The following is a 144,179-nucleotide window of genomic DNA, read 5'->3' on the forward strand; positions in this document are numbered from 1 at the left end:
TAGCTTTGTTGACAGCAACACACTTCTTTCTTTTGGACCAGTTCCACTCCCTGTTAGTAGCTCTCTTCCACAGGTATCCCATGGTTCTGACATCTCCAACATCTTGGGGTCTCCAAAACAATCCAGGCTACACCTTCACAGTTTCACACAATGGCTTCTCTAGGCCTCCATTCGGGGACAGCCCTGACACATGCCTGGCCTCAGTAGCCTTCTTTAGTCATGGAAGAAGATTCCATAATCCCTTTCTTCTATCCTTGATCCTAAAGCCAGAACTATGTGGCAGAAGCTGCCAAGTTCTGCTGCTTGCTGGGGCTGGAACATGTTCCCTTCGTTCAATTACATCTTTACCAGCTTTCTATTTTCAATGGTTTCCTTTACTGCATAAGTGAACTGGAACTAGATCTGTAGACCAACCTGGCCTCAAGCTCAGAGATCTACCAGCCTCTGCCTCTGGAGTATTGGCATTAAAGGTGTGTGCCACCACACCCAATTCTAAGCTTTTCTTTAATTTCATTTCACAAGTTGGAAACTTAGCTGTGTGGGATCTTGTCCTGAGATCGCTACTCCCTTTATTCCATTTCTTAATTTGTTTATCTCCTTGAACATAAGATTTAGCTACATTCTACTTCCTGATGCCCCCTTTCTTCTCAAATTGTACATTTTGTATTTTTCCTTTTTCAGCTTTCTCCTTTTCATTATATATCTTAGAGTTAACACTAATTACCACATAACAGAGTCTATACTAGGCTGTTTTTAGATTTCCTCTGCCAAAAGAATTAATATAAGTTTCTTCACTTCAGCCTCAGGCACACTCTTCAGACAAAGGCAAAAGGCAGCCACATTCTTCACCAAAATAACATGAGACTAGTTTCTAGGCCATATTCTAAATTCTTATTCTCTGAAACCTCTTGAGTCAAGCTCACACAGTTCAAATCTTCTATTATTCTACTAGTATGTCCCATTAAGGAGTGCCTAATGCATTTCACTGCTTTCCTTACCCAAAATATCAAAGTCCAAATTCCTCTAAACAGAAACATGGTCAGGCCTATCACAGCACTATCCCACTCCTGGTATCAAAATCTGATTAGTCAGGGTTCTCTGGAGTTACAGATTTTATGGGAAAAAAATATATGAATGTGCATGTATTTCATAAATTATATATATGTATATATGTGTGTACATATATATACACACATATATACATATATATATATATACAAATATATATTCCATATATATTTATATTTACAGACTACAGTCCAACAATGGATAGGACAGCTTTGAATGGAAAGTCCAAGAATCTAGTAGTTGCAGAGAGTAAGAGACCAAAGTGCTCAGTCCTAAATGGCATGCCTTTGCTAAACCCTTCCCCTCAGGGCTCAAGGATATATGTGGAAGAGGAGACAAAAAGATTATAAGAGCTAGAGGTGTTGGATGACTCCAAGGAAACTGTCTTCCAGACACAATAGGAGTGATACAGACATGTGAATTTACAGGGACAGCGATCATACACAAGACCTGCACAAATTCAAGCTGGACAAAATTCTAGCATAGAGAAGACACAGAATCCCACCACTAAGTAAGAAGCTATTTGGAACTGATACCTGCTGGGAAAGGGTTTTCTCTGATGGTGTGTCATTGGGTATATCAATCACACTCCAGTGCAGGCCTCATGCCCAGGAGTAGTTAGCAAACACAAAGGGACTCCATATTTTACTGTGTTTGTTTATTGTTGTTGTTATGGTTTGGTGTGTTTAGTCTGTTTGGTTTGGGTTTTTGTTTTGTTTGTTGGTTTTTGTTTTGTTTTGTTTTGTTTTGAAATGGAACATGAAGTAGATAGGATCTTGGAGGATTTAGGGGAAGGGAAGGAATATTATCCAAATATGCAAAACTCTCTAAAAATAATTTTCACAGTAATTTTAAAAATAATTTGGACTAGACAAGTCAGTAGCCATTGAATGTCTTCTTCACCAGTTTTGACATGGAGAGATGTGTGTGTGTGTGTGTGTGTGTGTGAGTATCTCCCAGTATTTACTGGGTGCTCATAAACATGGGCAGGCATGGCTTCCACCCAGCAAAAGGGTCTTTGCATTTGGGACCATAATGTAAATCAGCACTCACTGTAGAACCTTGGAGGAATCTTAATGTTCCTCATCTGTAAGCATTGTGAGAATAACAGGACTTACTTTATGAGGGAGTTGTGGGAGCTTACAGAGGTAATCCTGGTTGAGTGCTTAGCATGGGTCCTGGCTCATGGATATGCCTAATAAATACCAGCTACTGTTATTGTTATAATCTGCCCTGCTGGCCCTCTTTTCCGAGCATTTAAACACATTAAATTTTTCCACCTTAAAAAATGTAATAATTTGAACCTAGACAGATTGCTCAGTGGTTAGAGTACTTGCTGCCTTGTCTGGAGGACCTGTTTCATTTCTCAGCACCCTTATCAGATGGCTCACAAATACTTATTACTCCAAATTCAAGGAATCTGATGCCCTCAATGGTCCTTCACAGACAGAGGCACACATGGTATATACTCACACAAAAACATACATACACATAAATAATCATTTTTTAGTATAGTAGGGACATGAAATTGGGGATAAGCTGAATCTGTGTTGCTGGGCCTGTCACTCATAATTAGGACTTCAAAGTAATTTATCTCTTACATATATTTGTTTTATAGTAGTAGTCCTATGGGTTTACTTTTTTTAATACATAATTCTTTTATTTAAAGTAGATACAATCTTGTTATACATGTCCATCCTCCCCATTTCCCCCACCAACCCCCATCCCATCCCCTTTCTGCTCCCCAGGGTGGGTGAGGCCTTCCATGGGGAGCCTTCAAAGTCTATCATATCATTTGGGGCAGGGCCCAGGCCCTCCACCATGTGTCTAGGCTGAGAGAGTATCCGCTATGTGGGATGGGCTCCCAAAGTCCATTTGTATACTAGGGATAAATACTGATCTGTGGGTTAAGTTTTATTTATACCCCTTCTCCCTCTTTTTGTCCACTCAGTATCCTTCACTTTGCTTTTGGCCACATATGTGTAGTATGGGATAAGAAGGCATTGATGACCACCTGACTGTACCCCAAGCCAACTACTGCAGACAAAGCAAGTACATGGCACAGAAGAAGGAGACTGAACCTGTGAGCAGAGGCTTGTATGCCTCCACTCTTCCAGCTACAGTTTTCTCCGTGTGGAATTTGGGGCAAATTTCTTGTTATTTATGACTCTCAGTGTCATCACCAATGCACTGAGTATAAGAACATCTGCTTTGCAGGACCACAGTGAAGTCAAAACAGATAATGTGCATAAAACACACAGCACAGAAGAACAACAATGACAACAAAATACCTGTCACTATAAAGATCACAGTGGCTTGCAATTTAGTTGAGGGTTAAGACATGCATAGGAAAAACTTGAGAAGAATTTGAGACCCATTTGTCACTGTCTCAAGAACACAGAAAGAATGTCTGTGCTGACTTGAAAACAGTCCGAGTTGTACTCTACAGAGTATTTAGAGAACCTAGGAAAGTGCCCGAAGGAGGATGGGCTTGTCTGGGATCAAGGGTGTTGGGAGCGGTCTTTGTGGGGCTGCAATCCGAGCCAGCCGAGCCACCCCAAGTCTGTACCTGAGTGAGGGAGTGTGGATGAGGGAAAGGCTAGCTATAGACAATAAAGACAGAGAGACAGATTAAAGGTCAGGAGGGCAGATCAGTCACCACTCTTATATACCTTATCCAAAAAGGGGAACACAGTATCATGTATATGGAACAGACTTTTCTTCCTCACTTATTCTAAGGGTTCAGTCACCACACCTTAGCTCCATCTTCTTGTTCCCTAGCCTTGAGGTCAGGAGGAGCCACACCTCAGATTAAGGTCTGTTGTTATTTAGACTAAAATAGTCAAAACAAGTCTTATGACTTGCTGACAGCTTTGAACTCTTTGCCCTTTTGCCAAGATGGAGTGCAGCATCTTTATGAGCACCCACACAAGGATATGTGTGGGACATATCCAGCCCTGGGCACATATGACAACACTGGGCCCAATCACAGGTTTCTGGTGAGTAGTCATTGCTTGTGCACTTTTAGCAGAGTGGGCTGAGCCGGAATATGAAGGAAGAAGCCATAGCACTGGTGAACAGCCAGCAGCTGAGCCACAGAAGCAGTGGAGAGGAGTGTGAATATGCCTTTGACAGCTACAGAAGACGTACATCCGTGGGGACTGCCAGTGACCTTGACAATAGCAGAGGCAGAGCTACAAAACTAGCTGCAGAACAATGGAGAAGCAATGGCAACAGGCAGCAGGGCCGACTTGTCAGTCAGATGGCAGCAAAGAAGGTTGAGGCAGCCCAGAGACTGACTGGTAAAGCTGCTGCAGCGTCCAAGACATCATAGACCATGGAGCTATGATACTAGCTGCCATCAAGAGATGGGAAGTCCCAGTTTCCTAAGATCATTCATCACCCCAAGACAAAAAATCTCAGACCCCAGCACTACACAACACCTGAAACCTGCTGCCGCTGCCATCCATCTATTGCCACTACCTGTTGCCATCTAATACAATGGATACTGAATCTGCCAAGCACCAGCACTGAAGAGCCTGTCATTGCCCTGCATGACTTCCATCCAGGTACCAAAGAAAGGCCCACAGGCAGCTGCGTGATAACAAAGGAATGTAGGTAGGGTACTTTGAAGGAGAAGCAGGTTTGGAAATGATTAAATAGAGATGTTGGAAATGGGAGCTGATCAGAAAAATAAATAATGGCTTTGATTTTGGCAGGGCCATTCTGGCAGTTTTAAAGCCAGGATTACAGGGCAACTGAGGAATTTCCAATCGGGAAATTAAATGTGGAGGCTGTAGTTAAAGACAAAAGAATGGGCAGCATGTTTTTCTCTACTGTTAAATAATAAATCACTTCAAAGTTTAGCTGACTAAAACAAGCATTTATTGACTAGTTTGTAGATGCCAGAATGGTTTGGATTAGGTAGTTCTGGCTTTCGGTCTCTCATGAAGTTACAGTCAGGGAATCTAGACTGCAGGATCCATGTTCAAGCTCATTGGTAGTGGTGTGCTGTTTGCTCCTTACCTGGGCAGGTCCCTCCTGGGTGGCTTATAGCACTGCTTTTCAAGTGAAAACCAGAAGAGAAGGAGAAAAGCCTGAGGCTCAAGAACTAAGCCTCCATCCCTTATAGCCCCATCACAGAGTGACATACCGTCACTCCTGCCAGTGTTATCAGCCATGGTGTGGTTGGGGTATTGGGAGCAGGGCTGCATGGGATCATTAGGGCCATCTCAGAAGTTGGTGACCATAGGTGAGTTCTCCAAGTAATTTCCAGATATTGTTAGAAATTCATGGCTTTGCAAAAAGCATGGGACAACTACCAATATAGACTGGAAGGAAGGAAAAATTGAGCTAAGCCAGAAAAACAGTTAAAGACCCAGGAATACCAACAAGAGTGTGGAAAGATTCCAGGAGTGCAGATCCAACCTGAAATACTGCAGTGATAAAAGAGAGAGAGAGGGAAAGAAAGAGCATAAAAAGCTTAAATAACAACAAACTAATAAATTAATTAAACAAAAATAGACAGCAACTGCACAGAACATTCCAAGAGAGTCTCCATCTAGAAATTGATGGAGTCAGATGCAGAGATCCGTAACTAAGCACCAGGCTGAGCTCCAGGAATCCAGTTGAAGAGAGGGAGGAGGGAATACATGAGCAAGGGAAGTCAAGCTAATGGTGGAAAAATCTACAAAGACAGCCGAATCAAGTCTGTGGAAACTCATGAACTCTGAACTGACAGCTATGGAGCTTCCATGGGACCAAATGTATGTGGGAGACAGTTGTGAAGCCTGGGCTATCTGTGGGGTCCCTGGTAGTAGTACCGGTATCTATCCCCGGTGCATGAGCTAGCTTTTTGGAGCCCATTCCCTATGAGGGGATGCCATGTTCAGCCTTAACGCAGGATCTGGGGAGGGGCTGGTCCTGCCCCAACTTAATATGCCAGACTTTGTCAACTTCCCTTGGAAATCCTTACCCATTGGGAGTAGTGGATGGGGGGGGTTGGGCTAAATGGGAGGCAAGTGGAGGGTAGGAGGAGGGGTGGAAGAGAGAACTTTGGTTGGAATGTAAACTAAAATTAAAAAAATGAATTTAATAAAACAACAACAACAAAACCCCTTAACTTGGGCTGCATTTGTGTTGTTGGAGTCTGGTTTTGTTTTCAGCAGATTTGCCTTTTAAATTCAGGCTTGCTGTTATTAGTAGTAAACTCATCTGAATTCTTGGACACAGAGGCTAGATACTGAGGAAAAGTAGCCCAGGGGATTAAGAGTTTTATTAGGAGCTGTCTGGGCCTGAATTTTGTTCACAGATAATCCACAATGCCTGTAATTCCCAGAAGGACACCTCAGAGCCAGTGACATGAAGATATCAGATTTTCCACATCTGATGTTTTCCACTTTCACATAGGCCAACAAGCTACAAAGAAGACAGTATTTTCTGTTAAGACACTCTCCCCCTCTGAGAATTAGATGTAACCTCCCCAAACTAGACTTTTGAGGGACAAGCTGTTCTTGCTGAAAGCCAGCCCTGGAGTGTGTGCAGTTGTCCTCTTAGAGGTCCCCCATCCCCTGACTTTGCTGGTGGAAGGTCACAATTTCTGTCCCAAACCAGATATGTTATAATGTTTTCTTAATTAAAAACACTTTGAGTCATGTTTCCTGAGATGTGTTATGTCACTTAGCCGTGGGGAAGAGGTTGATAGTCCCTACAGAATAAAATCGCTGGCAGAGGATACCAATAGATGAACAGGGTCACACTGAACTGCAGTCTGTGGAAGGCTCTGTAAAGTCACTCAGATAGTCCAAGGCAGGGAATGGCCGCTTCCCATACCGGCTCTCATATATACCAAACATGTCTTTGAAACTCAGAAACCGTATTTTCTTTTCTTTTTTGAGGGAGTCGGGTCGAGTGTTTATTTGGTTTGGTTTTTTGAGACATTGCTTGTATAACAACCCTTACTGTCCTGGAACTCACTTTTTAGTCTGGTTTGCCTGCCTCTGCCTCCCAAGTGCTGGAATTAAAGGTGTGTACTGCCACACCCAGCTGAAATTGAATTTATCAGTAATATGGGGAAATCCAAGGCCACTGTTGTAGTGGGCGATAAACAGTGTGTCTAAAGCCAAAACTGTTTACTTGGACACAAACAAATAGTGGCTTTTATCAGAAAAGGAGTCTTGTATATGCTGGACAACCTTTCATCACTGAGCTACATCTTCAAGCCAGAAAGCAATTCTCAACACCATGTTTGGGAAGTGAATTCCAGGCTTGTTTTCATCCTGATCGATAGAGGCAAGTGTGGCAGGAAAGGGTCCTGACCCTGCTACAGAGCTTTAAGGGTGACATCTGACCTTCGTGAGCAGAGGCGACTGAGGCAGGGCCAGCCAATCAGTGCTTTTAGTGACACAAGGAGTGAGCAGAGGATGCTGGGTCCCTTTTCTAATTAGTATGCTGGCTCTGAATAGAGAGAAATCAAGGGGAAAATATGGGAAGAATCAAACAGAAGTCTATGATATTTTGGAATATCCCTCAAAAAAGAGATTCAAATAAATAATTTAATATTCACTTTAAATACTTTCAGATTGATTGCATAATGATTAAATTACTATTAGTCTTCCTGTATTAAACTAAAACAATTGTTTTAAGGTATGTGTCAGCAGGTATGGTGATATAAACTGTAACCACAGGGTGTGAATAGGGGAGGCAGATGAGGAGATCAAGGCCATTACCTCTGCTACACAGTAAGTTCAAGGCCAGACCTAACTTTGTGAGACCTTTTTTGTATTCAAGGGGGTGGTTGGGTAGGGGATATGTTAGTCTAGCATAGACACGCACCTGAAATTCTATCATTTGGGAGCTCAGAGTACAAAGTTCTAGAGTTTGAGTTTATCCTGGGCTAGATGACAAACCCTGTATCAAAGTAGGGAAGGGCAATATATTTAAATTTTTATAACATGGAGTTTTTATAAATATCATTTTGACAATGACATTTATACCACTTATCTTCCTAGAAAAGTCAGTGTAAACTTAAAACTGCTCAGAGCTAATGTTTTAACTTTTAATATATTTTGTTGGTGAGGTGGTATCAGTGGTAGCTTAGTGGGAACAGGGGATTCCATAAGGAGACTGCACACTTCATTCTAACCCCTTCACAAATTCACAAGTCACTTAATGTCCTGCTTCTTCCTCTGAGAAGGACAGTCAGTGCTACTCATCTGTCATCTGCTGCTCCGAAGTGTCAAAACTAAAGCAGGTTGCTCCAACTCATAAGTAAAACTCCATGTCTAAGTTCAAGAAGCAAAGCCACATTCTATTTATCCAAGAACTTCCTCAAAATCCAGAAAGCTTTGCTGGGACATCTTTTACACTTTCCTTTCACTCTACGGCCCTACATGGGTTTCCCATGTGTGGCTCCTATGGCATGCTTGGTCTTTCTGAAATTCTGCTGTCCTTTCTCCTGAGTACCAATTGTTAGTTGGCATTGTTAGGTCAAGAGCAGTTCTGGTTCTTTATGAAAGAGAATAAGTACACTGTGTTTGATTGGTAATGTATAAACTTCCAATGTGAGATGAACCATTATAAACGTCAAGAGTATTTCATTGACCCTTGCTGAATAGCTGTTAGACTGTTCATATGCATGGACTAAGAAAACACACATACTATAGGCATGTTTAACCTTCTCAATCACAATGGCTATTCAGCTCACAATTCTTCTGCCTCAGCCTCCTGAGTGTTGGGATAAGACAAAGGCCACCATAACTTATGCATGACTCAGCCATCCATCCATTCTTCCATCCAACCATGCAGTCATTGGAATTTTATTGAGCAATCAGTCATGATGGTTAGAGTTATCAATTGAACATGATTTAGGGTCACCTAGGAGACAAGCCTCAAGGCACACCTGTGAGGGATTATTTAAATTGTCTTAGCCTCTGGAAATGCCTGTAGGGGATTATCTTGATTAACTGAGAAGGTTCACCATTGGTGGTACCATTCCCCAGGTTGGGATCCTGGGCTTCATACAAAGGAAAACTGAGCTAAGCACAAGCAAGGATTTATTGACCTCTGCCTCTTCTTTTGCTTTGTTTTGTTTCTGATGCTATTTTATTGTTGTTTTATTTTGTTTTTTTTGAGACAGGGTGTCAATATATAGACCTGGCTGGCTTGGCATGCACAGAGATCCTTCTGCCTCTGCCTCCTAACTGCAGAGATTAAAAGAGTTCGACACCATGCTTTGCTGCTCTCTGTTTCTTGATAGTAGATGTAAGGTGACCAGTTGCTTTAAATCCCTGCTGTCTTGACTTCCCCCAGGAGGATGAACCATTCCTTTGAACTGTGAGCTAAGTTAGGCCCTTTCCACCTTAAGTTGCTTTTGTTAGGCTATTTTATCACAACAACAGGAAAAGAAAGAAAATCAGAAGTGCCAGTGTATCATTTGAGGAAGCAGACCCACGGAAGAATATCAGTAGTCAACAAACTTAAACCCACTGCTAAAAAGAGCAGGGGTGGGGGACAAGTGCAACCTTAAATGGTTATGCAAGATGCTCCTGAATAATGTCACCTCCCCAGAGGACGCTGATGTCTCCACCTCCCCAGCCACGCACCCTCCAAACTTTTACAATAACAATTAGGCTGCAGCTGGCCTGACACACCCCATGAGCATCTCCTGGCACATCTGAGCTGGAGACTCCCTGGCTCCTGGCTGCTGGCTCCTTCTGGATCCTGGCTTCAGAAAGGAAATGGAAATGAAATTCAGCCTAACTGAAAATTTGGAGCAGACAGTGTTTCCTCAGCAGGAAAAGAGTCTCTGTGTCCAGAAGTCCAGGAGGTGGGGACTGCAGGGAGTGGGGCAGCTGGCCTGCCAGGAGTGACAGGAAGGTGACAAGGGCAGGCTACATCTCACCAGATGTTCATGGCTGTTAGTGGAGTGCAGTGGCCCCCGTTTCTCCCGGAGAGCCCTTTTCTGTGGGTAGAGGAGAATGTTTCTACCTCTGTGAAAGAATGCAGTTTCACAAAATCATTTGCTCAAAAGCTCAAGGGTGTTGTGTGACTCTTCAGGCACTGAAGGCTTTCATTTGCTGGGGACAGAGGAAGCAAGCTCATTTCCTAGAGCACTGGTTCATGGACGAAATGACTGCTGTGTCTCATGACTTCTAGGCTAGTATGGGTCTGACCTGGCTGGTGTGAGGTGAGGTTTAGGAGTCAGGGGAGCTGGGTTTCCTCCTGTCTCTCCCATTCTTGGGCTGTGTGACTGAGCAGGACCCACCCCTTCCCCAGCCTCACTTTGCTTACCCCAGAGGCCTGTGGCCCCAGTGCTCTGTGTGGGGAGAAGATGAGAACTAACAGGAGGCTGAGCCCAAACCACTGAGCAGTGAGGTGCTGACGGTTGGTGGATGAAAGCAGAACTTGGAAGCTCCATCAGCCCCTACCTACCGTTTGAGGTGGGGAGAGATGACAGTGGAGAACCAGAGAGACTGAAGAAGGCATATGCAACAACAGAAACCCCCACATTCTTTCCCCCCAAAATATGCATCTGTCAGAACCATAAAGAGGGCAGAGAACGATGGGTAATCTGTGTCTGGTATTCACAAACAGGGCTGGAATGAGTGGATATTCTGGGGACTATTGTCCATGTCAGCCCTGAGCAGGGCTCACACAGCTGGGCAAGGCCTGAGATGCTACAGACAAGCCTGCAGCTTACAGGCGATGAAGGGGATAGATTGTAAGTAAAAGGGACAGAGATTCAGCAAAGGCCTGGGAAGCATGGATGGTGGACCACAAGCTGTGCTGTGGAAGGAAAATTGAAGTCAGGAGCCCTAATCTAGTACCATTATTCCTTTTGAAGCAAGGCAGACATTTTTCTTTCCTGGAATTCTTTTCTTCCATGCAGCTGGCAGGACAAAAATCATCTTAGCTCTTTCAGAAGAAAGATTTTAAGAGTGAAGGCAAACAGATTTGAGCCTCATTCCTGCTGGCTATATGATTTTTTAAAAAAAATATTTTCAATGAATTAGGTTTACAAAGTGAGACTAGCATTTCTTAGTCAGCAGTTAAACAAGAAGCCATTTGTCAATGTCTCAGGCTCAGGTCTAACTTCAGAATTCCTGCACAATAACAACTTAGAGGGTGAGGGAGATGGCTCGGTTGGTAAGAGACTTGCTATGCATGTTTGATTAACACTGATGTCAAGAGCCAGGAATACACTGGTAATCCCAGGTCTGGGAAGGTGGAGGCAGAGGAAACTTGGTGCTTGCTGGCCAGCCAATTAAACCAAATCAGTGGACCTCAGGCTCTGTGAGAGACTTTGTCTCGAAAGTGAAGAGTGATAGAAGACAAGGCCTGACACCAACCTCTGGCCTCCACATGCACACCTATACACACATGTGTGCTCACAGATAGACACATACATACCCACCCATACAAGAACATACTTAGAGCAACATGTGCCTGTTCAGCCTTTAGGGGAATCTGCTAGGGGATACCAGAAACATTTCTAACACAAATATTGAAGATGCTGTTAGTATCTGATTACCTAAAATTACTCAAATGCAATTGTCACTTTAAGGTATTCGGGGGGGGGGGCACATCAGGGGAAAGTGGTTACTGTGCAAGCCCAACAGCCTGAGTTCAATCCCCAGATCCCATGGTGGAAGGAGAGAACCAGCCCACCAAAAATTTGCTCTGACCTCCGCCTGCACAACATGGCACATACGCACCTACACTCCCATACCTACCATATGTGCACACACCAATCAGCATGACTTGCACGAACTTCTTATAGTACTTGGTACTTGGCAACACCTACTAGTTTTGTCTTGTTTTTTCTCATTTATTTTTTTCCTCCCTTTGTGTTTCTTTTGGAGGAAGGTGTGTGTATGTTGGGGGGGGTTACCTTTTTTTTTCTTGAAAAGAAGTCTCATTCTGTTGCCCAGTTGGCCCTGAACTCTTTTTAGACTGAATCAATTCAATTCTACCTCTGCCTTTGCAGTAGCTGGCTCTCTTTGAACATTGGGTATTATTATATTAGATTTCAGGCCATGAATCTGAATTGGTAAGTCAATTACATCTTTGTTTCTGCAACCTCCTCACTCAGTTAATTTATCTAATCACGGATGTATCCATAAACCTGAAGTTATACTAACAAAAACCTATGTTTCCATTCCTATATTACAGTTGATACAGGTTTCATGAAATACGGTACATACTCCACAAAGTACTTTGAAATTAGACCTTATTTATATTGGATATGTTATACAGCATATATTTCAAGTGTTTAAATATGTTCATATTTGTAAACTTGATATTATTCCTTTCTTTGATTACTTATATTTTATACATTGGAAAGCATCTTCAGAGATGGCTGCACAGGTTTCACCAGCAGGCTTTTGTGGGCACACACATCATAAAACCTGGTTCAGAGTACTGGCACAGACTCCTAAGGCAAGAGGCTATGGTTAGGGAGTTTTCCTAAGAATGTCCACATATATATCCTAAACCTAGGATAAGGTAAGAACCCTACTCTCAGCTCCTCTGTGGGAGCCTGGAGCCTGGAGCCTGTGGGCACTAGCCTCTTCTGGCTCATCTTTGTCTCTGCTCTGCGTCGGGGCATGTCTTCTTCAGCACATCTGTTTCCCCAGTTCCTTACAGTGACTGGTCCAGGGTGGGGTCCCCAGTGAAACAGGAACTAAACTTCTATGCTTGTTCAAACAAGCACACAACCAGTTATTTCTGTCAGAGAGGTGGGCATATATGCACCTGTGCATACAAACAGGCTAGAAACTTGGGGGGGGGTGCATTATTGGAGTGGGGGAGTCCATTCAGGGGGACTTCTAAAAAATAATTCAAAGGAGCCCTTTTTTCCTCCTAATATCCTTGCTGGCAGTGTGAGTATACCCCCCCCTCCACGCCCCCGGGGGTTGACCCAACCCAGCTTCACGTGGTTACCTCACCCTCCCTCCAGGACTGGCTCCCCAGGACATATAAACCTCTTTGGACCTCAGGCTTGAGTCAGCAGGGCCACCCATCCAGATACCTTGCAGCAGAGCTTCACAGAAGAAACTCACCCAGCCTCCACACCAACGGCCTTCTGTGCATGCTGCTGCAGCTGTGGTCCCAAGATGATAGCTCTCTGGCTGCTGTTTCTGGCCTGCCTGGTTTGGGGAATGGGAGCCAGGACAGCGCAGTTACGGAAGGCCAATGATCGGAGTGGCCGATGCCAGTACACCTTCACTGTGGCTAGCCCCATTGAATCCAGCTGCCCCAGGGAGGACCAGGCCATGTCAGCCATCCAAGACCTTCAGAGAGACAACGGCATCCAACATGCAGACCTAGAGTCCATCAAAGCCCGGCTCAACTCCCTGGAGAGTCTCCTCCACCAACTGACCTTGGGCCAGCCTGCTGGAACCCAGGAGGTCCGAGAGGGGCTACAGGGCCAGCTGGGTGCCCTGAGGAGGGAACGGGACCAGCTAGAGACCCAAACCAGAGATCTGGAGGTAGCCTATAACAATCTCCTACAAGACAAGTCAGCTCTAGAAGAAGAGAAGAGGCAACTGGAACGAGAGAAAGAAGATCTGGCCAGGAGGCTGGAAGGCAGCAGCCAGGAGGTAGCAAGGCTGAGGAGGGGCCAGTGTCCCCCAATCCAACCCTCCTCTCAGGCTATGCTGCCAGGCTCCAGGGAAGGTAAGAACTCAGCGTGAAGGGTCTGCCCAACCCAGGAGGAGGCATGTTTGCTGGTAACCTGTTACAGGGATCCCAGGCTTCTCTTTCTGTTTTGTCTTTTTCTGTCCGAAATGGCAGGATCCAACACACGGTAGCTGCATTAAGGTAAGGAAAGCAAACACTTTTGCATGTTTCTAGCAAGCTGGCTCCTTATTTAGGTCAATGGATCTGAGTTCTTGTGCCCATTTATGATGAAGTTATCACTGCCAACAGCCAAATGAAAAACACAGGCCAGGTGAGAGATAGACGGTGAGTAATCAGTAGAAACTGGTCAGCTGTCCCTCTGGATAGTTAATTCTTTTTCAGAATTTGTTTTTTTTTTTTTCTCAGAAATTGTTATTCATACCAAAATTGCTTCTATTTATGACATGCCAAATTACTTGTGCAGTGAAAACTGATGTTATTATTACTATCATAATCATCATCATTAATTCATGTGGTTGTTTAAGAAGGGTTTTCTGTGCAGCCCCGTCTGTCCCAAAATCTCACTCTCTACACTAGGCTAGCTTTGAACTCAAAGATCTGCCTGCTTCTGTCTTGTGAGTGCTAATATTAAAGGTGGGCTCCACTAAGTCTAGTGATGTTTTATTTTTAAATCTTCTACCTTGGTAAGTAAAAAGGAAACAATTTCTCTGTCTGGTCTCTTGGTGTGTGGCTTTCAAAATTTTGCCTTTTGTTGCTAAATCAGAGAACGACTGCTTTCCCTGAACAGTTCTGAAGTGGGCCTGCTCACAGAGGGGCTTTCCAGTTTGTCCTGGTTCCTGCTTGGAGATGGGTCTTTGGGTGGATTAAGAAATGGACATGCCACTCTTGATGGCTAGAAAACAGTATTTTGCTTTCTATGTATTTTTGTTGTCCATTTTTGAGAATGTTTTGCTCTCAAACAGTCACCTGTTTCATGAGGAAACAAATTCAGATGTGGGACAATTTTTCTAGATTCCTCAAAGCAGTTAATGTCAGTAAATGACAATGAGGGAAGGGTTCATTTTAGATAAAGGAGTCTAAAACACCTGATAACCAAATAATTGGACAAGGGACAGTTACAGGAGGAATGGGGTTGGGATGACTGGAGAACTTTGATATGAATTCATTATTAGGGGAGGTTACTATGTTAACATTCCATTTCTTAGGTAATATCGTAGTTATGAGGGCCACTATCCTAAGCATCGCTCAAGTGCTTAGAGCCGAGCTGTCAGGATTTATGCAATTTACTCTGAAAGAGTGAGAGAAAGAGAGGAACTGTTGGGTCCAAGTAAATGGTGCATGGGGAGTGCAGTTCAGTCTAAAACAAGACGAGGACAGGTAGAATCTGCATGGATGTGAGGCTAGAAAACTCAAGTCAATGATAAGCTTGGCAAGGGACAAGCTATTTTCTTCGCAGTTACGTATATTTCTTTTCCATGTCACAGCACAGATTTCACGCTGTAATTATTGTTGTGGGGTTCAAATGAATAGCTACAGAACAGCAATGAATTTTTTTTTTCTGCTACTGAAATTTAAGTTAGCATACAAAATCATGGGTTTCCATGGTCTTTTTAATGTATGCTATTATACTTGGTTAAAAATCTAGCCCCCACCTAGCTCCTGCCGTCCAAGCAGTGCCCATTTCTGCTTTTAATTTCTGCTTTTATGGCATTACATAATCCACCACACACTCTCTTTCCTCCCATTAATGATTACGTAGCTAAATATTTGTATTTAAACTGGAAGACATCCAATTCTGAATTTGACAATGGAGGAAAGTGTGGTCCTAAGGAGCTAAGGGGCTGAGGGCTGCACAGCTGTCCTGTGGTAGCTAAGACTTCAAACTGGGCTCTGAGAAGCAGACAGAGAAGATTATCATGAAGATTATTATCATTATCATGAAGATTATATACATTATATATATATAAAGTTACGCAACCAAAAATAAAAGTGATTTAAGGAATGAAAAATCGGAACTGGAAAGAAGGGGGGTCTCATCAAATTGTTCACTACATAAAGAACAGAAGCTCAGCCCCAGGGGATGCTCACTCCTGGATCTGACAGTCCCTCAACTATGAGAAACAGAATGTCAGGCTGGTTCTCATAGAACTCCTATGCAGCCGGAGAAACTTGGACAGGGAGCTGACTTGCGGTCTTAGCACAGATACCTCTAAGAGTCAGGTTGCCATAGCAACTGCTAGGGAAAGGTAGGCAGGAAGGGGTCCTGTGGCAGAGTGGCCACCCAGACAAAGGGTTGAAATTGCAATGTTTTCCTCTGCTTGAGTTTCACTATCCATTGAGAACCTCAGGACACACTTATCATAAAGTCTCCATAGCAGACACTGGATCTAAAGACAGCACCCAGGGCAACTGGCAAACAGGCTATTCACTAACTTTCACTTTCCTGAAGTGTTTGTGTCAGCCTGGAAATGCCATGGCATTCCTTTAACTTGTTCTCTGCATTTAAATCATATTGACTGTCTTTTTCACAGTAATATGAAATATTTACAAAACTCTTTATAATGCCATTTGCATTTGCATACACATTAGTTACTAATGGGCTGAGTCCATAGGTCTATCTCCCTTAGCGTATGAGGTTAAAGACAGATTAGGCAGATAGTCTCAAAAATTTTAATGATGGAAGGATCAATACTATTAAAAGTAAAAATAAAGGGCTCGAGAGCTTCAAATATCTGATACAATACAGACATTATTTTCAAAATCATTTGTTTCCCCTCTCTATTCCAAATGAAATGTTGGTGATTTTAAACATTCCAGAGGGGGGAAAATCAGTTTGGATACTTCCTTATTTGGGACTACTTATGGTTCCTATACAATCCTCAAAAACAACCTATGTATTTGTACAGCTCACAATACTGGGGCATAGGAGAGTTTTCATTTGCCCAAAGTCCCAGAGCTGGGGCATGGCAGAACTGAAGGAAACTACAACTTCTGGCTCAGCCCAGGTTCCTTTGCATGAAGCTTCCGTGCCTTCAGCGGACATGCCAGATGGCTCTCCCAGGAGAATCTCAATGCTGCCAGAGCTCCTGGCTGAGATGACTAGGAGGCCACCAGAAGGTTCTTAATCCAACCACTGCACCTGCCAACTGGAAATAAGCCACGTGGTCTCTGGAAGCCTTTCCTTGATATTCTGTGTTGCTACAGTTCTTGTTTACCACAAGGAGAGTACATGAGGCGTGGTCCCCCATAAAGAGCATGGGAACACAGGAAGAGAGCCAGAGCTGAGGTCTTCTGTTCCCAACCGTGGGGGTGGGCATGGTGGGATCAGGATGGGAACAGAACCCCATACCCCAGTGCCTGCTTCTCTGGCAGAAGATCTGATTGTGAGTGTGCTATATGGGTGTGCTGAGCAGTCATATGGGGCCTAAGCTCTGCCCCAGGTGTGGTCACTCTACAAGAGCTCCACTCTCCTGAAGCCACCAGCCACTGTCTGGCCCCAGTGAAGATGCAGAAGTCACATAGGACATCAACCCAGGGAAATCTAATGTTTAACAGAGGGAATTATTTTTTTCTTTTCTTGAAAATAGATTTTTTTCATACACTATATTCTTGGCGGGGGGGGGGGGGTGTGTGTGGTTGAGACAGGGTTTCTCTGTATTGCTTTGGAGCCTGTCCTGGAACTTGCTCTGTAGACAAGCCTGGCTTTGAACTCACAGAGATCCACCTGCCTCTGTCTCCCAAGTGCTGGAATTAAAGGAATGCACCACCAACACCAAGCTCTATACGATATATTCTTTTTTTTTTTTTATTTTTATGAACATTGGTTGGTGTTTTACTTGTATATATGTCTGTGTGCTGGTGTCATATCCTTTGGAATTGGCATTACAGACAGTTGTGAGCTGCTATGTGGGTGCTGGGAATTGAACCTGGGTCCTCCAGAAGAGTAGCCAATGTTCTTAACTGCTGAGCCCTCTCTCTAGCCCCTATAACATATTTTTATTATGATTTTCCATACATTTACTCCTTCCAGTTCCTCTCTACCTCCCCTTTCAGCCAGATCCATCCCCTTTCTGTCTCTTGTTAGAAAATAAGCAGACATCTAAGGGATAATAATAAAATAAAATATAAAATTAAATTAAATCAGAACAGGACAAAACAAATAAAGAGAAAAAGAACGGCAAAAGAAAAGCATCCAGGAGCCCCATAAAAATATACAACTGGAAGCCATTATATATATGCAAAACCTGTAGGGATAAAAAAAAAAAAAAAAAAAAAAAAAAAAAAAGCTCTGATGTGGGATGTGGGATGTTCTTCTGTATGCTGTGAATATATGTTGCTTTTATTGGTTGATAAACAAAGCTGACTTGGCCAATAGCCAACCAGAATAGAGCCAGGTGGGAAATCCAAACAAAGGCAGCCAGAGAAAGGTGGCAGAGTCAGGGAGGTAGCCACTGGGGAAGTGAGATGTGTGGAAAAGGCTCACAATGACCCTTGAGTAGTGGCCTTCCCTTTTCTAGAAAGTTCTAGAGAAATCTCGAACATGTCTTCCTTATGCAAGTTGATCTCAAGAAAGGTACATGTAAAGCTTAATGTGTTACCATTCCCTGCATATTTCAAAATAGCTGCAAAATGTTCTGAATGTTCCCAAAACAAAGAAATAATGAATATTATTGATGGATATGCAATTATTTTGAGCTGATCACTAATCAATGTTTACATATATGGAAATGTTACCTTACCCCATCAATAAATATGTAATTATGCCAAGTGAAAAATAAAAATAGTTAAAAAATTGATCTATTCTTACAAGTATTCTTACACATGTAACAAGTAAATCCCTTTCAGTTGTAGTGAGTATTTAGTTGTTGAAGCTCAAACATTTAAGAGAATCCTAATAATGGACTGTCTTTGAATTCCTGAAACCATACTTTACTAGCAATCAATCTCTCTAGTGGAATTTATATAAATCGCATAAAATTCTGACTGCATTTTATTTTGTGCTGAGTATTCAACACTGTGCTAAACAGAGTCTATGCAATGTATTATTTGTAAGTTTTTTAATTATGCACATTTTCAAATAGTCACAAAAGTGAAGAGGAAAGTGAATCCCAGTGAAGTCATCACTCCAGTTCCAATAAACTATCAATGTGGTTTAGTCATGTTGCATCTTCCCTTACCTGGTCCCCAAAGCAGATCTCAAACATCAAGTATTTGGAAACATGTCAAGTGTAACCCCCGAGTCCATTCTTGTGCTGTTTCTTTGTCAACTACCATTTGTCTCTTTCTTTGAATACAGTCTCTCAGTGGAATTTGGACACGTTGGCCTTCCAGGAACTGAAGTCAGAGTTAACTGAGGTCCCTGCTTCTCAGATACTGAAGGAGAATCCATCTGGCCAGCCCAGGAACAAAGAGGGAGATAATGGTATAAAGTTAGATTTCTTTCCTTTTGAGTCCACCTGGCCATTGTGTATCTTATTCTGTGTTCAGTTTGGGTAAAACAACCGATCACCCAGGAGACAAGACAGGTGACTTTCCTAGGAGCAGAGCTGGGGAGAGGAAAGTAGGAACCTCTGTGCTGCATTGCCTAGATGGGTGCACAGGAAGTCGACCTTAACCCCATAAGCCCTATATCCTCCCTCTATTCACCCTTGGAGGGGCAGGTATATTCTGTGCATCATCTTGCCCTTTCTGTTACTAAAGGTATTTTCTGACCTTTATTTATCAAGGAAAAGTTCATTTGTCCCTGTGTTGTTTCCAGAAAATAATATCGACTGTGTTAGTAACAATCCCTGCTAGTCCTGAAGCATTTAAAGTGGGATTCCCTGAGGGAAAAGCATCACTGTTTGCCTTTTGTGAGGATACTCAAGGAACCCACAAAGGGACAGAGATTTATCTTGAACCCACTAAACTCAAATTCTCATCTCTTCCTTACATTTTTTAAAAAAACACACTTTGTTTTTATATTTTAAGTGGATGAATCAAATATGTGGCCCATCAAGTTAGATTTGAAAAATTTTGTCATATAGAAATTATATTTACAATGAACAGTTTCTTGTTTAAATAAAATAAACCCAACTTGAAAGTCATAAAGAGCATTGTAATAAACACCCATAAACCCCTGCCAAGTTCAAGGAGAAAATTACAGTCAGAGTTCAATACAGTCATTTCCCTTACTGAGTACAGGACTCAACACACAGACTCATCACACGATATTTGCCATGTATTTCTCTAGGCCAAGCACTTGCGTATATCTAATCACATCTATAGTGACAACAATCTCATTACCCAAAACTTCTAGCCCTCTTTATAAATGAGAAAGCCAGGGGATGGAGAGATGGCTCAGCAATTAAGAGCACTGGCAGCTCTTTCAAAGTACCTGGGCTCAATTCCCAGCACTCCTATGACAGCTCACAACCATCTGAACTCTGGTTTCAGGGTTCTGACACCCTCACACAGATTCAGTCAGGCAAAACGCCAATGCACACGAAACAAAACTCCAAATGAGAAAGCCCAGGCTTGCAGAGCTAAGCACCTCACTAGCCACATGGTAAGTAAGTATCAGGGCTCAGGTGTCCATCCATTCTGTCCCCACCTTCTCTGCTTTGCTCCCACAATCCTGGTCTATCTGTGTTTGGCAGATGTAAGGATACTAGCTTCATGGTATCATTTATTTATTTATTTATTTAATTCATCAGGATGTGGAGTGCTAGTCTGGGTAGGAGAGCCAGTCACTCTGAGGACTGCTGAAACAATCACTGGCAAGTATGGAGTATGGATGAGAGACCCCAAGCCCACTCATCCCTACACCCAGGAGACCACCTGGAGGATTGACACAGTTGGCACAGGCATCCGCCAGGTGTTTGAGTACAGTCTGATAAGCCAGTTCGAGCAGGGCTACCCTTCAAAGGTTCACGTGCTCCCCCGTGCGTTGGAAAGCACGGGTGCCGTGGTGTATGCAGGGAGCCTCTATTTCCAGGGGGCTGAGTCCAGAACTGTGCTCAGGTATGAGCTGAACACCGAGTCAGTGAAGGCTGAGAAGGAAATTCCTGGAGCTGGCTACCACGGACAGTTCCCATATGCCTGGGGGGGCTACACAGACATCGATTTAGCTGTGGATGAAAGCGGCCTCTGGGTCATCTACAGCACAGAGAAAGCCAAAGGAGCCATAGTTCTCTCCAAATTGAACCCAGAGAATCTGGAACTTGAGCGTACCTGGGAGACCAACATCCGGAAGCAGTCCGTGGCCAATGCCTTTGTTATCTGTGGCACCTTGTACACCGTCAGCAGCTACTCCTCAACCCATGCGACTGTCAACTTTGCCTATGACACTGGCACTGGAATCAGCAAGACCCTGACCATTCCATTCAAGAATCGCTACAAATACAGCAGCATGATCGACTACAACCCCCTGGAGAGGAAGCTCTTTGCCTGGGACAACTTCAACATGGTCACCTACGATATCAAGCTCTCTGAGATGTGAGGGCTCCATATCTCTACCTGTGAAGGCAGAAGATGATGAAGTTTGAGGCTCTTGGGTGAAGCAGCTGCAGGGAGAGTCAGCCAGCTGAGTGGAGCTTTCCTCTGCTTCTCAAGCTTTCATTCATCCAGCTCAATGTGCAGAGTCACCATCTGACTAGACAGGGATGCAAACCCAGGGACTTGGACAGTTGCATATACTATATTCTCTTCTGTCAGCATTTAAAAGGGTGTTCATCTATAAAAGTTCATATCTTGTAGCAGTCTGGAACAAATACTATAAGCATGGTCATTTCTTCATGAAGCCATTGTCTTGCAAGCTGTGTGGTTACCATAAGCCTTAAGAAACAGCAGTAGTTCTAAAGAGAAATGATCCTGTAGAAGGTTCATTTTCTACAGTCCCTAAAGCTTCAGATAGCATTTAGTTGGGCAGTATTTAACCCTTTGCCCTGTGAAATAAAGTCATCTCATACAATGTCCTTGAGATCTGTGGAAATCTTTGCTTGAAAGCAGATTGCAGTGGTCAGACAATACTTCTGGGTTGGAAGATATGATTTCAAGACATTATATGTGTGTCTGTCTGTCTGAGAGGCTTGAGCCTAGTTTTTCCTATTTTGTTCAGGATGGCAACAGGTCAGCCACGGAATTCACACCTCATCTCTATCTAATTGTGTTCTTGCCATTCCTGAACAACTTTGGCATCTCTCCTTCAGCCTGCCCACTCTTCTAGATTCATTTCAGGTTTCAGGTTTTATCTGTTGTTACAGGTACTGATTTTTTTTGTAGGGTTTCTCTACATATCCTTGGCTGACCTGTAACTCATTTTGTTGACTGAACTGGTCTCAAACTCACAGACCTGTTTGTGTCTCCTGAGTGCTGGGATTAAGTGCATGTATCACCACTCCTGGTCTAGGTACCAGATTTTTTTTTAAAAATTCTCTTTTTTTAAAAAAAAAAGTTTATTTAACTTATTTATTGTATGTGCATTGTGTGAAGGTGTCAGATCCCCTGGAACTGGAATTCCAGGCAGTTGTGAGCTGCCAAGTGGGTACTTGGAATTGAACCTGGGTCCTCTGGAAGAGCAGCCAGTGCTCTTAACCACTGAGCCATCTCTTCAGCCTCTCCCCCTCTACCCAATTTTTTGTTTCTTGTTTTGTTTTTTAAAACAGGGTTTCTCTGTGTAACAGCCTTGACTCTCCCAGAACTTTCTTTGTAGACCAGCTGGGAACTCACAAAGATCCACCTGCCTCTGCCTCCTGAGTGCTGGGATTAAAGGCATGTGCCACCATGGCCAGCTAGGTACCAGATTCTTAAGCTACAACTCTCAGGTGAGCACACCTTGCATATATATATGAAAATTTACCATTATAACCATTTAAACATTACTACACATGCTATGGAGCATGTGTATGTGGTCAGAGGCCAATTAAAAGGAGTCAAACTTCCTCTATGCACCGTGTGGGGCCTGGGGTTGAACTTAAGTAGTCTATCTTGGTGGCAAGAGCTTTTAACTAGCTGAACATCTCATGGGTCACATCTTGACCATTTTTAAATGCACATAACAGGTCATTATATGGTTTTGTGCCAACATTACCACCATATGCAGAACTCTTTCCATCTTGTAAAAACTAAAGCTGTTCCACCCATAATTAACTCTTCCTCCCTTAGAACCTATGCATTGCTTCCTGTGTGTGTACATTTTGTGTGTATATTTGAGTATGTGTGAATGCATATGTGCACTTGTGTATTCATGGAGGTGTGTGAAAATCAGCAAACTACCTGGTGCTATTCTTCAGCACCATCTACTTTTTTTCCGATTGTGTATGCATATGTGTGTGTGTGAGAGAGAGAGAGACTTTCTTACTAGTCTGATACTTGCCAAGTAAGTAATTTGAACTAGTGAGCTCCAGAACTCCTGTCTTCTCCCCCAGTGCTGGGATCATGAGCACTCACCACCATCCTTGGCCTTTTAGATTTCTACATGGCTTTTGAGGGTCAAACTTAGTCTTCATGCTTGAAAGGCAAACACTTAACCGACTGAGCCATCGTCCCAGAGCTCTGCTTCTTAGTTACTGAAGTTAATTTCTTTCTATGTGGTGTAATAGTGGTAGTGTGTTTTATCTTGACAATTCAGCCTGGACTTTGTCCCATTGGGACATCAGTCAATCCAAGCTTTCCATCTCCCTGGCTCTTGCTGAGGTACATCTATGTTTAAGATGGGCCTGCTTTCACCATGGGGGAGAATCCAGATGGTTATCCAGCAGTAGTTACTAATGTGCACATCTTCAATGCTGGTCCCACATCTGCTAGCCTCAATCTGGTGTTTGGATCTCTCAGATACATTGTTTGAAAGACAGAAAAGGAAAGGAAGACTTTTTCATCTCCACAGGGATGTGGGGACATTTCAGGAGTGGGCCTGAGGCATAGGAACACTGGTTCCTTTTGCTCCTCTGCTGTTGTCCCTGCTGGGGATGGGCTATTTCTCCTCGAGGCCTGATGAGCATAGCATCTCTCATTTCAGCTACCTTCACAAGGTGTTTGTACACTGCACGCACATAGTCAGAAGATAATTTTTTTTTAGGGTGACTTCATTTTATTTGGCCCATCACATAAAGATAAGTGAAGAATTTCCCACCTTGAGCATCAAGTAAATGCCCTCAAACGTTTGGATTTTGGAGGATTTCAAATTCAGGATTTTTCAGTTTGTATTAAGATTAAGACTTCAACATAGGACTTGGGTTGAGGAATACAATTCAGCTTCTAACGACCAGGTTTTAATCACACACACACACACACACACACACACACAAACACTGACCCAAAGACCCCGAAGACAGAATGCACGAACTCTTTCACCCTACAAACTGCCAGGTATCTGAATGAGTAGGAGATGAGAAGTGTCTTTAGGTCATGAGAGATTGTGATGTGATTTCTCATAGCACACAAGACAGGTGAGGAATCCAGTCAGTTCCACCCTACGCTGCCCAAGCTCCTTCTCTCCTTCCATAAGCTACACCCCAGCTTTGGGAAAGAAGACAGTAAAGGAAGGAGGGGTGGGGAGAAGAAACCTTTTTTTTTCTCTGCTCCTGTATCCCAAACTGCTTCTTCACATGTTTCTGTGTTTGCTGTTACTTTCTGTTTTCTTGTTCTATGCTTTCTCCTTTTGATCCTGCAGATTATGATGGAAAATGCTCCAAGCCCATGGTTCATCTCTCCAGCAGTTTTGGGATTCTCTGACAACCAAAATGGGGTTTTACATACTATCTCCATGCTGATAACACCCAGAGTATCATCTTGAATGCTGTAACTATTCTCCAACACCAAATTTGCATATTCTTTTGCTTACTGGCAGTCTCCATCTGGATGTTTAATAGCAGGGATGGAGTTCCTGGGTTGCCTTATCATACTAACCTGCATCTCTTGCTGGTGGAATTGTTTTATCTTTCCCATTGCTGAACATCTTTTTTAAATGTTTTACTACATTTACTTACTTGTGCACATACCATGGCACTCATGTGGAGGTCAGGGGACAACATATGAGAACTTGTTCTCACCTTCCATCATGTAGATATGAAGGATTGAATTCAGGCCATCAAGTTTGATGGTGAGCATTTTTACCTACTGAGCCATCATACTGGTCCAAGGCCCCACATCTTGGAATCATCCTTCATCCATATTTCTTATAACCTACTCAATCTATCAGCATCCTTTGTTGGCATGTCCTTCAGGCACACAGGACCATACTCTGACCACACTTCTCTTCACCTCAAGTGGCTCTTGTTCAAATGTCTGCCTCTTTCCTAAGCTACTAGGACAGTGGCTGGACTGCTCCAACCCATCACCCATACAGTCAGTTCTCCATAGAACCGCTAGAATGATTCCATAGCATGCAAGCCAGATGATCCTCTTCTGCTGAACTCTATTAATTCCCATCTTGTTCAAAGTCACAGCCTTCTGGGACTCACTTCCTCCCCGCCCACGCCTCCCCTCTTACCTCCTCCTTTCCTCTCACCTCCTCCTCTCTCAACCCCACTTTCCCTTTTATTCCCATCTCCTCTTTCTCGCCTTTCCCTGGGTGACTTTATCTTCTACTAATGTCTTGATGCCAGCCAACCCCAAGTAGCCTCCATGTTGTCCTTCAAATGTGCCATGGATGCTTTTGTCTTTAAACTCTCACAGCAGCTCAATACTCTATCTTCAACAGCCACACACTTAACTGTCACTGGTTTAAATATTTACTCAAATGTCACCTTTTTAAAGAGGCATGCTCATATAATGCTACTTAAAACTGCAACCAGGGCACTGCTTCCTAAAGTACATATATAGTTTTTTCTATTTTAATCCTCCAAGTATATGATAGAATTTATGTTTGTAGGTTGCCAGTCTCTTCCTGCTGGAATGCAAACTCCATTGGAACAGAGACTGATCACCCCACACAATAACAACACTAGAACACTGCCTGACTCATATAACATGTTCTTGGTTATTTTTTTAACAAAATAATATCCTACAACTAGAGTTACAGTCAGTTGTGAGCCTCAGAGAGCTGAATTCAGGCCCTGCAGAAGAACAGCAAGTGCTCTTATCCACCAAGCCATCTCTCCAGTGTCCAGACCCCAGAATCTTAGAGTGACTGCCATAGAGGTCTGGACTTTCAAATGGTTCAGATTTTATATAGACGAGACTCAGTAAAACAAACAAACAAACAAATCTCAAGTACAACTGACAACTAGCTAGCATAGCCCAAATCAAATAGTCAAACCAAACACACACATCTCAGAGACTCGGCTTGAAAATGCAAGTTATTATGCATTAATGGGGTGCTAGCTTAAATGTGAACTGTCCCCCCCATGGGCTTATGTGTGAGCCCCAGATGGTGACATTGCTGAGGAGGCTGTAGGGTCTTCAGGGGGTAGAACTTAGCTGGAGGAAGTGGCCCTGGGCACAGGCCCCTCAAGAGGTTAAGCCTGACCCTGGTCCTGTTCTGCCTGTTTTTTCTAGTCTGCTGAGGGGAACAAGCAGCTGTCCCACACTTGTGTACAGTGAAGCCACCTGCTGCCATGCTACACTTTATCAACTCAGTGCATACACCCAAACAAACCCTCCTGTCCTTCCTTCAGTGTTCTGTGGGACACAGACAAGCAACATTCAGCAGCAGCTCTAGAGCACAAAAGGGAAAGACAAAGATGTCTAGGACACTCTTAGGCAAGGCCAGAGACCCCAGACAAGCTCTGCTGTTGGCATCTGTGCACAAGCCCATCTTAAAATGATTTAATTTGTACTTGCTTATGTCTGTAGCATCAGCTGGAGAAGGAGGTGGAGCGGGAGGCACCCTGAGGTTGATTTTGCTGTGAGGCTCTAGTTTCACGTCCACAGTGGGGGGTGTTTCCCTACCTTCACCAGTTTTCTTGGTGATTGTTTCATCTCTAGAAGGAAAGCATATTAAAGCATCTTATTCAGATAAAGGCAGGACAGGGCCTAGGGAGATGGCGTAGAGGGAAAAGGTGCTTTCTGCCACACCTGATGATCTGAGTTCAATCCTTAGGCCCCACATGACGGTAAGACAGAGCCGACACCTGAAAGTGTTTGTCGTCTGACTTCTGCATGACTGCCATGTAGTGGGCACATGCATGTGCACACACATGAACGAGTGCACGCAAAGTAAACTGCAGTGGTTGTTTTTAAAGGAGAAAGAGAGAATGCAGGAAAGCCAGGTCCCAGTTGCCAGCACCAAAGAGAATCACTTATCATTCTCTAGTTTTACGGGACATTTTCTGTTCATACCTTCAGAGCTACCCACTCAACAGAAATGAGATAATTAGTTATGAGGCTGTCCCCCCACCAGCCCCTGTTGGTCCTGGGGGAACCCAAGGGATACACTTCACTTTCCTCACTCCCTCAAGGGTCACTGATGATTAAGGCCAAATATCTCTTCGCTTGGTTTTCTCTCCCCTGCCAGCCTATTCTTTGTGAATCTCCATGCAGCTTCATCTGTACTCAGGATGAGCCCTCCCTCTGGCTCATCTCTCTTTTCATCTCTCTTCCCCCCTACTGCCCCCCCAACCTGCTGGGGTTTTTCCTCCTCTGTTGAAGTGTACTAGTGCTTTCCCATCTTGCTCAGCTATGGGCTAACCCTGTTGGTGATGGCACAGAACCAGCATATGAAACTACTACAGATTAGGTTTTTGCTGTGCCCTGAGTACTAAGTACACCCACAGTATTAAAGTTAGCTGTTAACCACAGGTTCTGAAGCACAGGAAGATCTTAGACCTTTTTGCAGAAGAAGCCGAGCCAGAAGGTGATCTGCCTGGGGCATGTGATGTGATCCCAACAAAAGCAAATCCCTCTTGCTCTGGAATGACAGGAGCAGAGCTGTTTGACAGTGAGAAGGAGGCCCCACACTTGCTCTCCTCCCAGGTGGACACAGCAGCACACAGCAGCAAGCATGACCTTCTGGAAACAGGGTCTCCCTTGTGATCTAAACCAGGGCTGTCAACTTCCTGTGCACCTCTATCAGCAACGGTCCCCAGCACCCATATGTGTGTACACTAAGAAAGCACAAAAACCTTCTATCAATTCACCCATACCTTACTTTCTCAGTGAACCGGAAGCTCATGAGAGCATCGAAACCAATATTGGAAATGGAAGGCCATTTTCCAATTCAGTAATGCCTTGTAAGATGTAGCAAGAGTAGGGTGTTCAGGGTTATAACTGTCGAAGAGGGAACACTGGAAGTGTCAGCTTGGCTGTTTTCTTGTCATTGATTAGCATTTGCTATATCAGAATTATTTCAGCCTGAGGTCTCTTTGAAGATTTTATTTTTAGGTCACTTGTCTCTTCTAAGGGCAATTTAACTTGTAAATCATGTAAACAAACTTACATGTTAGCATTTGCAAAAACAGAAGGAATCTCCCTGCCCCTTGCATAAAGGAAACTGCACTCACCCCAACACGGTGAGGCCTACTGCTAGAGTCCTACCATTCTCCACAGGGATGCCATCCCCAAAGTTAACATCGAAGGCATGCCTAAAATGTAATAATGCAGGGTGAGCTGGGTGTGGGGCCACACATCTTTAATCCCAGCACTCAGGAGGCAGAGGCAGAGGCAGGTGGTTCTCTCTGTGAGTTTGAAGCCAGCATGAACTACATAGTGATTTCAAGGACATCCAGGGCTGCATAGTAAAACCCTGTGTCAACCACCAAACCAAACCACCAAACAAACAAACTGATCCCAACAGGGTGTCCAGTTAAATTTGTATTTGAACAGCCAATTTGTAGTATATCACCCAGACATATTTAAACCAAACTTAAAAAAAATTACTTAAAACTCAAATTCAACCGAGGTTTCTGTATTTTATGTGCGTAATCTACCATCAAAAGAATGTCCCGGGCAGATGAGGACTTTTAGGGCCGAAACACCTCCATCATATCATCAAAGACTAGGTGGCTCAGTGGGGAAAAGGGCTCAACACACAGGGCTGATGACCTTAATTCAATCCCCAGAACTCTTAGAGCACACACACACACACACAGTAGTAAGATATTTACCCGCCCACACCTGTTACACTGACCATGCCCATTGGAACGGGAACCTGCAGCGGTCATGGGTTCTGGTGTAAATGATTTCTCCCTGAATAAACATCTATCAGCCTATATTGTGTCCCAGATTCTTTATTTCCCACGCGATATCCACACACACTAAAATTTAAAATAAAAAATAAACACAACCCTGCATCAGCTGATTCAAAGTTCACTCTACCACCCACAGGAGGACCAAACCTAGTGCACCACCACTTCTTGAAGGGACTTGTAAGAAAGTCCTGCCTTGCACAGTGGGTGGCTAAGTGTTTCCCTCCTCTCTCAGCTGCAGCTAGGAGAGCAGTGGATGAATAAATTTGCTTGAGCAATCCATACTTCCTACAGCCTCTGCAGGACTAACTGAGGCTCAGCCATCATTCTCCCTCCTAACTCACAAGCAAGCTAGAAGAGAAGTTTTGGTACCTTGTGGCCATGGCAGTCCTACGCCTGTCCACCTCAGAGACCAGGTCCATGTAGAGGAGATCGAAGATCTTCTCCATCCAGCTTTTCTGGGGCAAGCCTCACTGGGGCAATGGAGGAATTTAGATTTACAGCACCTGGGGAGTGGAATGGGATATGGGTATCAGGGCACTCAGCTGGGTGCTTGGTGTGCTTTGGAGAAGGTTCTCACTGACACTTCCTCAAGCTTCACCCTCCCTGGCCTAGTCAAGGGGCAGATACTCCCTCAAACTTGGGACTGGATGAGGGTCAGGCCTGGCTTTCACTGATCCGTTAAACAGAACACACGTGTTATTCCAACCAACAAGTGAAGAAACAAAACAGACATAACTGGCCCTGGTAAAGGACAGGAAATGAAGGCCCAAAGAAGGGAACTTTGTCTCCTGAGATTGCTCAGCGGCCTGTCTTGTGCTGATTCTCATCTATTGGTTGTCATTCCAGGGGGGCATTTTTCTTGCAGAGGTCTTTGGTCCATGTAAACCTTTATTCCTGCAAGCCTTACCTTCCAGGGGACAAGAAAGGACTAATACAAAGCTAGGATGTAGAGATAAGTCATTTACACTGACACACTCAGGGCCTGGATACCAGAGGGTTGATGCTGGCAGTGGAAGTATTGGCAGCCTACCTATGGGGCAGTGCCATTCACCATGGGACAACCTTTTACATGCACTTATTTGATAGCAACCCTTTCTCTTGAATTATGATCTCCTCAGGACAAATGGGGCAACTGAGCAAGAGGGAAATTAGGAGGCTTCACTAGGAGGTTCTGAGCTAGGACACGAACCTGGGTCTGTCCCATATCAGAACTGGTGCTTTCTCTACAACAGAGGCAAGCAACCTCAGGCCCTACCTTCTGCCACACCTTTCCTTAAGAAGCAGGAGTCTGTCCACTGTACCCCGCTCAGCTCATGGGGAGATGCTGCTATTGTTAGAGCACGGATTTCAATGGCCTGCGCTCCACAGCCTCGGCTTATGACTGGTTGGTTACTGTGAGGACAAACAATGGACTCACCTCTGAATCCCAGGCCTGCTGACATATAGCTGCTTCCACACCAGTGCATGGTATTGCTAAAAGCAAAACAAAACCTGCTAGCACTACTAGTATTCAGGCATCTGTACTGTCCTGTCCTTGGAGTTCTCACAGGGTATACCCTTGGCTGTAGCCACTAAGAACCACCTGTGCATATTCACTATGTTCCCTTTTAAAGGGGCCCTGTCCACCTCCCATTCTTCTGTTTCTTTCTCTCCCTCTCTCTGTATGCCCCCCATCCCCCTCTCTCCCTGCCTCCCTCCCTCCTGCTCCCTCTTTTTTCCTCCTGCTGGTTTTGTCACTGGCTGAAGGCCTTTCACCTTTCCTCTTCCTCTTTTTATGACCCCCCCCCCACACACACACCAAAACCTCTCTGCTTGAACCCTGTCCAGTGGCTTTTTTCTCTAGTGAGCCTCTTTTCTTAAATTACAACAATCGCATTACACTTGGTACCCACAGAACTGCCGTACTACCTCCTCAGAGAAGGAAAGGGCCAACGAATGACCAACATCCTTGTCTCCTTTACTCTTTTATGCCCCTGGAGTGAATCTCTCCAGAACTTGAGTTGATGGGATTAATTTGCACCTGTAGCACAAAGCAGCTGACACAAATGTTCTCTACAAATGTAGACTTGCAAAATGCCCCCTGTTGTAGCAGGGAGAAGTTGGGGCTCTTGAAGAGAGAGGGACTCTGTATGTTACTTGGGCATCATGGAATGCACAAGCTTAGACCATGGTGAACTGGCCTGTAGCTACTGATTACACATTAAAAAGCTGCTTCATAGCTGAGCAGTGGTGGCCCAAGGCTTTAATCCCAGCACTTAGGAGGCAGTGTGTGAGTTCGAGACCAGCCTGGTCTATAAGAGCTAGTTCTAGGACAGGCTCCAAAGCTACACTGAGAAACCCTGTCTCGAAAAACAAAAACAACAACAGCAAAAAAAGCTGTTCATGATCATCTATTTTCTCAGAGCCAGCATAGTCAGTGACCTTTCTGCTTCCTGAAATGACTTCTGATGGACTGAGGCAGCAGAGGCAGGCAGAGCTCTGATCTACACAGTGAGCTTTAGTGAGATCCAACAAACTTCAAATAAACAAATTACCTCTGCCATGATGGCAGGTATTTGGGGCTTTGAAGTGTCAGTGGTTGAATTCCCAGCTTCCTCTTCTGAACTGATTGACCTTGAGCAAGTAACTTAACCTCAATGAGTTTTGATTTTTGTATCTGTCGAAAGAATACTATCTTACTCCTAGGGTAGTTGTAGGAAAATATTTGTAAAAAAAATTCCTCCTTTATCAACTCTCACCATTTAAAAATGTTGAAATAAATGCTTGAATAAATAATGTCTAGCCTAGGAATGAATATAGAAATGATTATTTGAGTACAGGGAGACAGAGCTATCTCCACCCCTCTACTGCCATGGGTAAACCTGGTCATCCCCAAACCCAATTTCACACATTTTGAGTACAGGAACCCTGCTTCTTTTGTACGTATCTCAGAGCTTAACAAAGTTAAACTCCTGAGACCCTAACAACTACTTAGGTTGAAATAGGATCTTGAAATTCCATTTTCTTTCTTCCTTCCTTCCTTCCTTCCTTCCTTCCTTCCTTCCTTCCTTTCTTTTTTTTTTTTTTTAAAGCCAAATCTCAGGCCTGGCATCTTGTGATCACTAGGTAAGTGTTCTACCACTGAGCTAAGTCCTCATGCCCTTAAATCCGAATCCTAACTAGCACTGTGTTCCTATCTGTTTCTTTTAGCCACGTGGTTTCTGAAGTGCCTAAGTGTCTAAAATGTGGAGGGTTTCCAAAGCATGAGTCCTTCCCCCATCCCACTTTGCATTTGCTTGAAGGAGCCAGTTGCAATTACTGTATGAAAATTACAGAAGAGCTAGAGAAATTGTACTGATTTCTCAATTTTTGGGGGGTGGGGAAGGGGGCAGGGTTTTGTGTATCCTTGCCTGGACTGGCCTCAAATTTGTTAGGCTGACTTCAAACTCAATATGTAGATGAGGATGACCTTGAACCCCCTAATCTACTCTTGCTTCCATCCTCTGGATTGATTGCTAGGCTTGCAGCTGTGTGCCACCATGCTCAGGTGGATACAGTCAGGGCTTTGTGCATGTTATGTGAATGCTTTGCCTCTTAAGCAATAGCCCCTGACCCTCTGGGAGCTGAACATGGCCTGCCTGCTTTTTGTGTTGCTGTTCAGGTTTAATAGCTTTGGAGACAGGAACTTGTTATAGTTCATCTACATCCAAAGTGACTGACAATAAAAACTGTTCAGAATCAGTAATTGTCTTAGAAAAGTCATTCCCTCCTCCAACAGTGGTTCTCACCCTTCCTAACAGTGCAACAGTTTAGCACAGTTCTTTATGTTTGGTGACTTCCAACCATACAGCTACTTTGTTGCTTCTTCACAACTGTAATTTTGCTATTGTTATGGATGGTAATGTAAATATTAGATATGTAGACTATCTGATATGCAAACCCCAAAGGGGTTGAGATCCACAAGTTGAGAATTGCTGTCCTAAAGTATCCTGTAAGATGTGACATACTCATCATCTCAGACAGGCTGACCCAAGGCTTTCTCCAAGGCCCTGATGTATGGAGAATGAACCATAGTTCCTTTTCTAAAACTCAGAACACACTAAGCAGAGCTGGTAATGGCCTGGGGCACTCAGTCTGTAATGCCCTTGAGATGCCGTGTTCCCTCTGTGCAATACTGCTTGAGTAGCTTCCTGCTGCTTTCCTCCCATTAGCCGAGGAAAAAAGCTTAAGAGAACCCCCCACCTCCATCTCCCCTACCCTTTAGCTTCGTGTTGGTTATTAGTCCTCTTGCCATCTCTCTACAGCCAAAGTGTAGACATTTGAGACATTTGGACTCTTGAGCTACCTGCAGACTGCATAGGGGGTCCCATGGTTGGAGCATGTATAAGTCACCTGTGCTGTGATGGGCTTTTTGTGGTGCAGTTCAGTTGTATTTGTACCATCTCTGCTCCTTGTAAGTAGCACTTCCCTCACACTCCTGTTAGTATCCCCAAGTTGGACTCTGCTGCAGTCTTTACTTTGGTCTGGGGTGTGTGTGTGTGCGCGCGCGCGCACGCTCGTGTGTGTGTGTGTGTGTGTCTCCCCAGGGAAATTACATACAACATCATTCTTGATACTCAAGCTTCCCCTTCCTATTGGATCTTTCTCATCAGCATGCAAACCTGCTAACTCCCAGATCAAACCTTTTGACCCCACTTTTCCCTACCTCCAAGTAAATCAACAAAAACTGTAAGAGCCTCATCTAGGGGCTGGGGCAATGACTTGTTTAGTGGGTAAAATGCTTGCTGTGTTAAGCATCAGCACCTGAGTTAGATCCCCAGCTCCCACTTAAAAGCTGGCCACAGACAAGCATGTTTGGAATGCCAGTGTTTGAGGGATGGGTGTGGAGAAACAGTCAGATTCCAGGGGCTTGTTGACCAACCAGTCTAGAGGAATCAGTGAGATCTAGGTTCAGAGAGATCCTATCTTAAAAAATAAAGTGAAAGTCAGAGATGGTATACTTCTGCAATCCCAACACCAGGGAAGTAGAAGCAGGCAGATCTTTGTAAATACGAGGCCAGGGAAGTAGAAGCAGGCAGATCTTTGTAAACACAAGGCCAGCCAGGGCTACATAGTCTCAAACTAAACAAATAGAAAAAATGGAAGGCAACTGAGGAAGATATCTGATGTTAACCTCTGGCTGCCTACCTCCCCACATCCATATGACTATAGGGACATAGCATACCATCCACCCACACCCACAGGCAGGGCAATAAAGAGGAAAATGCCATGTTCTCCTGACTTTTAGAGTTGCTGATGAGGAATGTATTTTTCTGTTGTATTTCTCTCTGTACCTGAGTTAGCATTTTTCCATTCCATCTTTTAATATTATTTTTTTTGCTTTGTATTTTTTTGTGTCTGATTATAATATGCTATAGACAGGTTCTTCTCCGGTCGTATTATAACTGCTTCTAGTGTTTGGATGCACAAGGTAGATATGATGTGCACATACATACAATCAGACAAGCACTCATATACATGAAATAAAATAAATCTTAAAAGATAACAGTGCTACCAAAAGAATGGTTTGAACACACACACACACACACACACACACACACACACACACAAAGGAAACACAGGGGAAAAAGAATAAAAGTGTTAGGATTCTTTCTGGATCCACACCATGTGGTGGTGGCAGGGTTATGGAAAGGGTTAATTGAATTTGTGATTTATGCTGGTGTTGAGCCTATACTGGATAAGTAACCAACATCCACCTCAACAATCTTCACCTTAGTGACTTCCATTCTGTATGTACTAGTGGCCTCTGCTGGTCATACATAGCTTTGCAATATATGTGGTCTGGACAGGGTTTCCCACCTTCTGTAGATTTCCAAGCCTGTAGGATGCAGGTAATAGCTAACATTCCAGTTGTGAGCTGGGGAGAGGGAGAAGTAATTACAGCACTGAGATCCGATGGACACACTTTTCTTTGTACTTTTGAAACCAACTAAGCACTACTGCTAGAGAGATAGCCCAAAAGATGTTGCAGGATCTTGTTGCAGCTTCCGAGTTCTCTGGACCCTACAGCAGTGGACCCCACAGCAGTGGGTGGCTCCAGTAGTTGCCCCATGGCTAATGTCAGATTCTGGGTTATCAGTCTCCAGAGTTTTTCTCAGGTGATGAGGTCTCAGCCTAGGCACGGAGGGTAGGACCTAGACACTTCCCTTGCTTAACTGAATTGACTTCCTATGATTTCTACTTTATCCACTTGCCAGCCTCCAGCACTCCTCCAACTGTTTCCTGAGCTGTCTCACACTGGAGCTGTGGCAGATTGTATTGATGTGCTCCTGTTGTGATTGTTTCCTGGTCTCGAGCCCACAGGACACAGGATAGCTCAGTTTTAAGCCAATAGGTTCCCTTTTGAGAAAACTCCTTTCCACTGCTGGTCATCCTGCCAGACACAGCACTCTGCAATTCTGAAACTGGAGTTGAGGAGTATTAACAGCTATGGCTTGTGAACTGGACTTGGTGTCTGCTCAAGACAGCCAGGCTTACTCTTTGGATGACAATGTTTCTGCTTCCCTTCCTGCATCCTGGAGCCTGTTGGCTGGTGCTGTGTTCTGTTTGCCTTTTATTTTTTGGTGTGTCTCTCACATTTCTCTGCAGTTTTCAACTTCCTTTTCTTTTTCCTTGGTGTGGGTTTCTGAAGCTCTTTGCAATAGTCTCCCTCCCATTCTGATGTCGTTTTATGTTTCTTTTAAAAATTTATTATTTTATGTGCATAGGTGTTTTGCCTGCATGTATGTCTGTGTGAGGGTATCAGATCTTGAAGTTACAGTTGTTACCTGACATGTGGGTGCTGGGAATTGAACCTGGTCCCCTGGAAGAGCAGTCAGTGATCTTAGTCACTGAGCCATCTCTCTAGACCCCTTATGTTTATTTCTAATTTTATAAATTTGACTCTTTAGTTAAGTAAGGGTTTATTAATATTGGTAACCTTTTCAAAAATTAACTCTTGGTCAATACATTTTTTGAGACTATCAGACACGTGTACAGTATCTTTTTTCCCCAGACCTTCGACTCACCCAACTCCTCCCAGATCCACTTCCCAATGTCATGTTGTTTTTAATCCTTGGAGTTCAGTTTGTGCTTACCTTCACCCTCTCTGGCAAGTTTGTCAATCCTGTTGCTGCTAGTAGTAGTAAACCCATCCTTCCTTCAGGAGTCTAGTGGAGACTGAAGACAGGAGCACTTCAGAAATCTTCCAGGAAGGACTTTAGTGCCAGATTGGGACAGCTGTGACATCCAGCCTGTAGGCTGAACTATGGGGTTTTTGCTCTCATATGCTATAAGCCAGTCTAGTAAATCCCATATACATGAATATGTATTTGATTATTCATTCTATGTCTGCACATTTAAGCAACCCCAACTAATACACTGGCTTTAAGTTTTTCATACCTATGGCCTGCCCTAGACATTTCCTTATCCCACATGGAGATCTTCCTTTGGGGTTTCAAAGTCCACTATCAAAGGAAAACAAGCCTGCAGTACAATAACTAAAAGGCCAGGCATTTAAGTACTAACAATGATACCTAGCAGAGAAACTGAAATAGCTCAAGTATTTATTAGATAAAATAGGAACTTAAAAAGGGACAGTGAACAGGAAGAAAGGGAGGGGAAATACAGAGATTGAAAAGTAATGGAGAACAAGAAACAAACAAATCAGCAACCAAACAGTATTTCTTCCTTGCTGAGATATGGACAGATAATGCTTCTATTTATCCTCAGCTTGTTTACTTGTTTGGCGGACAGAGAGAAGCAATAATCATTCCTTGGGTAAATTCAAACCAGTCAGAAAAGAAGGGGTTGTTTGGACTACTCCTTCCTTTTTTTTTTTTTTTTTTTTTTTTTGCTCGTTTTGTTTTCAAGATGGGGGATCTGTCCTGAAACTTGCTCTGTGGGCCAAGAAGGCCTCAAACCCACAGAAATCCACCCACCTCTGCCTCTTCAGTGCTAGAACTAAAGATATGCACCACCATTGCCTGGCTGTCCTGCATTTGAGAGCACACCAGCCACAATCACAGCTCTTGTCATTGCTTTCCATACATAGGTGAACATGAAACTCTTAAGCTGCTGCTACCAGCCAAGCCTACAGACCAAGTTATACCCTTTATACAGATGCATTCTGCCATTACCCAAGAAATGTTAGGTAAGTGGCTATGCTTCTCACTGGACATTTCTGAGGTATATGTGGAAAGCAGTCCAAAGCAGACTATGCTAGGACTGCAGGCACTACTAGCAATGATAGCCTACCCATATATCACAGCCCACCTCTGGTACTCAGACTGAGCTGGTCCTGGTCCACTTCAGAGGTTGGGCTGCAATTCCCAAGTGGATGGAGCTCAGTACAAACACACATCTCCCATTACTTGTGCTCCCAGGTCTGCTTCCAAGCTCCAAGTTAGTGCAATTGATGTTCAGGAAGGCCACCTCCTTAATTGGGGTTAGAGTAGGGTAAGGACTTAAGTCTGTTGAATATAAGACAACAGCAGCAGTCTGTCCAGAAAATCTGACAAAATACATGGATATCTAAACATAATGCTATCTTTTTTTTTTTTTTCCAGAGTTTTTCTATGTAGTTCTGGCTGACCTTGAACTGGCTCTGTAGACCAGGCTGACCTCCAACCCAAGTGATTCACCTGCCTGTGCCTCCAGAAACATGATGCAATGGCAGCACAACAAAAAACAAATCAAAGATTGAAAACATACCCAATTTATTGTATGTCCTCACGTAACCTTTTAGGTCTTTCCCCCAGCCCAGAGTTTTAGAGTTACTTCTAAAATTTATATGATGAAAAAAACCTTTTCAAATTATACCTACCCTCCCTCTTCTTATCCTATCATTCTTTCATCATAAGTGAAAAAAAAATTCGAAGATCTGTGAATTGCCCGTACATACCAGTGGTTCTCAACTTTCCTAATGCCCTTTAATGGTTGTTGTAATGATCGTCAACCATAAAATGGTTTCTATTTTAACTACTTTTGTTACTGTCATGAACTGTAATGTAAATATGTCTTAAGCAACCCCTGTGGGGTGAAAACCCCACAAACTGAGAACCACTAACTTTCAAAAAGTTAACTTTTTCCATTGCAGACCTAGGCAAAAGTATCATTGGTGTTTTGTACAACAGAGTAGCATATACTGGTGTGCAGACACAATGCAAGCTACAAAGGTTTAGACTTTTCTGATCTAAAACTTAGGAAGATTAAAGGTTGGAATATACAAAGTAGCAGTGACAGAAGTGACTTTAGTAAGAAGGCAAATGTGATGTAGTGACTGTGGCCCTAACCACACTTCTGATCCCTTGGATTAAATCAGAACTTTTAGAAAACCTTTTTTTTTTTTTTTTTTCCAGAGTTTTTCAGCCAATGTCTGAGTACTTTAACTGTGTCAGAACCACAACATTCACAGAAAGTACATACATTATTAACGGGACTTGGTGACTGTCTCTGTTAAAGCTCTGTCTAGAAACTGTGTGTCCCACATACAAGAACAAACAAAATCTCCCAGAGCTTTGCCAAGTCATTAATATCAATGACTGTGAATGTGCTAACAAAAATACTGAGAAAAACAAACACTTAAATCTACTTTTGGTCCTTCCATTTTTATCCAAGAATGGTAAAACATGCTGTTTAGCAGTTTAAACCATCAAGATCAATCTTCTCAGATTCTAGGCGGTTTTTATTTTCCCCCGAGACTAGGTTTCTGTGTGTAGGTCTAGCTGACCTGGAACCTCCTCTGAAGACCAGGCTGGCCTCTAACCCAGAGATCCAGGTGCCTTCTGAGGGCTGAAATTTAAGGCCTGCACCACCATGCCCAGCTCCCTCTCAGGGTCTCATGAAGCCCAAGCTGGGCCTCGAAATTTCTACCTAGCTGAGAGTAAGCTTTAACCCCTGGTGTTTCTCTTGGTTCCTTCTCCCAATCACAGTTTGATTACCCTGAGAACAGGGGCCTCCACAATACTGACTTTGACTCACTCAAATTTGAATGAACCCCCACTCCCCACATGTAAATGTATTCTTGGTTATGGTCTTTGGTACATTAACAAGCCTTGCTTCAGATTTTGGAATGGATTAGAAGCTTCAAGAGTCATTATTTAGAGAATACTTTATTAGTTTTTGTAATCAAACCCACGTAGATAAGACCTTACATATTTAATACAGTGCGTTACCCCTGTACAAATGGAAAAAAAAATTAAGTTCAACATTTCTAGACCAATATGGCTGTTAATTTCTGTACAATGCCAACTCAACACGGTAAACTGGGATACTTTTTTTCCAAAGTTGACAGCACAGCTAAAGTTTCCAAAAATTCAAATTATATATATGTATATATATATTTATATTTATATAAAAAGACCAATAATAGCAGTATGTTATGCATCAATAGCAGCAACAGCTTTTCCAGGTTCTGCAGTCATTTGAACAAAAATGTAGAGACATCCAGCACACTCCATTAAAAAAAAAAAAAGTTAAAAAACAAAATCCCAGAAAACAGCACAGTTCTGTTACTCTTGTGGTACCTGGCACCATTTGTTTTTTTGTTTTTTGTTTTTTAAATTAGCTTCTCAATCATCATCTGGAAAGAAAACATTCTGAGCAACATCATTAAAAACAGCTCTGATAAAGCACGGTCACTACTATGTATCATAAAGCAGGTACAAGCTATTTTACATTCACAGAGGTATGATACAGTACTGTCCTACATCTATAATACTAGAGGATACAATTTGAAAGGCATTATTTGAGACTTGATTCTACTTTTCCAGCAGAGGGCCCAAGGGATGGTATGACACAGCTCTGTAAAGAAACATACTCTTAGATAGGATTTCCTTTCACTAGTGGCACACTTCTAAGGATTCATTCTCTCCATGAACATCAGCTAAAAACCGTTATTAAAAAAAAAATGAAAGAATGCCCCTAAAACAAAACCCTATAACCACTGGATTCATATGAAGATGACCTAGTGGAGACAAGCAAGTCCTCACCTTACCAACACGTCATCAAATCTGTTATGTGAATGGTGAGACCTCCAAGGAAGGAAGATGCCAAGTAGTGCTTCAAAGCTTTGGACCACAATCAAAACACAGCATCATTTTAAACAGAAGCCAAAGCCAAATGTTGCTCATTTGAATATACTCAAGAATGCTGACGTCACTATTTAATCATCCGCTCACTCATCCAGGAAGAAGGGGAGATCAGTCACTACTGTACTTTATTGTGTTCAACCAAATCACCATGTTACAAAAATAACAAGCTGCCGTAATAAGAAATAAGGCTCCTCTACCCAGCACCAGTTAGCATCATTTTACTTTCAAGCCTAGAAATGCCACAGACATATCCAAAACACACAGGGAGCAAAAAAAAAAAAAAAAAAAAAAAAAACAAACACAAACAAACAAACAAAAAAACCAACCAAAACAACAAAAACCACAGCTGATAAATCAATGGGACCACTCAGTGCCCAACTGAACCACTCTGTGGTATTATTTTCCTCCTATTTCTGGTGTTTCATTTAATTATAAATCTCCTTAGGTCTAAACTGTATGCACTTACAGAAGGTGTGCACATACTTGTATATAAACCGACTGAAGATGCATGTCAACCAAGCAAATGTTACATAGTAGGTGCAAGCCTGTAAAGCCTCATTTTAACTGGTGTAACAGTTTATCAGTATAAAATGCTCTATGCCCCTTGCGCATCTTCAAGCTCTACACAGGATAATGTCACAGACCATTTTTACCCCCTGGTTGCTGGCATTGTTTTGACTTCATTTTCCCTGCCCGCCCCACCCCCAATGCCCTGCAATAAACCAAAGCTTTTAAGATTTTGTTTCTTCAGTTTTGATGGCCTGAGGTTTGATTGGTCCAGTTCTAACAGGTTTGGTGGTTATGGTGGGTGCAGGAGGTGGTGGCGGCTTTTCTTCTACTTTTTCCTGACAGGCACCAGGAGGGTCCGTCAGGGTTTCTGGAGGTTTACTTGAATCATTGTCCACTTTCTGGGCTTTGCCTCCTATCTGTTTGCTCTGTTGCTGTTCAGAGAAGAACCGTTGCGTGGACTGAAGAACCTCTGCTCTCTGCTTTGCCTTAAAAAAAGAAAATACAAAGACAAAAACTGAAAACCCTGCAACATCACCTACTATTACCAAAGCCTGTCAAATCAATCTCAGTTCGTACTTTTGTACCAATCACAAAAATCAGTTTTCCCTATGTTGGTTTGACCCCATTGATCTTTCAGTTTTAATGCATAGGCTTTTTCCTATCTTTGAAAACATTCTATTTGATTTTTAAAAGAAAATACCTGAAACAAGACCACCACCCACCATCTTTGTCTACCCTCTTATAAACAATAAAATACATTGTTGCTACTTATTATTTTTTTTTTTGGGGGGGGAACAGCTGATACCAAACTTTATTTAAGGAGGCTGCTTGCAAATCTGAAAACATACATGTAATGTAACACTTATAACTTCTAGTTATCAGTATGTGGTCTACAATAAAATGAAAAGGAAGCACTTATATTGTGGCATTACCAACACCTAGGACCAAATGTCTTGTGGCTGAGTCCTCTTCCCACAGCTCTCTTCTGCAGGGGAAGAGCATCAGAAATTAGTAACTACAACTTCACTTGATCACTAAGTTCTGATAGCTCCTACCACATTCTGAGCTGGTAAATAACCTTACTTTCATTGACTATGTGCCCCCAAAGAATATACTTATGTTAATCTAAATTATAGCACTAAAATATATACAATTACAACTTAACTTTCTACCCCTCTTGTACATAATAGGAAACAACAATAACTCCTTCCCATTCTACAGGTAACCTATACTATCCCGTCCTACTATTATATTAAGCTCTAATGCCATTTCAAACCTGAGATATGTTTGAAAATCAAGTGGCAAGTAGCCATGAGCAATCTGCAAAGCTTTTGATGCTAGCACTTTTAATAGTAACAAACAGATGGAAACCCTAGGCACCAAGCCTAACAAAACTAAGTGATGTGTAACAAAGAGTTTTCCTAGAGGGCAGTCTTTGAATTTGATTACTCAGCATTAGAAACACAAAGGATATCAACCAAGAAACTTTAGTCAATTTACTGAATTCCTTAATTAGTATTAAACAACATGTTTCTAATTCAGAGTAAAACATTATTACTGTGTACATTTCCCTACTTGTAAGCACTAATCTATTCTCTATTCTAGTCTAATCTATGTTGTGATAAAACAGATAAAAATCACTAAGATTCCTAAAGTCAACCCTAAAGTAATTACAGAAATAAACTCCAACTGGTTATACAGGCAGATGGGTAAGACTTATGCTGAGAACTGTCCCCACACAGACTCCTAGTGACCTCAGCAAACCCATGTTTATCCTTGCCTTTCATCATGAAGGATCCCAGAGTGCTTTTCTGAGTTTTCTGAGTTTTTCATCTATGTTTGCCACCTTAGGTGGCAGGCAAAAAAAAAAAAAAAAAAAAAAAAAAAAAAAAGACGTGGAAAACAGTTTTGAGATGAAAATTACTCAAATGACTTGTGAAGAATAAAACTCAAGATAGCTAACATGTCTTACCCATTCCAGAGTTCACACAACCATGATTATGAATTATACTGGGTGGGGGAGGGAAGGTCAGGAAGGGAAAGGGAAAAAACAAAAAAGGGTAACCTGTAATAAACATTTTTTTTAATGCTTAAAAAATAATGCATCCAAACTAAGATGTCCCTCAAACACTTACTTCATAAGCAATTCATTTGGATACAGCCTAAATGTTAATTTGATTTTTGACGACAGTGGCAAAAAAAAAAAAAAGAAAAAAGAAAAAAAAAGAAAAAGAAAAAAAAAAAAAAGGGGGGGAGGGGTCATAAAAAGGAAGAAAAGGTAAAGATGTAAGGGAGAAAAAAAAATGGGGAGGGGGCCGCGCAAATAAAAGTAGTTAGCTTGGTTAAGTCTGATAAAGATAATGAATGCCTGGATACTTGTTTATGGGTCCAGAGGCATTTTAAGACATGGTTCAGAGACATACTCTTGCTCTGTTGGCCATTAACACTGTACTAACCTTCATATCTTGTTCAGCCTTCAACGCAGCCTGGGCCTGATTGCCTCTGACTCCAGATAGTGATCCACAAGGACCCCTGGCTACATGTGGCAAACGAGCATGGCTCATGAGGCCTGTGGTCAGCGGAGGAGGCATCTGACTGGCCAGTGCCATTGGTGGCCTCTGTACAGGCGCTGGGAAGGTGTTAGTATGTGGGGCTCTTACCAATGGAGGGACCAGGTTAGGCTGAGAGAGAATCTGAGTGAAAAAACAAAACATACAACATTGAACTGTTAAAAAAAAAAAAAAAGCCAACTAGATCAAGTTGGCTTATCCCAGAGTAAATCTGTGCCCATTCTGTCAAAGTTTTTGGATCGTGCCATTCCATTAATAAGGACAAAGAACAAACAGGCCATGCTTATAAAGTTTAATAGAAAAATTAGGCAAAGCATGCTATGGCACTTCAGCTGCAACTACTATGGGGGAGATACAATAATTGGGCCATGGGATTATTAAAAGGACAACTGCAGAAAAGCACACTTCTAACCTAAGCATAATCTGAAGACAAAGTAATAGTAACTCAACCAATGTGTTTCTTAGGAACCAATTCTAGTCTATGAGTTACCAATTTTGGTCAGTCTTCAATATGATCAGTAAGGGAAGGAGAAGCAAACATATCCACACATTTATTTAAAACATTCTGAAATTTTACTGAACTACACAGATAACATAAAAACAAAAACCCACTTTAGGCCTGGAAAACATAAGCACCGGGACCCTTCGCTGAAAATTAAACTTCTTAAAAAAAAAAAAAAAAAAAGACAAAAGGAATAGGACTCTTAATTGTTAGAGCTGTGTGGGGGAATCTGTAGTATTTCTAATGTCTGCTTTAAAACTAAACCACTTTTCTCTATTTAGCTATAAAAAATAAAAAGAATGTATTTGAGTATCATACACCCACTGTTAAAACCAGGCAAGTTTGGTTCACCTGTGTTATGATTGTAAAAACCACAACTTTAGTCAGATTAGCCAACATTTACGAGCACTATATACTCCTCCTCCCTGGGATCTGCCTACCTGGGGTGCAAACTGTGCAGGAAATGGTTGTGTCATTCTCACGGTAGCAGGGGCTGACTGGAACTGCTTCTGATAAACAATGCTGTTCATTTTGCTAGACTGGCTGTTTGGACTTGTTGAAGTAGCCCTAGGGAAAGAAGTCACTGGTCAGTAGAGTAGTGCCAAGTAAATAATGCTGTTACATTTTTGAAGACATTTTCTTTGTATTTTCATCACATTTAGTTGTTAATTGAAAAAGAAAAAAAAATCCCATGGTAGTGCTATTAAGAGAAGCAAAGGTGAGGAAGAGTTTCTATACTTGTATTAAAGAATGTTCTTAAAATACAGTGTAAACACAGATAAAATTAACAAAATAAATGTGTCAATCACTTGTGCTTAACAGCTTAACATTATTTTGTAATTTCCTAAGCGAATTTAAATGTTCACCTTACCGAAATGGACTAGATGTTGGTGTGGTGCTTCGACCACCAATTGGAGGTGTCCCTGGTTTGATATCAATACCACCTCCAAAGGCTTTTAGTTCCATTTCAGACATCTGAGAAAAATACAACATAAAGTTAACATTTAATTCTATAAGCTAAGTGTTGTGCTTAATGTCCTATATATGGTGGTTAAACTATAAAACCCTCCAGTTGGTTTCAAATTTCATAGTCATTGGGTCAAACATACTTGAGTAATTGAGAGATCATCTAATACTAATGTTTCTGTAAAAAAACCCCCTGAATTCTTTGTTATAAGACAAAAACAGGAGTGTAAAAAAAGTAGCAAATAATAATGTAAAAAACCATAAGCATACATGCACGTGAGGTATTCTGTGAGGTTGTAAAAATTGATGTTTTACTTATATTATGGTTTACTCATGTTTTTATTTAGTTCGTGCATACTTCCTCACCTTGAACATGGAGGTCAGGACAATTTGTGGGTTATTAGTTCTTTCTAGGTCCCTGAGATTGAACTGAGGTCTTAAGCTTCGGTAGCGGTTGACTTAAAAGGCCATCTTACAGCCCTTTTAAAGTTATACCTGCTTTATTGTGCCCAAGCACATATGTTTGTGTTAATGCCATGGCGTACATGCATTTTATCTTCATAGACAACATAAACAGAACATAAATATCCTATCTCTAAAATAAGTGTAAATCCTTATGTACACTAACCAAATATCACTTACTTTTCCTGTGGTTGCCATCATGCTATGCTGTGTTCCAGCAGGGATCAATCCTCTGAAAGGCTGGCTTACTTGTGCAGGACGGCTCAGGCTCTGAGCCTGTGCTTGTGGTGTTGTGTGCTGTAATTGGGGCTGAAGTGTCTGAGGCAAAGCAATCAGAGGCTGTCCTGTAGATCCAAAATTAGTCAGGGAAAGCTGAGATGCTGGTAAAGGTACTGTAACCTAGAAAAAGCAAACAGACACTGAAATAATTTGCTTATAATTATTGTGTAAATATACATCTACATGTATACAGAAATCCTCAAATTCTTTTAAAATTAACAGTATGAAACTATTATCAAATCTTTATTCCCAATTCTTTTCTTCCTCTTTAAGGTAAGATCTCACTACGTAATCATGGCTGGCCTTGAATTCAGAGAATGCTTGCTGGTGGATTAAAGGTATGAACCACCCAGCCCTAATTACCTCTATTCTTGTATTAAAGGTCTGATGACAATATATAACCACACACTGTGCAACAACAGAGACAGGTGTTTGACAATTTCATTATCATATAAACATCAAGATTACAGTTCTGTATGTGTTAACTGTAGTGAAGAAACTATATTAAATGAAAATGGTGACTAACTTTGAAGATAATCAGGGTACATGTCAAATAAACACTATACAGTAAGCAGCAAAAGTTCCCTCCACCAGTATTGCTGTACTATTTGCAGGTTTGGTTAAAGTAAGTGTTCTTAAGAAAAAGTAGTTTTAACACAAACAACTTTTCTTTGTGAACAAGATTAAGAATAGTTGTTCCTAAGGCTTTATGTCTTGCCCTTCTCTAGCCCTCTATGTGTAATGATGTCAGAAGAGAACATTCATTTTCCATTTAAGGTGCTATACTTATTGCCATTCTTTGCTGCAGCACTAAAATATTATTTATATTAACTTGTTTAAGTCTTCTCTTACCTCTAACACTAATGGGCATATTACTTAGTATATTCTCTCTTTCTGTTTTTTGTGGTTTTTTTGAGATAGGGTTTCTCTCTTCCTAGATAGAAATATTAGGTAAAAGACTCAGGCTTTCCAGCTTAGGACAACTCTATTGTAATCTGTTATGCCTTCACCCTAGGACTAGATATGTAGTCTTAAGTCTGTATGTTCTTGATTTTCCTTTTCTTAGAGCATACTTGATATTCACGGTCTTTGTATAAAGCTTTGTATCAAGCCCAAATCTTTTCTTTAAACTAAAAGGGGAATTGTAGTGAGTGAGATATTTACTCTGTCTGCATCCATTGCACTGACCACACTCATTGGGGGTGGGGACAGGTGCAGCAGTGACCTAGGAGAACTAGGTTTGGTGTAGGGGGTCCCGAAACTCGCTCTCTTGCTTCCTGGACAGAGACAAAGAGCATCTGGAGGCATCCTTGGGACTGGAACCTGCTAGCGATCATCTGTCTCTGTTGTAAGTTATTTCTCCCTAAATAAACATATATTCAGCTTGTTTCTGCCATCCTTATTTTTCCACAATAGAGGTATTTTGAAGAGCTGGCTGTTACAGGATTGAATGAAGCACCTTCTGCTTCCAATGGAGCTAATGGAATCCTCAGAATTTCAGTGTCAAGTCTGAAAACCATTTTCTCTATCTTGGTTCTATATAAATTTCCAAAGAATAACAAAAGCAATACAAAGAATAATATAGAAAATTGAGGAAATTTACCATGCCATAGTTTACCTGCTGGAGAGCACTTGGTGACTGGGCAGTGTTATAGAAATTTGTCTGACCAGGCTGCTGTACTTGTCCAGAATAAAGATTTGAGGCCTGGGTAAGATTTGCTCGTGCCTAGAAAAATTTACAAGAAAACAGAAGGAAAACTGAGAAGAAAGTTCCCATGCAATCAGTATCAACTTGATCATTTTAAATGGGAAGGTTTTAGCTGTGTGGCACACACCATCAATCCCAGCAGTCAGGAGATAGAGGCAGGTGGACCTCTGAGTTTGAGACCAGCATTGTCTAGAATGAATTTCAGGACAGCCAGGGACAAGATACAGTAAGAGAAACCCTGTCTTGAGAAACCAAAAGCAACAACAAAAAAAGATCTCTTATTATTATTTTCTATTATATCTTCTAATATTTACCATTTATAGATTTTTTTCTTTGTAAATTATAATTATGTGCTTAAAAGAATCTAGATTAAAAAACAAAACAAAAAACAACAACAACAACAACAAAAAAAACCAACCAACAAGACACAACACCATGAGTAAGAAAGCACTCCCATACCTGAAGAAGATGTGTATCAATCAACTGAGAACTTCCTAATCCTGAGGCCTGACCCAGCTGATGCTCATACAGTATAGGGATAGGCTGAGTATTGGAAGTCTGCTGGAAGGCAAGACCCGACTGTGCCTTGGCAAGTTCTTGGTGCTGGACAGCTGGGAAGTTGTGGATAGCTGTACCAGAAAGGACCACAGAAGGCTGGGACAGACTGCTTTGCATAAAGGCTGGCTGCGATCTGTATAAACATTAAGCAGGAGAAGGTCATGTTATACTTAATTTTATTTAGCATCTCAAAAGAGCAAGTGCTCTAATTAGTAATGAGGCAAAGAAGACAATGTCTATGGTCACTTGTTTTAAAAATATAGTGCTGCATGCATTAGCGCTCCACATGCAAAAGTCCACTTTTAACAACAATTTTCATTTTACCCCTTAATGATTCAAGTTTTACATATCACTACAAAATAGAGAGCCAAACCTAGTTTTCTCTATGGTGTGTGTGTGTACACAAACACACACACATGCACGCACGCACCCTGCCCCATCAGAAAATAAAGCTTGTTTTGTTGCTTTGAGATAGGATCTCACTCTAAGGCCTAGGCTGGCCCTGAACTTGCAGTGATTCTTCTGCCTCTGCCTCCTGGTTGCTGGGACTCTTAAGTGTGAGTCACCATGCCTAGACAGAATAGCCCTAATCAAGATAGCTGTCCACAGGTTATGAAAAATTCTATTTAAACCACGTACAAAAGAAAACAAGGCCCAGTTGAAATCACCAAAGACAGGTTTGCAACATATAATGAACATGCTTAATTATTTAGTTTATAACACAGTACCCTACAGTTTAGGGAAAAGGAAATAACATTAGATACCACATAATCTGCAATTATAGCATAAACAACCTTTAAGGCAATTTACCTATAAGGTTGAATTGAAGAACTGAATAATTCCTGAGGCTGGGAAACAGCAGGCCCAGCCCCCAAACTCAGCTGGGCTTGATGCTGCCCTTGAAGTGGAGCATAGATAGGGATTGGAATCTGCTGAACAGATGTTGGCTGCAAAAAAAAAAAAAAAGCACTTAGTTACAAACTTCATACATATAAATCATAGGGTACATATATAGTACTTAGTTACAAACTTCATACACATAAATCATAAAAAACATAACCCCAGACATAAAAATAAAAGATTTATAGTATATTATCAGCTCCCCTTTAAAACAAATTTCTTTTTAACTAGGACTTACTGCACACTGGTGAATATCATTTCCCCCACATTTTGCTAATAGCCTATCCACAAGATAATCCAAAGTGGATTTTTAAGTGAAATCTATTACTAAGAATCCAAGATAAATTATTATAACCACAGAAGTGTCAAGAAATACGAGATCAGAAAGAATGTTATCAGAAAGAATATTTACCTGAGAGAGGCCTGGTTGGAAGCCCTGCTGCTGAGCCAGAGATGGAGGAGCCAATCGGGCATGCTGGGTATTGAATAAATGACTTGTATCCATATAGAAGGCTGGGATTTGAGCTGTAGACCATCAGGAAAAATAAACAGTATTGTCTACATTTTAGCATTTTCCAAGTAGTATATCAAATTGCTTACAGCAGTAAAAAAAGATTTTCTAGCTTATTTCAAATGAGCCCTCTGAAAATTAATACAGCAACAAAAAAAGTATAAAAAAAAACACAAAACTTCTAGTAGAAAAGTGAATGTAGATAAAACATATGGTACTACTGGGTCATGCAAAAATAGACACTTTTACATGGTCTCAATTGGCTGTGTACCTGAAGAATTTCACACAAAAATTAAACCTAAAAATCAGCAAATCCACTCCAATTTTAAACTACTGACTAGAATAAGGCAATATATTTAAAAAACAATTGGTAATTAATAATAGAATTTAGTATAGATTTTAAATGTTTTTTTTTACATGTTTCTAACATACAAATTTGTGATTTGCTGTTTTTGCATAGCAATATATTCTAAAGATGCAAACATATTATTTTTGTAACTATTGTATGAAATAGTCAAATGAACACCCTTAAACTTATCAAATAGGAATCAAGAATCTTATCTACAACAGTCAATAAATAATAGATTAATACACAAAATTCTGTAAGAAAGAACTGTCAAATATAGCAAAGGATTACCCGCCAAAGCTAGGAAACAAGGACGATCCTAAGAGAGGAGGGAAAAGGGACAAGATCTCCAGAGCAAGCTAGGATCATAGAAGGAGATGAGAGGGAGTTAGGAGAAAGAGAAGGGGAGAAGAGGAGGGGACGAGGAGGGCATGAGACAGGAAAAGAATGGAGAACATGAAAAGAAATACCATAATAGAGGGAGCCATTGTAGATTTAAGGAGAAATCTGGCAATAGGGAAATGCCCAGAGCTCTACAAGGAGAACCCCAACTAACAATCTAAGCAATAGTGGGGAGGCTACCTTTAATGCCTGCCCTTCCACGATAATGAGACTGATGATTACATTTTATGACATGCTAGAGCCTTCATCTAGTAGCTGATGGAAGCAGAAGCAAACACCCACAACTGAACACTAGTTGAACTTCGGGAATCCAGTTGCAGAGAGGGAGGAGTGAACAAAGGGGTCAAGACCAGGCTGGAGAAACCCACAGAATCAGCTGACCTGAACAAGGGGGAGTTAATGCAACCCATTCTGACAGCTGGGAAACCAGCAAAAGACCGACCCATACATCTTGAATGTGGATGTTAGTTAGGAGGCCTGGGCAGTCTGTGGGGCCTCTACTAATGGATCAGTATTTATCCCTAGTATAGGAATGGACTGTGGGAGCCCATCCCACATAGAGGAATACTTTCTCAGCCTAGAAACATGGGGGGAGGGCCTAGATCTTGCCCCAAATGATGTGACAGACTTTGAAGACTCCCCATGGAAGGTCTCACCCTCCCTGGGGAGCAGAAAGGAAACTGGGATTGACATGTAAAACAACCTTGTTTCAAAAAAAAAAAAAAAAAAAAAAAAAAAAAAACAAAAACAAAAAAACCTGTCAATTCATATGCTTTCTGCATTACTAGTAATGTAACATCTGTAGATATTAGGTAACAGATGCTAGTTACTAATAATCCTTCTATAAATGGCAAGAAATAGCTTCATTGTCTATTATTCAGAGTTTAAACCATCAGCAAGTTTAACCATTTATGATGACCAATTTAGCAACAGTCACCATTACAACATTTTTCTTGTTCACTGACATTACGTTCTCTTTACCAAGAGTTTCACTATTTATTAGGTAAGAGTTTGGTGATTTTAGTGAAATAGAAGGAAATGCACAAATTATTTTGTAAATTATAAGACACTAATTTGTCTAAATGTACAAGACAGAAATGGACACAGGCTTCTAAAAGCTCCAGAATTCTTGTCATGGAGGGATAAGATTCAAATCTACAGAAGCACACATTTAGAAAGCACATTGAAAAAAAAAAAAAAAAAAAAATCAAACTTGAAAGGGTTATGAGAAGAAAAAAATCATGAGTCTTCATCTTCTAAATTCCTATAACCAAACCTACAAATGTTACCTGCTGCTGACTGAGACACATAAACCTGTGGACTCTGCTGCTGCTGGGCAATAAGAGAAGGCACACAGCTTAGCTGTGGAAAATGACTTGCAGAAGGTAGACTGCTGGTCTGTAACTGTTGGGGTTTTACTTTACAAATATTAGGAGGGTCCGATGTGCTTGTAGATTTTGTACTCAAGGAAGAGGTAGTGTAAGTACCAGCTCCTGTATTGGAAGGGAGAAAAATAAAGCATGTTCACTCTTCATACTTATTATGTTTTCTGGTTCTATGGGTCCTATAAATATTAAATATTCTAGCAACCACAAATCAAAAACATTTGAGGGGACTGGAGTATCAAAGGGGCTGGCAATGGAGCTGAGTTGATAGATGTGCTTGCCTAGCATGCACCATATCCCAGCACTCCATAAAGCAGGCATGATGGCATTTGTCTGTAATGCTAGCACAGCTCAGAAGGTGGAGGCAGAATCATACTCTCATCTACAAAGTTCTAGGCCAGTCAAGAATATAAAAGACCTTGTCTTGAAAAGAAAAGGACAATAATAACAGAAAACAGTCATGTCTTTACAAAGTATGAACAGACTTTTATTTGTGTCACTATTTGTTAAACCAAACAGCAGAGGTAAGCTAGACCTGGAATAGGAGGTCACTGGATTCCAAAGAAAGACTGGGGAATGAACATTCAAGTCATACTACCACAATCTTAATGTTTGTTTTATAGTAATCCCCACTACAGTATAAGGGAATTAAGCTAGTCTATTAAGATGCCTTAACAAATGGGCAGTGAAGAATGACTGGACAATTCTAAAGAAAGAAAAAACACAATTGGGCACTGTTAGGCACAGCATTATACAATACAGTGATCATCTTTGAGGTTTCCTTTCATTTTCTTTTGAGACAGTGTCTTCACAATTTCCTAGATTGGCCTCAAATTTCCATTCCTATGTTCCTGCTTTAATCTCCCAAGTGCTGACATCACAGGTGTGTGCCACCATGCCTTAACTGGGTCTGTCTAAACAAATTAATTATAGATAATATAAAAACTGGTATAGGACAGCACAAACACCACTGGTGGACTGGGTTCTCAAAATCAGCACAATATGTAAAAACAACATTGTAATCACAAAACAAAACAAAACACCCAACCAAAGCAAGCAAATTCTGTACAGGCTATATATCCATTGGAAAAGCATCTCCACTGCTGTGGAAACACCAGGGAATACTGTAAAAGCCCGAAATAAACTTTGTTCTTAACCGAAGCATCATGGTAGAATTTAGACAAGTAAAAGGGATGTATCCTAGAAATCAAGCATGTGGAAACCTTTGCCAGTCTTTCAGAACTACAAAGCTTCAGAGACTGCAGCTTTGCAGAACTGCAAGGATGGATGGAGTTCCTTCTAGATCCAGTCTGTGACAGGCTTTCCCCGGGCCACCCAAACAGTATAAACACTACCCACCTAACTCTTTAGAAGAATGCAACTTATTCCATTAGTAGTTTAAGACCAGGCATAGACTGGGGATGGGTGGAGGAAATCCATGAGAATTTATATTTCTGAACTGGGTTTTAAATTACTTGGATACAATAAAAATGACAAAAGATGAACTTCACGGAAAAAATTTAGAAATACTTTTTTTTTTCAATGAGGGAGGATGCAGCAAAATCTTTTCTAGTAAGCAATCAATAAAATGGTCACATTAAAATTATGAGACTCAAATAAGAGGATAGATTAGAGGAGGGGAGGAGTTTTCCTAAGGAACTATCTTCTGCTCAGGGAATAGAGTATCATTTAAGCTGGGTGTGTAGTTAGGAGGCGCAGTGCTTGTCTAAGGTACATTAGGCAACTATTGTCACTCCTCAGTGCCATAAACAAAAACTGTGTGTAAGGAGAACTATGACAAATTTCTACCTGATAACGATGCTGTAGGAGTGACCGAAGCAACAGGGATCTGAGGCACTGATGCACTGGAAAATGAGTTGTAATTAGCAGTGCTTGGCCCACTGGCGCTACTGCTGACCCCACTCACAATCGGAGGCGCTGCAGAAGTTACTGGAGACCCCTTTTCCCTTACATTTGGAGAATTCTCCCACGCCTTACGGGCAGACTCCATCTGCAATAAAACAGATTTCTGTTAAAGCAAACAAAACAAAAAAGAAAAACCAAAAGACCACAGCTTCCACACCCAAATATGTAGATTCCAAATAGTGTGTCAGATTAAGAGTTTTCAAGCTTTTTATTTGCTCTCTCACCCAAAGGGATTGTTATTATTAAGTTTCATTTATTGAAGCTATAAGAAATGCACCCTGAACTACAGCTAAAGCACTTATCCAAAAACAAATGTTTCCACCTCCCCACAGTGTAAGAGACACTACGATTCCTCTCTGGGATACAAGTCAGAAAGGGCCTTATGAGCTCTCTCTCTCTCTCTCTCTCTCTCTCTCTCTCTCTCTCTCTCTCTCTCTCTCTCTCTCCATTCCTTCTTTTTAAAATAGTATTTCTCAAATGCAAAGAGCAATGTAACAGGACAAAATTCTAGGCTAGTGTACAGTCTGTAGTCATTTACAAACGAGGTCCTGGTTTACCCATACTTTCTTTTTTAAAAGACAGAATTAGATCTTCAAACTGGAGCAGCATTGTTCTCTTTCAGATAATAATGACATATATGCAACTTATTTTTCTACCAGCTACATTTAAAAAAATAAAAACAAAAAGGCAGTATTAATTTGGTTAAGAGCTAATTTAAAACAATGCATCTATAACCGAAATAATTGACATAAAAATATTAATAATCTGCATCTCCAATATATGCCAACTTTTGATCTTCATTAAAATCTGTTCAAAGTAACTGTAAAACAACACATCTTTTAGGAAACTTAAGTTTGCTGACCACTGTAACAGTAACTTGACATTTTGGCATTACAGTAATTTGGGGAAGAATACTATCAGCTATAGGTAATGGTATGGGATATAGTTCACACATATATTTTTTGGCTTAATTTCACTTCTTAAACAACAGGAAACTGTCTTTGGAAATTCAAGGACACTAAAATATCATTACTTCACATGCTGGTAATAATGCCATTTAATTATTTTGCCAAGGTTGGTTTAAAAATAAAAGAAATGACAGGTCAAGTGAATTTATTTTTAGCTCTGTGTATAACACATTTCTTGGAATGTTAAAAATGACTAAAAGGCCAAGCTTAATAGGCATTCTAAAGAATTAACAATTGACGCAGAATTAAGTATTAATGACATTACATTTGTGTGTGTGAGGTCACAGTGACTCTGTTCCATGTTGACTAAAGGCCTAGAGTTCAAACTTACTCTTGCTCGTCCAGGTCAAATAACAGGATGCTTGACTCAGGGCATGTTACTAGATGTTTTGAGAATTAAGGAGGTAATTACACTAGTTTGTTCCTTGTATCATGGTAAGGAAGTCTTTTTGCCCTGTCCTTCTGCTTTGGGTATAAAAGGGCTGTGAGAAATTTGGAGCCACTATAGTGTTCACTAAGAGCCCTCCTGACTCTACTGTCTTGTCTCTTTCTTCCTCAATCCTCTCACCCCATTTCAGATCACCTGGCCCCAACACATTTGCTTATATCAATTCAATCAATATAATCATAAGGATCATCTGAATTACAAAACAAGGTAACAAACCCAGATCGAGACAGTCCTGAGTGGAAAATCACCACCAAAGGCCAAAAAGAACTGGCAGTAAACAGTGAGAACAAAAGAATGGTCACAGCCTCACATGTTTATAACTCTCTTACAAAGAAGAAGTGCTCATGAGGTTGAGCAGAAAGAGTCTAGAAAGGAAACTAAAACATGACTAACAACTTAGCTCCCCGCCTCTTCCCCTGTGCCTCTTCAAAGATTCACTATAACCCAATTAGGAAAATTTGCTTTAAGAGGCTAATACCATGCCAAGATTATGAAAAGAAGGGCACCAATAAGACAGTTAAAAAATTACATGTTTTTTCCCCACTAACCAATAACCAACCTGAGGTGAATTAGGGACCTAAAATAATCAAGTAATTTTCCTTTAAAAAAGATTTAACAGGTCAAAAATCAGAATAATAATAACAACAGCAATAATAATAATAATAGGCTAGAAAAACAAGGCAAACGCCAGGCATAGTGATACAGGACAGCCTAGCCTTTAATCCCTGCTATCTGAGAAGCTGAAGCAGGATGGCAAAGTTAAAAGCCAGTCTGAGCTACCTGGTGAGACTATATCTAAATAATAAGTAAACAAATGGCTGGCATGTGGTGGTAAAGTGCTTGCCTCAAATGTGAGGTCCCAAGTTCAATCTTAGTACTTCAAGCTAAAACTTCCCAATTTTGCTTATCTAGTAAGCTTATGTTGATAGCCTTTTCATAAAATATTCCTGCATTCAATTTATACATGAGAAAAAATGCATTCTTATCATAATTAGTACTTTGTACGTGAGTACAAATCACAAACTGTAATTCTATTTTTATAATAAAATTCACAAGCACAATAGACCTTGCCATTGCCAACCAGTGCTAAAAGCCAACATAATTTTAAAGTATAATTTGACAACACCCAAAAAAAAGACTATATTGTGAACTTACGTCCCTTGTACGCAATGATTAAGGAGCCCTGAAGATGGACACTGTACATACCTTGAAGGTGAGGCTGAAAGTAGTGGGAACTGAAGTTAGGCTGGAGCTCTGTTGTATAGTCTCCCTCTTAGGGAGGGGAAGGGTGTTGGGCAGGGGCACCTGAAAAGGCAGGCGACATATCACAATCTAAGTGTGCTGCAAAAGCCCCATCAGTCACAGTGCTAATGTACTCTAAGTGTGCTATATCTGATTTCTTAAGTCACAGTGCTTATAGAGGCTGATAACTATATTAAAGTTCTGAAGAGAAAAACTATCCACTTGGGTATACACAAATTGCGTGTGAGGAAAAAAAAAAATCTGTCTTGAGTATGAAGTACATGCTACCAATGCTATTCTTTATACTTAAGTGAAATCTTGTATGTTAAACAAATTCTCAGGTGTGTTTAATACTACTGGTCCAAGTGCTATACTCTGTAATAAAGCTGTAAGTAATATGACTTTTAACATGTATGAGAACCCACAGGTTCTTATCCTGAATAGTTAACCTAACTCATAGGTTCTTGTCCTGAATAGTTAACCTAACAATGCAAAGGATTGAAAACCTTGTTCGTACAATATAATCAGCATCTTCTATAACAACTAAATTCAAGAACAAGAGCAACTACAGGAGCCAAGTATGGTATATACCCCTTACCTGATCACATCATACTATGTGTAAGGAGAGGATTATAGCAAACACTGTTAGAAACTTTAGCTATTATGCACTGGGCATATTTTCCATTTTACCTCATAGTCTCTAGATCCTGGAATTTTACTATGCAGTTTGACAATTCAGGAAAAAAAATGGCCTGGGATCACTTCAGATTTTAAGAAAAACACTTTGAGATAACATGGACTATCTCTAATGGAGATCTGTCAAAAACACTTTAATTAACAAAGATCCTTTAATAAATCTTGAAACTAGCTAAATTATAGAAATAAAAAATGTCACTCATCCTTAACTCTGTGGGACATTCAAAATACAGTAATTTTAATACCAACTACTACACATGTTAAGATAATCATTTGAAAAGCCTATGCTGGGGGTAGAGAGATATGCTTACTGCTTTTACAGAGTACCCAGATTCAGTTCTTGGTGCCTTACAATACAGTTTTAGATTATCTAATATCTTTTTCGGGCCTCTGGGGACTCCTGTAAGCAACTGGTGCACATAAATTCACTCGCGCTCATAAACACACACACACACACAAAAGCTTATATCAAGTCTCAACAGAAATAAATCTAAAATGTATATATCTAAAAAAAGATTTTATTTATATATGAGTGCTCTGTCTGCATGTGGGCCTTTAAAGCGGAAGAGGGCATCAGATCCCACTAATAGATGGTTGTGAGCCACCACATGGTTGCTGGGAATCAACTCAGGACCTCTAAAAGAGCAGCCGGTGCTCTCAACCACTAAGCCATCTCTCCAGCCCCCCAAAATGTGTATTTTTAAAGACAAAAGTTCTACATTTCAAATGGAAGCTTTCAACAGACTAAGACATCTCAAAGGGTCTTATTATGCTTTCCATGGGAGACTGTTACAGTTAGTACCGAATCTCTACCTATGTAAGCAACACTGAAGTCGTAAAAACTGGATGTTCAATAGCCCTAACCTACATTATGTTTTTGCTTTTATAACATTACTAATAATCAAATGTCAACTATTCACGTATACCCAAGACTCAATTTCTTCCTCAAAAGTGGCTGTCAGTGTACAAAGTCACATACTAGTTGGCCTTAAGAGCATATGTGGGCTATTGAGGTGCTCATCTCTCTATATATTTTTCAATGACAAAATGTTAGAGGTTTAGAGAATGATTGTAACATTCATATTTCTCCAGTTATATTTCAGATCAGAGTTGGGCAGAGAATATCATACAGTTTCTTGAAAGTGTGACCCCTTAGTTTTTTAAGACAGGGTTTCTTCTGTATAACCCTTAAACTCACTCTGTGGACCAGGCTGACCTTGAACTCACAGAAATCCACCTGCCTCTGTGGATTAAAGGCATTCACTACCATAGCCCAGCTGAGAAAGTGACAACTTACAAATACATTTTTCTTTTTTAATGATAAAAGGTGGCACAATTAAAAGCATAAAACTTTACTATAATGTGACAGGCTAGTAATCTAGCAGGGGAATTAATATTTAAACTATACTAACAGCTTTTAGGAAACTACTCTCATAAAGGTCGAGAGGGGAATGGTAGGTTCCAGGGTTTTGTGCATGAAGCAATCTTACAACTTCTAAAAACTGGACAGCTAATCAAGCTCTCAATGTCAAATACAAATCATTCCTTTCTATTCCTTTTCCTCAGCTATGTAGTGAAGTGTTTTGAGTAGACTATAATTTTAATTAACTAACCCCTAACGTAGCTCACCTTTCTAAAATTCCACACACTTGATGCTAGAGGGATGAATAGACAGCATGAGGGAAAAATATAAGACAAAAATATCAAGATTTTTATACTGAAAATAATAAAGTCCCTTTGAAGAAATTTTTAAGTGTAGCCATAAAAGTATTTTTGGAAATAACAATCAATATTTAAATGTTAGCTTTTGATTACAGAAGTTTGATTACAGAAGGGAGAGCAGATGACCAAATTTCTCCCTTACTTATTCTCAAAATAGAGGAACATACAAGAAATGTTTCAATGTCCAAAATTATACTGTGCATGTGACCAAAGCATGTTACTTATTTAGACTATTTTTTCATCTGTGGTGAACTAGACTTAAAACATTCAATTATAATCTGGTCACTGGTAAACTAGGGCCTAAATTGCCTTGGACTTAACACCAACCAATTTTAGAGAATTTAAGAAATTTTGGAATGCTTATGTACTATTATTGCTCAATTTTCACAAAAGGAATGCTGGCAAAGCCAGGTCTATGTATTTAAATTTCAAAAGAAATGCTTGATTCTTTAGAGTTTCCTTTATTCAAATTCTCTTAAAACGATGGCTTCACTGCCATCATTTTAAAAAAAAGTTAAATTAGTGAACAAAATTACCCAAATAAATTAAATGTAGTATATAAGCAAAAACCAAAACTTTTTTTTTTTAACCATACTAGGTTAACAGGATGAGTGCCCATTAAAAAAACAAGCCTTAGTATAAGTCATGGTCTTTTGTGGGTGTGGGAGGCTAGGCATATTTACTACAGTGCTCATAAACACAAACTTAGTACAACTCATTCCCTGTTAAGAGTAAAATATTGGTCATGACAATGTATGTAAGACAAGATGATGTATTTAGATGACAGTCAGGTTTCTATCCAAACCTGCCAAATCTCTATTTGATTACTTACATTATTAACCAAAGTATCTTCCATCTTGGCATTATTAGTAGCCACAGTGTTAGGCAGAGAAGAAGAAGGTGTAGTGTAGTCTGTTACAGACTCCTGTGGAGGAATAACAACAACAAAAAAGTCCTTTTAAAGCCAAATTTATAGGTCACCTTTTGACAAAATAGAGGTAAAGCTGTTTTGGAAGGAAAGAGATCATAAAACTTTATGCCCTAAAATTTCAATCTACCAACTAATAGTAAGCTAATAAAGCCTGATGTACCTTCAAGAAACAACATCTCAATAGCTGCTAGACTGGCAAATATTTAAAATGTGTTTCATAGCACTAGGTAGGAGGCTATCAACAGGACTAAATATTTCTGTGAGTTATTATTTTGTTTATTTATCAATATGGTAAAGTAGGACTATTTTTGTTTCTATGTACATGAAGAATTCAAGGTATATGACAATTAAAATATTAATATAAAAACATCACATCTTCATTCATTTTCAAATACGGTATGTCCTCAGATGAATACAAATATCTGTTTCCAGTCATTTTCCATAACTTGCCTTGATAGGCACATCCAGTTACATACTGGGTCTGCAGACATGTGGATGCTCTAGTCTTTTACATAAATTGTTACAGTATCTTTATGCAAAGTACCAGCTTTTCTACATTACTATCATGTAATACAATGAAATGGTCTGCCATTAGATATAATAGTTTAAAGACAGCCAAAACAAAGCAAGCAAAACCCCTAACAACAATAGTAACAACAAGCACACCCATTTTGGGGGAGCTTATTTTTGATCCATATGTGAGTTCATGAACCCTGAACTCACAGACATAAGGGAGATGACTGTATTTTAAAAGATACACATCTTTCACTCAACATGGAAATTAAAAGCAGGTCAATATTTTTAGTGTTCAAACAAAGAAACAGTGATTTGTTCCTAGTGATTCCCATTTTTAAATTTAGAATTGTAACAGAAGGCAAGATAAAGCTATACCAGACAAAAACATCTTTGAAATGTTTGCAAACTCAAGGGAAAGAATTCTGGATTAGTTTTCTATTTAAGCCATTCAACAAAATACAGATAAACTTCTATAAAAATGTAACTTTTTGTAGAGACATTTATATCATATAAGCATACCACAAAATAAAAGGAACAATCAGCATAATCCAATGCTCAGCATAAAAAGCACATTTCTGATGTTACTGCCACTGATTCTGTACCATTTTGTAACACTACATACCTTTGCATCAGCACTATATTCTGCAGATGACACTGAGATCATTGCCCCTATTTCGGCAGACATTTCTGAGACTGTTTTGGTTTCTTTTGATGTTCCAGGGTCTGTGCTTCTGACCACAGCTGGGCTAGGTTTCTCCTGTCCTTCTGGCTCCGTCTGTTGGGCATCTTTCACTTTCCTATTTTTTAATGATCGTTCCTTTCCAATAGGACCAGGTTTATGTTCTTTGTTTTCTACCAGACTCAAATCTGGAAGCTAAAGTCAATGTTTATGACAAAATACATTATAATGAAAGGTTTATTTAAAATTAAATTCAATTCAAAAAAATTTCTTTGTTCATTTCAGATAGTACTCACCTTCTGGGCTTTAATGGGCCCTGCTCGTGGCTGTTTCTGACGCTGCTCTTTAGGTTCAGGAACTTTGTCAGTTGGTTTTTCTGAAAGCACAGGAACTGCCTCATTTTCATTCCCATTTGAAGCTGGAGCACCAAACTGAATTGTGTCAATTCCAATTTCAACATCAGTCTCTTGACCATTTCTTGCTCCCTAAAAAGAAAAATGTTTTAACATTTGGTATATCACAGGAAACAAAGTTCAGACTTGGCTGAAATACGTGCACAGTGCCACATATAACAAAATGATAGAAGTTTGGTTTAAAGCTACTATATATTAACTGAGATTAGGATAAGACTTCAGTTTAAAAGTCCCAGCACTGTGATCACGAGTAAAATCAAGACTCAAGCTATTTCACTGTTACAACAAATGCCAAAAGTATAAATGGGAAAGAGTAATCATTAGTATCTACAGTTTCTTGGAAGTCTGCTTTAAGAGTAACCTAAAAATAAAATACATAACAAAGTACTGGGTGAATGGTGAGGTGGTATACACACTCATGGAATCAAATTACTATTAAAAAGCGAATCTTCTAAACACATTCTTTGGCGAATCTTCTAAACACATTCTTTGTGCTAGGCAATGCCATTTGGATTCTCTGGGATAATAAAAAGACCAAAAGGTTAGACAGGGGATATTAAGAAAAGCAAAGGCAGAATTAAGCGAATGGCCACTTTAGAATGGGGGAGGAAATTCTACCAATGGAAAGTATCTCAGAAAGACTGGCAACAGCTAGTATAAAAGCAAAAACGGTGAGTGAGGCTGAAGCATAACAGCTGTACAGTGATGCAAAGCCACAATGCAGGAGGCTAGATTCATGAAGCAGTTACAGTAATTTATAAATTTTGACATTACTGAACTTAGTGTGGCTAATTATACTATGCCTGTCAAATGACCTTTCTTCACTAAAGTCACCTTTAAGTCCAGAAAAAATTGATGTAAGTTAGAATAAAATTTCATTTTAGTCAATGTTGAAATTTTAGGCAGTTTGATTCAGTCAGTATTAAAAGAGAATAAGATAAACAATTACAACTGAAAATGACTAATGATGTAGAAAGTAATTACATCACATGTAAATGAATGAATAGAAAATGACTGACAATGACTATTAGAGGATGACGATTTTAAAAATACTCTATAAATTATATATAAGAAGCACCTTCTTCACAGACCTTGTAAGATCAATACTCAACTTCATATGGAAAAATGAAAAAACAAAACAAAAAACAATCCTATACAATAAAGGATCATCTGGGGTCATCACCATCCCTGACTTCAAACTGTAAAACAAAGAACAGTCAACAAGACAAAACAGCTCCCTATAGAATGGGAAAAAACTTTCACCAAAATCCCACATCTGAAAGATTCAAAGATTCAAGAATCCAATTAAAAAAATGGGGGTACAGATGTAAACAGAGAATTCAACAGAACAATCTCAAATGGCAGAAAGACACTTAAGGAAATGCTCAACATCCTTAGTCATCAGGGAAATGCAAATTAAAACCACTCTGAGATTCCATCTTGCACCCGATCAGAATCTGAATCTAAGATCAAAAACACCAATGACAGTTTATGCTGGAGAGGATGTAGAGAAAGGGGAACACTCCTCCATTGCTGGTGGAGTGCAAATTTAAACAGCCACTGTGGAAATTAATATGGCGATTTCTCAGAAAATCAGAGTTCAATCAACCCTCAAGGCCCTGCAATACAACTGTTGGGTATACCCAAAGGAAGCACAATTATACCACAAGGACATTTGCTCAACTATGTTCACAGCAACATTATTTGTAATAGTCAGATCTTGGAAACCTAGATGTCCCTCAACTAAAGAATGGATAAAGAAAATGTGGCATATTTACACAATGGAGTAATATTCAATGGTATGAAACAATGACATTCTAAAATTTGCAGGCAAATGAACAGAACACCCTGAGTGAGGTAACCCAAAACCAGAAAGTCAAATATAGTATGTATTCACTCACAAGTGGATACCAGACAAAGCAAAAGATACCCAGCCTACAATCCACAACCCCAGAACAGTTTGAACCCTCTTCCAGAAACAGATGGAAGCAAAAATCCACACTTAAACAATGGGCCAAGCTCCTGGAATACAATCAAAGTGAGGGAGGAGCAATAATATGAACAAAGGAGTCAAGATCATGATGGGGAGACCCACAGAATCAGCTGACCTGAGCTATTGAGAGATCACTGACTCTGATCTGACAAGTGGGAAACCTGCATAAGAAACTAACAGGTGACATTGGTGTGACTGGGACAATATATATGGCCACTAGCAGTGGATTCAAGATCTAACTCTAATGCACAAACTGACTTAGTGGAGCCCATTCTATATGGAGAGATAACTAGCCCAGCCTAGACACAGGGGTGGGGAGGTACCTTGGTCCTGCTTCAAAGAGATGATGGGATAGACTTAGTAGACTTCCTAGGAGAGGGGGAGCAGGAGGAGGAACCAGGATTGGAATGCAAAAAATATTAAAAAAAAAAAAAAAAACATAGAAGAAAAATTTCTTAAACCCCCTCCCCCACCAAAAGAAAAGAAGCAACAGTAACTTTTGCTCACTAAGCAAACCAAAGGGCTAAGCAAGTACTACCAGCAGGGCCTGCAAGAGGGCTCATTTTCCTTGTGCAGACTGACTCATGTGTGGTTTCCAGTACCCAGGTGAGCTAGCTCAAAAAAGCTGCCTGACACTATGGCTCCGTGGCAGTGGATGCCTCTGGTCTCTTTGGGTACTCACACCTGGACACATGCCTTCTCTCTCTCTCTCTCTCACACACACACACACACACACACACACACACACACACACACACACACACACACACTCATACACACACACACTCTTTACATAACAAAACTACGGGGCTGGGGAAATAATTCAGTTATTAAAGTGCTTGTCATATAATCCTCAGTATCCGACCTTGATCACACTACCCAGGTAGAAAGCCAGGTGGGCTGGGGTGTGTTTGAAAACCCAACAATGGAGAGGTGGAGAGGCAGACCCCTGGACTTCAGGGTCAGCCAGTTTAGTCCAATCAGCCTCATATTCTGGTCAGAGACAGTGGCTCAAAGCAATGATGACTTCTTCCAAGGGATGAAACTTCAGAATGCACACACATACACACGCATACTCAAACAAAAACATAATGGAAAGAGATCAGGGAATTCTCTCCATTGTCTGAAGTGCCAATTTTGCTAACTTAAAAAATTTTCAAGGTAAAAGAACAGCATTCTCTCAAAAAGCACTTTGCAGCAGGAAACTGCAAGGAATATGAGGATAATGAAGAGCAAAATGTGTAAGATAAACAAGATACTATTGAAACATAGTTGCAGAATACCTGCAACAGAATTTCTGCAGCCAAGAAACAAATTTTCCATACTGTCCCCTTTCTTATCAATATGAATAAACAATGCCAATATTAACAATAGATATTAAATGGATGATCTTATATAAGAGTACAGTGACTCTTGGGTTATTAAAAAGAGGCGGTCTCCAAAGAACTTTAATGCCAAATTAGATGACGAGGCCTACTCCAGACCTGTTGTATTAGAAAACTGGAAAGGTAAGGGGAAAACGTCTATAAAGAGAAACCCAAACTCAAACCAATATATCCTATTTACCTCTCCACTTTTCTGCACCCTTCATCCCCCACAGTGTAACTATGATCACATCTCACAATAGGGCACACTATTAGGAGGAACTGCAAGACATTTGTTTAGTTCTGCAAGTATAGTATACTAAAACTAAGATAGTCACCGGATGACGCCTATGTGAACACCATTTGTGGCCCAAAAGAGACATTCAGACTAAAATTCTATGTAATGCATGACTGTACCCTGACATTCTATTCACCTCATTTTCTTACTTTTATTCTAACAAGTTTCCATGCAATTGTCACCTACAGTATTAGTTTCAACTGTCAATTCAGCACATGTACCACTTGCTCTAGCAGCAGTATCTGACACAATTAATCCACTCCCTCTTCCTTAAACCCATCTTTCTTTTGGCTTTCCAGGTGCCTCTCTAAGCAGCTGGCATCTACAATTCCTACATTTCTCTGAGCTTGGAAGCCTCAGTTAAATTTTTTATTTTTTTCCTATTTTCTATCTTCATAATTATTTTATCTTTCATCCAACCTCAAATCAAGACTCTCTTCTGATCTACACAGACTCTTAGAGCCAACTAAGTCCAACATTGCTGCTTAAATCATGTTACCTGAGTACCAGAGTCCATGGATGCCAAAAACATCAATTAGATCTCCCTAGAACTAGAGTTCCAGGTAACTTTGATCCATCTGATGTCAGTGCTGGGAGCCAAACCTGGGCCCTCTGCAAGAGCAGTAAGCACTCTTAACCCATGTGCTCAGGCAGTAGTATCTTAGATGTAGCTATATGAATTTATTCCCACCAATAATCCTGATCCACTTGTAGCTACTCACTTTAAACTGATGAGAATTTTTTACCTTCTTCCTACATACACCAATAGTCTGGGGTTAATGGCTCTCCTTTTCTGACATTCAACATTTATCATGTAAACTCACTGACCTTTAATGTCATTTCTCTGGTTTATCACTTGACTTCTGTCATCTTAACTCCCTTGCCCCCTCATAGCCCCCACAGTTCTTAGCAGAACAATCTACAGTGCTATGCTGCCTGGCACTCCTTTGCCAGGCACTCCATGTCATCCATGACATCCTCCAATGGTTCTCCATGTCTTACAAAAACCATATAACCCCAAACTCTGTTCTTCCTTAGTTTACTGCAGCCAACGGACTTCTGACTGCCATGAGCACAACGGAGTTGCTTTTGCCTCATTGCTTTCATAGCAGCAATTCCCTCAGATGTTTCAACAGCCTTCTCTCTGTATCTTCTCCAAATTTTTATTTAAATGTCACACAAATAGGATCGGCTGGTCACTTTAAACTACCTCCATATACTTTGGGGAAATCCTTGTTTATTCTCTTCATTAATCAAATTATTGCTGATTTATCCTTAAACTATAATGGAAGCCCCATGAGGATGGACAGCGTCTTTTTAGTTTTATCTTCAGTGCTAGTTTTATAAACACACAAGGGAGAATGGCTAGCACATCAAAAGTACTTGTTAAACATTCATTCACTAGATGACCACCAACAAAAACATTATTTACCAATACTGTACATATGTGAGAAATGACAGAATAGTAACTTGTAAATTGTTTGTAATTATCCTATTATATGTGAATATGAGGAAAGCCTGGAAAATATTGTTTTATACCACAAAGTCTTTCCTGGATATAAGAATCAAATGTTTAACCTGTAGCTAAAGGTGAAAAACAGCTTATAAATATAGAGGACCAGGAGCATTAATCTACCACTTGGGCACCTGATAGAAACATACTCAAAAAATTATTTAAAAATTGTCACTAACTCCATTAGCACCAGTAAGTCTATTCTTATTCTTACCTCTGATGGAGTTGTTGATCCAAATGACGTTAAGGGCTTATTCCATGCACTGACTGAAGGTGGCTGTGGTGGACTAATAGGACCTACTAAAATAGAGAGAAAAATGTGGCCATCAACATTTAGATGTTGAAGTCTAATACATTCAACCCTCAGTTGCAATGAGAGCCTGACAATAAAACAATTCTCTTACATCACAGATTTCTTTTTCCCCTTCTGAGACAGGGTTTCTGTCTGTACCCCTGGCTGTTCTGGAACTAGCTCTGTAGACCAAGATGGCCTGGAATACAGACCTGCCTGTCTCCTGAGTGCTGGGATTAAAGGTGTGTACCACATCAAGCTGACAGATTCATTTTTAAAAATAATTTATTTGATTTTTACATACATTGGTGTTTTGCCTGCAAATATACCAGTATGGGGGAATCAGATCCCCTAGAAAAAGAGTCACAAACAGCTGTGAAGTGCCATATGTATGCTGGGAATTGAACCTGGGTCCTCTGGAAGAGCAATCAGTGCTCTTAACCACTGAACAATCTTTCTACCCCAAGCTAACAAATTCTTACATGACAAAATAAATAAGCCCCATTCAAGGTTTTTTATACATGTGTATTACCACTTTGTATTCATAAAACATTAACCATTTACCCTTATTATGCTATGGAGCCCTTCTTTCATCTTAAAGTTTTTTCTTTTTTCCCTTTCCTATGCTTACACACCTTTTCGATTCCATGTGAGAAACATGCAGATTTTTACCCTTCCAATGTCTTCTCTTGTTGGGCAGACAGATCTTTTCTTTCTCTCATGTAGTCTCCCCTTTACTTTCACTGTATGCAACTCCCCCACCCCAAAACCAGTCTAGAATGGACACGAAGAAAAACCTAACAATACTTGTTCTTGTGAATTTTGCTTAATGCATCAATCTCCCCTCCCATTTATTTCTCTGCAATTGACATAATTCACTCTTCTTTATGGCTGAATAAAAGTCTACTGTGTTATACTAGAACTTCTTTACTAATTTATCTGTTAATAGGCATCTGGGCAGATTATTTATATTGGTTACTGTGAATAGTTAAATAAACACCACAGAGTGAGCATCTCTACTGACTTAATCCCTTCAGATATATACCCAGGAGTGGAAGAGTTGGGAGCTTATGTCATGTTGGCTACTTTATGAGTTGTATATGAGGGATTCCTTTTTTCTCAACTGGCATTTGTTGGTTTTCCTGATAATAGCCATTCTAAATAGAGTGATATGCAACCTCAGTATAAAAACAAGTATGTTGTTAACTATGCTTATTTTAGAAATAAGCATTTCAAGATAGAAAAATTTGCTACTATCAACCACTTCCTACTAGAAAAAAAATGAGATGGCTAGGTAGAAATAAAGCTTAATTGAATTTTTAAAATAAAATAGAAAACATATCAGTATCACCCTATATTTTCCTACCCCATACGCCTCTGCTGCATACTTACATTTCTTAGAGATGTCATTCAGCACAGCTGGAGCAGTTACTTTGTTATCCCACAATTCAGCTGTTATTGAACCATGTGTCTGTGGAGTCTGGATGGATTTTCCTGTGGCTACATACTCTGTGCCATTAGATGTCTGAGCTGGCGGTAGTCTAATTGAAGGTGGTGGCTGTTTTGAAGATGGTGTTGGTGGTGGAAGTGGACTTTGGACTGTTTTGTGGGTCTGTGTCTGTGGGGCTGGTGCTGGGGCAGTGGTTGCTGTCGATGCCGGGGCAAGTGGGACTGAGGTGGCTGGGGCTGGGGCCGCGGGCGCAGCTGGTGTTGAAATAGTTGCCACAGCTGGGGCTGAGACTATTGGGGTTGGAGAAGAAACTGAAGCTGGGGCTAGGGCTGAAGCAAGGATAGGAACTGAAGCCGAGGCAAGAATGGGGACAGAGGCTGTAGCTGATGCTGAGGCAAGGATAGGAGTCGGAGCTGGAACTGAGACTGAGGGAGAGGAAGAGACTGTGACGGAGGATGAAGTGGACACTGGAACAGGAGCTGAGGCTGAGGCCGGCACTGGAGCTGGGCTTGAAGTTAGGACTGGAGCTAGGGTGGAAGCCGGCACTGGAGCAGTGGCTGATGGCAGAGCCGGCACTGGAGCTGGGGTGGAGGCCAGAGCTGCAGTTGCTGGGGATGATACAACTGTAGCCGAGGAGGACACTAAAACTGGAGCTTGTGTGGAGGCTGGAGCTTGTGTGGAGGCTGGAGCTTGTGCTTGCTGAGTCCCTGTGGCCTGTTTTTTGGCAAACCTTGGAGGGAGTTTAGAAGTCTGACTTCTTCCTTTTTCATTCACATTCTTTTTGTTCCACACCTTAAAGAAAATGACAAAACCATGTTTTATTGGTCAATAATATGCCCCCCAAAAACAATGTACAAATGTAATTTCTACTTCCTGTATTTCCAGAACTTGCTACTGCTAACTTAGCTTTTTCAATTTTCCAAACTGAATTATGTCAGGGCACAAAATTTAAAACTACAAGATGATAGAGGGGGGGGGGGGAAGAGACAGACATTTTATAGGCAAGCTTCCCCCTGCCCCTAAAATATTTAACTGAGTCTGAAGTGAATTTGACCTCCCCTGCCCCTCTCCCCCAAAAAGACATCCAAGTCACTTCTGGGTCAGTGCACTATGCTCAATCCAATTTCCAAGATGATTTAAAACAATATGAATTCTACCATGCAACAAATTACGACATACAAGATATATTGCTGAAAAAAGATGGTCTGTTTTAAGGCAAATGACAAGGTATAGTAATTATCTTAAAATTACTTGAATTTTGTTTTAGAGTTCCCAGGTGTGAAGATAAAACTCACCCAACTTTTTAGCTACATACAAATGACCGTATGAGCAAACAGTAACCCTGACCACTCACTAACATGCTCTGAAGAACTGCATACAAACTAGTAACAGAATGATGAGCTCTAAACCTGGACTACTTGTTCTTCCTTCTTACGGCGTTCCTCATCCTGTAATCGCTTTTGCTGTTTTTTAGACACCACTTCAGTAAAGCCATCGTCATTCAAATTTGACTGGGGGTCTTCAATTACAGTTACTTCTGGATGGTCATCAATAATAACAACACCTGAAGGCATGAAAAAAGGTTTCAAACAACTTTAGAATATAACTTATTTCTTACCCTGTGAGATGGCCCACAATGAACTAGCAAATTTCAAAGCTACTTCACTTTAATGAAAGTTTCATAAACAACGTTAAAAAAAAGTCCTAAAAAATTGCATTCTTTTTCGAAACAGGGTGTCATTTAGCCCAAATTTGTACAGCAGAGGCTGGCCTTGAACTCCAGATCATCCTGCCTTTACATATCAAATGCTGACATTACAGGTGTGTGGCACCATTCTCAGTAGAACTTTTTTTTTCTTTATGTATAACACACACACACACACGTTAATTCATTTAAAAACAAAACAAAAAGAGATCCTAGTCTTAGCCTCACACCTATGTAATGCTCTGAGTAGTAGTAATTTACTTCATTTACATTTCACCATTCTAAGACGTGGGAATTAATATTTTTGTTTTTTAAAGGAAAAGTTTATTTAGAAATTGAAAACTCCGTGTATTTTTAATTAATAATAATTTTGGCTAGTTATACTCTAGATAGTATAGCAAGTCTAAATCTATTACATAATAATGCTTTAAAATGAGAAAAGACGGGACTTTAGCCTATAAAGTGCTGTAGGAATTTACAGAGGCATTAAACTTTTATGTTCAGACCAAGGAGAAATAAAAAACAAATTAAAACTGGTTGCTGTGGGTGGCACATTGTTTCAGATTGATGAAGAGAGCACATTATATTCTTGTTGTTTTGTGACAAAATTTCATTGTGTAGGCCAGGCTAACCTAAAACTTACTGGGCAACCTGAACTTTTCCTTTTCCTGTCTCCACCTTAAAGCTGTTAGGTGTGTGCCAACAACTTTGACTAACAAAATCCTAAATTCACTCCAGCTTTTCCCTAAATGAGGCTTGAATTACTCCAGCCTACTGTGGGCCAAAATTTTAAGTGAAATAGTGTAAAAGTCCACACCTCCTAAGTTTTAAATTCCAGGCCATTCTGAATGATATGGAGAAGAGGTATGTGTTCCTGCCTGAAGCTTAAGTCACTCTTTTGTACAGCTTTATTGAGAATATCTGTCCACGAACTACTTGGTAGCCATTACTGATCAACTAGAGGTATCACAATGCTTCTTTCTGCTGAAGTAACTCTTGTAACTAACAGTAAAATCCACCTCACATCACTGCAAAAAGGGTAAAGAAAGCATATGGTATTTTGAGAGAGGAGAGAGGCAACATTCTTTTAACTTCTCAATGTGGTCTGTGTATTGTAGGATGCTTAGCAGCATTCCTGGTCCCTCTATTCACTAGATGTTAAGCTCACCCAATTCTGACAATTAAAACTGCCTGTCAAATGTCATATTAAGAATTACTGCTCTAAAATATCCCATTAAAATTCCCAAACATGGGATTAACAACAGTTATTTCTTTCTCATTTCTTCTCCATATGATTACAAATGACAGTCTAGAATTCTAGTTCTTAAATTCATATTCAATAGGTTCAGTTGACAAAAATTTCCACCTTTTCCCAATTTCCTAATGAGGCAAACAAAGACCACACTTTGAGAACCACTGGCCTAGAAATAATATCTAGACCAAGTCCAAACACATCAGAGTTTAGTAAAAACAAACAAACACACTACAACTTCACATAAAATTAAAATCAAGAAAAGACAGCCATATCTCATATTGGGATAACTACCCATCCTAACCTTCCATTATTACTACCCCATTAAGAAATCTCAATTAGCTTTGGTTTCATCTGAATGAATGACAAATCATATACTACTTCAAGTAAAATAATTTAGCTTGAGATAATGTGCTATTTTCTTATTGTTATCCATATTTGATCTTGTAGCTTTCCTAATTTACCTACAGTAGTAACACTGTCTCCCATGTTATTCTCTGCTTGTATCTTAGAAACCAATTTTATTAAAGTCATCAATTACTATTCTGCATCAAATTTATCAGCAGGGACTCCATTTTTACTTAGGCTGCAATTTCAATAGAGGGAGATGAGCACCCCTCCCCCAATTTACCTCAAATGTCTAGGAAGTGGCCTAACTCCAAAAGCCCAAGAAATAACCTAACTGCGAAATTTCTACCCTCCCCTGATTGGTTGGTACTAAGCTGGATAGAACCACAAACCCCAAAGGCTCCTTAATAGGCTAGGGGTCTGCTACATTTCAAAGTCCCTACACACGTCTCCATGTTCTGTTATTATTGATTAAAACTGCAGTATTGCCCCCTTGTAGTTTTTTTCCTTTAAAATGCTGGCTTTCCCCTGCCTTGGGGATACTTTCAGATCCTACAAAGCTACCTTTCTGATACATCCAACTTTTTCAATAAATTTTTTGTTTGCTTGATTGAACCCAGTCTTTCTGGTTCCTAACAACCAAGTAGACGATTTATTTTTCTTTAAAAAAAAAAAAAAAAAAATTGTTCAGAACCGCTTCAGTTCTAATTCAAAATCCCCACTCAATGTTTTTCTGTGCTTTCTCATGCCTCTTTTGCAATTTTACTGGCTTGATGTGAAAATAAACATAGTTCTTGGCACAGAAATTCAACAAGTTTTGACACATTTTTTTAAAAGAATTTAAATTATATTTATTTATTTGAGTGTTGGGAAGTGTACACATGCAGAGATCAGACAAGTTCTCAGGAGTTGGTTCTCTCATCCTATTATGTGGGTCCTGGGCACCAAACTCAGGTTCTTAGCTTGGTAGCAAGCTCCTTTATACACTGAGTGCTAGCCTTTGGTATTATATTTAAGAAACCTTGCCTACTCTGAGACCATAAAGATTTATGTCTACTCTTTTTCTGTTGACACAGTCTTTTAATCACCACCACCACCACCACTATGTCACCATAATCACCATTACCACCACCACTATCATTACCATCATCATCATCACCACCATTATCAGCAACACCATCTTCATCACCATCATTATCACTAACATTCTCATCACCATGACCCCACCTCATGAAAAACAGACACCTTCCTGAAGTAACATTAACAAAAATTTTACTCAATGTTCACATAGTGCTACAGGTGCTATTTTAGTTTAAGTTAAATCAGAATTTCTCAGTCAGGTCTATGTCCAAGATAAATGCCTAATCCTTTCTTCCCTTATGTTTTCATAGTATCTGCTTAAATTTACCAAGAAATAAATAAAAGACTCTAACATACTTGCATAATTGTTGAGATCAAATTGTGACAGAGCATCTACTTTCTCTTTTGTCTTTTTAGGACCTGGTTTGGTGTCTTCTCTTTTTTTCCCAGTAGCATCCTTGGAATTCTTTTGTCCAGCACCATTAGGTGCTCCTTCTTGATGGTGTGCAGAGTTACCATTGACAGGGTCAACACCAGCTGTGCCTGAGGACTGGTCTTCAAATGGCCTATAGAAAAATGACAGGATTTTCACATACCCCAACAGTAGAAAAATGTTCTCCTTGGCAGTCTGTAAAGTTATACCTAAGACACATCAGCACTGAGAAAGACCCAGTCTGTCTCAGCAGCCTCTGAAGATAGAACCTCACTAAAACGCAAGATTCCAATACAGCAGACCATACATTTTGATATCTCCCCAATAATTAAACTCTAGAATTATAGTTAACCCCAGGAGGTTGTGTTCACTTGCCCAACATTTTATAAGTGAGCTATGTCATAAATATAGGGAAAACTCTTGTCATCCTATCATGATCAATCTGTTCCTTAAGGGGGCAGCACAATGAAAATAGGATTCTAAAATAGCATTCTAAATGTTTATACTATTCAGCATATATACACCTTAAAAGTTCTAGATGTAAACATATTAAAAATACCTATTTTCTTTTTTTTTTTTTTTCGAGACAGGGTTTCTCTCTATTGCTTTGGTGGCTGTCCTGGAACTAGCTCTGTAGGACCAGGCTGGCCTCGAACTCACAGAGATCTGCCCACCTCTGCCTCCTGAGTGATGGGACTAAAGGCATGTGCCACCAACACCTGGCTTAAAAATACCTTTAACATAAAAACTCATTTCCTTAATATATAACAATTCCCAGGTTTAGTTTCAAAGAAATTCCAAGATGAAAATAGAACATAAAAAAGGGCTTAGTGATTAATTTTCAGTCTATATAGTTTCTCAAGATAAAGGATTACTAAGTGTCTGGTATGACCCCCCCAACACTTGAAGAATTTATTATTTCTTCTCAATGGGTCCTTTCAAATTCTACTGCAACCACAACTATCCACTGGTATTTCTCCAAGTTGAAAACTGCTGTTATCTACACCACTCAAAACTCAGATCAAAATTGTAAGTCTTATTATTTAAATTTCAAATAGTTTATTCTAGTCAAATTATTTTGACTTTTGTGTTTTTGTCTTGATTTTTCAAACATTCAAAGTCAAATATACACTGCGATGAATAGGTACTCTGAAAACACACTTTGTCTATTACTCTGGCATTTTAAACAGAAGTAGTAGTACCAGCAACTAAGGAATTAAAATTAGTGCAACACTATACCAAATTCCTAAACAATGCTTTTGAGATTCATTTTTATGTGTATAGGTGTCTTGCCTGCATTTATGTCTGTACACATGTGCACTGCCCAAGAAGCCAGGAGAGGGAGTTGGATACCCCAGAACTGGAGTTACAGGGGTTGTTAGCTACCACACAAGTGCTGGGAATCAAACCCAGGTCCTCTGGAAGAGCAATGAGAGCTCTTAACCATTGGGCCATCTCTCTATCCCCACACATACCTGGAAATTTTGCCTAAGGAATGCTTACTGTGTACTATATGCTACAATACCCCATACTCTGGTTTTTCTTCATATTTCATCATTTTGCTTCTCAATATTGAAACCAATATCAACATTGTAACAAACATTTCCATATTTAAAAAGGCAACATTTCCATAGTTTATTAAAATCCCCCACCCCACATTGAGATGTTTAGTCAAGGATGACCTTGAACAAGTTTGTGACTGCACCCATCTCTACCCTCCCAAATGCTGTATGTACTATGTACCACCATGTCTGGTTTTATGTAGTGTTAGGTTAACACTTCACCAACTAAGCTACTATGCTCTCAGTCCTGAAAATTCTGAGCCCTGGTGGATAGGCAGGGATTTGCTTTCTGGGTCTCTCTAGTTTGGATTATTTACTATAAAGTTTATAACTCTAGAAGGAAATATAATTTATGACGACAACTCAATAAGGAGTTTTGAGCAAACAACAGAGTGCCAAGGTATACGTCTGTAACATATTTAAGTCTTAATACACTTTGACAAATGAATAGAGGAGAGCTACTCCTTAGTATCAAGAGCACTCAACAAATTAAGAGACTGTATGCTCCTTTCTGGCTGTACTATACAAACATATTCCTAAGACAACCCTTTAGAAGATGTGACTTGAGAATCTGAAGATGGCTCACAAGAAAGTCCTCTACTTTTACCTTCTTTAAAGGCACAAGTTTTATATCTAAACACAGTACTCACCCTCTTTTTCCACTTTTGGAAGGTGGGCCATTTCTTCTTTCATTCCTAGGACCTGAAAAATTCCTTCCTGATTTTGGTGGGCCATTGTTTCCACGACGATTCTGTCGATCAACTCCAGGTCTCTGACTAGAAAAACTTCTCTTTGCAATTTCCCTTTTTGGAGGTAAAACATTCTCTCCAGCCTTTGCAGCTGTTTGTGAACTCAAATCCGCATTTTTCTTTTCGTCCCTTTCACGCCTCTCATTAAAATCACTACTTTCAGAAGCTGTTTCCCATTCTTCATTTGCCTGATCTGAAGAGTTCTGATTAGACAAATCTGGTGTCTTATTTCCAGAAATGTCCCCAGGGGGATTAACTGGTTCTTGAACGACATTATTAACTGTGCCATTTGTAGTTACCAACGCCTCACCAGTTTTTGAAGCAGCCTCTCTCTCTCTTAGTCGTCTAAATCGAGGAGGCTTATCCTGCCTTGGTGGCCGGGTAGGACGTTGCCTTCTGGGCCTCTCTCTAGCTGGGTCAAATTTTCGCTCAAATTTTGGAGGTCGTCTATCTGCGGGTATAGGCATAAACTGTTCGTGTCTTCTTGGTGGCTCTCCATCTTCAGGTTTAAGAGGTTCTGCTTGCCTTGGGTTCCATTGATTGTCCCGATAAGCAGGTCTTCTTAAGGTGGCAGGCCGTGATGGTCGGCCTCCAGGATCCCTTCCACCTCGTCTGAATGTTCCTCCTCTACCTCGCCTTGTAGGCTCCCCTTTAGGAAGGAAACCTGGTTTAGATTTATCCTCATCTCTTATAAAAGGTTTTTCTAATGGCCTATTATCTATTCGGACATGATTTTCAGGCTTAAAAGATTGGGTCTTGATAGGTTTTTTGTTTTCAGGACGTTCCTCTCTTTTGGGAAATTTGCCTTTGCTTAAACTATCCTTGTCACTTGCACTTTCATGAACTTCACTATCTGTGTCAGTCTCTGAACCCCTCTGTCGCCTTCTTTTGGGAACAACCTCAAAATCGGAACTTTCACTTCGTGTTTCACTTTCTTCACGTTGTCTGGGAGGTCCTGAAGGCCCATGCTCGGTTCTTGGTTTACTGTCTCTATACTGAGGGTAATCACGAGTATGCCCTCTACCACCTCTGCCACGACCCCCATAAGAGCCTCTGTAGCTTCGACCTCTGGAGTAATATTCTCCCCTGCCTCTGCCTCTGTATCCTTGGTCTGGAAACCAATCTCTGTCTCTAGCTTCTTTCCAGTAGGTCCTAGGAGGTAAGGGGGATTCTTTTTTAACTACTGGTCTAGAATCTGGTCGTGGTCGCTCTACCCCAACATCTTTGCTGATGACTTTCTCAGGCTGCTTTTCTTCTTTGACTGTCGGTGCTGTAACACTCGGTTGGTTTCCAGGTTTAACCGCAGGCTCTACCTGGACACTAGGCACAGGTTCCAAAGGTTTCTCATTATCTTGAGATGGCTTCTGAGGTGAAGCTGAAGTTTCTGTTGATGGCAGTTTCTCTGGTTCTGGCTGAACTGGTGGAGGAACCAATGACTGTGGCTGAACTGGTGCTGGAGGTGGTAGAGGAGGAGGAAGATCCTTCTTTTCTGTTTTTTCTGTTTTAACAACTTTTTCAGTGACCTTCTCAGCCTTCTCACCTTCTTTCTCCTTCCTCTGCTCCCGCTCCTCTTTCATATCTCTAAGAACAGGCTTTTTAATGGGACCTGACCTTCTCACAGGCCTATCACTACCTTCTTCTCTTCTGTTGGAGCTTGGTCTTGGACCCCAACGAGTTTCAGATTTGGATTTGTATATTTTCTCTGGTTTAGGTCCTTCAGAAGATCGCAGAAAGCCGTCTTTTCTTGGCTTCTCCTCTGGCTTTTCCACAGTTTCTTTAGAATCAACACATCTGCTGGTAACCTTAGTAATGCTGACAGAGGGCTCGCTTCTTTGTTCCTCTGCCTTTTGAGCATGGTTAGATCCATGGGAAACACTTCTTTTCCGGGCAGGTTGACTTTCTAGTGCCGAGATCCGCTCTTCTGGAGGAGTAGATAAGCTCTTTTGATCAATTACTTCAAAACACGCAGCCTGGCTATTTGTATCAGCACTGTGAGGTCTTACATCTTCTACTGATTTGCTTAAATACTTGTGTCCTTCTGTTTCTGCTGAGTCTCTAGCAACATCTGTCTTTGAATGAGTCTCCAGATGACTATGTTCTACAGAATAAGCAGCAGTAATTTGCTCATGGTCCAAAACAGGTTCAGTCCTGTGATAAGAATTCCAAGGTATAATTAACAAAACAATTTTTCCTGCGTGTACATATATTCCAACCCCCCCATAACATTAGTCTTACAATCACCCATATTTGAATTATAAAGAATAAAATATAAAACAATGAACCCTAACCACAAAGATCACCGTTATTCCCAAATAAAAAGCTTAGCAAAGAGATGGACACAGCATGTCTATATAATCGAATGAATGAAAAAAATATAATATACAGACAGTATTAGTCAGGGACAAATAAGAAAAGACATTGTTAAATACTGTAACATAGACAAAAGTTTGAGCTAGTAGCTAAGACAACAACTGCATGATTCCACTTAAAGGAGGATGCATATAAAGCCATCAAACTCATTCAAGAAGAATACAGAAAGAGGTTTAGTAGAGGGCTCAAGGTAGTCTGAAATGTGGAGATACTGTTCTAATATTGGGGTCAAGTTTAATTCATGCAATATGAAGCTCTCTCTATAGCTCTGCTATAAAATGCTATAACTGCAGACAGTAATACTGCCTTGTACACTTATCTGATGGTGTTACAACCTTCACTAAACAAAATGCTTAGACCATGTAGATATGAACTTCTGATGCACCAAGACAAATGATTTCCTAATAGATATGAACAAGCCTACTCCAAATAATTATGAATAATTATATAACATAACCATTAAACTACATTCCATAAAAGAAACCCCAACACTCTGCCTGTAGATTGTCCCATTATAAGCTATCATTTCTCTTTACCTTGTGATCTTACATAATTACTCCAAGGACTGAAAATGGCTATAATTTCTCACCACTATAGGAATTCTATCAGCCCACTGGCCAAACTATATTAAGAAGGCACACTTCCTTTTTTATAAATGATGTACTGTAAAGAGCTGTTTTAAAACATCTACTATTAAGTTTAAGCATTTAATTCAGTTCAAAGAACTTGTTTACAATCAGTTTTTCCTTGCTGATTTAAAAAAGATACAAGAGGAGAAAATATGTACAAAGATAAAATGAATCGCATTAATAGGGCATCAGATCCACGGCCCAGTTCTCATTCAGAATATCTTTAAAAAGAAAACTTTAGTGAGTCTATATGCGTGTGTGCATGGTGCATGCATGTGATGAAGAATGGGAAGAGCTTGTGTCAGGAGACAATTTTAAGCAGTTGGTTCTCTACTTCCACCGTATGGGTTCCAAGCATCAAAACCCTGGTCATCAGGTCTAATGGCAAGCACTGTTGTCCCTGAGCAATATTGCTGGTCCCCAAAATGAACTTTAGAGATACTACAAAGTTTTTTCTCTTAGGCACATCATCCTAATAATCCTATAATCATTTAAATAATTTATCACCTTGCATCTCTAGGTTCTTCAGCTGACTTGGGAGTGGCTGCCCGCTGAGGCTCGGCATGGTAGGGATCTGACCCCCACATCATTCGAGGTTCAGAAAGGGAAATTCCATGATCTCTTGCAGATCGAGCTATATGCTCAAAAGACTCAGAACTATTTGGTGACCCTTCCATTTGATCCCTTCTTATTAGTGGCTTAGGAGGAATCATTCCTGTAAGAAAAATTCACACACACACAAAAGAATTACATAAGTAAAAGAAACAAAACTATGATAAAAACAGACTGATTGCTGTTTAAAACCATTTAGTAAGACAAAAGCCTGAGGGGGAGGGGTGGCAACACACAACAGGGGTCCACTTTAAAAGAAAAAAATTATATCTAGCTAACAGAAAATAAAGATCGGAATCACACCAAAAAGGCAAGTTTTGTAAGAAAATTATTTTCTACAGCAAACTTCTATCCTAGTTGCTCAATATCCTATTAACATGTGTAACTCAACATTCAAATACTGTAGACTTAGTATCACGTGAGATTTAAAAGCACACAAACACACACACAAACCATTCAACATAGCCCTGTGGCCCAAGACTTTTTGGTTGAGATTAAGGACATCTGCTACCACGTTTAAAACCAGATATATTTGGCAATTAGCTTTTGAATCACACCACAGTATCATGTTAATATTAGCTGGCTTTATTTTAAGTAGATCTCAAAAGGGCTAACTTACTACTGGCCAACCTACAAAGAAATTCAAGTGTTAAAAATGGTAAATGATGGAGGAACTCTAAAGGAAGGGATACATGTGTAGAAATAAAATTCAAATGCTGAAATATTTGGCAGAGTGAAAACATTCATAACGGATTTTAGCGAGAATAATTCCCATCTCAAAAATTTAAAATATATCCATAAAATGGAAAGAGCTAGCATTTTGTTCTTGTCAGACAGCTAGCACCAATGCCTACATTAAAAGCTAAATTTATAATAAAAACCTAGGTTCAAATATATTTCTAATACTGAGGGAATTATGACAAAAAAGGGGTGACACGACAAATGAAACAAAACAAAAAACCCTTAAAAACTGCAAGTAAGCCACATCATACTGTCACTATCAACATACCAGGATGAATAGGTGGCATATCCATAGCAGGCCTTCCTGATATCATTCGAGGATCCATATAGGACTGCATCATGAGCCACCTTGGATCAAAACCCATAGAAGCCAAATGCTGAGGGTGGGGCTGCATTGGCTGATAAAGAGGTCTGTGTGGAGGAGGAGGGACTGAACCATTAGATGGCTGAGAAGGAACAGTCTGTGCAAGCACACCCTGCTGCTGCTGCTGTTGCTGCTGCTGCCACTGCTGCTGTTTCATTTGTTCCTAGAAAAGCAAAATTCACATGTTGACATTTCTACTTAGGATCAATATAATCAAATGTATTTGAAAATAATACTGTTTTGTGATATTTAAAGACAATTATCACAGAACAAGTCATGGTACTTCCTTATAATGGACATAAGCAACTCATCATTTCCACTTGTATATGAATAAAGCTTAACACAAAAAAGGCATTACAGAGAAACTCAAAAGTAAACCAATTTTCAACAAGTGTACTGAAAAGAAAAAAATTAAGGGAATTTTCTATGCTTTATGTGTTTTAGGTTTTATGTTAAATTATCAAAAAGTGAACAATAAATATTTTCAATCACACATAAGTAGTGAAGTATTTCTGGTTTTACTATTACCTGCTGCCGCTGAAACCGTGGTGGCAACGATTTCTGAAACTGCTTGAAATAGCCGGTTAATACAGCAGGTCGTGGCTGAGACCCCGATTCAGGTTCTGCTTCCTGCACCATTTGGGTAGTGTCCTTTTCACTGCGATTGCTGTCCTGTCTAGTGAAAATTGGCTCTTCTTCTGCTCAAAGAAATAGTGTAAGACAATCCTATCAAACACATGCTGCTTTGTTTGTACTGCAACAAAGTGAGGCATAATATACACTTTAAAGAGTAAAAAGCACTTCTCCCTAACACCCTAAATTTTCATTTTGTAATCTAATACCGAAAACCACAACCAACAGATCATTAGACTATCAAAACAGATTCTCATAAAACTGGACCCCATATAGATCACAGATCCAAATCCTTTATTTCACAAAATATATTTAACTTCACAGTAAACACTCAGTCCTAATATATCCCATTTATTCCCATATTAATGTGATATTCAATATTTACATGTTATGAGCTACATAAAAACCAAGTAACCTATACATATTAAAAAAAAAAAAAAAAAGCATAGAGTCAAGTGTGGTAGTGCATGCTTTTAATCCTAGCACTCAGAGGAGATAGAGGCAGTCAGATAATTGGTTAGCCTGTTCTATATAGAAATGTCCAAGACAGCTAGTTATACAGTGAGACTGTCCAAACAGAAACCAATGTACCCCTGTCCCAAATACTGGACTAATGGATAGTGTATGACAAAAATTACTTGATCTGAACAAATACAAAGTCCTCAGAGTGAATCATTGGCTATGCTCAAACAAACTAATTCAAAAGGGGGCAACTAGTATTCACACAAAATCTCAGACATAAAATGTTTTTATTCCAAGGAAAACCAGCTCCATGTATTCTAGAGCATTCCATGTCACAAAGATATGCAAAGACCCACTTCCAACCTCTACCACCAATAAAGTAGATAGAATAAATGAATTAAATATAAAACATAGACTGGCTAGCATACCTTTAATACAGTTGTTTTCACTTTCTTGCTTTTCTGTCACAGGCTCTAGAACAGGTTCTTGGGGTTTGACTTCTTCTTTCTCCTTTTCCTTCAACTCTCCCTCTTCTGCCTGTTCTCTCGCCCTTTGTAGTTCTTGCTCCTTTTCTCTCTGTTGTTCTAACTCTTTCTGTTGCTGTCTTTCCTTTTCCATTTCTTTCTGTTTTTCCTGCTCTTTCTCAAGTTCCCGTTCTCTCTCCCTTTCGCGTTCCTGTTCCTTTTCTTTTTCAAGTTCTTTCTCCCGTTCCCTCTCCTTCTCTCTCTCTCTTTCTCTGAGTTCCTCTGGAGATGGTTGTTTCTCTATGATACCGAGCTTCTCATCCAATTGTTTCAGTTTCTCTGCACACGCTGCCTTCCTTTGTTCCTCCATTCTTCGTTCTTCCTCCTCACGTCGTTTGCGAGCACGCTCTACTGCCGCAGATATTTCAGACTGTTGTTTTCGTCTTTGCTTCCATATTTCATCATTATCAGGAACTTGAGGCTTTGAAGGAAAAGGGCCTTGTCTTCCAGGAACTTGTCGATCTGGAGGTGGTGGATGCTGAAAGAGCAAGACACAGACTGAAACAAGAATTTTTGAAATAATTTGTTTTACATCTATTTGTGTATGTGTGTGTGTCAGAGAAAAACCTGTGGGAATCAGCTCTTACCATTCCATTATAGGGCTTCCCTAGAGTGAACTCAGGTTGTCAAGCTTGGCAACAAGCACCCTTACCCACTGAACCATTTCATTATCTGGAGAATTTTTGTGAGCAATGTTGGGTACCACAAACATGGAGAGGTGAGAAGAAGGGTTGGTCCATGGGAGGGTGGTGATAGTGGATGAATTCTTCCAAAGCATACACATTAAAATGAAAATAAATAGGGCCAGCAAGATCAAGGAACCTGTTGCCAACTCTGACAAACTGAGTTTAATCCTAGGTCCCACATTGTAGAAGCAGAAAACTGACTTCCAAACTTGGAACTCTTGAGTTCTGCATGTGCATAAAACTCAGGAAATTAAAAACAAAACAAATAACATGGAAAGTATTAAAGTCTAGACAATCAACCAAATCAGAAGGAAAAAAAAAAAAAAAAAAAAAAACCCAAATACCCATTCACTGTGCCAGGCATTACTGCTCACTCAGATTATGCTATAATAAAAAGCACAATTAATTTCAAAATACCAACTTAGAAGTTTAACTGTATTCTTTAACAGCTTGCAGACAAACTGCCTTATGAGGGAATGCCTCAGGGAGAAAGAAGTGCCCAAATGTGTTAAAATGGCAACACACAGGCACCAAGAATATGACAAGAAAAGGACCACAGTGAAAGATACAATGAACAAAATGGAGGAGAGGGCTGCCAAAGAAACAGCCCTGAGTAAATTCTCAACTCAGTCTGGGAAGAGAGACAACTGAATCCAGAACACAATGGAGATTTACAGGACCATGTGAGCGATATGATTTTCATTGATGTTTTCAAATGATGGCTAAAAGCTCAATAACATTGTTGGAAATCATGTAAATATAAGAATGAGGAAAAGCACACTAAGAGCTAAAATATAAAGAAGCAATAAAACTCAAGATTTTCAACAGACAGAAATGAAATTACTAGTATAAAGAAAGATTGGAATTCACATATAGCCTAGTCAGGATTCCAAAAAATAAGCGGGGGAAATAATGGCATGGCGGAAACAACCAACAGCTAGCAAGCAAATGTTTATAATGTCTCAGAGCAGTTATCTTATGCAAATCATACAACTCTTGTCATGGCTTCATCTACAGCTCAGACATAAGCTAAAAATGTAGAAATAATTTCACAAAAGGATATGATACACACAGGAAACATTTCTATCATTCTTCTTATCTCACCAATGACCTTCAAATACCATAACCACAACAGTTTTCCCTGTCCCAGAATTCAACTAAAGCAGAAGAAAACTTTAGTGTTTTTGGTGCTATTTTCTTTAGTACCCTGTAACAGTTTAAAGGTTATTTTGTATTGGCTTATACCACTTCATTGCTGTTTAGTATTCCACTCCTGGTACAGGAAACGACGACAGATCTGTATCCTGGGTTAGTCTTAGTATTCAAACTAAGTATAAGAGTCTTTCTATTTTCATTCTTCTTGACTAAAAAGCTAGCAGTGACTTTCTCAAGTCATGTTTCCTTAACAAGAAACTGCCAAGCTGCCTTCCTACATGTTCACAAGGTTTACAGATTTCAAAGTACTGCTTAAATGTGCCAGCTATCCTATATCCTTGTTACTATATGATAATGATGGTTGCACAGGATAAAAAAAAAAAAAAAAAAAAACCAAAACAAAAAAAAACCCGCTTTTTAAATCTGTATTACCATAGTCATTAAAGATACATGTGCTTAATACCCATTCATATATTTTCTTTGTGGATGTGTGTATATACGATATATATGAATGTGTTCATTACTTATGAGCATAGCAATGTGTGCACAGGCCAAAGAAGAACCCTGGTGTCAGTCTTTGATCTGTATCTCATTTAAATTAGGTGTCACTGTTGTTCATCACCATGCACACTGTAAACATTCTGATAAATTCTCCTGTATGAATCGTTCTGACAATTTGAATTCATATCCTCATGCTTGTCCAGCAAACACGTTACACATGTGTTCATGGGAGCGGTGGTGAACTAATGACTCATGCAGCTAAGTGTAAGTCCTTAAAAGAATGTTGCTGTGATGGAGAACAAAGAAACAGAGTAGATGAGGCAAGAGGACAAAGAGTGTAAGTAAGGTGTTCGGTAGACAGCTTGTTCTCCATAAAAGGCTAGCAATAACATTGTATCAAGTGATAGGACCAACACCTGGGAACAAGTAAAGGGCTGTCCTTTAGAAGCAGGGATAGCAGGAATGAAGACTACCAGTGTGAAAGCAGCAGCTATCACATTGTGCTTATCAGATTAGAATGATGAAAAGAACTAGAAGAAAAACATGCCAAAGCCACAGAGTGAACAATGTACAATTGTTTCATGAAAGTTATAAACATACAGAACCATTTCACCAAAAGAAAACTAAATAAAACCATACACAGCATATGATACACCAACACATCTCTAAAATCTACCTGTTGTGCAAGCAACTTGGGAGGTGGTGGCAAGTGTGAAGAAGGTCCACGTTCCTATAATGAAAAACAACAGATTAAACAAAATTACACCAAATACTTATGGATGCACTATACTAATTTTCTTAATGAGAACACAAGATTGTTCACAGTCACCAGTCAGCCTTATCTTCATTTTAGTACAAGTGTTATCAGTCACTTAAAATTAGTTTCTACAGAACCACTCTCGATGCTGCCAATTCCATAAGGTAACAAGCAAACCCATCACGCAAATGGTGAAAATTTCCTTTCCCTTTCAAAGACAGCACACTTGCTCTTTTTAACTCAGTGACAAGTGGGTTTTTCCTTCTGTTTTGTACAAATTCAAATATATGCCACCTACACAATTCCTAACTAAGTATTACAATGAATTTCTTGAATATACTCCCTCTTTCAGTTTGCAATGTAGCTATCTCAAATCTATCTCAAATCATAGGTGAAATCACAAAATATATCCTTTCCCTACATCTCCTTTCATAATCATTTATATAGAGTAACTCAGGTGTTATAGAACTCCATTTTCTTTCTTTCTCTCCCCCAAACCCCTAGGCATGGTCTCTTTGTATAGCTGTGGCTGTCCTAGAACTCAGAGATCCAACTGCCTCTGCCTCCTGAGTGCTGGGATTAAAGGCACATGGCACTACTTTCTATATAGGTTTCTCTACAAAGACAATGCTTTCACTCACACATAAGTACCAAGATTTCTAAAATATTCAATAAATAGTAAAGCATCTCATTTTATACTGAAAGAGTATCCCCTCTACCCTGACCTGACTTGATGAAAAAGACAAAAGTAAAGCCTCACTTTTGGCTTAAAAATTTTAGCTATTATATCAATAATTCCAGGCAATAAAAGCAGCAAAACTTCAGGGTTACTTTAAAACAAGGAAACACAGTCCCAGTTAAGTAATGTGACAGTTTATCATCTATGAGGACATAGCCCAAGCTAGAGGGCAAGACCTTGTTTCAAATAAACAACACCACCATCCCACCCCTGCCGCAAACCACATAACCCCTTTTCCAAGGCCCTCCAATTTTGACCATAAGATTAATTCATTCGAAGTATGGATAATGAAAAGGATCTGAATGGCCCCAACATACCTGATTAAATGGAGGTCCCTTCGCATAAGGGCTTTTTGCTACTGAAGGCTGAGCAGGTGTCTGAGAAGAGGACTTAGTGCCAGAAGCTTCATCTACTTCTTTTCGGTTTTCTGTGCTTTCAGAGGTTTTTGAATTTTGATCCTCACTGAAGATGCAAAAGGGAGAAGAAATCAAAAAAGCAAAGTAGAAGAAAATGTATAAGGTAATGAATGAGAGGTATGGGACCTAGTGATGTTAGTTCATTCAACAATACACTCCATGTCTCTGTAGCGGCTTGAGGACTAGTTAGTGCACATCAAAGTGTAAGTAACATAGCAATATGGCAGGTGCTCAACCTGAATACTCATCTGTGATGCAAAAAATCCTAACATAAATTTTTTTGTTCTGTCAAAAAATTCACCTGAATGTATATAATTACTGACTATATTCTAATTTATTCTGGTTCAGTAAAATAAATCAAATTAGCATATTAAAAAATCTCAACACATCACAGGCACCTCACAGATGACTATCATGAAATTCTAGCATACTACAATGCCATGGCTGAGAAAATTCTCAATTGGGCATGTAAAAGCCTAACTTTTATTATATAATCACCCATATACATTCCTTATTTGGATGCCCCTTTTCCTTGATTAGCTGTACTGTATTCATTAAACTTACTAATCACCCCCCCAACTCGGAAATACTCCAGGAGAAAAGGGGAAAAAATCTGCATACAAAAAATGTCAATGAATGAAGTATCTCTATAGAAACAGTTCATGTTCTAACAACAAAAATCACACTGTTAATAGCAAAAATGTCACGAGTTACCTGATGTTCTCTTTAGGACTACTACTTCCTTGCTCATCGTCATCACTGAAATTAAGCTGTTCTGTATAATCTACTTCCATCTGAGCACCTGTTAAACAAATGAAAATTTAGAAGGGCTTCCTAACATCAATTATGCTAACCTAAACACCTATCAGTTTAAAATGCTTCACAACTTTTGCTTCTTACCTGCCCAACCTTCATCAGCTTCAGCATCTAGGTTATCAAATTTATCAAGCTCCTTCAGTTCTGAAGCACTAAGGATGGATGGGCGTTCAGGCTCAGAAGCCCACGAAGGAGGAGGACCTCTTCCTCGAAGGCCCCTAATGAATGGGAGGGCAGAAAAACAAAAAAATGCACAAGTTTAAATTATATTGAATTGAGAGTATTAAAACACTGGAATTTAGTTCATTGCAGTTCAACATTAGTGTTTCCTATAGTCAGATATACACTGGCCATGACATGACTACAAAGAAAGCATTATTATATAATAGGTAGCTTAAATAATTCTTTTACTTAAAAATGCATTTATTAGTAACATTATTTAAGAGGATTGTAAAAACCTCATATTAAGCAGAGAGAAGAACGGGGTGACCAACATGACAAGAAAAGGGGAGAAATAATTATCACTGGTTTTAGGATGATTTCCTATTTGCAGAATTTTGTGTCAATTAGATTTTTCAAATTACTGAACTATTTTAGGTAGCTAATTATTCAACAGCAATTGTCCTTTTGAGACTAGAAAAAAAAATATTCAACATTCGAAAAAATCTTAACATGCATGCATCTCTTATTGGCTTTAAGTCTTACTTGTTTGTTTCAGATAAAGAAGGTGGGAACCTCATGGGACCATGTAGAGGAGGATATGCCATCCTTGGGTACTGTTGAAACATCTGTGAAGAAAACAAGTTTAGTAACTTATGATACACAAATCTAGTTTGAGTAGCTTTTAAAATGTAACCAAGTATGAATGATTAAAGCAAGTGACATGAATAATAAAACTTTACCTGCTAATACAGACAGCATTAGTCCTCACTAACAAACTATTACAGCAAGGAACCATTTGCAAGAACAACGATAGCACAAAGTTGTCTTTGTTTTCAAGGTAGGAGGAGTCTTAATATATAGCCTTGGTTGAGCTGGAACTAGCTATCAAAATAGCTGGTTATGAACTCAAGGGATCTGCTTGCCTTAAAGGCATATGCCCTCATACTCCACCTCCAGAAAATCCTAACACAGAAGTATTAACTAGGGCATATGAAGAACCTCTGTATCTCATTAATAGAATTATAGTTTATGTCATGACATGAAAAATGTACAAGCCACAAATTCATAATGTATGAACCCCAGAAAGCTTTATCCAAGTAGGAATTTTTGAGGTAAAACAACTGGAAAGACTTATTGATAAAGAGGAACTCCAAGTAACAGAAAGGAAAAGCACAGAACCAAAATTAGGGAAAGAGATGAAACATGTTAAACATGGCATAGAAAACAGGTTCGCAGCCAAGTTATTATACAAGATGACATAATTAAAATCTGAAGAAAAAAAAAAAGGTCAAATTGATTTTTTGTGGAATCTCAGCTTTGAAAAGCAAAGCTTAAAAATGGGGAGGGAGATTGGAGGGCAGGAATTCATCCTAAGGTCTGGAAGGGGAAATTCTAAAACAGTACTTCCTCATTTACAGACACAAGCCAAATGATGTAAATAACATCAGTTATGTCTCTTAAATATTCTACATGTACCCCAAACCGGATTAGCTTTTGCTAAAAAATTATTTTACCATGAAAAATATCTTTTCACATAAGGAATTTATACTTGAAAAGGGCTCTGCTTGTATGACTATACTTTTTAAAGAAGGCCATGTAGGGATGAAACAAGGTCAAATTAAACAACGGATGAAGTACAACTGCAAACTTTTAAGAAAAATGGAGGGGGTTGTTTGGCTGCAGCACACACATATATTGAAAAGAGTAAAAGTAGGAAAATAATCTTTAGTTTATTAGCTCCTCCCTTTGATGATTCAGACATAGATGTGGAGTATTCCTTTACACAGAATAAGGTTAGGAGAGCCAGACTAGGAGAATGCTGGGAAGAAGAAAAGTGGAGTCTAGAGTTGCCAACTAGATATAGAGGGAGTAGAAGAATGTGCAATGCTAATAAAGGTACTGAGCCATGTAGCAGATTATAAATAAGGAATATGAGATAACTTAAAATGTTTAGAACTAGTTACTAATAACCCTAAGCTATTGGCTGAGCATTTATAGTTAATATAAGTCTCAATGTGTTTATTTGAGAGCAGATAGAACTCAACTAACAAATGGCTCCCAGTGTCCAGGGCAATGTACATTCACATAAAGCTTGAGAAAGCTTAAAAAAAAAAAAAAAAAAAACAAACAAAAAGGTAAGAAAGAAAAAAAGGTTCTAAACATACAAAAATGGGAGCTAAATATGGCTTCCTAGTCTCTCAAGTCACCCACTGTACAGAAACTCATCTCCTGCCAGCTGCCAGTACACCATGAGCTAACCCAAGTTCCCATAGTCTCTCACATGGGCAGCAGTACAGGGTGGAGGTACTGAGAGGTGTTTCTCAGCTGCTGCCTGTATGCTTAAACTTCTAATGCAAGTTCCCTCAGCACCCTGCATGGTGAATTTGGGGTTTTGCTCATGCACACAAAAAAGGTTGCAGATGTGAAGTAAGGAGAGATTCAGATGCAAAGCCGCTCTAAATGGGTCGTAGTGTATTGAAAATGAACATAGGCTTAGAAGAGAAAAGACAAAGAACACACAAAAATAGTTTAAAAATAAAGTCCTTAAAGAGGGAATAAAGTTACATAAAAGGGGGAAAAAACCCCATAAAGATTAAAAACACAGAGTCTGGATCCTGTAAGTTATAGTGTTGTCTTTGTAAATTTTTTAGCTGCTTGGACTCAAGGGATTGTGAGGACTGCTAAATTAAACCAAACTATACATCTTGAAAATTTCTTGACTTCAAAATTTAAGTCAAAAAGTTTATTGCTTTGAATGAAGGAGAGGTTATGTTTTTATTTCCACAGGAAATGAGACGGATATGGATTCATTCTGGGTTAAAGAAAATCAGGTTTGATCAAGTAAGAACCCTGAAATTCTGACTACAAACATAAATCTAAAAGATCTACAAGACATGCAATGTATATTTTACCTGATCAAATGTAACAAAAAAAAAATCATCTTTGGTTAACTTATGTACAATGCACAATCTATACTTGTATGTTACCTTTAAAAGTTTATGTATTATCAGTACAAGGGAACGAGACACCCAATGAAATGAATGGTCCAAGTGTCCAGCATCCAAAACAGCTTCAAAGATGCCGCCTGAGATGGTCCAGCCTTACAGACTACTCCAGCTGGGATTATTTATTATACCAATTTTCTCAAACTTCCCCCAAAGATAACAGCACCCACAACAAGTAATTTAGAGAATAACATCCACATTCCCAAAAGATTGATTATGAATGTTTGTTATCATTTAAGAAGGGTTGGTCACATATTGTTATTGGTCATAGGAAAAAAAGCTAAACAAAGGCATTAAATTCCAAGATCTCTTTTTTATCTAAAGGAAAAAAGGGGAATAGAATATAGAAAGGATAGGATAAAAGGGTAGATTATTGCAGGTGGATCTCTGTGAGTTTGAGGCCAGCCTGGTCTACAGAGTGTGTTCCAGGACAGACTCCAAGCAATAAAGAGAAACCCTCTTGAAAGAAAAAAAAAAGTTGTAATAGTCAAACTTAGGTCATGTTAGCTATGTTTTTCAAGCTCATACACAAATATATTTAGACAGATGGTCTTCAAACACTTCAAAGACCCAAAGAGTATGGCATTTAATATGTTTAATAACCTAAGGCTTTTCATGACAGTCAGACAAATTTGCTCCTGGCAGCACCAATCTACTTCAGAGAAGATGGGTATTGAAAAACTCTGAATGAAGTTTGCTTTGTTTATGCCAAAAACTAGCCTTGTGGGCAAAGAAACTGCCCTTGACTCAACTGCTGACATTGTCCAAACTGTAACAGCAACTGCTAACCTTTGCCAAGACAAGGTAGAAGAACAGTCTTTCAAATTCCTGCTTCAGATATACCAGGCTTATAGGCCAAACTGGGATGTCCCAATGACACAGAAGAACCTATGGTGACTATCCAGGAAGCCTGATGTCCCTGAAATTAGGTAATATCTCACCTTTCTGGGGTTTTTAATGGAGTTGAAGACTAGATAGTTATAATTTACCTTAGTTATGATAAAAAAGGTCAAATAGATGTAACCTTAGATTCAAGGTAAGATAGATAGTATTTTCTTTAATTTTGCCAAATACAAATGGATTAGATATTACAACTGTAATTCTTAATAACTGTTTTTGTTATACTTTTAATATGTTAAAGTTAAAACCTTTTTTATTTAGACAAATGGGAGGGAAATGCTGTGGAATATTCCTTTATACTGTGTGAATACGTCACTGTGATTGATTTAATAAAGAAGGCGACTGGCTAAAAGCTGAACAGGATAAGGTAAGGCAGGAGAATCAAGCTAGAAGAATGCTGGGAGGAAAAAGTGCAGACTCTGGAGCTGACAGATGCAGAGGGAGCAGGAGATGAACATGACAGGTTAACAAAGGTATCACCGTGTAGCAGAGCATAAATAAGGAAATGGGTTAACTTAAAATGTAAGGACTAGTTAGCAATAAGCCTGGGCTACTGGCCAAGTACTGATAACTAATATAAGCCTCAGACATGATTAATTTTATTTGACTTATGGCTTGAAATTCAGTTTGTCATACATTAATGCAGAAACCATTCCTAAATTCTCAATATATACTTGTATTAAAAGATGTTTGCATTTAATAACACTTTTGTGTAATAACACTTTTTTCAACCAGAATCAGAGGCAACTGGTACTGAAACATCCTTCTCTTTGCTTTGACATTCCAACATTCAAACCTAGAAGCTCAAAAATCTGTAAGAAAAATGTAAAAATTGGAAGGCAACAGTGTAATCCTTTTTTAAGATCAGGTAAATTTATAAAGGTTTTTTTTTTTAAAAAAAAAAAAATCATACTTGTATACTATGATGTTATCTTTCAGCATTGGGAAGTCAAGGCCAGGGTCTCATACACAATGAATTGTAACCTTCCACCCTTAGAAAATTCTTAACAAGTCATTTCCTTCTGCTGTGCTAGAATGGTTAAAACACAACAGACAGGAAGGTGGCACATACAATTTGAAACAATTCAAAATATAAAACAATGAAAGAGGCACTCACAGGTAACAAAATCCCTAACTAGAAATAGGAACTTAATGGGGGAATGTCCTTTTATATATATATATGTTTCTCTTATTTGTTGATGAATAAAACATTGTTTGGGCAATTGAGGCAGGAAGATTGATGGAACTAGGAGACTACGAGAATTCTGAGAAAGGCAGAGTGTAGAGACTCTGAAGACAGGATGTGCTAGGCATTCTCTGGTAAGACCATGTAGAAATAAATAGATTAGTAGTTATGGCTTAATAATTACTACAGAGCTAGCTAATAAGAAGTCCTAGCCATTAGGCAATAGTTCTATAAATTAATATAGCGTCCATGTGTTTATTTGGGGCTCAAGGGTGGCAGGAACTGGTAGGACAGAAACCTCCAGCAACATAAACTGATCACAAACAACTGATTATTGCCTGGATCCTAATAACCACCAAATATTTAAGAATTCATTTTTTAGATTTTAGCTGTGTTAATGGCACTATGCACTTTACCAAGTGGTCTCCTTTTAAAATACAAAATACTTAAAAAACAAACAAACCAAACCAAACCAACCCCCCCCCCAAATGAAATATAGCATCCAGGATTGCTTTAGTAACCTCAAATCACAGAGAATGGGCATTTACCAGTGTTTTTCTGTAAAAATTAATTTAGGTAGGCATAACAACATGCCTATAACTTCAGCACTCAGTAGCGTGAAATATGACTAATTTTGAAGCCTGCTTTAACTTCATACAAATCTTGTCTCAAAGAAGACCACAAAATAGATTTAAAAACTTAATCAGAATTTAAACAGTTTTTAAACTTTTTTTCCCCCTAGCCATGAACTATCCCTTGGGCAATATAGTAAATCCTATGAACCTCTTCTCAGAAAAATGTTTTAAACCCATAATCCAAAATACACACTGATAAAAAGAACTTGTACTAAATTGTATTTCCACAATAAATAAAAGTTGTGATATGACAATATATGTGCATCTTTTGTTTGTTTTTGAAGTAGGGTCTCACTACATAGACCAGGCTGGTTTCAAACTCAGTGTTCCACCTGCTTTTGCCTACTAAGTGCAGTGAATTAAAAGTGCAGGTTACCATATCTGGCAATATATGCTTCTTTATTGACCTCTGGATCCAATGTTGAGTGCAATGTGCTGTGAAAATATGTTATCTCTACTAAGGATAAAACCACCTGTGCTACATATAATTTGCTTACTTTACTAAACTCACAATTCATTTTTAGTTAGTTGGTAATGAGACCAAGACTGTTCCCTAGTCCAATTTTCTTCTTGAATCCCAGAGTAGAAAAATGTTTTCACTGTTTGGCAATACTCACATACGGAGGCATAATAGCTCTATACTGAGAAGCAAGAGCAGGCTGTTGTCCATTCAGTTTGGCCTGTGGGGGACCACAAGCTATCCTCTTCTCCACCACTTTGAGAATATCATTTTGTTCTGATGTTATAGCCATGCTATCATCCTGGCCAAGTTGCTTTTCATCCTGATCAGAGGAAGGTGAGCCAGTAGATTTACCACCATCTCTCCAACAAGCAACATCTGGTATGGAGAAAAAAAAGGAGTAAGAAAATACTTTGTAGCAATGAAACTACCAGCCTAAGCACATTTCAAGAAAATGTCATCAAGTAAAGGCAGTAAAGAGGTGGGGGAAAAACTCAACATGCAGGTGGGGTCTTCTGTTAAGTATCTTAATGCACTTAGGCAATCTAGAGTCATGGCTTCCAAAGTAGAAAAGAATGCCATCAAAGGAGGACAATTAGGATCCCTATGAAACTTTATCAGTATTTCTGTAGATGCTGAAAATCACTACTGTCATTTGGTCTATTGTCAGATAGTCATGTTTCAAGATATATGAGTGTTCTAGAGGCAAGTAAGTAAGGTAAGGTGCAGCTCGGAAGAGTTGATGAAGGTGCTCATATCCATTTACTTTCAGTCAACTACTATTAAGTTACATGGGCCCAGAGGTACAAAGTCAGTGAAATTATCTTCTTCAAATCCTTAACCATGTAAAACCACTGTGTAGTTAGTTTTAAGGAAACCTTAAACAGAAATTGAAAGAGATAAATATTCCCCATTCTAGAAAAAAGTCCAATCTGTCTCTCCATCACTTATTTTGAGGAAGACATATGAGCAGTACCAGTAAAAGGGGCTGTGTGAGTATCCCTTAGTCATAATATCTAACTAGTCATTTGGATTCCTATACTTCAGAAACAGTGGGAGGTCATATGTTGGGGTTAGTTTGTTGACTCACAATGCTAAATTTATTAGGAGGCAATAAGTAACTTCTGAATCAAAATTTATTAACCAACTGCAGAAATAATGGAGCGGACACACTTCTAGTATGAAGGTTAAAAAATAAGAATAGAGGATATATTCAGGCTTGACAAGAAATAGGTAGGCCTAAAATGTGAAATACAATATAACATTCAAAATATGGACCTATTGTTTGTCAGAGAAACATCCTGAATATATTATCTGTTGAAATGCTTAATGACGACAATATGAAGCTAAGGCATTTACATGTCTCTCAAACATTTCATGCTTCTATTTTTAGTTTCTGCTTTATAAAGTACATAAAAAAAAAAATCCTCCACTATCCAAAATAATTTATTTCCTCAGTTTGAGTTCAGAAAGCAAGAACTGTAGAATACAGAGTAAAGAAATGGATAGATCTTATACAACGGGGGGGGGGGGGAGGTGCTGAAAAACTTGTGGCTGTAAAAAGATCATATATGGCCAAGCACAGTAGCATTTGCCTGTAATTCCAGAACTTTTGAGGCTGAGGCAGATGCATGCACACAAAGAAGAAGGAAAGGAATGGACAGGGTAAAAGGGCAAAAGGATCATATATTATGTTTTTACAAGATAACCCCGACATCTTGCCATTTAGTAAGTAATTTACTCAACTTTGATTTAGGAACTTAGGTATAATTATACATTTCCAACAAGCTCTCAAGTTATAGTGGTACTATTGTTGGTTCAAAACCCCATGTTTTAAGTAAATACAATAATAGTTTCAAGAAAGAGAAAAAGTGATATACATAAGAGCACACATGAGGTGGTATCACAAGATAAAACAAGTAGAAAGCATTCTCACTTGGTGGGCGTAAACTGGGGCCAGGTCCATAGTTTTCATCATTTGTTTCTTTGTCTTTTTTTTCCTGATCTCCAGCTGCCTGCAGACTGGGAAACTCCTGCTGAAATTGACTATTCACTTGGATTCCTACAAATTACAAAAAAAAAAAAAAAAAAAAAAAAAAAGAGCTAACTTTTATAATGAAGAAGATAAATCAAGCAACCCTCCCAGGACAGAGTTGTTACTTCTTTCTCATGAATTATTCCAATGATTGTTTATGTTAATAAAACTATTAAACTGTACCATAGCCTTTGAAAAGTTAATGAACAGCCATGAGGAGATAAAACTTTTAAAGAGAGGACACTGGCAGATATAGTACAGAGGACAAAGGGAAGTTGAATGGGCAAGTGAAGTGTTAAGTTTGTTTATTATGACTCTCCTCCTACTCAAGTCCAACTTCTCTGCTAAAAGCTTTTAATGACTAGTTTAAATTATATTATTGAAATAGACTTACTGGCCAAATACTACCAAGTCCCAAGCAAGGCTAAAATGTTTTCATTTGATTTACTACTTTAATTTACCACTAAATAATTTAAGAACATCTCACACATTTGTTCATTTTTATAAGCAGTAGTATAGCTACTACTGTGTTTTATGAACATTCTTTAACTTTCTAACTGCTCTATGTCAGAAGTCCTGACAGGGTATGTGAAAAAAGTTTGAGACATTTGGGGAAAGTAATACACTGTCTATATACAATGTAATTTGTATTGATCAGTGCTGAGGGTACAACCCATGTCCTTTGAATGGTGTCTGGATACTCAGTTTTTTTAAAGGTAGAGAAATTTAATTAGCCCAATACTTTACAAGGATATGAATATATCTCATTGTCAATACTTTCTACCTGGATTTCCTGCATGGCTGTTCAGTAACTATCAAACCTAACCAGAAACCCCAGCTAATGTCCACTTACCATCTCCTTGCCCACCTTGCTTGTTACTGGCCCATGATTTGGGAGCAGGTGCCACTTCTGGGGGAGCTGCAACCCCAGGTTTTGGCTGTGCAGGTGACACTTCTGGTGCTCTTTAAAAAAATATTAATCCATTATTTCAGATATTACAGGTTTAAATATTTTCAATCATGTATATTAAGTGTGCTAATTTTGGCTACAATTTTAATACTTATAGATTATAGCTGCATCTCTCATAAATGGTTTGCCCCTGTGTTGTTACCTTTAAAATTATGGCTGTTTTCTTCCATTCATCTCTACTTTTGAAGAACCCAGAGATGACAGCCCTGCTTAATTTCCATTTTGTTAAAAAAAAATACTATAACTGAAAATAGCTACTAATACAATGTTTCAAAGAAACACATATAAACAGAAATGTAAGTATATACAGACAAACAGTTATGGTTGATAATTAGGGGTGAAAGCTAGATCAATGACAGTTGACAGATCCATCACTGCATTACAATTCAAACATGCAATAGCAATCTGTCTAATCCATTCTCATGAATAAAACATGATTAAAAATAGTCTATAGTTTTATGCAATCCTTGTAATGTAATATTTAAAAATAAAAAAGTTAACTCAAAAGACTAAAGAATAACAGTATTATTTTTTGGTACCCCCAACTCTAGCTTACTTGTTACTATAAAATAATTATACAAAAACAACTAACTTTCCACAAAGGTGGTCAAGTACATTAAAAAAATTAAGCAGAAATACCAAAATTTGATAAGATCTGTACAAAGCAATGTAAATTCTACAATTCAATTCTACCAACTTACTCCCCCGCCCATTTCCATGTGTATCTGTAATCTCTGTTTTTGCAACAGGGTTTCTCTGCATACTCCTGGCTATCATGGAACTCACTCTGCATATCAGGCCCCCCTTGAACTCATAGATCTGCATGTCTCTGCCTCCTGGAGTGCTGGGATCAAAGGCATGTGCCACCACCACCCAGCATTATCTTTTTAACTCTCTCAGAATTAATCGAGACTTATTAAATAAAGCACAGTGCTAGGTCCCACATTCAGATAAAAGTTGGCAGTAGATATGGGCAGGGCTTATAGATGTGTTTCTAGGATGTTTTAAGCTTATTTTTCATATTGTTGCCAAGTAGTGTTAAAGTCCAAGACTTTATCATTCTTAGATAGGAGGCATGAGATGAGCAAGAAATAACAAGCTGACTTATTTTTTCATCTGATGAAAGATCTTTCTAAATCTTATTTTTTTGTCATATAGTGTTTTTATATGTAATATAGACAAATCTCTCAGCACATAGCAGTTACTGACATAAAAGTTCCCTACAAAGAAATAAATATTTTATTCTAACAGACTTTTACTCACTTTTCTTCTTCATGCTGCTCTTGTTTTGATGCCCATCCTGTGCCGTCCTTGGGCACAATATTCACATTAGGATCGTTGCCTTTGTTCTCTGCTTTGAGACTTGGGAGGTTAGCTGGTGGAGGCATCCGCCGGGAAATACCAACTTTTCCAAGACTTTGTAACCCATGTCGAGCTGCAACTAAAAGATCAGTAACATCAATTTTCTTAGAATATCTACTGTATTATCCATGTTATTCTTCAAATACAGATGAAGAGGAGTCAATGGAGTTTCTGAATAGTCCCTAATCTTAAACTGGAGCTCTGTAAACTCAGTTCAGAGTAAAAAATAAACTGGCCACTGACAGATAAGCTAGCTTGGGAGCAAGCAAGACCTGTCTCACAAAACAAAAAACACCACCAAGCCACCGCTACCAATTTCTAAAAATGCAACACTATATACTATGGTCCCAGGGGTAGTACAATGCTAGTTTTAAGATGTTTTCAGGCAACTTATACTATATTCAAAACTTAAATGTTGAGAAGAAAGCCCAAAGTGATAGCACACATTTTAACTCCACAATTTGGGAGATAGAGGCTGAGAATTCCAAACACCCATGTTTGACAGCTCACAATCATGCAATTTCAGCTCCAGGGGGATAGATATATCATATCTCTGACCTCTGCAGTCATCTGCACTCAATGTCCACATATATGCATGAAAATAGACAGACACACACACAACTAAAAAATAACAAATCTTTCAAAAGTTCTGTGAAAGTGCAAATTTTCAATGATAAAATATTTAGTCCATATTCTCTGAAAAGTATGTGAATACAAAGACCAATATAAATGGGCTTGCCCTAACCTCTAATCAAGAGCAGTATATAATAAGTGTCATCAACATTAACAAATCCATGAACCAGAAATGCTACTGGATCTACTCACCTGTAGTCTTCTGTGTTTCCAAGGACTTCCCTTTGTAAGTATTAAACAAACTGAGTGTTGCATACTTTTTCCCATCCTTTGCTTTTGTGCTCTGGCCTGACTTCTCCGACATTTCGGTGGAAACTCATCGAGTCCAAAACCTCCTGCCACACCCCTTAAAAGTAGTCTTTGTGTTACATGAAAGACAAATAAGAGGCATTTTTTTAGTATTAGCTGACTAAAAAGTTTAATATTTACATCTCAGTATCTCCCCACCCTATCTTTTTAAAAAGATAGGTAATGAAGGAGCTATTTATCTTCAATGCACATGCCAATATTTTCACAGACCTCCTTAATATAGGCCAATGTTAGCCAAAATAAAACTATTAGGAACTTGACAAATACATTATTTACAATTGTTTCTAAGTGCTAAAAAGTATCCCAGAGAATGGGTTATAATCCTAAGGCAAATGTTCTACCATCAAAACTATCTACAACCCCAGCCCTACAGATATACATTAAAATAAGCATGTCTATTTGTCCTTTGATAGGTTATGAAAGACTTCCCTGTCATCAAAAGAACTACACGTGCAATTTTTTGAGTTCTGCCTGTCCGTCTAGCTATCCATCTACCTACACAAATATGTTCTATTAATTAATTTCAATAGTATTACTAATAATGTGTATTTTAAAGGGAAGTATGTATGGCCAGGCATGGCCAGGTATAGTGGCCCAAACCTTTAATTCTAGCATTGTGAGGAAGAAATAGGTAGATTCGGGGCCAGTCTGGTCTACAGACTAGGCTATCCACGGTGACACACTGAGACCCTGTACCAAAAGGTGCTGGAGTTGGGGTGGCAAGATATGCATGTACTTAATTATACACTCTAACACACTTGCAATTTTCAATTTCATCATACAGGAAGAATTACATACAGTGACAAGGAGGAACAAATATATTAAGACTTATGAATAAGCACATTTACAGATTCTCAATTCTTGCTATACATTAGCGTTGCTTAGACATTAAAATTATACTAATACAGGAGTGGGAAGCTAAGCAGTAATGTCTAGTTCTGAAAATTTTCAAGTGACTCTAATGTATAACCAGCCTTAAGAATCACTGTATCTTCCCTCACTCCAAATCACAACCTAATTCTTCCTACTGTGGGGCATACCTTATCTTGAGTCATAAGGAAGTCCATCAAAAAGTCTATACTTCCAAAACAAACTGGTAAGTACTTCCAAATACTCCATCCCACTCACCTATTATATTTTTCTGTTTTGATAACATTTTAACTGTACATAAGGATATTTAAGGAGAGTTGTTTACCAGCATAATAAGCCGAAAAATTAAATCAGAGGATACACTTAAATATGCTAAGCAGAACTCAAGAAACCCAAATATCAAATCCCTGAACAGAATTCACCAAGCAATAATAAAACTAGCAATGTGTTAAAACATTCAATTCATAAAGCAAAGCAACACTAGCATATGCCTGCAATCCCTTCATCTGAGTGAGAATAGAAACAGGGGGAGTTCAGGAGTTCTAAGACAGCCTGGGATACAAACTGAAATCCTGTCTCACAAATTAAAAGACCATATGCCATTATCAAATATAATTTATTCTTGGGAGAAAGATTGATTTAACATACAACAAGCAATCAACTTCAACTTGCTCTCAAATCTGATAACTTGAGCTTAATTCCTAGGGCAACCTACAACCTGAGAGGGGGAGAACAGATTCCAAATGTTGTCTTCTAATTCCACATGTGGGTGGTGGCATGTCCATGTTGCCATACCCCTTAAAATAAATAAGCACACACCTTTAATCCCAGATTTCAGGAGGCAGAGGCTCTCTATGAGTTCACCAGCCTGGTCCACATAAATGTATTACAGGATTACAAGAGCTGTGTAGGAAAACCCTATCTCTGAGGATGAGGTGGGGGGGGGGTGCATTTACCATACTGTAAAGTACAATTGCTTTAAATTTAAATTAGGAAGGAAAATATATGCTCACTAAAACTGAAACGAAGAAAAATTAAGGATATATATATATATATATATATATATATATATATATATATATATCAGAAAAACACCCCATATTCTTATGAGGAAAATACTGTTGTTAACCTGATTCAGAGTAGTAAACAAACTCAAGGAAGTTCAATTGATTGAATTGAAATACCAGTGATATTTTTCAGATAGAAACACACAAAATTTCTGTAAAACTATGAAAGCTCCCACACAGGACTCCCCCCAGTGCCCCCCGCCCCGAGATCTGGGATGGGCCAGAGGTCTTATGAAACTGCCCAGTTGATAATTTGATCTTATGTGTCTAAGAGTAGTTGGGAGCATTGGAAGTCACAGGATGCTTGACTGAAAACTATACAGGAAGGAGGGAATAAACCTGAAGATCTTTCTCCCTTTTTCAAAATGGTGGTGCTTCATAACTGGTACTGGTTTACATAGAAAAACAAATGGGGGGAAGGAGGGACAGAGAGAGGGTGGAGAAAGAGGGGGGGGGAGAGAGAGAGAGAGAGAGAGAGAGAGAGAGAGAGAGAGAGAGAGAGAGAGAGAGAGAGAACTGGCCTAATAGACACACAGAAGCCCCAGAAACATAGGCCCAAATAGGCATCTCTCAAACACAAGTTTCTTAAGCTAGTACAGCAAAGGAAACCTATGAATACTACTAGTGTTAATATAATTTTGTATTATCTTTATGAACAACATAGGGACTCCTCAAAACTTAGTTTCCTTTTCTGTGTATTTTTCAAAGGAAATGAAATTATCACCTCATAGAGATAATCATGCTCCTATGTTCATTACTCCATAGCAATATTTATACTAAATTAAAAATACGACATTCAAAGCGTATCTATCTTTAAGGATGAGTGGATTAAAAAAAAAAAAAAACACTGATGAACACAAACATGAAAACTTTTTGCCATAAGAAAGTTGATACTGGGGCCGGAGAGATGGCTCTGTTCTTCCAGAGGACCCAGGCTCAATTCCCAGCACCTACATAGCAACTCACAATGCCTGTACATGGCTGCATTAAATAAAAATAAATAAAAAAAAAAAAAAAAAAAAGTTGACACTGCTACCTGCAACCACACAGATGAACCTGTGGCTGAATAAATATGTTTTGATCATGTCAGGGATACAATGTCTCAAGACCCATGGAAATTAGAAACACCTTTCTTTGAGTAGAATTCCAATGTTGATACTGTGTACATACATAAACTAGCATAAAACTTCTTCATTCCCGATGTTTACATTAAGAAACCACTTGCCTAGAGAGACCTCGAGATATCTGCTAATCTTCCACCCCCATACATACATAAAAGTGCTTAGGATCCAGCTGATGCCAGTCCATCAAAGTGTCTACCATTTCTTAATTCCCTATCAGGATTCTAGGTCCAAATGGTACAAGCTGCAACACTGTCGGACATTTTGCTGAATGAAGTTAAGTCAAACACAGTAATAAATCAACACTGGTAATATATAACGAATTTCATTTATATGTGTAAAATTCAACCAACCAATGTACAGGAACAGCGAATAAGTGCTAGGAGGTAGAGAGGGAATTAGGTCAAAAGAAGAACATTGCAACTAGACAGCATGAGGATTACAATTAAAGAGTACTGTATACTGCAGATGTAGTAAAAACCATAATCCCAGCATCAGGAATTAGTTCATGGTCATCCTCACACAGTGAGATCCATATACACACGATGTCCTATCTCATCAACCAAGGAGTGTGGTGTTAAGTACTTTTAACACATGCCCAGGTAACAATGGAAAGCGAGGGTACAGTGATTTACTTAACCAGAGTAGTCACTTGGTGTTTACCAAAGCAGCACAATGTACACTTTAAATACACACAAAACCCAAACTTTAAAAAGGCAAAACAAAAGACTATAATAAATTATGAAGAAATTCTAAATACAAAATAAACAACTGTTTCCCGAAAGCCACAAAGTATTGGTTTTACATGAAACTAAATAAAACCTTCCAGATTAAAACGGGTTCTTGAATAGTTTACATTCTGTGTCTTTCTAAATACACCCTTCAATAGTCTTTCCAATAAGGATACTTTAAGTTAAAAAAGTAGACAAAAAATGCACCATTCAGAACACTGGAATATTTTTTTTTTTTTTTTTTTTTTTTTTGCTTTTAGAAGCCATAGGTCACTCTTGATTTTGTTTCATTTTGTTACCTAGTATGCTGCAAGTGGAAGGTTGTTATGATATGGCAATGATAATCAGGTCAAAGATAAAGGCAAACTATAATTTACTTGCATATAATGCTACAATTATATTTCTTTGTTGTTTTAAAACAGGGTCTCTGTATACAGTCCTGTTTTGTTCTCGAATGTAGGCAAAGCTAGAATTGAAATCATAGAGATCCTACTGTCTCTGCTTGGTATTAAAGGCATGGGTTACCATGCCTGGCCTTATATAATTTCTACAGGAACAGATTTGCAGCTCTAAAAAAGAAAAGTGGCAACTGAGAAAGGGCAAACCCAGAATTAAAAAAAAAAAAAGAAGAAGCTTAACTATGGACACTTTCAGTTTAAAATTAAACTTGAATTTTGCCTACTTACTTTCCAGTGTCTTGCATTAGATGGAGTGCCTACCTTGCCATCTCAATCAGGTTTACAAGTTCACTCAATAGAGAATAGCACTAACTAACTTGTTCAGAAATGAAGACGGCTACATCAGAACCCAAGCAACTCAATAAAAAGGTACCATCAGGATTTAGTTTCATTTTTGATGATTATAATGGACCACAAAATTTTGGCTACTTTATTTCTGAGAAACAAATTATCTCAGCATTGGAAGGCTTTATAAAGTAGTTCCAAGCCATTCAAAATCAGCCTATTAAATCCCAAAACCAAACCAAAAAAATGCATTATCAATTGAGTCTTTAAATAATTTCAAGTAGTTAGTCATTTATGTACATAGTCAGTATTTCCTAAAGAGAAAACTAGAAGAACTATGGTCAAAACCATTATAAATTTAATAAAAATCCAGACACAAAAGATCCAACCAAGCTAAAATACAATATTCAAAGAACCACTCCAGAGGCAGGTGATATGCTCAGTTACCACCCGTAGTGGTAGAACACCTGTTTAGCTTGGTGAAACCCTAGGAAAGAGGCCTAGCACCACAATGAACAAACCAACAAACAAAACTCTACTGGTGGGGGGATACAGTTCAAACACTCAGATTTAATTCTCAGCATGCAAAAACAAAACAAACAAACAAAAAACCAAAACAAAACCTGGAAGGTTTGCGCAACAGTTAAAGCTAAAGCAATGCAATTTACCACATTAACAAAGTAAAAAATAGCATGTATCTCCCCTGATGTGGAAAAAGCCAACATTCACTTCTGATAAAAGCTTAGTAACTCAAATGGAAAGGAACAATTACAGGATTGAACTGCTTACCCCTATCTCTTCAAAGATCAGAAACAGAAAGGATTCCACTTTGTTCACTAAAATTCTAGCCAACATAAGTCAAGCAAAAGGAAATCAGATTGAAAAGAATTAAGTAAAAATGTCTTATCTGTTGATCATAGGGCCACATATGTAGAAAATCAGGAAAAGTGCTAGGGGAAAACTTAGAAAACAGTGAGGCTTAAGACGTGTTAAATGAAAACTACATATGTATATATGCTACCAGGTTAATAGGCCAATACCCAAACTGTGTGTGTGTGTGTGTGTGTGTGTGTGTGTGCGCGCGCGCGCGCATAAGTGCTTATGCTTGGGTATGAATGAAGACGGAAAGCAAGCTATACTTTGGAGGAAAAAATACTTCAAAACCAACCTGGTAAAGGCCTCTTAACCCAGAAGATAGAGTTCTCAGAATTTAATCAGAGAAAACAAGTAGTTTTAAAAATAGGCATAAGACACAAGTGGCAAATAAAGTCTATAAACATACTTAGAATTATTTTTCACTGTATCCATACAATACTTCTACCCATTCTAGAGAATGACTAAAAATAACAAGTTTTGGTAAGGCTATGGAAAAACTAGAATTTTCATACACTGCTGATGAAAAGAAATGGCACTGTGTAGTCACTATGAAAAACAATTTAGTATTTACTTATCCCAAAACAATTATGCTGAATGAAAACTACTAAATACTTTTTATGTTGACTATATCCTAATATAGATTTGGAGGAAGGATAAGGCAGGGTTCCATGTAGCCTCAAATTCAACCAAGTACAAGACTTGGATTGTCCTGCTTCTACCTCTGAAGCATTTGAGTTATAGGCCTGTGCCAGCACAGCTGGTTTTAAGTGGAGCTAGGAATCAAATCCAGGGCTTCATGCACGCTAAGTATTCTACTAACTGAACCAAATTCCAGATCCTAAATGGGTTTTGTTACTTTGTTACTTTTTTTTTTTTTAAATCAATAGTTCCTAGATTCTTTGCTAATGGAGGTCTTACTATTAAATCCACTAGAGCAAATGTAGGCCAAAAACAGGTCAATAAGAGATCAGAGATAAGATTAAATCACCAGGCAGTGGTGGTACAGGACTTTAATCCCAGTATTCCTGGGGCAGAGGCTGGTGGATCTCTGTGAGTTGGAATCCAGCCTGGTCTACAGAGCTAGTACCAAGTTAGTCAAGGCTACACAAAGAGAAGCCCTGTCTTAAAAAACAAACAAAAAAGTATATTGGGGGCTGTATATAGATGGCTCAGAGGTTAAAAAGCTGCTTTTCCAGGACCTGGGTTCAATTCCCAACACCTTTTTTTCAAGGTGCTGGAAACTGACACTTCTTCTGACATTGCAGATACATACATACACTTTGGCACACACACATAAACACAGAATAATACTAAAAATAATCTGTCAGCAATACATACATTTAGATTTAGGGGCATGGGAGGACTGCAAGATGTGATGTTAGAAAGAGAAACAGCCCAGCAAGACAGGGAAAATGACAAATCAGAAGCCCTGATAAAAGAAAGGAAATGTATGCAACGATAATACAGGAGAAGAAAAAAAGAATCTTAGAAAATAGTAAGGGGACAACAAAAGCTGTTTTGCTTCTGGAACTAGCATGAAAACTGTTTAAGATTATAATCTCAAAAATTTAAGAGAATTAAAATTAAAGTCTGTGACAAGACACACACAAATTCAAAACCAATATTGCAAAAATGGGAAATAATCTATCAAAACACAATAAATATAAACCATATTTACATGCCAAGTGAAGTATTTCTATTACTAGACAAAACAAGAAGTTTAAAAATGGGTTCAACAGCAGGTATGGTTACAGACCTCTGTAATCCCAGTGTTTGGGAGGGAGAGAGAGAGGAAGAGGGGTCAGAACAGGGTCAGAAGTCTGAGACTGTCCTTTGGTTACACAGTAAATTTTAGGCAACCTGGGCTACATGAAAAACTTGTCTCAGAACAAAAAGTTGTCCTAACAATGAAAGCAGAAAAGGCAGAAATTAATAAATTAGAAAACAAAAGCCAGTAAGTTCAAGAGCTAGTTCTCGGGTTGTGGGAATCAAGCTAGCTAAGATCAGTGGCGCAGAATTTACTTATCAAGGCCCTGGGTGCAATCCTCACCACCAAAACAAATTAATCATACACAGAAAAACAAACCAAAACACCCCTCAACACAGATAGTCTAATTTTAAAAACTAAGATAAAATTAGTGAGCAGGCATGGTGTTTCATGCCCTTAATTCCAACACTTGGGAAGCAGAGGCAAGTGGCTCTGATTTGAGGCCAGCCCTGGTCCAGGGTTACACAGAGAAACCCTGTCTTGGAAAACTAAACAAAAAGATAAAACTAATGATAAAATGACACACAAAATTTGAGCCTTTAAGAAATAAGAGTTATCTAGGAAAACAGTACCATTTTGGATTAGAAAAACCAAAGGAAAGAAGAGTTGTTTAAAAGCTATCTAGCCTTCAACACCCCCACCTGTTTCCATACTGGCACAAATAGCCAGTTTCACATGGGAATTTTACTAAAACAAGTTCAAGAACTGTTCCAAGAAAATTATTGATGTAAGAATATGATTTGAATTTTAGGTTTGCAGAGAATACAGTGTTTAGATCTACACATTAAAAAGAATGCTCTGTACCATTTTTAATGTTCTAGAAGACTAAGCTTATTCCTCCCACAATTTTAAGGATTTTAAAATGGTCACCTACTCTATACAAAATTTCTCCAGGGGTATTTTTCTATCACTAGCCTTAAAAACATTAGTAAACTTTGGTATTTATTTTTCACACTTATAGACCCACAGTTTAACTTAGCAATGTATTTTGGGATCCACCCTTCAAAAACTAAGGTTTGGTATGTAAAATAATATAAAATTACTGAACTGAGTCTCAGCAGTACTTAAAATCATAAATTATGAAAAATTTACAAGCTTATTCCCCCCCAAAATCACACATTAAGAAAACAGTGGCATCAATATTCAGTTACTTCAGATGGTTCTCAAAAAAGTGCCCAAGATAATTTTATCATAATAATTTATTAAGGAGATACAATTTTTAAATTAAATAATGTTATTTATGATTAAAGAGATTCTATGTAGTGAATGTTTCCTTCCTCATAATTCAATAAAATATAAAATGCCAAAGATAAATCATTACAAACAGTAAGTTATGCCTCCATTAATAAATACACCCACCTGTTTAGAAAAATATCATTTTCAAGTTATAATAACATAAAAAGAACCACAGATTTTAAGAGGAATTTGTGTAACCAGAAAATTATGAAGTCCTAACCCAGAAGGGATGGTATTTAGAAACATAGTTTTGAGAGGTAATTGGGTTTAGATGATGACATAAAAGTCACAACTAGATCAACATTTTATATAAGGAGACAACAGAACTCATTCTGTTATGAGAGTATGATAAAAAGGATAGTGTCGGCAGGGGAAAATGTCCTCACTAAAAGAAACTACGGTAGCAACTGTAGATTGAGTTTCTAGCCTTCATAACTGAGAAGTAAATTTCCGGTGTTTAAGCCATCTAGTTATATTGAGGATGGGGACTGATATATTAAGTCTAAACACAGTATTTTATTACTTCAATTTAAACTAGATTTTCAAGTTAAAATGACCAAACATTCACCAGGCCCAAGTCATCCTAGTTTCAAGGTATTCAGTATTCATGAAATATAAACTTTCTAAAAAAGTTATTTATTTCCCCATCTTGTCTGTTTTTGAGACATTAATAAGTACCAGGCATAACAATAATTCTTAAATATAAATAAAAATAACAATATTGGAATTGGAAAATCTCTTTTAAGAATGAGATTAGGAAGTACGGAACTCACAAACCTACTGTGGATAGGAAATATTTCAAGAAAACAACAAACAATTTTTAAGGGAACCCACAGACACATAATATTTACATTGTTTAGGTACAGTAAATAATCTCAAGATAACTTATAGTCTAAAGACATACAACCATGTGTTGTGGGATAATCTTTTTGTACATTGTGAAGATGTGTTGTTGCCAAGGCACCTTCTGATTGGTTTAATAAAGAAAGAGCTGAGTGGCCAACAGCTAGGCAGGAGAGGATACCAAGTTTTTCTGGGGAGAATTAAGGGGGATCTGAAAGGTGGAGAAAATCAGATTTATAGTATGAAGGTGAGTACAAGTCATGTGGCAAAATGTAGATTAATATAATCGGGTTAATTTAAGTTTTAAGAGCTACTTGGGAACATGCCTAAGGACAAGATTTCATACTTAATAGTAAGTTTCCATATCATTTTGTATTGGTTATATGTGAACACCATGTATTTTGAGAGTTGTTCTAATGTAGTAAGTTGGTTTCAACTTCACACTATGTAGACTGTTGTTTTCACCCAATTGAGTAGTTGCCCCGTAAGCAACTCCTGCCCTAATCAGAAACTGCAACCCCACTTTTACTAGCAGCTGTTGGCAGCGGACCAGAATCCTGTTCCCTCCTGCACAAGCTCTCTCAAAGCCACTAAGAGAAACTTTATCTGGATCTCTACTCCTCTACAGAACTCAGGATTCAAAGGTTGAGGTGAGATTCTGCTAGCTCAGAGGGTGAATTATAAGTGGCTAACCTCTCCTTTCTTAGTCTCGGGTGTGTGTGGGGGGGGGTGGGGGGGGAGTGGGTGGGGTGGATCCACTTAGGAACACTTGATACACTTGCTTCCTTTCTACCACTTCCTGTCAGCTAGTTGCAGGCTCAACCTCCTGATCACAGGTTGTTTCATTTAATCAAGCAAATGAACATGTTTTTGCATTGTAAACAAAAGCAGTAAGGAAGAAATGTAACACACCTTAAAATAATATTCCACATCAGATGATGATATACCACCCGATCCTTCTGTTTCTACTTCCCAAGTTCAGGCACCTACTAATCATTTTACTATGCAAAAGGACACGGGCATGTGTGAGTTTTGCTTTGAGCAGGAAAGAATTACATGAACCCACTGGGTGCTGTAAAATAATACTTCTGTACACTGTGTAAATTACACTGTGATTGGTTTGATAAAGAAGCTGACTGGCCAATAGCTGGACAGGATAAGGTTAGGTGGGAAAATCAGACTAAGGACACTGGGAAAAAGGACAGTCTTAGAGGTCACCAGGAGATGCAGGGGGAGCAAGACATGCTGGAAGACAGGGTAAAGCCAAGAGTCATGTACAATACATAGACTAAAAGAAATGGGTTAATTTAAATTATGGAAGCTAGTTAGTAATAAGCCTGAGCTACCAGTTGGAGAGCTGCAATCAATATTGAGTCTCAATGTTTGTTATCTGGGAACTGGCAATTGGGAAAGTGTTAGGAGTAGGTTTTCCTTGCCGGTCTGGTCCCACCGCTGCACCCTCTCCATTTTCCATCTTGGATCTCCTTACTACTTCCAGAAACCTCCTTGTTTCCTACTTCGGCCTATCTTGCTTTCCTGTTGGCCAACAGTGCTTTATTCACTAACCAATACATATTTACAGAATGCCATTTCCTACCAGGAAAGAAAAGCCCATCTACAACTAAGCAATGACCAGTATGGTAAGGATATCTGCTAGACCCTGCTCTTTTCTATGTTCTTAGTTTAAAAACTTGAATAGATCCAGAAAGCAGACATGACAATTGAAAACATAAACACATCCAAAAGTCCAACAATATAACCATGATTTTATAAAATTTAAACAGATCTTGGACTATCAGAATTTAAGAATAACCATGTAGTCAAAATTTAAAAGTTGAATTTCCTGCCATGTGGTGGTAGGAGTCTATAATCCTAACTACTGAGGTAGCTGAGGCAGGGGGATTGGTAAGCAAACTGGGTAACACAGGTAGGGCCTCTAAAACCTCCCCATAAACATGAATTTTCTAAATGCAGTATATGGGCTCAGGCTGCCTGTATGGAAAGCCTCTAGTTCGAAGACAGCTAATATTATTGTTGTTCTTCATTACAGCTATAAAAATAAAAGCTGGAGAAGGGGGAGGGTGGTGGTCCCGAGGTAAGGGACCATGTGTGAGAGCACAGCAGTGAGGGTGACCCAAGTGGGAGGGAATCCTAACACGCCAGGCAGACAGAGCTTGAATGAGGAGTTTATTTAGAAAGGGGAGTGAGGGGGAAGGGAAGAGACATAGAGGCACTGGGAACAGAGGAGAGAGGGGGAGAGAGGGGAAGAGAGGGGAAGAGAGAGGAAGAGAAAAGGAGAGTAGCTGGTGGCCAACCGAAAGCAGGAGAAAGAGAGAACAAGAGAGAGGAAGAGCAAAAGAGAGCAAAGTGGGTAGGGGTCTGACTTTTAAAGGGGTCCTTTACACCTGCCTGCAGAGCTAGTACTCATGGAACCCTGGGATGACCAGAGTACTGCCTGACTGCATTCTTCCAGGTGACAGGGGCAGGCCAGCATAATGCCTGAATCTTTACAATTATAGTAGCATTATTCTATAAATAAATCACTATGTTAACAGAAACCAAATGCACAGACCTGGGACTTAATAGTTCTATCAAAGTTTGTATTTATCACACTAAGTTTAAAATTATGTTCAATTCCAAGGATCATTATTAAAACTGTATTAACAAACTGGATGGATCACAAACTTTGTAATTGTTCAACTGTCCATAAATAGAAGTGATCATAAAATATAATTCAACCCATTCTCCATTTTCAGAATCAACCAGTAACTGCAAGAGCAGTGAAATGACTTGTCAAAGCACAGAATTTGCTATTGTGTGTCTACAAGGCTACATCTGGCAAACAAGCCAAATGACTTCTCCCTATGCCCATATACTGGGCACCTTTCCCTTTTCCCTCTGACTTTCTTCAGTGTGTGTGTGTTGGGGAAGGAGGATACCCAGGAAGTGCTATATATAATTCCCACGAAAAGAACCTACCAGCTTCTTAGAAGGAAAACCAACAACAAAAAAGCTCAAAAAAAAATAATGGGGGGGGGGCGGGTGTTCAATGCTATTGCAGTATTTACAATTTGGGATATAAAAACACCTTAGCATATACACCTTATTCACATTACAGACTGACATTGGACCTTCCAATCACAAGTGTCTTCCAAGTAAAAAAAAAGCAAGCTATTGTATTGCCTACCTTCTAAGGTCCGATGCCCATTATAACCAACTAGTAATTCGAATGTCTAAAATGATATTCAAACATAATTTACACACATAACATATAATGATATCAACTCACTCAATGTTATGTTTAATACAAACATAATGCACACTGGTCAGATCAGAGCAACTGCCCTAACTACCATCTCAAGAGTTCATTTCTTTGTGTAGGAAACATGAAATGGCTTTAAATTACATTTGTTTCTATAATAGCAAAGGTAAAATCACAACAATATGTTGAAGGCCTCTAAAACATCAAAACTTATCACTTCAGTCTCACAATGAGGCTGGTAGTCAGGCCATACTTGTAAATGTAGTTTCATTTTGTGGTGTATGCCTATATTTCCAGCACTTGGGAGATGGAGGCAGGAACAGCAGGAGTTTGAGCAGAGCTTAAATGAGACCAAATCTCAAACAAAACAGAAAAGAAATGGAAATAAGGAACTTATGTTTCCTAGGACAGAGAACAACTTTACAATTAAAAAAGCAATCTAGCTAGCAAATCTTTTGTACTAAAAAGAACAAAACAAAACAAACAACCACAACTACAAAAACGCTGCTAAAAGTGTCAGCTTCTTGGGCTGGAGAGATGGCTCAGAGGTTAAGAGCACTGACTACTCTTCTAGAGGTCCTGAGTTCAATTCCCAGAAACCAGTTCAATTCCCAGAAACCACATGGTGGCAGAACGTTTACCTAATAAATAAACCAAAAAGTGTCAGCTTCTTGTGTGGATCATGACATTAAATTTAATAACAGTAAAAGGTTTCTGAATTTGTAATCCTACAAAAAATCCAAAGGGTTTCAGGCAGTGCTCAATCATGTTGTTTGGGCAATTTCTCTGTGTATACATTTGGGCCATGCACTGACCGAATAGCTCCTCTAATGCCTTGGTTAAAGTTGGTAAAGGCCATGTGCTATAGAAACATAATGGTTTAATTATGGAAAACAATATTTTCTATAATTTTCCTCAGCATGTATCAAATTAGTTTACCTTTGGACGGTATTATGCCATATTGCTTGGTTTTAAAATTATTTCAAGTTGATGACATCAAGCTCGTTCCAGTTTAGAATACAATTCCTATGAATCTCTAAGATAGTCCTTAACATATTTCTGATACTGTATTATGAACTTATGCAAGAATGTCATTCTTAGCACTGTACCAGTCAACCTATAAAAAATTCTCAAGGATAATTAAACAAAATTTAATTATTTATGGAATAAACAAGCTATCACTTGTATACAGCTTTATCTTTAAACAGGAAAATATCAAAATGATTATTTACTAAATGTTTGACTTGAATATTTTATATACCAGGGTCATAGACAAAAGGAGCTGTAAGTGGAAATGTCAAGAAGTCCCTGCCCTAGCAGCTGAAGAGAGAGATGGCTTAGTGTAAAATATGGACTTTGCAAATATGGATGAGAACATGCAGACAGGATGGATACACTGGGGGTTAGGGGTGGCGTGCAGCTGTTTACACCTGTAATCCCAGTGCTGAGGAGACAGGGACATGAGGATTTCCGGGCCAGTCAAACAGTGAGCTATAGGCTCATCGAGAGATGATCTCAGTAAGGCACAGGGCTTTGAGGAAAACATCTAATGTTGGCTTCCACCTCTGCAAACCCACACACAATGCAAGCACACAGACAGAAAGACAGAGACAGAGAGACGGGGTGGGGTGAGAAAAGTTCTGTTCTAGGAAAGTAAAGCTTTTACATTTACTATTTATTTCAAGTGATTACCAGTGCATTCATACTGAAAAGCTACAGGATTTAAACAAAAAGTAATATACAATTACTTTTAAGACTGATTTCATAGTTCTTAAGCCACAAGTTTTTAAGCTATGGGGAAAGAGTATTCCTCAAATGCTCACCCTTCTTATCAACCTTCCACATAACCAAAGGGTTACAATAGAGAATGGAATTTTAAACACAGCATGTAAGTTACGAACTCTCCCAATACCATTGAAATGTTGGTCTTCAAACATTAAGGGGTGTATACCCTCCCTTATATACTTTCTAATTTCACTCTTTCCAAGTTCAGTTTGTCATAAATACTATGACACCTTTATCTTCAAAATGTCAGAAGACTCCTCCAGAGAGATTTTGTCTTTCTACAACTTGATACTAATTGTGGCAGATAATATACTAATTCCAATATTAGAACAACACAACTATACCAAAGTCCAACTTTAATAATAATAAAATACTCATACAGCAATATAGCCAAATTTCACACCTCAATAGGTAGCCCAGGCCGGCCTGAAATTAGTGGCAATCTTCCTGACTCACAGTGCTTGCATTACAGGTGTGAGGAACCACATTCAGCTTTCTTTTCCACTTTTAAACTAAAATTTATATGATCCACCTTTCGAACTTTCAACAGAAATTATATACCTCCCACATTGTGCTTCAATTTAGATCTAAAAAATTCAGACTGAATTCTAAAAGTAGCTTCTTGAATTACTGACCACCAACAGCCATATTTGAGAGAAAAAAAATTTTTTTTTTTGTTTGAGGTCTAAATTGTTAGTAAATTAGGAATCTTAAAATGCTTTCTTAGCTCTTTGAATTTTGACATGGTATTTAATATACTATTTTTCATTCATATAAAATATTTTGTAAGTTATACTATCCATCTTTAAAGGGCATTAAAAAATGGAGCTGCACTTACAGATGGTTGTGAGCCATCTTGTGGGTGCTGAGAACCAAATCTGGTTCCTTTATAAGTGCTCTTAGCCACTGATCCATCTCTACAGATTGTTTCTGACATTTTAAATGTGTATTTAATATGTTTCTCTAAGAAGCCTTTCAAAGCCACCCAGTGGTCTCCACAAAGCCCTTGAGCAAATAGAAAATATATCCTCCTGGGAAAAACTACAGTTCTCAGATAGAAGCTGATGTCTTTAAAAGAGCACATAACCACTAGTGGAACATGGGCTGTGCTTAAGTTCTTGTTGCTTTCTTCAGACACTGACCACACAATCATAAACAACAGCAGCCCTGCACATATTATCAGATGAAAAGAGGAAGGAAGATACATCACTCTCTTTTCTTCACTCAAAATTTAGTGACTTATTTGACAGGGTCTTACAATATTACCTTGGCTGGCCTGGAACCCTCTATGTAGACCAAGTTGGCCTTAAATTCAGAGAATGGGCCATGTTGGTCTCCTGACTAGAGTGAATTTTTTAACCATCTTAGACACCTATCTCCTCTTTTATGTGCTTTAAATATGGCTAAAACCAGGCATGGTGGTGTACACCTTTAATCCCACCACACCAGAGGTAGGTAGAACTCTGAGACCGAGGCCAGTTTGGTCAACAGTGAGTTCCAGGACAGCCAAGGGTACATAGGGAGACTTGTCTCAAAAATCCCCAAAACGAATATCTAAGGACAAGACTCATGACACATGGCACCATAAAATACTAAGTTTATAAGATACAGAAAACACATGCAATGTTCTCTTTGTAACACCAAAAGACTGGACCTGAACTTGACAGCTGTAGTGTACAAACTAAAAAGAACTAAATCTAAGTTCTAAAACTTATAGTTCTAAGTTTGACAGACCTGAAAATCAAGGTCTCATTACTTTTTTCCACCTTCCTGCCTCTTAACCTTCCACCCCCAGGACCTAATTTTTTTTAGGGTCACCAAGATACCTCAACTAAATCAAAAGCTATTTACCACACATTTTTCTCAATCTTGTTACATGTAACTCTAGTAATCGTATGTTTGTATTATTCCCTTCTGCCCCATTTCCTCACTAGTTCTTTTAGGACATCCTAGCATGTTTCTTTTATCTAAATATTAAGTTCATGAAGGTGGCTGTCAAGTATGCATTAGGACTACTTTGTATTTTTTTTCTGAATGCTGCCATTTCCTGTTTGATGAATCCATTCACTCTAGGCTTTTAATCACTTTTGGGCCTTCATTATCTGCAACTGTTGCTTCGTCTTACCCAGCACTCATTTTTACAGTAGTCATTTTCCAAAGGGCAGAAAGAAAGGCTGGTGGGATACTAATTTGAAGTGGCCCACAATCAGATTTTAAGAGTATATACGTTTATTTTTAAACATATTAGATGGTTAAAAACAAATAACAATGTACATTTTAGTTTTAAATTCACTTAAGAGATAGTAAATTAAAACTGAGTATAGTACACACCTGTTACTCCAGTACTCTGAAGGATGGCAAATTTAAAGCAACTTGGATGCACAGTGAGACATAGTTGGAGGTGGGGGTGGGGCAATAAACTTAAGTATTAACAACAGATGGGATGAAGACAAACCCAAAACTTGGTGAATGACTTCAGTTCAGGAAATAACAGCCACAGGAACTGAGTTATCACTCAGGCTCATTTGGGTCAATGCTTAAAATCCTTATACTACTTACTAGCCAGATATATAAATTATCAACTTAAAAAATGTTTTCTAGGTTTACTGCAGTACAGATTTAAAGAAATAAGCTTCTTCCCGCCCCCCAAGTGGGGGCAAATATTTTTATCCTCTAGCTGGTTAGGTCCTTAACAAATAGTAAAAGTTATAGGGCTGGGATATAGCTTAGTGGAGAATAGTTGATTAACTAACTAGCCGTAACTCTGGAACACATCTGAACCACAGTACTTGAAAAGCCAAGGCAGGAGGCCCATTTAGGGACATGAGGAACCTCTGCTTCAAATAAAACCCCAGCCAGGATGGGTAGCAAATGCCTGTAATTTTGGTACTAGGGAGTCTTTGGTAGGAGTTTGAGTCCAAACCCTGAGCTATGAAGTGGAACTTGAAAAACTACAATAAACAAAAATTACAATTATTGGTATTTGCATGTATGTGCCTACAATCAGACCAGAACATGCCAGAAGCCTTCTGACTCTCCACTCGGTTTTTAGACAGTCTACCCAACTGCTGGAGTCACAGGTGTGTGGAATATTGCCTGGTTTTATGTGACTGCTGGAGATTTGAAACCCAGATTCTGACCACCAGTCGCCTCTCCTACCCCACAATTATTATTATTTTTTATCTCTTAGCCATCATGTCTTCCTTTACAGCAATCACCAGACACCTGATCCATACTATCTTTTTCTGTGAGTGGATTTTCTACACCAAATTTCCTGTATCTTCTCACAAGCCTTTGTTTTCATCCTTGGGTATGAATCCTATGATTATAAGATAACTTCTGTGGTGTAAAGGGCAGTACAGGGAACTAAACCTAGGCCCTCATGAATGCCATTCAAAGAGCTCTGTCCAGTTCTATGGCAACCCCCACCTACCTTATTTATGTAGCACTGGTTAGACTGGAACTGCTGCATAAACCTAGCTGGCCTTGAACTCCTCAGAGAGCTTCTGCCTCCCAACTGCTGGGATTAATGGTATGTACTGCCACACAGTTCACAGACACTTTTAGTATAAATTTAAGTGAAGTAGCTTGGTAGTAAGAAACAAAGCCACATTCCCCCTGATTCAGCAGACCTGCCAAAGTGAATGAAGAGGTTCTTTAATAGTTGAATAAAAATGAAAATTAAGCTGGTTGTGGGACCCCAAATCTTTAATCCCAGCACCAGGCAGAGGTAGGTCAATCTGTGAGTTCAAGGCCAGCCTGGCCTACAATGAGTTCTAGGCAAGTTAGAGCTAGTCTCTCTCAAACAAACACAGAAAAATCTGACACAAATCAATCTCTCAATGAGTACAGTAAGTATACTTTTACATGGATCTATTATTTGGTATTCCTAACTCGTAATAATGTAAACAAAAAACAAACTATACCAACCACTATACAAGATAGGTGTATAAGCATGGAGAAAGCCCAATAAAGAAAAATAGACTGACAAGGAAAGCAGAAGTTCCTAGACAGCAGTTTTTTTTAAAATACCACCAATGCTCTCTATAAATGTTGGTTCTGCCTTCCTTTAATATTCAGAACCAAGCAGTGATACTAAGGGTGAATCCAACACCCTTAGTATATGCCTGTTGAACCTCAGTAATAGCCCTCTTAAATAGGTACAGACTTAGGCCCCTAAACATGGCTGGCCTCCCACTGATCTCTAGAACAAAATGAGAAATATATGTGGCACTTGAACAAATTTATAGTTAGCTTGAGAAGGAAACCACAACACAAAAGTTACTCTCTAAAGAATACTTTGATTCACAAAGATGTTAGGACTGTATAACTCAGGAAACTAACATTAAACTTAGATTTCCAAGCAACAATTAACATTGACTGAGATGAAACATTCATTGTGTTACTCCACCCATAAGGGCTTGCTTTACTGAACATCTTAGTCAGAACTCAGATACAAACCTCAGTCAGGGCCACTTTCACTGTAAGAATACAGTTCTCTCCTGAGCATGGCAGCACATACCTTTGAAGATCTCTGAATTTGAGGCCAGCCTGGTCTACACAGTGAATTCCAGGAAGGCCAGAACTACATAGAGAGCCCATCGTGAACCCTGGGGGTGGGGGTTTCTAAACATATAATTGATTTTGTAATTTTAGCAATGATAAAATCATATAGAACCAGTATGGAATAAATTTCATAAAAAGATTATCACCCAGTTAACTCACAACTTGTGCAAGGGGGGCAGGGCACAGATTTAGGGACACAGGATTATCTGCAAAGACATTTAAGAAATTCTGTGCTGGGTTCTGAACTAGACCTGATCCCAAGATTATTTACTATATAGAGCACAAATGAGGAATCTTTATGAATTAAAGCCCAGTATGTAAATGAAATGTAGAATAAGAAAAAGAAAACTAGTATCCAAAACCTTGGATTATTCTGAGAACACAGATTATGCTACATGGAAGAGTATTTTTTTTCTTTCTACCAGTACTCTACTGTTCTCCCTCCATTTTTAGCTGTCTTAAAAAAAAAAAAAAATGAACTAACCATAGTATAAGACTTTTATACAGTCTGAAATTCTACAGCAAGCTTGAGAGGCGATACTATTATCTTTATAAATGAAGGAATGGCCTAAAAATAACGTCTCAAAATTTAAAAAAGCACCTTTAAGCATTTACCTGGCCCAGGCTGCCTGAAACCTATCACTGTCTTTCTCTAGTGTTCCTATGCCACCAAACAGATAAAACCCAGTTACACCTGGCAACACTTTAACCTTCACATGTAACAATGTTCAATACTAGAAGGCAAGCTAAAGAAAAATTACCAGTTAATAAGGGACACTTCGATAGCTCACAGAATTCTCTTTGGGCTTTGAAAGGACAGCCTTGACTACAGTACCACTAAAAATTTGTGTGACCTTGATCAAATTACTCCAGTCTCTCAAATATTATATCCTCAACTGTAAAACAAGTATAAGGGCACCTTCCTCAAAGACTAGAAGGAATAATAATAATAAAAAAAGTTAACGTATATAAAGGTCTTATGATTAATACATAGAGGTTAAGTAATGGAGAACACACACCTGCAGACCCGAAAAAAAAACAAAAAACCTACTAAACAGCTTATTTTGAAAAATCCATTCCAGAAAAGCAAATAATAACTATTTTACTATATACAAACTCGAACTGTTTCTAATTTTCGGAGAACCAATGTATTTGGGGCATACCAGAAAGGACGCTGCAGTGCATCGTTGACACACACCTAAAAATGGCTCCAGCCAAAGCAACATCTTAATGACCAACGTAGAAGCTTGACTCTACTTTTTAAAAATACCGGAGGTTTAACGTGGTGGTCGCTTAATACCACCCCACCTATCACTTCCATTTGCAGGAATTAACTACCAAGCACTTAATCGAGCATCCCCCGAATCTTCTGGTGCGTTCCAAAAGAGAAATCCTAACAGTAGAGCCGCCTACTGTACGATTCTAAGTATCCTACCGGGGTATGAATTTATGAGCCCAGGCTGTAGACCAGTCAATGCGGAAATCCGGGTAGTTTTAACAGCCAGGAATTATTAGGCAAGTTAGACGACCCCAAAATCTTGAACAACTTTAAACATACATCTCTTTAAACGGATCAGGTCGCTCCTTATATGCAAAACCAAACAAGAATCCTCCCTGACTCCCATGTTCCTTTCTTCAGTCTTAAATGGGGTCTTTATCCTAGCAACCAGTGATACTAAACGCTCTTAAAAAAAAAAAAAAAAGGCAGCAGCCGAGCGGTATTCCCGCAATTGCTGGGCTGGAGCGGCCTAGCGGGAGAAAGGACAACCCAAATCTTCCAAGAAGTTGTTCGCATATTAGCGGAAGTAGGGCTTGTCCTGGGTCCCCGCAGAGCCTCTATGATCGGCCTGGGCCATAACACTGCTCGCTGCAAACGCGAGCACCACGCCGGGAGCGTCCACGGGCAGCAAGGGCCCTCGGAGCAGCCACGGGCACCATCCTCCACGCCGTGGAAGAAGGGCGCGCGCGGGCCCGCGGCTGGAGGTGGAGGGTCCCTCGGCCGCCGCAGGGCCGCCCGGCCGCCGCACACGCCGCGCACATGGGCGGCGGGCCCGCGCCGGATCCCCGCGGACGCCGCGATGCCGGGAGCCCAGGCAGAGGCGCCGCGGGCCCCAGGCCTCCCGCGCCCGCCCTCCTCCATCGGGCCTCCTCACCGCCCCGACGGCCTGGCTCTCCTTACCCGCCAGGGTGAGGACCTAGTCTGCGCGCTTCCAGGGGCTCGTCAGGTACGGGTTAGGGGTTGGGGAGGGAGCCTCGAAGGATCGTCCGCAAGGCCGCCCAGTACGGAAAGCCCGAGCCGCGGCCGTACAAACCGCCAAAGCACTTTCGCTACCTCCTGAGAGGGTGAGAGCAAGCGAGAAAAAGAAGCAAGATGGCGGCTAGCCAGCCCCTGCGTGCTACGTCACGACGTTGCGTACGTAAAGAAAATCTCCGCAAGACCGCCGGGGGGGGGGTAGTTGAGACTGCGTGGTCACGTGACACTTCCGTAGCATCTCGACTGTGGTCCGAGGGTAATGCTGCCTCCTACTGGAAGGAGGGAGTTCCATCTACCAGAACGATCTCAGGAAGACAAAGCTTTTCACCTGGGAAGATTCCAGAAGTCTTGAGTCATCCGGAATACATTTTGGTTTGTCTCTGTGCATTGGCACAACTGATGGACGAGCGTATAAATTTACAACCAGCACTTTGCTGGACTGTCCTTCGACTAGGAGGCAAAGTGAGAAGGTATGGTGTGGCAGTTTGAGAAGTCTGAAGTTACCTGAGCGTGAAAAAGTAATCCAAGTGTGAGGAATAAACGGCCTGGTGAGCTTTGATGGTACCACCCTTGGCATTTGTAATTATGGGTGTAAAATAAGGCACTGTTCATTTCTATGATTTCCCTGTCAGTGTTTATCTCTTGAACTAATTAGCAAAGAAAACTAACAGTTAAGATTCACTCATGCAGATATTTCCTAGGGAACTGTAAAATAGAAACAGAAACTACCCTAAAGTGAGGAAGGGAAATGATATAATATCTGGAGGCTGAACATGTATTTCAGTGTCTTCTAGTATCTTGCTTCATGTGTGCAAGGTTCTGGGTTTGATCCCTCCCCCTAATAATTCATGAATGTCTAACATTTTGTCTACTTTATGAAGTATCTATAATGCATAATAAGTTCGAAGATTTCTTGTAAAAAAAAATTTCTTGTCAACCTCTCCTTGTCTGATTAATGTCTCTCCTGGTAATTGGTCTGTGTTTATGTGATGATACCACAGTGCTAGAATGCTAGAGTAAAACCACACAGAAGTAAACCACAAGCACCTTTCTCTCTAGTTGAAATTTGTGATCATTTTAGACTGTTTTGCATTGCTGGGGCTTGAACCTAGAGCCTTCCACATGTTAAGCAAGTACTAATCCAACTAAATTATAATCCTTAATCCCTTTAATGGTCATTTAAAATGGGACACAATTGGCTGGTTGATTTAACAGGCCAGAGAAGGGCCTCTCTTTTCACCAAGAGAACACCGTGGTGATTTCCCCCAAGCCATTAGAATCTGGTCTTTAGTATCCTGGTATTGAAACATCTTTCTTGAGCAATGTAGAAGACCTCCAACAATCCACTTAGTTGACATTTGCTCAGGTTATGAGACTGACATGTACAAACAGAATATTCATGATTTTCTAAGAGCCATGTATTTAGTCAGGGTTCTCTAGAGTAACAGAATTTGTAAAATGAATCACTATATATGTATTTATAGAAAAGGAATTTATTAAATGACTTACACACTGTGGTCCAGCTAATCCAATAATGGCTTTGTACGAACCCAAAGTCCAACTTTCCAGTCAACAAGGGTGGATGTCTTTGCTAGTCTTCCATATATCCTGAAATCCCAAAGTAGGCCTTTATGCCAGTGAAGGAGTAGACTTGCTAGTGAGGCAAGAGCAGGTAGACAAAGAACAAAAGCTTCCTTTGTCCATGTCTCTATCTAGGCTTCCAGATTAGAGGTGGCTCTCCCCATCTTAAAATACCTGGATTAAAGGTGTATGATCCCAGCTCAGAGATACAGATTAGACGTCAATCTTCCTATTTCAAATCAAGCAAAATATCTCTCACAGGTGTGCCCCCACATTTTTGAGTTTTAGTTAATTCCAGGTAGTAGTCAAGTTGATAACCCAGAATAGCCATCACATTGTAACTTGTATACATCAGTGCTCATCCCTACAGTTAGTGCATCTCTTTCTCTCTCTCTCTCTCTCTCTCTCTCTCTGTCTCTCTCTCTCTGTCTTTCTCTCTCTCTGTCTTTCTCTCTCTCTCTCTTTCTCAGGACTGGCTTTCACTATATAGCTCTGTTTATCTTAGAACTTACTATGTATATCCAGGCTGGCCTTGAACGCACAGAGATCTACCTGTTTCTGTCCCCCTCCCCTAGTGCTGTGATGAAAGCCGTGGACCACTACTCCTGGCTAGCTAGAGCATTTTCTATGTAGCTAAACTTACTTAAGAAATGAAAGCTGAAGTCAGCATGGTGGCCCAGGCCTTTAATCCCAGCACTCGGGAGGCAGAAGCAAGCAGATCTCTGTGAGTTCGAGGCTGGCCTGGTCTACAAAGTGTGTTCCAGGACAACTAGGGCGACAGTCCTGTTTTTGAAAAACCAAAAAAGAAACCAAATCTTCTTGTCGGAAGGTACTTGGCAAACATAGATTCAGAACAAGGAGTTATATGTAAGAACATTTTTGATTTATCTAGTTCCACAAGAGGATGATTTTGTTCCAAAGGTTGAAATATTTATTGAGTTTCTAGTGGTTGTGATTTTCTACATTGATTGCCAATATAGCAGGGACATCTTGCTGTGCTCCTTTTCTCTTTGACAGCCCTTGGATAGCCACCATCCCTGAAGTGCCTCTGAGTGTTCCTTCCTCTGTTTCCATAGCTACCTCCTAGCAATGTTCTTTCAATAAAAATCAAATCACACTAGAGTTAGGTCAGTTTGTGCTTTAAAGGTGAGTTTATTTATTTCTACTTACTCACTGTATGCAATCTTAAAGTTTAACTCAGACAGCAGTCTTATTTTCCTTAGTTCCTATTTCTTTTGGTGATGGGAGGGGGGGAGAATCTGACTGAAATTGCCATGTATTATTTTAATGTCTAAAGCTAACTACTACTTTTGGTGCTGGTGAGATGGCTCAATAAGTAAGGATGTTTGCCACCAAGCTTGATGACCTGAGCTTAATGCCTAGGACCCACATGATGGAGAACCAGTTCTCATATGCTATCAACTCTCCATGGATGCAAATGGCAGGAAACATTACACAATATAGAAATACAATGTAATAAATGTTTTTAAACATTACTTTTCAAACACTTTTTGCATTGGCATGATGACTCAGTGGATAAAGCACCTGCTGTGTCAGGGTTAGACCTCCACATGCATGGCACACACATGCATGTGTACCCATACACACATGCATGTCAACATACTTACATGCACACAGACCACATATATATATATATATATATATATATATATATATATATATATATATATATATATATGCACATGTACATATACCAAAATGAAAAGTTTTTTTCATGTGCATATATGTAAAAAAAAACCCTCTTTTTGGTAGTGCTGGTTTTTTGAATCAGGATTTCTCTATTTAACAGTCTTGGCTGACCTGCAGACCAGGCTGGCCTCAAACTCATAGAGATCCACCTGCCTCTGCCTCCCAAGTGCTAGGATTAAAGGTGTGGGGCACAAAACTGGCTAATAAAATATTTTTAAAATTTTACTTTGTCTTCAGTTGTTTGTACAGCTCCCAATCTAGATAAATTCACCAGATAAATTTACCCCAACAAAAATGTTTTCACGGGAAATGAAAACTTGTTTAATTTTCAGTGTGGCTTTTTAAACAGTAATTTTAGACTAACACTAGATTTTCAATTGGTGGTATAAAATCGAAACTAGTTTTTAGTTGAAAATCAAATTGACTCCCCAAACCATATGTTTTATTTCCTTTGTGATTGTTCAGCCTTATTTGCTAATTTTTTGTTTTGTTTTGCTTTTTAGTAAAGTATTTACTTAGCTTGGTGTGGTGGCACAAACCTTAAATCCCAGCACTTGGGAGGCAGAGCCAGGTGAGTCTTTGTGAGTTTGAGGCTGGCTTGGCCTACATGTCAAGTTTCAGGACAGGCAAGACTATACAGATAGACCCTGCCTCAAAAAACCAAAAGTAAATACAAATTAGCTAATTAATTAAAATGTTTAGTTTATCATTGGTTGAATCTAGGAAGCTGGAGGTGCTAAAAATGGATGACACCATAGGTTACAAATAAAAAAATCAATTGAGATGGGAATGGTAGTACACCTCTTTAGATCCAGCACTCTGGAGGTTCAGCTAGGTGGATCTTTGTGAGTTCAAAATCAGCCTTAGCATAGCAAGTTGCAGGCGTGACTCAAACAAACAAATTAGTTAATAACATGATGAAGCTGGAAGCCCAGCACATGGAAACTAAGAGAAGATGACAATAAATGGAAGAGCAGCTTGAACTATATAGAAAGACTTAGCTTCCAACAAATAAATCCAGGATGTCTCATACTTTGTAAACTGGGAAACATGATGAACTGCATATAATTAAAGACATAGTATTCAAACACTATATGAAAATGTAACTTCATTAATGACTGCCAATGTTGCAAGTTTGCAAATGGAGACAAGAACAATACTGTCATTGCTTCAAGGAGCCTCTTTTAGGCCTGGGATTCCTGCTTTTCCTCTAGTGAACACAAGTTAGGTGTCTAGCACCCATATCAGGCAGCTCCAGCAATCTGGGCTGAGAGTACCTCGAACATATGTGTAACGCTTGTGCACTCACGCATGCACACAAGATAAAATTTAAAAAGAAACCGCCTTTTGCCAACTCATGAGTTTTCTGTGACATAATACAATGCATACATATATAAATACACTTTTACATTATATATAAAGTAAGACAATAGTTTGTTTACCAATCAATTATTAATTAGCCAAAAAAAAACTTTTTAAAAACTGAGTAAGTGATACCTTTTGACTAAAAGTATTCATTTGTCATGTCATGTGTTAATAAATTCTGAAGTAATTGGGATTTATTCGCCCATTCGATTCAGCACAGTTACCGATAGATAATGTAGAACATTATCTGGGATGTTTAGTCACTCAGGGGTGGTGGTGGAAGGGAGGGGAGGAAGAAGATAGAGAGATGATGGAGAGGACTTGGTTTGCTTTCAGCATTCTTAAGGAGTTCATCTGAGCCAGGAAATGAGTCATGGTGTAAGACTTGGATCTGAAGGGCAAGATCTCGAAGAAGTGATTCAGGTGGAGCAAATGCAGAAAAGAAAACAAGTTCAAAGGAATACAGGTGGTGGTAATTGGAGAAACAGGGAAAAAATGCTTTTAAAACATCTTGAGGACAGAGAATACTTGAGATACTGCTGACAAATGTACTTACAATACTCAATTATTTCTGAAGTCACAAGCCTGGCTGCTGTGTCTAGCAATTTTTAAAGTATAAGGACTCTTTAGTTGTTTCCTGCCCAACCTATTGTACATGCAGTACGCCAGTGAAGCCACGCAGTTTCAAATCTTTTCTTACTCCATGGTAACCAGACATTTTGAGCAACATCTTGTGGAAGAGGGAATTTCCTGTGTTACAAGCCCATGCCTAGCTCAGTCCTTGTTTATTAGTTTCTTTGTGTTCTCCTTTCTTATTTCTGCTGGGGCTAATTAAATGGTTATTTCAGAAATACTTCTTTGAGTTGATTAGAGTCTCATTGAGGTAATTGCTTCAAATGGGAATTAGTTCAATACTCAGTACAGTGCCACTGTTAACTTCACAGGGCACACAGTCTTGGTAGAAAGAAGAGGAAATGGGATTAGTGACTAAAAGCATTAAAAAGCTAATACCCTGGGTAAATTACACTCAACTATAACGATTCATTCCAGTATTCAGTATTGCTTATATAAAACTTTAAAACACTATTTCCTTAGTGTGTGTGTGTGTGTGTGTGTGTGTGTGTGTTGCATACAATCCAGGCACCTTTAGAGTCCCAGAAGATTACATGTCATTGCACATATGAAGAAGTCAGAAGAGGAGTTGGTGTTCATCCATTGTGGGTTCTGGGGACCACACTCAGGTTGTCAGGCTTACATGACAAGTGCTTTCACCCATTGAGCCATCACACTGGTCCCTATATGAAACTTTTAATTTGGAAATCTCAGTCATTATAATGACTAATAAAATAGTGATATACATTAGTTTACATTTAACTATAACAACTATCTAACCTAAGAGGATACGGCCAAAGTGACCAGCCATCCCTGTTTTCATGGAACCATTCTGGTTTTCGCTTAGAAGTTCTTATGACAAAGGAAACCCCTTGGTCCAGGGCAAAGCAAGACAATTGGCTCACCTCTGATGACTACAGTGGAGTGTAGATAGGAACTGCAGCCCCAAGCTTCACAAAAATTTCTCCTTGAGTTTTGCTATCTGCCCCAAAACATGCTCTGAGATCATTAGCAGAGGACTTTGTGTCGTAGAGAGGGCTCACCCAGGGGTAAGCCAGGCTGCAGAGAGCTGAGAAGGCAGGCCCCAGTTGCCCAAGGCAACAAATGGACACACTACCTCCATGCTTTGGTCTGGGCTATCATAACTCTAATTCCTTCTACTTTGTTATATAGCTGCCAATTTTTGAATGCCAACCAGTGGCCAACACTGTGTGAAACCTGTGCACATATTTGATACACCAATTTGTAATACATATTATAAAACTGAGACTCAGAGATTAAATGATTGCCTCAAGCTAATACAAGTATCAACCAACGTACAATTTCACACTTCCACTGCCTGAGTCTTTTCACTCCAGGATTGCCTCTCCTCACATGTTTTATGATACAGATGTACTAGGGACTTTTCTTATTGCTGTGACAAAATCCCTAATACAAAGAAACTCAGGGAAGGAAGAGCTATTTTACTTTAGAATCTTAAGGGGTACACTCCATTGTTGCCAAGGGGACCAGCCCCCAGCAGGTTAGAGAAACTGGAGAGATTTGGATAGGCAAGCTACTGGAACAGGCACACAGACACACACAGGGAACTTTTTCTCTCTCTGTTGGTTGTTTTTCCTACGATGCTCTTTCTCTGTTCTGTTTTTACCCTCTTGTTTTCCTTTTTCTTCTTCCCAGTTGTTTCCCTTCTATTTTTTTCCTGATGTTTTTCCTTCTACCTCTTCCCTGATGTTTTTCTTTTTACATCTTTCCTCCTTTTTCTTTATTCCAGCTCTTATTTTTCTCTTATCACTGTAATACCTCCTAAGACAAAAATTTCCTTGCAAGAAAAGATTACTTCACAACCACGTTACCTATTTTCCAAAAACAAATTAAAATATTTACATAAGAAATCACATTAAGACCACAAGTGTCATGTTTTTCTTAGATGCCCACAAGTAGTTAAACATTTTTCTTTGTATTAATTTTTCCACCACAACATCATCATCCCAAAGCAAGGATTCTTTTATAATTGATTAACCAAATTTTAAGCAAGCTAAGTATATTTCAGTCAGTTTCTTTTGTACCACCAAGCAGCTAGTTGTGGTTCAGTGTAGCAAATTTCTATTCTTAATTCTACTCTAGAGAAACTTTAAAGGAGTGGTTAGTTCACAATCTATTTTCCTTTACACACAATAGGGTCATTTAATTTCCTCTTACAAGTTTGTTTTTTTAAGGTGTATACTGAGACCTGTGATTTATTTCTGTAAGTTATATGACCAAGGAACTTATGCCTAACCTTGAGTGTTATTGTTCTCTTTAATCATCAGCCTGTTTTTATCACAGGCAGAATTCATGGGTCTGTAATGCTTGAAACTTCCTTGTTATTTTCCATCCACTATAAATCTCATATTAACAAAGGGCAAGGTGACTTCTATTTTTGCTTTTTTTTTGTATCTCTTATTGGAACAATTGGCAGAATAACCTAAACCATTTCCCTAATCATCTTTACTAACTGTCTTAACCACCTGTATCTTTTAGGCTAACTCAGAATGTCCAATTAAATCATAGATCTAACCAATCATCATTATAAAAATCATCTTCATAAAAAATCATCTTTATTGTGTTTCTTACAAAAATCATCTTCATTATGATCTGGAAGTAAACTGCCCCAGTGAGGAGTGGGATTTTTCTTAATAAACAATCACACCACACTATATATGTTATGGTGAAAATTCCACCCAAACACGCTTCCCATCTCCGTCCAAACTCTGCTGCATCTCAAAACGCCAGACAAATGATGGCCCCTCCCCCAAAGATACTCAAGACCATTCCCACAGGGTATTTAAACTATCCCCTTTCCTGTCACCTCTCTGGAGGGCTGGAAGGCTATCCAGGAGTGTTGTATCCATTAAACGTGGACTTTTTCTAATTTGGTTTGATTTGCTCTTATTTGGATTGTTGCATCAGCAGAGAGGCTTATTGGGGTGTATGAACTTTTCTAGATACAGTGGGTTCTTTCACATAATAATCACACCGTGCCAAATACAGCAGAAACACAGCAGCAACAAGCAGGAAGCACCGCAGAAGTGTTTTCCCTGCATGTATGTTGTATGAGGGTGTTGGATCTTGGAGTTACAGACAGTTGTGAGCTGCCATGCGGTTGCTGGGAATGGAACCCAGGTCTTCTGGAAAAGCAGTCAGTGTTCTTAACCACTGAGCCATCTTTCCAGCCCCTCAATCAGTGTTTTTCTTTCAATTAATATTTACTAAGAAGTCATGATACATCAGACATTTACAATGGTGATGGAAGACATAAAGATGAGTAAAACCAAGTTCTTCTTCTGGTTTCTTGAGTAGGATTTCTGTAGTGAGATATCCACCCTTCCCACATCTGTTGTACTGACCACGCCCATTGGGGAGTGGGAACAGGTGTGGGTGTGACCTGGGGGGAATAGGTCTGGCCTAGAACTCAAAGAGACCCACCTGCCTCTTCCTTCCAAGTGTTGGGATTAAAGGCGTGCACCACCACTTCCCAGCTAAAACCATCTTTTTTCAGGGAGTTTATAGTTAGGTGGGATAGGGAGTGGAGTAATACATACATACATACATACATACATATATATGCAACTGTGTCTAAAAGTTATGTATGAGTGGTTTTTTTTTTTTTAAGAGAAATGTGTGTGTGTACCAGCAAAGACACATAAAGATCCTTGGTACCAAGCCTGATGGCCTGAGTTTGACCCCAGAAATCCACATGGTAGAAGGAGAGAACTGATTCCTGAAAGTTGTTCTCTGACCTCCACTCACATGCCATGATATGTGCACCGACCCCACACATAAATGAATAGATTTATAAATTCTTTTGAGACAGAGTGAAAAATGCACTAGGCAGAGGGAACATCATGTGGAAAGACTCCCTAAACCCAGGCATATTTGAAGATTACAAAGTATTTTAATTAGCTCTGTGGTTTTGAACATGAAAGAGAAAGTAAGGGGAAGGGACAAAAGAATAAAACTTCAAAGACATTAAAAAGCCATATCCTAAAATACCTGACCAAATGAATATGTATTATTGAAGTAGAATAAGGTAGAAAAGAGCAATTATTACATAGTGATTTATTGATTTATTTGGTGTTTCACTTAAGACACTGTTTGTATTTCCTATTGTCTAGCAGACTTCACTTGATACCTGGAACAGAGTGGCCTAGAGAAGTAGCTGAAACAATAGGTCATTGACCTTAGCAACCTGACCACAAAAGTTTCACCTGTCAACCCTAACCTACGCCTTTGAAAACCAAGGCCCTCAAGCTAGCTGCCATATATGCTTCTGCTTGCCTGCTCAACCCACCTTGTGGTTTTAGAATATTACATTAGAATGCAGTGTGGACTTGAAACTGAGGCCTTGCAGGAGCTATCTTGTCTTTGGTCCACTGGTGATATCTTCTCTCTTCCACTCTCTTTGGTGTCAGTGTGCTTATTCCAGGAATATTCCCATTTCATCCTAGGAGCCTATGGCTGGAACTTTTCTAGTTACTGTGTGACTGAATAAAATATGCATATTGTGTTAATATCACATGTAAAATCAAGTACCCAAGTTTATTAGTGCTTAGGTCTCTTCTAATAGGTATTAATTGACTTTGTACTGTGTGTTAGGTACTGTACGGGCTGCTGGAGATATAAGCGGCTGTTGTTTGAAATGTTTATTTATCTGGAAGATAGAGTATGGTTTGAGCATTTCTGAGGAGCCTGTGCAGCTGATCACTACTTAGAGGGGTGTGAATGCTGCAGTTAGGTCAGAGAGAAGTAAGTAGAACCAATGTCTTCAAATTGTCTTTATTCCACATAAATCTCATCATTACCGTTCAATGGGATGATTGCAGAAGACCAAGAATCTAAGATTCCTTTGTAGGAGGTTAGGTATAAAAGTATTGCCCTAGGAAGGAAATATAGAATAGATAGTTATGAATGGGTGGAGGGGAGGTACTGGAACAGGAAGACGAAATAGGGAGAGAGAGAGGTAATGGGAATACGAGAAGGAATATAGGGAGAGAACAGCTAAAATTAAAGGATCATTTGAAGTGTCATTTGGAAATCCAATGTATAGAAGCTTTTTAAAAATATATGCATATATGAAAGAAATCTAAATGGAATCACTAAATAATGGGGGGGGGGAGATAAAGCCCCAACTGGACATTTCTTGCCACCAGATGAAACCTCCTCCAATGCAAGGCATGGGTTATATATAATTGAATTATTAGTCAAAGGGGCCCCATGGAAACTCCCAAACAATCCAGGATGTTTGTTGACTGATGGTAAAACTGTATGCTGAAGATAACACCTATATAATGCATCGAACACAGAGAAGTCAAGCTGATGCATACCTTCACCCATATTGACTTGTGCTCATAGTATTTGAAGGCTACCAGAGGAGAAAGGTCAACACCAATCTAGCTACAAATCCTTCAATCTACAGTGGTGGCCTGGTGCAATACTGGCACAAAAGTTATGGGAGTAACCAACCACTACTTTGTTGGATTTAAGGCCTACTCCATGAGATGGAACCAATGTCCAACACTACTCAGGTGATAAAGAATCTGCAAGTAGACCATAGACCTAGGTGAAAACCAAATACGACTGTTCTGTAAAAGAAATGCAGGAATAAAATGATTCCTAATGAAATACTCATAGCTCAGACATCATCATAGAAGTTTCTTCCTGCAATAGATGGGAACAAACATAGAGATCCACAAGTAGACAGTGTGCACAGAGAGACCTTGCGACACTCATCCTTAAATGGAATGTCTCCATCAAATTCTTCTCTCTGGTTCAGGGAACTCTGCAAAAGAAGAGGTAGAAAAATTGTCAGAGCCAGAGGGGATGGAAGACACTAAGGAAATAAGGGCTTCTGGGTACAATAGGACCAATGCACATATGAACTCACAGAGACTGTGGCAATATGCATAGGGGTCCCAGCACTGTGAGGGGAAGTAGACACAAACCCCTCCCCATAACACTAATTGATACTGCTTGCAAAGGAAAAGTTAGTTATCTCAAATTGAGACTCACTGGATATACAAACCACACTTAAGGGCAATCCCCACGCCCAGTAGTAGATGGCCAACACACACACACAAAAAAATGGTATTTTTGGGGGGTTTTGTCTTGTAACACTTTGTATGTGCTATTTTATTTTATTTTCTACCTTACATGTCTTTTGCTTATATGTAATGGTTTCTAGTTATATATTTTATGGGATTTCTCTATGTATAGATATATGTGTTTCTTTATATCCATTCCCTAGTCAACTAAACCTATAGTACCACATCTACACAATTTGCTCACACCAGAAATCTGGGAAACCCCAGGCTCTATCCTCCCCTTCACATGGAGCATCCTCCACATGCAGCTAATTGTCAGCTCTTGCTTTTTCCATTATATGTGCCATGAGTGTACCCTAAGGCAACTAGTGAGGCTGCTGGCTTGTCCTTCCATCTTTACTTTTACCTAAATTACTGTATTTTGTGGATATTGAGATGTATTTAACAGTATACTTTATAACTTTGGATAATGTCTTAAAATTAGAAGGCAAGCAAGTTTCTTCCTTTCTTAAATTCCTTTGGCTGCTTCAGTTACCTTTGAATGAAGAAAAACACTTTTTTTGAGAGTTTAGTTCGTCTCTCACCCATCTTTAGAATTTCTGCTGCCAGGGCTTTCTATTTTGCAGTCTAACTGGACCTTAAAACCAAATTATGCAAAAACAAAACAAAGCTACTCATGCAGTGTCTTTCCTCCTGGGCCACAGGGCCTTTGCCCTGTTCCATCTCCTCTAATGCTGATTTCTCAATCGCCTAAATTTCCTCCAGTTGTGATCTTTAATATATACAGTACATATTAAATTATATATAGAGATATAACATATATTAAATTACGCGTGTGCATGTATGTGTACACATGTGTGCATGCATGCGCGTGTGTGCATGTGTGTATGTTTGTGTTTGAGACAGGGTTTCTCTGTGTAGCCATGGCTGTCTTGGAACTTGTTTCGTAGGCCAATCTGGCCTTAAACTCAGAGATCCAACTGTCTCTGCCTCCCTAGTGCTGGGATTAAAGGCACCACCATCCAGCAATTAAATATATTTAATTCATTGAGTGACTATTTCTTGTCAGGTTTCTGAACTGTGTTTCTTAACCCTAATGAAAACTATAATCAATGGTATCACCCTTAATTTGCAAATAGAAAACTGTTACTTCTCCCAGACCATGTAGGTAGGAAGTAAGCTTGCTATTTTGGGAATTTAGCTGCATGTTGAATCTTTACTCAACTCTCTCCTTTAATGAAATTTTTACTCAGCTCCCCTTGAATCCTCTGCTTGAATACCCCTGACCTTGGGCTTTCCTGTCTTTGTACAATAAATATGAGCTAGAATTCTGTTAACTCAAGCTAGTCCTCCAACCCCTTTGGTATCTGAGATTTATTTATCATCTTGGCCTGCCATCAGCAACATAGTAACCTGTCTAGATGATAAGCTAGACACTCCTTAACCACAAGGTTTTTTCCCATTCACTCAGCCTCATCTTGTGAATCTCTGCTTTTCCTTGTTGAATTTAGGGGAGCCTGCTTTCTCTCCCACAGCCCAAGCCCACATTGTGGTGGTCCTTGTATGGTCATCATGGCAGTTCTCAAATAAACACTGTCTCATTGTCTTTGACAAGTGTCTGGTCAATGCCCTTTTTAACAGATCAAGGTAAGTCATTGATCTCACTATTAAATGTTTGCCTTACCAATAAAACTAGCAGCTGTATGAAGACAGAGTCAATGAGAGACTTGCATCTATCCCAAGACTTAGGACACAGTACATGAATACCGTACTCCATGAGTGGATACTGAATGGCAATAAGCTATGTAGCATGTGCTTGTACAGTTTGAATTTGAGGTTAGCATGTGAGACTATGTCTAAAGAAAACCATACTTAATTTTTTCTTTTCCTTTTCCCTTCTTCCTTTGACCTCACAATTCCACTACTGAGCTACATCCCAACCCTTTTAACCATTCTGAGATAGGATGTTGTTAAAATTACCCATGCTAGCCTTAAACTCATGATTCTCCTGCCTCAGCCTTCTGGGTCTTGAGGTTACAGATATTTATCACCATACATAGCTACATAATTTTTATTAATGTGTATTCATTTTTCATGTTAGTTGGACTGTATGTAGAATTTCAACACAATTGAGCATTCTCCACTCAAATGTGATAATTTGTGTTTCCCTTACTTCATTATTCTTTGTTTGACTCTTTTGATCTTTCTTGTAGCTCTTCATAAAATATACAGCAGGTTTTTCTGAACTATAGTCATTGGTCTGTGTTGTGCAACATCAGAACTTGATCTTTCTATCTAGTATACTCATTATCCTGCCTCCTTTTATTATTTCTTTGTTTAAGAAAGACACCTCACTGTGTTTAGTAATAACTATTCTATATCTGGGTCAGTTTATTTTTCTTTAGTTTGAACATGTGAGAGAGAACATGCAGTATTTGCCTTTGTGTGTCTATTTGATGTAATACTTCATCAGTTCCAACCATTTTGCTGCAGATGACAGTGTTTCACACTTCTTTATGGATGTATACCATTACGTATGTGTGATTACTTGTGCATCATCTTCTTTATTCATTTGCCTATTGATAGACAGCAAGGTTGGCTCCATATCTTAGCAGCTGTGAAAATGCTTCAGTATACCTGGGAACACAGGGATCTTTGGTTGGTTTCCATTTGATTTGGACATATGCAGAGAAGTGGGGTAGATGAGTTATATGGTAATTCTACTTTTGGTTACTTACTATTGTTAAAAAATAAACAGGCACATTAAGTTTTTTTTTAACAATCTTAATTGATTCATGTGATTCATGTGTTCAGTGAGTCATGAGCCAAGCAACACCTGACCACATCAGTTCAATGAGTCACAGAGGAGACACAACAGGAAATCGTTGATAAAGTTTGTTGGGGCAAGTAAAATAAAGAAACTAATTGATTGGTTAAAATGGAATTGCTTAGTTGGTGGTTGATGATCGACAATGTCCCTTGTCAGCATAAGTGAGTGATTCCTAAGTGATCAAGCTTCTATTTCCATTGACTCTTTTTACTAGCCATGTTGTTCTTGGTGTCATTTCCTTCGGTAAGGATTCAAGGTGCTGTAGCCTTCTCAGCCAGTGGCCTCTTTGTTAATAATTTTAGGATTATATTGAATTCTAGTAGGCATCTCTGTGGGGACAGGGTTTATGATTACAGTTTCCTTCCGTTATAAGCCAAGGAATAAATAAAGAAAAGTGCTTTTTAAAAATTCATTATTTTTGAGCAAAGAGATGATATTCAGGAGGATGGGGAACAAGGCAACAGAGACAAAACTTGAGTGAGCCTCCAGTTGGTCCAGACCTTGGGTGTGGTCAGATTTTATTGAGTTATTAGTTTCTGGTTTTGACACATTTATGTACTCATTCATCAAACAGTTACATAGGATTATTGTGTGTAGGGATTGCTCAAACCCCCCCCGAAAATTATTCTCATATATTCTTCATGCTGTCCAACAGAAAAATGACCTGGGGAGCTGTCAAGTTAATAAAATCTTTGATCCTACCTTCCAGAGTTTAAGCTAAAGGAGTAGTTTTGGAAATTCTGGTCTTTCTGTTTATTAGTTGATGGGAATGACATTCAAAATATTTCCTTTATGTGGTTCTCATGAACCATTCTGAGGTAATATACTATCAACATTGATCAAAATCAGAGATTCTGAGGAGAGGAATAAACATAAGGAAAACTAGGTAATTTTCTTTTGGTCAGTTTGTTCATCACTCTTAGTGCCATGAATGTATTTATATAATCCCTCTACAAAATGCCATGTAAAGAGGTCAAGTGATATTTTTACTTATGTTACTTTTGATGGCAGTAAAATTGTACTAGTAGAAAAATATGTGGGCCGAAAAAATGTGTTTGTATGTATTCCAGTTTGTGGCTGAAAGCATACATGATGGTATAAACCCTACTTAGGTATCGTGAGTTTCTGGACAAGAAAGGATGAAATAGAGTTATTTAGAGGTGTGCCAAGTAGGTTGTCCAGCTAGAAAATCAGGATTTCACTGACACAAAACAGTATTGACAAGTACTTCTCTATAAAGAAAATGCTTAGACTTCACCTTCCCTGTAGACAATTCTCTGGCTTCCTTGAAATCATGGTGGTGATGGAGGATACAAGATGACTTCACTCATCAAAACAGATGCAGCATGAATCCTGCCATATACTGGGTCTAATCTGTCCAGTATCAGAGGCGTAAGTGTAAGTTTTGGTCACCAATAGGTAGTGATATCTGTAGGTAGCAGAACCTTTAAGAGGCTGGACCTAGTAGAAGGGAATTAGATTACTGGAGGCATACCCTTGAAAGAGATACTGAGAGTATGTGGTGGCTCCTTCTCTTCCTTTTCTTTCCTTCTTCCTTTTTCTTCTTGGCTGTCATGAGGTAAGCATCTCTGAAATATGCTCTGGCCATAATGTGTTGGCTTACCATGAGACCAGAAGTGGTAGGCCACCTGAAATCTCTCAAACTGTGAGCCAAAACAAGCCTTTCTTTCATTATGAGTTATTTCTTTCAGATATTTTGCTACAGTGACAGTAAGTTGACTAACAGATGCCAAATACAAATGTATACATTGGTAATAGCAGGAAATGAACAGATCAAGAGAATGTATAAGAAATTTTTATTTTCTTCACTGCCAGAATGTGGGATAGTGAATTTCAATTACATTTTGCATAATTGAAAACTCAATTGTTGGGAAATTTAGTTTCAACATTACGCCTAAGCAACAAGTATATTTATTTTTTGCATGTGTATGTGGTAATGTGTATATGTATGCATGTGTGAATGTGTATAGGCATGTGTGCATGCAATTGTATACACATGGCTAATGTTGGGTATCTTTTCTTAATTGTTCTCTACCTTATGTATTGAAGCAGGATTTCTTAGTTCAACCCAGATTACCATAATTTTGCAAATATAGCTAACCATCTGGTTTGGGGGACTCTTTTTCACGAACTCTTGGATTAAAAGTGGCCATCATACTCAACCAGTAATTCTGTGAGAGCTAGGGATTTGAATTCTGGTCCTCGTGCTTGCAATGCTTTATCCACTGAACTATCTCCCTACCCTCCCTAATTAGCAAGTATTATTGTGCACCTGCTAAGTATAGAGGGGTTTTTATAAACAGTGAAATGGAAATAAAAACACTGATACTTTACTTTCTAAGTCCACCCAAAGGCAAATAGTTTACACACTGAAGTTCTTCAATTTCATTAATGTTTTGTTTTCATAAGAAGGACAATGTGATATGTTGCCCTGTCATTTATGGTTTGTGAGTTTTAAATTTCTAGGTGTTGAGTTTTTTGAGAGGATTTTATACAAACTCTATGGAAGATGCTTGAATCATAGTTGACTTGGAGCAGATTTTATTTTTTTCAGCCAGAATCTCATGTAATTCAGACTGGCCCCAACCTTACTATGTAACAGAGGATGATACTGAACTTTTAATTCTCATTCCTCTACCCCCCAAGTGCTGGAATTAGAGGTTTGTGCCACCTCAGGTAGCTTTAGGACAGACAGTTGACATAGGACTTTCGATGACAGAGTAATCACCCCAGCAAGTGGAGGGACTCACTCAGCTTCAGATTTAGTTTAATTTTTCTTTTTTGGTTAAAAATTTCCACAATTGATCAAAAACACTTTTCCCCAGAAAAAAAAAAAGTATGATGAAATATATTGAACCGATGCTGAGTAAAATCCCAGGAAGAGACAAATAACTAAAAATAACAGAACATGATTAATGGTTTTGATTCACAACCTATTTTTATTCTCTGAACTTTGAGCACCCAGATTTATATTTGCAGAGCAACAGAAGAAAAAATGAGTTAGAAGACTTTACTTTTGAATTTTTTCTTTTTAATCTTTAATTTTTTTAGAATTCTTAGTTTCATTGAAAGATCATCATTTGATGATGATAATATAAAGTTATGTTTCTCTAAGTCTAGACATTGTAATATTTAATGATTTACCCCTAATTATGATGAAGTATGAAAAAGTTTAATGTAGGCATATTATTTGTTTTTTAAAAAAATCTTCATCTCAGCCAGTTGTTGGTGGTACATGCCTTTAATCCCAGCACTTAGGAGGCAGAGACATGTGGATCTTTGTGAGTTCAAGGCCAGACTGGTCTACAGAGCTAGTTCCAGGGCAGGTCCCAAAGCAATACAGAGAAATCCTGTCTCAACTACAGCCACCCCCCCAAAAAAAAACCCCTTCATCTCATAGAGATAATTACAAAAATGTTTGTGGTGTCTTGATTTTGCTTTTAAAATTTCCACTAGGCTTGAGAGATGGCTTAGCTGTTAAGAAACTTGTTGCTTTCACAGAGGAATCAAGTTCGGTTCCTAACAACCACCCAATGGGTGGCTTACAAACACCTGTGACTCCAGCTCAGGGGATCTGATATTCTCTTAACTTTTCCCTAGACATCCACACTTGTATGCACATACTTCCCCAACACCCAAACACATAAAGATAAAATAAATATAAAACTAAATTACACTAAGCAAATAAAAATAGAAAATTAAGTAAGAGAACACATGGAATGAGATGGCAAAATATTGATCATTATTTCAGGTGGGCCTATGAATGCTTGGGATTTTATTATATTTGCTTATTTCATGAATTAAAGAAAAATTTCATAATAAAATATTTTTTTAAAAAGTTTTTGTGACTTACTCCACATCTTATTTTTCTTCATCTTCTTTTCCAAAATTTTCTTTTCACAAATCCACCTTAGCCAGCTTGGCCTGCTCTGACAAAATACTGTAGCCGAGGTAGTTTAAACAACAGACAGCTGTTTCTCACAGCTACAGAGGGTAGGAAGTACAAGAGCAAGGCATGGTGCTGGATACATGGCTTAGTGGTTAAGAGCACTTGTTGCTCTTGGAGAGGACCTGTGTTTGATTCTCAGCACCCACACTGTGGCTTCACTATCATCCATTCTTCTTGTGGGCCCTACCACACACACACAGGGCTCCTACAGACTCTTTAATTGCCTCTCTAGAGCCTACCTCCTGGTTCTACCACATTAAAGTTATGGCTTCACGAATGAAATTTAGCAGGCAGAAACAGTCACAGCATAGTGCCTTGTACTAGAAGCACATCTAACACATTAGCAATAACATCCTTCCTGTTCTTTGTTCACAGTATAAATCCAGCATGCATTTGCTGGATGCTTGGTGCTTTGTGCAATTGCTGCTGACACTAGACAATTCAAAGAAGTCTAGTCACCACAAACAAGTTACATTTCTAAGATTTCTTTATTTTTGTAGTGGTGGTGTGGTGGTGTTAAGAGCCCAAGCTTTATGTCTTAGGCATGCTGCCTACCACTAAGTTCTATTCCTTATACCAACACACATTTCTTAGCTTCAGTTTCCTTATTGGAAAATGAGAAAACTAGATTCTATGACCTATCAATCATCTTTAATCCTCTTTAAGTCCAGCTTCTTGGAAATAAGGACTAGAATGAACTTTTTTGTTCAGATTGTGTAAAATAATTAAACACCAATGATGCCTTGATATGGCATCACAGGCCTGTTGTGGTTTGAAAGAAAATGGCCTTCAAAGGGAGTGACACTATTAGGAGGTGTTGACTTTGTTGAAATAGGTATGGCCTTGTTGGAGGAAGTGTATCACTGTCAGGGTGGGCTTTGAGGTCTTCTGTGCTTAAGCTATGCTCAGAGTGACTCAGTTCACTTCCTGTTGCCTGCAGATCAAGATTTAGACCTCTCTGCTACTTCTCCAGAACCATGTCTGCCTGTATTCCATCATGTCTGCCATGATGATAATGAACTAAACCTCTGAAGCGGTAAGCCACCCCAATTAACTGTTTTCCATTATAAGAGTTACCATGATCATGGTGTCTCTTCATAGCAATAGAAACCCTAACTAAGATACCTGTAATCTAAGCACTTGGGAGGATGAGTTAGGAAACTCAAGCATTTGAAGCTAGCTTGGGTTACATCATCAAGGTCCTGTCTCAAAACACAAAGCATAAATTAGAAACCAAACCAATTAAACAACTGCATGTGCACCTGATGTTTGATTTTTTAACAATACAAAGAATATATTTTACTTAATTACTGAAAACAAAACAAGACAAACTCTAAAATGTTTATAGTGGTGCACATATTTAATCCCAGCACTCAAGAGGCCGAGGCAGGCAGATCTCTGAGTTCTAGGACAACCTGATCTACAGAATGAGTTCCAGGCTATACTCCAAAACAACACCACTAAATCACCAAATGTGTACACATTTAAAAGAGAGATTGAAAAATTACTTCCATCTTCACCTGATAATGGTATATAATTTCTTCATATAAAGATATAGACTGGAAGGCTTTCTTTCCTGAGACAACAGATTCTCATAGTTTTATTAGCCAATAGAGTAATTGCTACCATTTCTGGCAGCATATTCTAATAGTGAACAAAAGGCTAAATTTTACTAGTGCAATTTAGCAGATGCATGTAGAATAAATACAATGGAATACATCAGATTTATTATGCAGAATATTTGAATAAAACTGTAACTTGTTCTGTATAGAATTACCCAAGATTAAGACTTCTTAATTATGTTTAAAGTAGCATTTTTCTGAAAATAGAGTCAATACTCAGTTTATATTTTCAGCGATAACTATAAGAAACGAATATATGATTCAGAGATTCCTAAATCAAGATACTTCTGTGTTACATAGAGTAATACTGAAACTTTCCAAGCACTTATACTTTGCCATATATATCTGGCTAAAATCCTCAAGAGCCCCCCTCTTCCCCAGCAACACAACAATACCTAAAATCACAGAAATATTTCAATGGCAACATGTTTTTCTGATAGCATGACCACTCAAGGGGTTACATGTATTTTGTAAAATTTCTTAGGCAGGTTTCTTTAAGTAGCACAGGCTGGCTTTAAACTCACAATCCCTTTGCTTCCGCTCTCTGAATAGCTGGAGCTATAGGCATGTAACTCTGAAGTTTTAAATTGTCCTTCATGTTTTTGAAAAATCTTGAATACTGTAATTACTTACAGTTTTATTTATTAGTATTGCATGTGTGCATGATGTGTGTGCATATGCACACATCTCAGTGTGTGTGTGTGTAGGTCAAAGGATAGGTATGGTGTCAGTTTTCTCCTTCTATCTTCAGGGGGTTCTAGAGTTGGAACCCAGGTGGCCGGGCTTGTGTGGCAAGTACTTTCATTCACTGAATAATAAATTTATTCTTCTGAAATGTCTATATATAAGAACAAATTAAGTTACAGATTAGAGATTATTATTTTAATTCTATTAAATTATCACCAAAGTTTAGGTTATAGACTGTGGCTGTGATCCATTTCAAGATTATATTCTAACTAATGCTTTTCCCCATGTTTATTTATCTATCTTATTTTTTATGTGTATGGATGGTTTGCCTGTATGTTCATTGTGCACCAAATGTGTACAGTGCCCATGGAGTCCCTAGGTCCTCTGGAGGACAGAAGAGCAGTCAGTGCTCTTAACAGCTGATCTATCTCTCCAAGCCCCTTACAGGTTATTTTTAAAAAACAACACAATTTCATAGGGCTAGAGAGATGGCTCTTAACTAAAAGCACTTACAGCTATTGCAGAACATTGGGATTCAGTTCCTAGCACCCACTTATCAACATTCTTTAACTTGAGTTCTAAGGGAACTCAATGCACCCTTCTGGCTTCTGTTGGTAATGCAAGCACATGATGTATTTAAACACATGCAGGCAAACACACATACACTTAAAATAACTTAAAAAATATATATATATGCATACACTTTCAAATAGTATTCTAGGTATTCTACAGCTCTTTGGTCCTTGTATATTCAATAGCTATTCCCTCTCAATATACATATGTATGTATATATGATGCATGCATATATACACATATGTATGTACACACTCATACATATATACATATATATGTATATATATATATATCTGGGGTATCTGTGTATGTGTGTATAGATAAACTTATACAAGTATACATATGCATAATTAACCTTCAAATACTTTTAAGGATGGTGCAAATGGAAGCCATTTTTTAAGTCATGATTGTAACATCATCACCATTGCCATCAACATTATTGTGTGTTTTTAAAAGACAATATTGCACTGTATAGCCATCCTAATTTGGAACTCAGTGCACAGTCTGGCTATGCTAGAGCTTGCAGTGACTGTCCTGTGACAGCCTCATGATGCTGGATTATAAGCATGAACCAGGAACCAGCACTTTAAAACATCTTTGTGGGCTGGAGAGATGACTCAGTGGTTAAGAGCACTAGGATGCCCTACCAGATGATCCAGGATCAATTCCCAGCACTCACATGGCAGCTCATAACCATCTGTAATGCTAATCCTAGGGGAAGCTAATACCCTTTTCTGACCTCCACAGGACACCAGGAATGTACATGATGCATGGACATATGTGCAGATAAAATACTCATACATGTAAAATTAGTAAATATTAAAAACACATAATTTTCCACATTAAAGTAATTTTCTCTGTCCACACTCCAAGTTATAAAGTGTAGTACTGAAAGTACATTTTGCAGTAGTAGTGATACTTACTCAGAAAAAAAAGACTGACTAATTTAATAGCAGTGAAGTCATCTGTGACAACATATTATATACCTAAATAAATACTTCATGGAAATAGACTTATGTCTTTTGATGTTCTTGCCCTAGCTTGATCTAGACATAATGATTTATACAAAGATCTCCAGCTAGTATATTACATCAACCACAGCATCAAACCTCCTTTAAGTAAATCAAATGGCATGGAAAAGACTTCCTTGAAAGAAAACTAACAATGCTTAAAAGAATTTTGTTTTTGAGACAGAATCTGACTATACAGCCTTGGCTGGCACCAAATTCACAGAGATGCTCCTGCTTCTGCCTCTTCCTCCTCAGTATTAGGATTTAAGGCACCTGGCACTATTCCCAGGTTTAAAACTTTATGCATAGTATTAGAGCTCCATGAATCTTACAAACTTCTTGAAAGTGTGTAGAGCTTTTATTGTAAAATATTGCCATAACCCACCCAGGAATGAAACATGTTCCCAGGCATAGGCTATAATCTACAGTGGGTGCTGCAGGACCCATAATCTTCAACTGCTATCTCACATTGCCTGAGGCACTTGCCCTGTGTATGGTTACAGCGGCCAAGTCCTAATGGTCCCTTGGTAGTGCCAGCTGCTGCTGCTGGGATATTTACTATGCAGTTGACTTTGTCCTCCAGCTTCACTAAATGCGGCAACATGTCAAGGGACAGTAATCGTTTTTTCTCAGAGTGTAGGCATTGAAGTGGCACTCTCCACACCCAGTGTGTTCTCATTTTGTCCTCTTGGAGTGTTAACATGTCTTTATTTTCTTTGAACGTACTTGACATTACTTTGATGTCTCCATTATTAAAAAGTATAATGCAGTGTGATACTTAGATCTTGATTGTATCAGAAGTCAACTAAAGCACACATCTGGGGAGGTCTGTGAGGGCATTTCCAACCAGCATTGACTTTGGGGAGAGGGGAACACCTTTTTTGGGGGGTAGTTCAAACATAAAGAGTGCCAGGAAAAATCACTGCTTAGTCCAAATGCAACGGTAAATCCAATTTCTGGGACACAAGTTTCATTAAACTGTAAAAAAATGTTGCTAGTGGAGCACAGGGACTTGATTGAAAAGCAGTGACTGGAGACAAGCTGCCAAACAATCAAGACTTTCATAAGAAAAAAAGAAAACCAGCCCTTCTTTTTTTAAAATTTATTATTTTACATGTCGATCCCAGTTCCCTCTCCCTCCCTCTCTCCCTCCTTTTTACCCTCTCTGCCCCCTCACATGCACCCTGACCACCTTCCCCTCCCATCCCTCTACCCCAATTCCACATGTAGGGCAATGCCATCCAGGTGGGGTCATGTAGATCTGACAGGTCATTTGAAGTAGGGACTAGGACTTCTCTCCTGTCTCTAGGTTAAGGCAGTTATCCCTCCATGGGGGATGTGTTCGCAAAGTCCTTTTGTACACCAGGGATACATCCTGGTTCCACTGTCTGAGGTCCCTTAGACTGCTCAGTCCTTCTGGCTGAGACCATATTCAGGGGGCCTGAGTCAGTCCCATGCTGGTTTCCCAGCTATCAGTCTGGGGGCCCGTTAGCTCCTCCTTGTTCAGGTCAGCTGTCTTTATGTGTTTCTGCAACCTGGTCTTGTCCTCCCTCTCTGCATCTGGATTCCAGTTCGGCTCAGTGTTTAGTTGTGGGTGGTTGCTTCTGTTTCCATCAGCTACTAGATGAGGGCGCCATGATGGTGGATAAGTTAGTCTTCGATCTCACTATCCGGGAAGGGCATTTATGGTAGCCTTTCCACAGTTGCTCAAATTGTTAGTTGGGGCCAGTCTTGTAGGTCTCTGGACATTTCTCTAGGTTCAGTTTTCTCTTCAAACCTATAATAGCTCTTTTATGTTCTGTCTCTCTCCACTTTGGTCTATTCCTCCCCTGACTCAATCTTCCTAGTCCCACGTGCTTTCCTCTCCTCCCCTTCTCTTTCTCCTAGTTCCCTCTCCACTCGCTGCCCCTCCCCCACTCCCCATATGCTCTGGAGATCTTGTCCCTTTCCCCTTCTGTTTCTTTTTGTTTTATGTTTCTTTGTTTTCTTTATAGGAAACTAGGAGAAAAGCTGCTTACAGCTAAAATAATTTAAATCCCTCAACGAAAAAATTTAAAATGTTGGATTTCGGAAACTTTTTAAAGAAAGTTCAAATTTTACCATTAGTATACAGTTAAAGTTCAACATATTTTGTTGCAGGATATTTGCTTGCACTGTGAAACCCAAGATTGTGTTATTTACTGGAAAAACCTGTTTCTAGTTGTGTGTGGCTCACCCCTAGCATATACCTTTAATCCAAGAGTTTTCTGATTACTGTAAACAAGATTAAATAAAATCAACCATAGGTCAAGAAGCAGAGCAAACAAGTAAAATGACAGGAAAAAACCATAAAGAGTTAAAGGGGGTCAGGAGGATGGATAGAGAGATACATGGGAAGTAGAAGGGAGGGATATTGAGTTTGAGGAGTCTAGTTTGGAATGTTGGCAGAGGAGAGAGGTCAGCGAGGGGTGCTTTCTCTGCTTCCCTGAGCTAGTAGGTTTTCATCCCAGCATCTGGCTCCTGAGTCTCAATTGGTAAAATTGAATGATTGAGATTTTGTTAAAAACAACAGTGTTTGCTCCCATTATTGCTTTAAAGTGTGACTTTAAATCAAATAGTTGACATGATTTTCTTTTTATTTTTTTGTTAGTACTGATGGGCCCCTGAAAGAAATAAAAAATTATTTTTGCATTTTTAGTTCATAATAATTTTTTGGGTAATGTTTTTATGCCTTTCTATTTTCCTTGTTTGTTAATTGAATGTGTCACCCTTATATATTGTTTGCTTTATAACTACTTGAGAGTATTAATCACATAATCTATTTCTTGAGGTAAACAGTAATTATATTTACATGAGAGGTAGTTTCCACTGAGTTTTACCTTAATGAAAGTTGATACTAAGAAACAGACTTCTGTAACTTCTTTAGTATATTATGTAGGACATTTTCTTCTGAAAAACTTGGAAAAGCTTTTAGGAACCAGGATCATTTAAAACTGAACATCACAGGCTGGAGAGATGGCTCAGAGGTTAAGAGCTGCTCTACCAGAGCACATGAGTTCAATCCCCAGCAACCACATAATGGCTCACAACTATCTGTAATGAGATTTGGTGCCCTCTTCTGGCCTCCAGGCATACATGTGGACAGAACACTGTCTACAAGTAAATAAATAAATAAATCTTAAAAAAACAAAACAAAAAACAAAAACAAACAAACAAACAAACAAAAACCGAAGAGGAACATCAGAGGCTATGTTTGTTATGCTAGCAAGGGTGTAATCAAGCTGGGGGGCCTCAGGAAGGAGTATTGCTCAGCCTAGACAACACAATGGGACTAAAAATGGGTCTAAAAAAAAGGTATCATGAGTCTGG

General features: G+C 39.3%; 2 protein-coding genes across 12 annotated transcripts; one reads left to right on the plus strand and one right to left on the minus strand.

Moving 5' to 3' along the window:
* Positions 1-12,988: 12,988 nt before the first annotated feature.
* Positions 12,989-21,661, plus strand: Myoc (myocilin). Its single transcript, XM_051186102.1, has 3 exons — positions 12,989-13,746; positions 19,007-19,132; positions 20,406-21,661. The coding sequence occupies exons 1-3, from the start codon at positions 13,185-13,187 to the stop codon at positions 21,188-21,190; spliced, it is 1,473 nt and encodes a 490-aa protein (XP_051042059.1). The 5' UTR covers positions 12,989-13,184; the 3' UTR covers positions 21,191-21,661.
* An 18,570-nt stretch (positions 21,662-40,231) lies between these two features.
* On the minus strand, positions 40,232-118,866 carry Prrc2c (proline rich coiled-coil 2C). Of its 11 annotated transcripts, XM_051186110.1 has the most exons (36): positions 118,717-118,866; positions 97,553-97,718; positions 96,629-96,806; positions 95,249-95,358; positions 94,297-94,422; positions 92,518-92,738; positions 86,718-86,800; positions 86,097-86,230; positions 85,911-85,998; positions 85,098-85,242; positions 83,961-84,014; positions 80,847-81,420; positions 79,852-80,021; positions 79,228-79,486; positions 78,114-78,321; positions 74,509-76,755; positions 72,221-72,429; positions 68,888-69,042; positions 67,421-68,270; positions 65,951-66,036; positions 60,452-60,640; positions 60,099-60,350; positions 58,862-58,954; positions 55,576-55,674; positions 52,837-53,038; positions 50,932-51,135; positions 48,796-48,908; positions 48,294-48,430; positions 47,385-47,616; positions 46,821-46,943; positions 45,119-45,337; positions 44,382-44,485; positions 43,951-44,077; positions 42,895-43,131; positions 41,371-41,423; positions 40,695-40,923 (listed from the first exon to the last, which is right to left on the minus strand). In XM_051186110.1, the coding sequence occupies exons 2-36, from the start codon at positions 97,662-97,664 to the stop codon at positions 40,851-40,853; spliced, it is 8,466 nt and encodes a 2,821-aa protein (XP_051042067.1). In that variant the 5' UTR covers positions 97,665-97,718; positions 118,717-118,866; the 3' UTR covers positions 40,695-40,850. The 11 variants fall into 11 exon arrangements, with proteins under 11 accessions (XP_051042065.1, XP_051042061.1, XP_051042063.1 ...); XM_051186108.1 differs by lacking the exon at positions 41,371-41,423 and having other exon boundaries at positions 40,232-40,923; positions 46,836-46,943; positions 96,629-96,800; XM_051186104.1 differs by lacking the exon at positions 41,371-41,423 and having other exon boundaries at positions 40,232-40,923; positions 96,629-96,800.
* Positions 118,867-144,179: the final 25,313 nt, after the last annotated feature.

Source organism: Phodopus roborovskii, unplaced genomic scaffold (genome assembly GCF_943737965.1).
Source record: "Phodopus roborovskii unplaced genomic scaffold, PHOROB, whole genome shotgun sequence".
In the NCBI taxonomy this organism is placed as follows: Eukaryota; Metazoa; Chordata; class Mammalia; order Rodentia; family Cricetidae; genus Phodopus; species Phodopus roborovskii.

Excerpts from the sequence above, each read along its gene's own strand:
- Myoc (XM_051186102.1), top strand. The coding sequence starts at position 13,185 with ATGATAGCTCTCTGGCTGCTGTTTCTGGCCTGCCTGGTTTGGGGAATG. Across the intron at positions 13,747-19,006 it reads GCTGCCAGGCTCCAGGGAAG|TCTCTCAGTGGAATTTGGAC; the intron begins GTAAGAACTCAG and ends CTTTGAATACAG. Across the intron at positions 19,133-20,405 it reads GAACAAAGAGGGAGATAATG|GATGTGGAGTGCTAGTCTGG; the intron begins GTATAAAGTTAG and ends TTAATTCATCAG.
- Prrc2c (XM_051186103.1), bottom strand. The coding sequence starts at position 97,664 with ATGTCGGAGAAGTCAGGCCAGAGCACAAAAGCAAAGGATGGGAAAAAG. Across the intron at positions 86,231-86,717 it reads TCTTTATCTGAAACAAACAA|GGGCCTTCGAGGAAGAGGTC; the intron begins GTAAGACTTAAA and ends CCCATTCATTAG. Across the intron at positions 72,430-74,508 it reads TCCAAAAGTGGAAAAAGAGG|GCCATTTGAAGACCAGTCCT; the intron begins GTGAGTACTGTG and ends ATTTTTCTATAG.